At 43.2% G+C, this 132172-nt stretch overlaps 5 protein-coding genes, 1 long non-coding RNA gene and 1 pseudogene across 11 annotated transcripts in view; 3 read left to right on the top strand and 4 right to left on the bottom strand.

Moving 5' to 3' along the window:
- Positions 1–2124: 2124 nt before the first annotated feature.
- LOC143484716 (E3 ubiquitin-protein ligase TRIM35-like) lies at positions 2125–54978 on the bottom strand. Of its 2 annotated transcripts, none has more exons than XM_076983571.1 (7): positions 53512–54978; positions 40565–41112; positions 40086–40181; positions 39745–39975; positions 38884–38906; positions 30376–30494; positions 2125–2260 (listed from the first exon to the last, which is right to left on the bottom strand). In XM_076983571.1, the coding sequence occupies exons 2-7, from the start codon at positions 40964–40966 to the stop codon at positions 2256–2258; spliced, it is 876 nt and encodes a 291-aa protein (XP_076839686.1). In that variant the 5' UTR covers positions 40967–41112; positions 53512–54978; the 3' UTR covers positions 2125–2255. The 2 variants fall into 2 exon arrangements, with proteins under 2 accessions (XP_076839686.1, XP_076839685.1); XM_076983570.1 differs by lacking the exon at positions 2125–2260 and adding an exon at positions 19762–23269 and having other exon boundaries at positions 53512–54976.
- An 8139-nt stretch (positions 54979–63117) lies between these two features.
- LOC143485218 (uncharacterized) lies at positions 63118–77773 on the top strand. Of its 2 annotated transcripts, none has more exons than XR_013122809.1 (7): positions 63118–63433; positions 64162–64376; positions 64543–64639; positions 74441–74561; positions 74659–74798; positions 74883–75897; positions 76021–77773. It is a non-coding gene; the product is annotated as an uncharacterized LOC143485218 (long non-coding RNA). The 2 variants fall into 2 exon arrangements; XR_013122810.1 differs by having other exon boundaries at positions 74883–75855.
- A 361-nt stretch (positions 77774–78134) lies between these two features.
- LOC143485288 (uncharacterized) lies at positions 78135–99349 on the bottom strand. The gene is made up of 12 exons (XM_076984672.1): positions 98701–99349; positions 97441–97536; positions 96806–97036; positions 96598–96620; positions 96207–96331; positions 89597–90134; positions 83669–84110; positions 82051–82146; positions 81710–81940; positions 81403–81425; positions 81030–81148; positions 78135–80418 (listed from the first exon to the last, which is right to left on the bottom strand). The coding sequence occupies exons 1-12, from the start codon at positions 99100–99102 to the stop codon at positions 79859–79861; spliced, it is 2886 nt and encodes a 961-aa protein (XP_076840787.1). The 5' UTR covers positions 99103–99349; the 3' UTR covers positions 78135–79858.
- A 2516-nt stretch (positions 99350–101865) lies between these two features.
- Positions 101866–107403, bottom strand: LOC143485215 (E3 ubiquitin-protein ligase TRIM35-like; annotated as a pseudogene). Its single transcript, XR_013122808.1, has 6 exons — positions 107002–107403; positions 106498–106593; positions 106164–106394; positions 105633–105655; positions 105245–105363; positions 101866–102404 (listed from the first exon to the last, which is right to left on the bottom strand). The product of XR_013122808.1 is annotated as an E3 ubiquitin-protein ligase TRIM35-like (transcript).
- A 1075-nt stretch (positions 107404–108478) lies between these two features.
- mul1 (mitochondrial E3 ubiquitin protein ligase 1) lies at positions 108479–111200 on the top strand. Its single transcript, XM_076984560.1, has 4 exons — positions 108479–109021; positions 109102–109189; positions 109401–109521; positions 109716–111200. Exons 1-4 carry the CDS (start codon positions 108902–108904, stop codon positions 110443–110445), a joined length of 1059 nt encoding a protein of 352 aa, XP_076840675.1. The 5' UTR covers positions 108479–108901; the 3' UTR covers positions 110446–111200.
- A 1686-nt stretch (positions 111201–112886) lies between these two features.
- On the top strand, positions 112887–115385 carry camk2n1b (calcium/calmodulin-dependent protein kinase II inhibitor 1b). The gene is made up of 2 exons (XM_076984538.1): positions 112887–113737; positions 114243–115385. The coding sequence occupies exons 1-2, from the start codon at positions 113572–113574 to the stop codon at positions 114311–114313; spliced, it is 237 nt and encodes a 78-aa protein (XP_076840653.1). The 5' UTR covers positions 112887–113571; the 3' UTR covers positions 114314–115385.
- Positions 115386–130053: 14668 nt separating this feature from the next.
- The window catches only part of vwa5b1 (von Willebrand factor A domain containing 5B1), a 30894-nt gene continuing 28775 nt past the window's right edge, over positions 130054–132172 (bottom strand). For 2 of the 3 annotated variants that reach the window (XM_076984374.1, XM_076984373.1), the window contains exon 22: positions 130054–132172. This exon is cut by the window's right edge and continues 186 nt beyond it. In XM_076984374.1, the coding sequence (XP_076840489.1) occupies positions 131684–132172 (489 nt within the window). In that variant the 3' untranslated portion in view covers positions 130054–131683. The other variant, XR_013122794.1, reaches the window with a different exon arrangement.

A 132172-nucleotide genomic window follows, 5' to 3' on the forward strand; every position in this document is an offset into this window, starting at 1 on the left:
TTCCTTCATTTGGAACAATGCACGGGTTTTTGGTTTGCACACTTTCTATTAAACCATCCTCTTTCCCTGAGACTTGGCGTGATCGCTTCCTTTTTGAGTTGCTCACCCTGCCCGTCACAGAATAACCAGCCACCCTTCGGAAGCCGCCAGTCTCCTTTACTTTCTACTTCGTTCGTGGTCATGTCTCGTGGTGAGTGTTTGTCTACGTGCTGTGTGTTTGTCGTGTATTGTCTGAGTGTGTTGAGTCTGTCCCCACTCGTCCCGCCGTGTTTAAATGTTGTTTGTGTTAAAACCCCTAAGTCACACGGCGGTGACTAGAGCTGGGGACCAGTAGACTCCGCTCTCGCCCAGCGAAACTGCCGGTGCCTCACATTGCGCACGTCCGTTGTCCGTTATCGTCTGTATGTATGTGGGTGTGTATGTACGTTGTGTTGTGTTTTAATAACGATGCGGACGTGAGCGAGTGTGTGAGTGTGCCGTGGTGTGTGTGTTTCGTTGGTGGTGTTCGTGTGTGAATGTAGACGGGTCCACCGATGCGTGCTGCGCGCGAATCTCTCTGCTCCTTTCGCCTCGCTCACCCGATATCCCGCGGTGGCGGGGGTGAGCGACTGCGAGCCAGAGGGACGCATCGCTGTGGGCATGGCGCGCAAGCCGCTCGCGCATAGCTCTCTCTCTCCAAAGATCTACGGATCCCGTGGTGAAAACGGTGAGAGAGAGAGCTGGAGTGGGCGCGTTGCGCTCCACAGAGCGCGCGCATCGGTGGGCATCCTGTCCGTTTGTTTGTGTTCTGTCTTTGCGTGTTCGTTTTGTCCTAGAGTGTAGCGTGCTTTGTTTTATGTAATTCCTCTCTTGCACCCCTCTTCACTGTGTGTGGGGAGGGGCCCATTAGAGGTCCCGTGCCACTGGATGTGGCATGGAGGGCATCTCAGGTGCATATATGTTATATGTTGTGTTTGTGTTTTTTGTTTTGTGATTCCCCGGAGGGGCCCCCCCTAAATATGTTTTTGGGGGGGAGCTATGGGGTTCCTGAGCCACGATATGTGGCTCAGAAGGCGCTGCTCCATCGGGAGACCTGACCTGTGGGAGGGACCCCTGAGCAGGGAGGAGCCCCTGTACCCCTTTGTAGGCGGAGGATGCCTGGGGTGTATGGACAGGGTGTCTCTTAATGCCAAGAAGGGGTCCCCTCCCCCCTGGATATAAGGGGGTTCAAAGGTCAGGGTAGAGCGCGTTTTGTGTTGTGTTGTCTGTGTGCGTGTGTGTGGGATGTGTTGCAGGTCGCTCCTGGTGGTGGACTGCGGCACTCCCGGACCTAGTGGGGTCTCCAGGAGGAGACCCTCCCCTTCGAGCTTGGGCTGACCAGCGTGTCCCTGATGCGGATTGCCAGGGCCCTGGTCTCGGGCGCTCCTGGGTTGGGTGGAGGAGTCCACCTTGAGATGAGGGGCCCCGGGAGGGGTTCACTCCCCAGGAGTCTGGGGTGACCCCTAGCGAAAAGGGCAGGGGTCAGCTCCGAGCGGAGAGGTAGGTTTGGGAGGTGGTCGGTAGGAGCCGTGGCCGCACCCCAGTGTGGCGGCCTGCACACATCCACACCTGTGACGTCGGTTGGGCCATGTGCTTCCGGTCCGCACACAGCAGTGGGGCTTAAGCGGCCTAAGGCCGGTTAGGGCGCGAGGACCCTGTGACTGACCGGGGTGTGGTTATCGTCTTGTTGACGGCCCAGTCGGTCCAGGGTCCCGCCCAGGAGGCGAGCTAACCTGTCTGTCTTTTTATGTTTTCAGCTCCAGGACTGCAGGGAACGGGTCCCTGCCTTGTCTGCGTCCTGTGACGAGGAGCCTATATGTGTGTTTTGTGTTTCAGCTCAGGACGGCAGGGAACGGGTCCCTGTCTTGTCCCCGCCCTCCCGCCCCTTTGTTGTGTTTTGTGTGCTGCCGCTGTAAGCCGCACATCCGGAGGGGAGTGCGGCTTTGGTGGGGGGGTCTGTCACGTTGTGGGGGGGCCCCCTGCCGGTCGCCCCCGTTTACAGCGGCAGATGTCCTGTTTTTGGTCACGTGATGTTCGTCCCTCAGGTGGGCGGGACCCGTGATCGGTCTCACCTGAGGGTCGTTTGTTCGTCTATATATGTCTTGTCTTTGTACCAGTTGACTGCTGGTTATTATTTCCTTCATTTGGAACAATGCACGGGTTTTTTGTTTGCACACTTTCTATTAAACCATCCTCTTTCCCTGAGACTTGGCGTGATCGCTTCCTTTTTGAGTTGCTCACCCTGCCTGTCACAAGAAACATAAAAAGGAGAAGACAAAAAGGAAATGTTAGAAGAAATTAAAGTAAAATAACATAAAATGTAAAAAAGTAAACAATATAATAAAAAAGTAAATAAAACTAAAGTAAATATAAGAAGATACAATAAAATATTAAAATTAAAGATAAAAAGAAATAATTAAATAAAGTGACAAATTATAAAATAATAGACTAGAGTTTCTTAACTAAAAGCAGATCTAAACAGGAATGTTTTGAGACTGTTCTTGAAACTATTCAGGGATGAAATGCCTCTGAGCTCTTCAGGAAGAGAATTCCAGATCTTTGGGCCATAGTGGCTAAAAGCACCCTCGCCAATCTTTAATCGGCATCTAGTAATCACCAGTAGATTACTGTTTGAAGACCTCAGAGACCTGACTGGAACATATCTAACCATCATTTCACTGAGGTAAAGAGGGGCAAGACCATGAAGACATTTAAAAACCATGACTAGAACCTTAAAATCTATCCTAAAGCTGACAGGTAACCAGTGCAGTGAGTGGAGTGCAGGTGTAATATGATCTCTCTTTCTCCTGCGGGTCAGAACCCTTGCAGCCGCATTCTGAACTCTCTGTAGGTGCGAAATAGAGCTCTTTGGAAGAGCAGACAGAACAGCATTACAATAATCTAGCCTTGATGTGATAAATAGCGGATTTAAAGTCAGCTCAAGATGGCGGCCGTGAGGCTTGCCACGGTACGAGCTCTGCTCGTGATCAAGCCGGCTAGATCACGACGCCGGGCCGGTGTACTCTGCAGGTTTAGGAAGCGCCCATACCGGCCACCATTACCAGCCTTGCTCCTCACTAACCTCAGATCATTAAAAAACAAAACTGACGAACTTTACCTTCTGCTGCAAACCAATAAGGATTTCAAGGACTGCTCCGCCCTCTGCCTGACTGAGACCTGGCTGGATGGCACTGTGCCTGACCTGGCAGTAACCCCACCCGGATTCTCTCTACATTGGGCCGACAGGTCAGTTAAGCTGTCCAAGAAATCCAAAGGTGGTGGTATATGTGTTATGATAAACCAGCGCTGGTGTAACAACAATACAGAACTCAACAGTTACTGCAGTCCTCACCTGGAATATATTGCTGTCAAATGCAGACCGTACTATCTTCCCAGAGAGTTCGCCTCAGTGACTTTGATTGGTGTTTACATTCCCCGTCCACCAACGCCAATGTAGCCATCTCGGAACTGGCAACATATATAACCTCTGTGGAAAACTCACATCCTGACACGATTGTAGTTGCACTGGGTGATTTCAATCATGCCAACCTGTCTGCGGACCTTCCAAACTACATTCAACAGGTTACTTGTCCGAGTAGAGGCGCTAACACCCTCGACCACTACGTCCTGATTAGCAGTGCTTACCGGTCTTTCCCGAGGGCTCCGCTGGGGAGGTCGGACCATGCCACTCTACTGCTCATCCCAAAATACAGGCAAAAACTTAAATCCAATTATGTAAAATCAAAAACTGTCTCTTGCTGGTCCAGCTCTTGCATTAACACCTTGAGAGGCTGCTTTGAGTGCACTGATTGGGACGTATTCAGCGCAGCTGCGGCCAATCTGGACAAGCTGACGGACACAGTAACGTCATACGTCAACTTTTGTGTGGAGATGTGTATCCCCACCAAAACGGTGAAAATACACAGCAACAACAAACCTTGGTTCACAAAAGACATTCAACTCCTTCGCAAGAAAAAGAATACTGCTTTTATAGAGGGAAATAAAGAGCATTATAATACAGCTAAATATGAACTTAGAGCTGCGATTAGGAAAGCCAAATCCAAATACGCACACAGATTAGAACAGCAAATAACATCTAATGACACTAAATCAATTTGGCAAAAAATAAAAAACATGACTAGTTACAAAAAAAGGCCCTGCCCCCCACTAGACAGTAATAGAGACCTACCAGACACACTAAATAACTTCTATGGCAGATTCTAACAGCAGCCTATCCCTCCTATTCCGACTCCAGTCCCTCCACCATTACCTCAGTTTTACATTCAGGAGGAGGAAGTGAGAGCCTCTTTTAGTAAAAATAAAAAGAGGAAAGCAGCGGGCCCTGATGGAGTCACCCCAGCTGTTTTAAAACACTGTGCAGCTCAGCTAGCTCCAATTTTTACTTTTATCTTCAATTGTTCTCTCAGTCAGTGTACAGTTCCAAAATGTTTTAAGGACTCAGTTATCATCCCTGTACCAAAAACTAACAAAATATCGTGTCTTAATGATTACAGACCTATCCCTCTTACATCCGTTGTTATGAAATCATTTGAACGAATCATACTCTCACACTTGAAAGAACTTACTTCTCATCTCATGGACAATTACCAGTTTGCTTACCGGTCTAATAGATCCGTTAAAGATACAGTTAACCTGGCTCTCTACAGGATTATGCAACACCTAGAATCCCCAAACACCTATGCCCGGATATTGTTTATTGATTTCAGCTCTGCTGTCAATACTATCAACCCAGTCATCCTCTTCAATAAACTTATGGACATGGACATTGATATTAACCTATGTTACTGGATTCACAGTTTCCTGTCACAAAGAACACAGAGAGTCAGGATGGGTAGCCTCTCATCCCAACCTCTCACCCTAAGTACAGGTGCCCCCCAGGGTTGTGTTCTTTCACCATGGCTCTTTTCACTCTACTCAAACACTCTCACATCCACTCACAGTTCAGTCTCTATTCTTAAATATGCGGATGATACAACAATAATTGGACTCATCAGTAACAATAACGAATATCATTATCCAGGCATGAAAATCTGTCACCTTTCGGCGAAATTCGCCGTTTTGAAGTTGAAAAGGGTGACCTACGTGAATCGTGTAGATCCGATGAGTTTTTTGTTTGGGGGGGGTCGGGAGATAATATGTATTAATTATCATATTGACTTAATAAGAAAACGGAGCACTTCCGAAATTGGCAATTTCAATGACAGTGGCCAGCAGTTTCCGCCCAGAACCTTTATAGAGGCCAAATTGCGTTTCAATCATACGAAAGTTCTTCATTCGTGTTATTCATTTACTGCTAAAGCTGGGCAGTAATTTTTAATATTTAATATTTTAAATCGTGTACCCAGCTCCAGCTCAAACTGTACGACTAAATCGCAAGGATTAAAAGTTCACAGCTCGCGATTCATATACTCACACTATACGACCCGACGCTCTCATGCGATCTCACGAGGAGCGATTTGAATTTCAAACATGTTTGATATTCTTGTGACACTGCGATTTCTGATCGGGAGTTGGTCGTTGTTCTGTAATGGAATGTTCATGTTGTATGAGGTGTACGGACCCATTTGGGGGGGACACACTTCCGGGGTTGGAATAGTAAAAGAACGGTTAAGTCGAGTACGGTCTCTGTCATTCTTTGACGTGGAAGTTGTTATAAGTAACCCACATAAAAGTTATAGATAGACCTATAACTTAACATGGTGTCAGATTAGTGGTGGACAACAGAAAAAGAAACAGAAGACAACACGCGACTACGAAAATGACACAGCCAGCGGTAGCGGTTGCCCAGATACCTCAGTATTTTCCGCCGGGTAAATTTGACTTTACTAATCCGAGTGAGTGGCCGAAGTGGGTCAAGCGATTTAATCGCTATAGGATCGCATCAGGGCTTGATAAACAGTCACAGGAGTTTCAAGTCAACGCGTTTATGTACTCGGCGGGAGAGGAGGCTGACGATGTTTTGAATGTGCTGCCGCTGACAGAAGAGCAGAAGAAATCGTACGACTCTGTAATGGCGGCGTTCGAAAAACACTTTGTTAGCAGAAGGAATGTCATCTACGAAAGAGCCTGCTTCAACCGTCGGAACCAGCAACCGGGTGAGAGTGTGGAATCTTTTATTACTGCCGTGCACACTTTAGCGGAACATTGCCAGTTCGGGACTCTAAGGGATGAGTTGATAAGGGACAGAATAGTAGTGGGAATCCTTGATAGCAGGCTGTCGGAACGGTTACAGCTAGATGCTGAACTCACCTTAGAAAAAGCCATAACGCTGGTCAAACAAAGTGCAGCAGTAAAGAAACAACAGCCGGTGCTGAGGGGGGCCGAGTCGACAGCAGGACAGGTAGAGGCAATAACAAAGAAACAGAAGTGGCGGAAAGTTGGCTACGAGAAAAAGGACAGTACGGCAGGAGGCTGTGGCAAGTGCGGGAATATGAAAAAACATCCTTGGAAAGAATGCCCAGCTCGCGACGCCGAATGTAGAAAGTGTCACAAAAAGGGACATTACGCAAAAACATGCAGGTCAGCAAAAGGGGTACACGACATCACGCAGGGGTACATGAGAGGTGAAGAAGAGGATTTCGCTTTCCTGGGAGAACTGAGGTCAACAGGAGAGGATGAGTGGGTCGGGGTGTTGCAGTTGAACGGGGAGGAGACCGCGTTCAAGCTGGATACAGGGGCTGCGGTCACCGCGATTCCCAGCAGCACATACTCCAGCAGAGTCCACGGGGCACTGCAGCAGCCATGGAAAGTGCTTTACGGCCCAGGGCATCACAGACTAGGGGTTGAGGGGTGTTTTAAAGGGAGTCTGACGTTGAGGGGAAAAACAACTAGACAGGATGTCTATGTTGTTAATGAGCTGTCCAAGCCTCTGTTAGGCCTCCCTGCGATCATGGCTCTTAATCTGGTGCAGCGTGTCCATGCAGTGGAAGCACCGCAGAAGGACTTTAAGGCACTGTTTCCCACTGTGTTCACCGGGCTAGGGAAATTAAAGGAGCCCTACACCATCGCACTGGAGTCCGATGCCGTCCCACACGCTCTGTCTTCTCCACGCAGAGTGCCTCTCCCCCTCCGTGACAAGGTAAAGACTGAATTAGATCGAATGGTCAGCATGGGTGTTATCTCCAGGGTAACACAACCCACACCCTGGTGTGCCGGGATGGTCGTTGTGCCTAAGCCCAACGGCAAGATACGGCTGTGTGTCGACTTGACTCACCTAAACAAGTGGGTTCAGAGGGAACGACACATCCTCCCAGCCGTCGACCACACCCTGGGCATGCTGGCCGGGGCGAAAGCATTCACAAAGCTGGATGCCACCTCCGGCTTCTGGCAGATCCCGCTAGCAGAGGAAAGCAAGCCGCTGACAACCTTCATCACCCCGTTCGGGAGGTATGCGTTCAACCGTTTGCCGTTCGGGATTTCCTCTGCACCCGAACACTTTCAGCGGCGCATGTTGCAGATGCTGGAGGACTGTGCAGGCACGGTGTGTCATGCTGACGACATACTGGTGTATGGGGCCAGCAAGGCCCAGCACGACGAGAGACTCTGTCAGGTCCTAAAGAAACTCCAGGAGGAGGGTCTTACATTGAATGGGGAGAAATGTGAGTTCAGAAAGGACAGCATTTATTTCCTGGGCCACAGGGTCTCCGTGGACGGCGTGACTCCAGACCCCGAGAAGATCAAGGCTATACAAGAGATGCCGGCACCAACTGATGTTGGGGGGGTGAAGAGACTGATGGGTATGGCGAACTACCTCAGTAAGTTTCTGCCACACCTCGCGTCATACACACGCCCAATCAAAGACCTGCTGTGCGGAAAGAACGAGTGGTGCTGGGAAACACCACAGCAAGAGGCTTTCAAAAGACTCAAGATGGAGCTCAGCTCCACACAGGTGCTGGCTGCCTACTCACCGACAGCAGAGACGTGCGTGTCGGCAGACGCCTCATCCTTTGGTCTCGGGGGCGTCCTCACTCAGCGGCAGCCAGACGGAGTATGGAAACCGATTGTGTTTATCTCACGTGGTATGTCAGACACTGAAAGACACTATGCTCAGATAGAGAAGGAAGCCCTGGCAGCTACGTGGGCATGTGAGCGTCTGTCCTCCTACCTGCTGGGACTGAAATTCAGGTTGGAGACAGACCACAAGCCCCTAGTGCCATTGCTTAGCACCAAGGCTCTCGACCAACTCCCACCGAGAGTGCTGAGGTTCCGGCTGAGGCTGCTGAGGTTCTCGTTTGACATCGTACACGTGCCAGGGAAGAGCTTGATAACTGCTGACACTTTATCCAGGGCCCCAATCCGACACACCTTCACGGCGGAGGAAAAGGAGAAGGAGGCCGAGGTCAAAGTGTTCCTGGACGCCGTAACTCAGAGCCTTCCTGCCACAGAACATCGTCTGAACGAGATCGCGGCAAAGCAGCAAGCTGACCCAATCTGTGCACAGCTGATCAGGTACTGCAAGACCGAGTGGCCAGAGAGACACGCACTGCCCCTCGAACTGACCCCCTTCTGGTCTGAAAAAGACAACCTCACCTTGAATGGACAGCTGCTCCTCCGAGGTCAACGCATCGTCATCCCAGGTGAGCTGAGGGTGGAGATCTTACAGCAGCTACACACAGGGCACCAAGGGGTCGTCAAATGCCGAGCCAGGGCCCGCCAGTCAGTCTGGTGGCCGGGACTGTCGGTCCACATCAGACAGATGGTGGAGAACTGCAACGTCTGCTCACAGCATCGTGCTGAACAGAGGGAGCCACTGCTGACGACAGCAGTGCAAGAGAGACCATGGCAACGTGTCGGCTCGGACCTGTTCGTCTGGGAGAATAGCAATTACCTGCTCGTAGTGGACTATTTTTCTCGCTACATTGAAGTAGCGCACCTCAGAGAAGCTACTGCTGAGACAGTAGTGGCTGCTCTTAAGGAGGCGTTCAGTCGCCATGGGACACCAGAGACTGTCATGTCCGACAACGGGCCGCAGTACAGCAGTTCGGTGTTCCAGTCATTCGCTAGAGCATATGGGTTTGCTCATGTCACCAGCAGCCCCAGGTATCCACAGGCCAATGGCGAGGCGGAACGGGCTGTTGCCACAGTCAAGGGACTGTGGAAAGGAGGAGGCGATAAGGCAAGGGCACTGCAGATCTACCGTGCCACACCCCTGGAGAGTGGCTACTCTCCAGCCCAGCTTCTTATGGGGAGGCAGATCCGCTCTGACATTCCCCAAGTTCCAGCTGCACTTCGTCCTCGGTGGCCGAACATCAGGCAGTTCAGGAAGCGAAGGAGAACCAGCAGCGCCGGTACAACCTGCGCCACAGAGTCCGGGTCCTGCCGCAGCTGCAGTCAGGTCAAGAGGTTTGGCTGCCTAAAGAAAACAAGTATGGGACAGTGGTGCAGAATGCGTCTACACCCAGATCCTACATTGTCAACACTGATGTAGGTTCAGTTAGGCGAAACCGCACACACATGCGCCCAGTTAACGGCACACAGACTCCTTCACCGGACAGCACTAAAACGCCTGAGGTCACCCCAGAACCAGGCACACCTGCATGCACGACCACAGACACAAACAAACATACAGATACAGACACATCCAACATGTACATCACTGCATCAGGCCGGGTTTCACGCCCTCCCAGACGTCTGGATTTGTAAGAGACTTTTGGGACTAAGGAAGAGAAAAAAAAAAAAAAAAAGGAAAAAAAAGATGTTTAAAGATGTTTGGAAAAGGATATAATTGAGTAAATTTATGCTAGAGTAATGTTATACTGTTGTGGGCACTTATCGATTGATAGCTAGGGGGAAAATGGACTTTGTAAAAGGGATAACTAACTTAAGGGGGAGGTGTTCTGTAATGGAATGTTCATGTTGTATGAGGTGTACGGACCCATTTGGGGGGGACACACTTCCGGGGTTGGAATAGTAAAAGAACGGTTAAGTCGAGTACGGTCTCTGTCATTCTTTGACGTGGAAGTTGTTATAAGTAACCCACATAAAAGTTATAGATAGACCTATAACTTAACAGTCGTGAGGTGTGAATCGCTCCTCGTTTACCTGTGTAAACTATACGATGCACGACACGCGATTGAGCCGAAACTCGGCCCGATCGCAAAAATAGTCGCACGAGTGAAAAATCGGCTAAAAATGAGCCAAAAATCGCACAGTGTACGCCCAGCTTAAGCGGGACGAGAAGCATGACCTAGTGCTACACCGGGGACAAGGCAGACGAGCGTACATTTACCACTACATTTACCAGATCGTACATTTACCACTACATTTACCAGATCGTACATTTACCAGTGGATTTAATTGGGTTATTAATGGTTTCAATCGTTTTCATATTTTGCGGTAAAACAAAGTTACTGCCATTTGCTACAGCATTGAACACTGTCAGATCTAGCCACAGGCTCTTGTGATAAATAGGTAGATAGATAGGCCTATTAAGTTCGCGTCAACCCCGTGTAGTTAACGGTGACATAAAATAAGAATCAAGATTTTTTTTTTTAGTGTGTCTGTAGTTGTAACTGGTGAATCGAGGGACGGGTGAGGACATTCGCACCAGGGCTGAAAAGGTTGAAGATGAAGTTGTAAACTCTTGTCATTTGAGTCTACCCTGTGCTTTAGCCCATGTTAGAAAATAAAAACATGTGAACCTGGTATTTTTACACTCATTTTCGCCGCTGATGTATTTATTGGTTCATTAAGACGTAATGGTTTTGACTGAGCCATCTGGAATGGCGAAAACGGCCTCTCACATTTACAATCTGGCTCCATACATTGAATCCATTGACATGACAGTCAAAAAAAATTTTTTTATGGATTTTACTATATTTTACGGAGCCCGTAAGGTGACATCATGTAAAAAAATTAATAACGTGTGGCCACGACTTATTAACGCGTGGGAACGAGATACTAATGTCGCCTTTCACACGCGGCAACAAAGTTTATTTTTTCACAGCAAAGCAAGCAGATCCCAGGGATGTTCGCGAACTGACTGCCCAAGGAAGGTAAACCTGGCTTTATATAAAGTAATACTTAATTATCTTGTTCGCACGCGTTAATTATCAAGTTCGCACGCCTTAGTAAGTCGTGGCCACGCGTTATTATATTTTTTACATGATGTCACCTTACGGGCTCTGTAATATTTGGCATCACCTGTCGCTGTATCCCCGTACACCAGCAGCCACCCCCCCAAGGTCGCCGTATACTCATGACGTCACATGTCAACGCCCCCCCCCCCCCCCCCCCCCCACATGTCAACGACCCGTCGCCGTATCCCCATCCTTCAGTTTTACACAGCAATCATCCAAAGCATACTTACCTCATCCATAATAGTTTGGTACGGAAATCTGGATAAGCATTCACGAAATAAACTACAATGTATAATAGATAAATCATCCAAAATCACTGGCCACACCCTCCCATCCATAGACACACTGTATCAAAAACGCATCATACAACGAGCCAAAAAGATCACTTCAGACCCCTCTCACCCTGCATATCACTTGTTTACACGCATGCCTTCTGGAAGACGCTATAGGTCCCTACCAACAAAATCAGTCAGACTCAAAAACGGTTTCTTTCCAACTGCTGTGCGGTCACTAAATCAATGTATGATCTGAAAGAATTGTTTGTCTATGTCTGTATATTGTAGTTGTATTTATGCATTTGTTTTTTCTTTTGACACAGAGAAGTGAGTATGTTATGCTGTACCGGAAGCAAATTCCACCAACTTGTGTGGTCATTAATAATAAATGAAATGACTGAATGAAATGCATGGACAAGTTTTTCACTGTCAGCAGGAGTGAGCATATCTTGGACCTTAGCAATGTTTCGAAGGTGAAAATAAGCTGTCTTGCATGTAGTCATGATGTGTGATTTGAAGCTGAGCTCATTATCAAAGGTGACGCCCAGGTTCTTAACACATTGTCTGGCATTCAGATTCATTTGATTTAAATAGGTCTGGACATCATTCCTTTGTGAATCACTGCCAAGAACAAGAACTTCTGTCTTCTGTTTATTTAATTGCAGAAAATTGTCAGACATCCATGTCTGTATATCATCTATGCAGTCAAACAGTGAGCAAATTGATTTTAGGGCCTTAGGTTCTAGAGAAATGTAAAGTTGAGTGTCATCTGCATATTGATGATAACTAATACCATGTTTATTAATGATATGTGGTAACGGAAGCATATATAGGTTGAATAGTAACGGCCCAAGAATTGATCCTTGGGGGACGGCACAAGTTATTTTTTGACGTGTGGAGGAAGAGGTACCTAATGCTACATAGTAATCACGCCCAGTTAGGTACGATCTAAACCAATCTAAGACTAAGCCACTAAGGCCTACCTAACTCTGTAGTCAATCAAGAAGAATTTCATGATCAACCGTGTCAAAGGCGGCGCTTAAATCCAGCAGAAAAAGGACTGAGAGTTTGCCTGCATCCTTATTCAATCTCAAGTCATTTACTACCTTAACTAGGGCTGTTTCAGTGCTGTGGAGAGCTCTGAAACCAGATTGAAAAGTGTCATTTATTTGATTTACTTTTACGTAATCATTCAACTGGATTGACACAACTTTTTCAATGATTTTGCTAAGAAAGGAAAGGTTAGATATAGGTCGATAATTATTGAGAATTGTGGGATCAAGATTTCTGTTCTTTAATAGTGGTTTAACCATTGCTGTTTTAAAAAAGTTAGGGAATTCACCCAATTGCAGAGACTGATTAACAATCGTTAGAACTTCATTTGCTAATGAGCTCAGAACCTGCTTGAAAAAGCATGTAGGTAAAGGGTCCAGTTCACAAGTAGAGGATTTTAGTGATGAGATCACATCAAGTAGTGTTACCATGTCAACTTCTTGGAAATAAGACATATTAAAGTTAGGCTGAGTAACTGATATAAGGGTTGATAGTCTATTAGTGCTTGTTGCTATGTTCTGCCTTATACTAGTAATCTTGTCCATAAAAAATATTGCAAACTCATCACATTTTTCAACTGAAACAGTCTCAGGGAAGAAACAGGAGGTGGGGTTTACTAGCTGATCTATACTTCTGAACAAGACAGCCGAGTTATTATTTGATGAATTGATTAAGGTAGAGAAATAGTTTTTCATTGCTGATTTCACTTCACTGTTGTAATTGTGCAATGTTGTTTTATAAATATCAAAATGTACTTGCAATTTTGACCTTCGCCAACGTCTCTCAGCCTGCCTACAATCTTGCCTAAATTTTACAATAGAAGGAGTGTTTCTCCAGGGCATCTTAATTTTACCAGAGATAATTTTAGTTACCTTTGGTGCCACAGCATCAATACAGTTCTTAACTCTGTGTGTGAATGTTTCAACTAGCTCATTCCCATTTTCTGAGAGAGGAGGGAGGGACTGTATCATGTCTGTGAAGGCCACGGCACTGCCAGCACTGAGATAACGCTTGGTTATTGTGCGCTTTTCACTGAGTGTTCTAGTAGATAATGACATATTGAAAAATACACCAAAATGGTCTGAGATTGCAACATCAATAATTTCAGTATTATTAACCTCTATGCTTTTAGAAATGATCAAATCTAAAATGTGGCCATGCTTATGAGTTGGGCCTGATACATGCTGTATGAGATCAAAAGAGTTTAGCATCCTCATGAACTCTGAAGTGATTGGATTTGTGGATATATCCATGTGAATATTAAAATCCCCAGCAATTAAAACATTATCAAAATCAATTAAAATCCTTGAAAGCATTTCTTCAAAATCTTCAAGAAAGTCTGCATGTAGTCTGGGAGGATGATAGATAACAATCAAAAGAACTGAATAAGTACTGTTGAGTTGTACTGCCAGATATTCAAACGTTGGATGTTTCCCTAATGAGATCTGCTTACAGCGGAATGCTTTATGGTAAAAACATGTAACACCACCACCTCTCTTATTTACTCTAGAGACATTAAAATAGTTAAAGTCAGGAGGCGAAGCCTCATTTAGCACTATTGCTCCATTGCTATCAAGCCAAGTCTCTGTTAGAAAAAGAAAGTCCAGACAATAATCTTCAATTAATTTAGCTATTATAAAAGACTTGTTTGTGAGTGAGCGGACGTTTAGTAAGGAGACTTTGAAGACTTGATGTGTTTGATCGGCATCGCTTACATCACTTGTGCATTTCACTGGGATCAAATTTTGTTTGTTACAATGTTTTGTGCCCTTGTGTTTTCTTCTGATTACATTTTTATTTCGATTCTGAGAGCCATACCACCGGCTATTTAAAATAACTGGAATGTAACTCTGACTAGGAGCATGGGTTCCAGTGTGTCAGACCTGAGTCACTGAGCGTGCAGGAGAAGTAGTTGAGTTCCTACAAGACTGCAGACTTTAGTGTTGCAGAACCTCTTCAATCTCCTGGAGTTTACCTCTGAGACTGTGGACAGATTCTCTGACAGGAGATGGTAGGCTCCTGGCTCCTTGACTGACATTACTGACGTTACTGCTGGCGGTTGGGTGCAGGTTCCGCATGTGAGTGATTCCATACATCCACAAGCATTTGAGTCCCACCCCTGTTAGGGTGAAGCTGATCCGGTTTAAAAAGCTCAGGACGCCTCCAAAAGATGTTGAAATTGTCAATGAAGTTTACCTTCCAATGTGCACAGGCTGTAGTGAGCCAGCTGTTTAGAGCCAGCAGTCTGGTAAAGTGACCACTGCCTCGACGTGCAGTTGGTATCGGTCCAGAAATGAACACTTCACACTGGGAAAACTCCAGAATGTCGAGCAGATGGTTAAAATCCTGTTTCAGAATCTCAGACTGTTGTTTGTAAACATCGCTAGAGCCGACATGCACAATCAGTCTTTCCATAGCTGGATGGTCCTGCAATATGCGTGGAATCATGGGTATCACTTCACAGACAGTAACACGAGGAAAGCAAAAGGCCTTAATACTGTTGCTCCATACATCTCTGATGACTGAGTCCCCAATTAGCAGCGTTTTGGGCTGTGGCGGTGTTCCTCGTCTCCTTTCACCGCTAATGCCTCGGCGGCTAACATGGTTAGCATCCCGATGGCCAACATGGTTAGCACCCCGATTGCTAACATGGTTAGCATCCCGATGGCAAACCCTATTAGCATGCTCATTAGTTAGCCGTCGACTGGCACGGATTTCAGGCTGGCGGTTGGGACGACTCTTAGCATGTGTTGCGTTTTCTTGAACGTGTTCTTCACTTTCCATCTCGTTTAGGAGTAGATTTTCTTTCTCAATAAACCAATAAAGATGTTAATGAAGATCATTTGGACACTCTTCAAGTTGTAGTGTATTTATTTCTCAATTTTCAAAATGAACACCAGTCCGCCTTTTTAACAGATGAATACGCACAAAAAAAACTTTATTTTCTGTAGTGTCCTTACGTGTCAAAATAAAAGTGCTTAATAAGATGGGACTATATTGCATACAAGTGGAGACATTATTGTCTGACAAGAACAACAATAAAATAACCATAAATAATACACTTATGAGAACATAACCTAACACCCCCCCTTGTTCTCATCTTTACAATCCCATACATACAATTTACTGTAACTAATTTCCAAACAGGATATTCTTAAACTGAAGGATCCTAACTTTTGTTACAGATTTTGTCAGTATGTCTGCGACCATGTTTTCTGTAGGACAGTACTTAATATTTATTTTTCCTGTCCTCAACACATCACGGATAAAGTGGTATTTCACATCAATGTGTTTGCACCTTGACCTATGCACTGGATTTTTGCTCAGTGCTATTGCTCCTTGATTGTCACCATAAATTGTTGTACAGTTGTACACATTTGAATCCAAGTCATTCATTACCTGCATTAGGTATAAGCTTTCCTGAGTTGTGTTTGCTAAACCGATATATTCAGCCTCACAAGTCGACAGTGCCACTGTCGGTTGTTTCTTGGACTTCCAAGAAATAGCAGGACCTTGTTTTGTCAAGCTAAAGCAGTATCCAGTGGTACTACGTCTGTCCTCTACTGAGGATGCCCAGTCAGAATCACTAAATGCTAACAGACTTAAGCTTTCATCTGATTTCTTGAAACACAGCTTGTAGTGGGAGGTACCTTTCAAGTATCTTAGAACATGTTTGGCTGCTACTAAGTCCTGTACTCTAGGTCTTGCTAAGGATTGTGACAGTTTGCTGACAATCCAGCTGATGTCAGGTCTGGTGCAAGTCATTGCATAGATCAAGCTTCCAATAATTTCTCTGTAATCTTTGGGATTTTCTAACTCCGTGTTTTCTTCCACATTTTTGTTATACTCCATTTTTAACTCATTTGGTGTAGCCCTAGGCTTACAGTCAGACATCCCAAATCTTTCCAGCATTTTTACAATGTACTTTTCTTGGCTCATTTTAATTTCTCGTTCTTTCTGTTCAAACTGTATACCCAGAAAATTTGATATTTTTCCAAGGTCTTTCATGTTGAATTGGGATTACATTGTTTCCTTAAAGCTGTTCAGCTGATTCTCACTGCTTGCTGAAATGATCAAGTCGTCTATCCAGATGATCACTATGATTTTGTCATTTTCAATTTGTTTCTTATACACACAGTGATCGACCTGATTTCTCTCAAAATTATTCTGTTCTAGATGGTCGTTTAAGAGTTTGTACCAATTCCTCCCAGACTGTTTGAGGCCATATAGGGACTTTTTTAATTTGCACACTAATTTTCCACCTGTTTTTGATAACTCTTCGAAACCCTCTGGTTGATCTAAGTATATCTCTTCTTCAATGGGGGCATATGCTGTTAAATAATACATAAATATGCTGTTTTCACATCTATCTGATGTACAGACAAATCATTCTGTACAGCTATCTGCATTAGTGCGCGCACTGAAGTGAGGTTTGCTGTAGGAGCAAATGTTTCATGGTAGTCTATTCCTTCTGTTTGTTTGTACCCTTTTGCAACATATCTAGCTTTGAAAATTTTGCCTGTATCTGCATTTTCCTTTAAAGCATAGACCCACCTTCCCCCTACTGTGTTTTTGTGCTTTGGCAATGTCACGAGGTCAAATGTGTCATTTTCTTTGAGTGAGGACATCTCTTCCTTCATAGCCTGTTCCCACCTAGATGCTTCAGGTGACATGATCGCTTCCCTATATGTTTGGGGGAGTCCAAACACTGCCCTGTAACAAGAATCAACATTTGTAATGGTCATTTTATCTTTGGAGCATGTTACATAATCTTCCAAGTATCTTGGGGCTCTACTTTCCCTTTCTGAATGGTGTCTTTGTTGTGTTTCTGTTGATGTCCCTGCAGTATTTTCATCATTGTCATTCATTTCTGTCTCTGTGTGATCATCCTCTTTTGATTCGTTTTTGTCACTTGTTTTTGGGATCTCCCTATCTTCATCTATGACCTGGCTCTCACTTTGTGATTTCTCATTTTTGTTTTCACTATCACATATTCTCTGTGTGTTTTTGGAGTTCATAGTCATCATCATCAGTTTGGGTCTGTTGTTCCACACTGTTCTTTGTGATGAACTTCACCAATCTGTGTTTTGAGATCTTTCTGGTTTGAGTGTTGTAAACCAGATACGCAGGACTGTTCCTGCTATAGCCTACAAATATTCCCTTGTCACCTCTTGAATCCAATTTGCTATGGTCATGTCTGTATGCATAGCAGTCAGACCCAAAAATCCACATTTTTGAAAGGTCTGGTTTCTTTTCTGTTAACATGAAGTATGGGGTATTTTGTGTTCTGTCACTAAAACACTGATTTCGAATGTGTGCTGCAGTTTGGACGGCGTAAGGCCAGAGTGTTTTTGGTAACCCCTTCTCTAGTAAAAGGCACCTTCCCATTTCAAAAATGGTTCGCCATTGTCTCTCTGCTGTACCATTCTGATGCGGGGAGTAAGGCGATGACGTCTCATGCCTTATCCCTCTCCCTCGCAGTAGTGACTGGAATTCATTTCCTGTGTACTCCGTGCCATTATCTGATCTGATGCATTTAACTATACCATAGGGTGCTGTGTCTGCAAGGAATTTTTCTGTGGCTACAGTAGTGTCACTTTTATTCTTAAGGAAGTAAACAGACACGACACCAGAAAAGTCATCTGTGAACGACACTGCATATTTGAACCCCTCATGAGACGTTGGCTCAATGGGGCCAGCTAAATCTGTGTGCACAAGCTCTAGAATTTTAGTAGCTTTTGAATCAGGCTTCCTGTTTCTAGTGTTTGTGAATTTTCCCTCAGTGCATACATTACAGTCTAGCTTCTTATTACCAGTGATTTTCATACCTTCTACCACTTTAGGTAATTTTAGCACATCAACATTGCAGTGCCCCATTATTTCATGCCACGTCTTAACATCACAATCTAGATTGACCTTATCTGGGGACATCATATCATTAACAGAGGCACCGACATGGTGTTTGAGGTGGTTTACCGTTTTCAGGTAGTACAGCCGCTCATGCACTTCAATGTTGAACACTCTTCCATTTCTGTTTATCAGTTCATTCTGTCCCTCTTTGAAGATCACCTTGGCCCCATCATTGGTAGCTGCTTGCACAGAGATGATGCTCTGGGGGTATGTTGGTATGAACAGGGCCTTCTTCAGGGTGACTGTGACGCCTCTTCCTCGCACGTCCTGCAGCAGCACCTCTGCGTCTCCTCTCCTCAATGCGACGTTGTTCATTCTAGTTCCATCAGCCAGTTCCATGTAGTGGGAGCTTGGGTTGAAGTCCTCTTCGAGTTGTGTGAAACAGTTTATGTCTGTTAGGATGTGGGAGGTTGCTCCACAGTCCACCATCAGTCCATGTTTCTTGATGTTCTCTGGAAAGGTTGTGTGACTGACAGTAAACACAAAAGTTTGTTCTTCTTTGTCAGGTTTTTGTCTTTCAGCTGTTTGTTTCGCGTCATCTTTGTGTTGGTCTCTATTTCTGCACGTCTCGTCACTGTGTGTAGAACTTTTATGGTAACTACACCAGTTGCTACGGTCCTGTCTTTCTGCTGTTTGTTTCGCCTCGTCTTTGAATTTCTCCCTTCTTCTGCAGGTCTCGTCACTGTGCGTTGAACTCTTGTGGTAGCTGCACCACTTTGACGCCCCTTTCTGTCGGCAGTCGCGAGCTACGTGACCTCGGTTTCCACATCCATAGCAGGTGACGGTGGAGACGTCCACTTTCATCACATTGTCAGCTTTGGTTTTACCTTCAAACTTCTCTGTTTCTTCGTAGCTTCGTAGTTTGCTTTTGAACTGTGTAAATGTGATTTGTTCACTACTCTGTGCTATATGAATGGCGAAAGGTTTGTAGGATTCTGGCAAGCCCTTTAGAATCATTGCTATAATTAGTCCATCACTGATAACTTCTTTCGCATTTCTTAGGGAAGTCACTGTTTTCTCAGCTCTGATAATGTAGTCTGTCACCATCTCGTTGTCAGCTTTCTTTAACAAGGTTAATTCCGTGTACAGGGCTATGATTCTGGGCTTACCTTCGCTGGCGTAATGACCCCGTAGTATCTGTAGAGCCTTTCTGCCGTTATTTGTAGCATCATGCATGACGAGAGAGAAACTCTTATCATCAAGGAACTGAATCAATTCAGCGTAACATTCTTTTCTTCGTCAACATTTTCTTCTTCGGACATTATGGTGTTTTTCAAACCTAGCATCCTTAAATGTCCAAGGAATTTTACTTCCCACAGTTCGTATTTGTTTTCGTCTCCGTTGAAAACTAACCTTTCCCATTTCCCGCCTGTTGATTTGGCTCGCCTGGGCCCATAACCTGTTGCGTTTTCTTGAATGTGTTCTTCACTTTCCATCTCGGTTAGGAGTGGATTTTCTTTCTCAATAAACCAATAAAGATGTTAATGAAGATCATTTGGACACTCTTCAAGTTGTAGTGTATTTATTTCTCAATTTTCACTACAGAGCAGCAGCAGGACAAGTGAACAGCAGTCCGCCTTTTTAACAGATGAATACACACACAAAAAACTTTATTTTCTGTAGTGTCCTTACGTGTCAAAATAAAAGTGCTTAATAAGATGGGACTATATTGCATACAAGTGGAGACATTATTGTCTGACAAGAACAACAATAATAAAATAACCATAAATAATACACTTATGAGAACATACCCTAACACGAGGGTTTGTGTTAATCACCTATTTAATGTGCGTTCACGCAGTGTCTTGTGCTCGTCTTTGTCTAAAGTTTCGTGTCAGCGTGAGTGTGGTTGTGTTCTGCTCGCTTTCACGTCAGAGTCCTATAAACGTTCCATGTTCACCGTGACCGTTGTGGTGCTTGTCTCCTCATTCCACGCGTCACAGAAATATATTTGATCCTTCCTCTTGTGTAGATTTCTGTTTCTACCTCTTGTTAACTGGTCGGTTTTGACCCATTACTCATGGGTTAAAGTTCTCCGTCACTACGACGGATTTCCGTCATTTGGTTTTTTGGGGGGAAAAATCCGTCAAATCATAATAAACCACACATCTGTTTTGAGGAAATATGATCCTCTCACTGGATCGTCAACGCTCGATGGATGATGGCGGTGTCACTTGATTGACTTGAGGGTCATCACGCCTTCAGATTTTTGGACTTCTGAAAAGTGACCTCCCTCCTGCCTGGCTGGATTATACTTTCGCGAGTGACCGTAGCGCGCGACTCCGCACAAGAGTGCTGGAATTTAGGCTGAAGTACTTGAACATGCTTGAAATTGTAACTACTTCGTTTCACAACAAATATCTGTCTGGCTGAAGAGTTCTCCTGTATTACGTTAAACATGAGAGAACGTGAAGACGTTAAGATTGGGCGTTTTGAAAATAAACAACCATTAAATAATGTGATTTAAAAAAGCGAATAATTTCGAGTATATCTATAAATATTTAACTGTATTAAGTTTAACGTGCTGGGAACTATTGAAATGGACCTTGAAAGTGACGTACAAGTGTAAAGGTGTATAAACCCCACAGACATGACGCGCGTTGTCGATTCGCGTTGTCAGTAATTGCTGGCAATGTCTTTTGCTAGGAAAGATTTTCAGTCAAATGAAAATTTCTTGCTTTAACCCATGCCATTACTCAAATCAGCCATTATATACCCTAAAAACAAATTATTCATCATCCTTTTGGTTTCTGACCTCTTGATTATGTTGTTGGGTTTCCTTAATGTTTTGGTTTTATGTTTGTTGTGGCCCATTGGGTCTTTCTACTGACAACATTCACAACAGTACACACAACTCTAAACTGATTTGTTCTTACATGTCTGGAAATGTCTGTCTTTCCTTGTTTTGTTAAAAAGACAAAGACAGAAGCTCCTAACTGAAGATAAAATGGTTGGAGGAAGAGCTGGTGTGGGCTGTTGGTATATAGTGTAGTGTGTTTATGGTTTCAGTGTTGCCAATTATTATTGTTTAATAATTATACCTGGGTCGAAACCTAATAGCTGAAAGGTCAATTTTGTTTAAATGGAAGTTCCTGACAAAGTCAAAAAGTCTTGATGCAATAAACAAATTCATGTTGTATATTTCTGTATTTAAAACCTACAAACTAGTCAGTCACGACTAGCACTACAGAAAGGTTAATTTTTTTTCCAAAATATACCAAATATTTCACTCAATGTGAAACATCATATCTTAGACACCAAATCACAGCTCATGGTCCACATATGAATGAAGTAAATTTTAAACAGATCAGATAATTTCACTTCATCAGATCATCCACAGTGAGTAATGAACTGGAAGTGGAAGTTTACACTGACCTCATCATTATTAGTTACTGGTGCAGGTCTACACTACAGAGACGGGATTGTTGTCCTGTTTAGTGTCAGCACAAGTGAAGAACACAACACATCAGGTATTTACAAAATCAAGAATCAACTGTTACAAAGCCGTTCATCAGTAATGAGGAGCAGTTTACTCCTAAGAGAAAAGAATATTTAATTGTGTTAATCTGAAATGTCCAAAATGTTTTGCAGTAGGGGCAGGGGTACATTTTCACCTCATCCGATTGGACTTGTATATCAGGTCTGACTGACCTCAGTAATGTCTACAGCATCCTGCCCTGTCAGTATTGATGCATATAAACATGCACTGTGAGTTTGGTGTGATTTGTTTATGTGAGTCTACTGTAATATAAAAGTTTTAGGTCCATTTAGGTCCTGATTATAATTCCACACTATCTAAATGTAACTTTAATTCAGATTTCTAAACAAAGATTCTCTATACTTATAGTCAGAGAGAAAAGTGAACCCTTTGGTTTCTACATTAATAAAATACACAAATCCAGGTAATAACAAAGGGTTCAGGTCCTGTTTCTTGTAACTGTAGTTGTGGCGTCCTGTCCCCTCCCTAGAAGTCTCAATATTGCAGGACATCTATCAGCCAGGGAGGGTGAGGACCAACACCTGCGTCCTCTGACATGAAGAATCCAGACACTCCAACTGTACAAGCGTCTGCTCACAGAGTCACAACAGCTGAACGTGGAGGAGAGATCACTAGGGTGTTACTGCTAGCGGGTTCATTGCTTGTGTGCATTGAGCTGTTTTGTCTTTGTGATGAAGAATAATGATTAAGAATAATGTCTCATTTACACCCACGTCTCCATCCCTCCCTGCTGACAGAACATGAAATATGAAAGAAAATCATTTAAACTATTACATCAGCATTTTACAGTCTAATGGATAGATTCCATAACATAAATGCCTCCTAATGTGGTATTTAAATAGATCTATAATCTATTATCCATTCACTAAGTGTATGAAGATTAATTCAAGGCATACATTTTACTGATACCTCTGCTGGCAAGATCCTCATACGGAAGGAAGTGAAACAATAGAATAAAGGGAAAACAGTGTCATTAAAAGTGTGTGTTATAGTGCGCAGGTGTGAACTGGTTAGAAGATCAGTGAATGTCACTTTCCCCCTGTCCCAGTCCAGCTGAACTCTGACCCTCTGCAGTTTCCCTGTAGGTGGGAGGGATTTACCTGTCTGTCCTGGGCTGAGTGTGTAGTATTTACCAGAGAGGTTATGGTAGCCCAGACTACACATTGAACCCCAGCAAGAATATCCTTTAGACACCATAATTACACCCAGTGCCCAGTCATCTTCATCTCCAACAACAACATCCCAGCAGTGTGTCCCTGAGTTAAAGCCCTCAGACCCCAGGACATAGGCTCGGCCATAAAATCTCTCTGGATTTTCAGGAAGCAGTGATCTCTGTAGTGCGTAATCTACAGTAGTGAGATCATCAGACAGGTGGAGGTTTGGATGTGCAGTGTTGGGGTCCAGAGTAACAGGGTCTGAGGAGAGAGAACAGAATGAATCATCATGTTCTTCATGTGTTTATGTGATGAGGTCACATCTGTATCGAGGCAGATACAAAACAGTACAGAGGTAACAGAAGAGTGTGGCAAAGGCAAGGTTTGAGAAACAAGGTAGAGATCATACACTAGAGATGGAATCGCTTGGTATGCAAACACTGAAGGAATGGCAATACTTCACAGTGTGCATGACGGCTTGGCGGGTTTAAATATGCCTGTCAATCAATCATGATGAAAAACAGCTGAGCTGTCTAAAACTCTGGGGAGTCTGACCTCTGGTGGCGAGACCGGGGAGTGCAAGACCTGACAACATCTACAGACTGCAGTAGAGGTGGACGATACTGGGAATTGTGGTATTGATCCGATACCAAGTAAATACAGGGCCAGTATACCGATACCGATACTTTTTAATCGATCATAGATCCAAAGGATCTAGGATACAATTTCTCCAAACATTGTATGTGACAACAAAATACTTTATTATCACAATCAATATTTTTGTTTAGAAACAAGGGAACAGTAACAAAACAAAGTTTGCCTTAACATTAGGAAAATAAATCTTTTTTGAATGAATGAATGTTCAATTTACATAGTGCCTTTCAAGATAGCCAAAGTCGCTTTACAATTTTAACACAGGTACAAGTCTTACACAACCAATCACACACCAACTGGAAGTGGCAGCCAATTGCACACAGCGTACACTCTACCAGACGCCACAGCCCCCTTGAGGGTGCAGGAAGTGGAGAGAGGACAGACCCTAGTGATAGAGCACCATCCACCACTGGGCATACAAGCACACACACATTCATGCACAGACACCTGCTTTTCTATTGAACAGAGACACACAGTTACACACTTAGGGAGAATTAGTCAGGGAATGCCAATTTACCTAACTTCCATGTTTTTGGACTGTGGGAGGAAACCAGAGACACCTGAGGAAACCCACGCAGACACGGGGAGTAAATGGAAATTCCACTCAGATAGGGACATGAACCCCAGTGCTAACCACCAAGCCACAGTGTTGCCCAAACAAGTAGAATACACAAAAAATACAAAAATGAATAAAAATGATCTCTTCACTAGATATCTTTTCTATTCTTTTCTTGAAGTTAAATTGTTCATAATATTTTTTCTAGTCCACCTCTCATATCTTTCAAACCTTATGTAATTTTGTTGCACTATGCACTTGCCTGTTGCTTTAATTCTATAAAATTCCCTGTTGTGGGATAATTAAAACTTAATCTAATGTTATCTTAGATAACACTTTTACAAATGTACTAGGTTATCTCAATGTCTTAATTATATATATTATATAATATATATACAGTGATTCCTCGCCACTTCACGCTTCAGCTTGTGCGGCTTTACTCTTTCACAGATTTTTATAAGATATTAATTTGAAAAATAATTTGTGGATCTTCGCTTTTTCGCCGTTTTTTTTTGTATCATTCGATCAGTGGAAAAAAATATATTTTATGAATTTGTACGTGAAAAAATCCCAAAATGTATACAAATATATTACAAATATGAATTCTAACAATAAAGGAATGTTATAAATAATAAAATAGTACAAATTACAGTAAATATTGCATAAACGACGGATTTCTGTAGGCTACTTTTCTTCCTCTCGGACATTTCAAAACTCCTGTGGCATCTCTCTCCTTACTGTGAGTGTTTACTCCAGGAGAGCGCTGATTGGGTGGGTCAGGCTGAGTGGGCGGGACCAGGCTGAGCCTACCTGCATGGCTGTTTGGCTGGCGCCGCTGAGCCACGTGACAGTGCAACAACAAAAGACGAGAGGGGGGCGGGTCGCTGCTCCGTGCTGTGTGACGCAGTGCTGCTCTTATGCTGCATTCAAGTGGAAGTCGGGCAGTAGATTTCTCCGAGGTGAAACTCGTTCACGCGACTTGCTCGCGTTCATGTGGTTTGTGTGTGTGAAATGAAAGAAAAATGGAGGCTGTCAAACGTTTGGTCGTCGTTTGGCTAATCATCAGTATTTACAAATTGCATACACGTCAATTCATCATGTAATGTACACGATACACTATTCAGAACTGTTTATAGGTTAATAATGCTATTCAGTCAGCAAAACATTAGCTGTTGATTTTAGTTTTTGAGCACAAATGCAGCAAAAGTATGTGTTGATAATAGAGGTTTAAAAATAACGTTACTATTGGAATTAGCATACGAATTGTACATCATTATTTAAGATCTTACTGTTAATGTACTGTTCAACCATTTTGGAAATAGCGTTTACGTCACAACTCGGCCAGTTCGTGCTGCATCGAAAATCTCCATGTGTCCGACTTCAGCTTCCGACATCAGTGGGTGTTCATGTCGTGCCCTCTGGTGGGAAACTCGGTTTCCCCATAAAACCGACACCACTTGAATGCAGCATTACAGACAGAGGAGACTTTGATGAATCCACGTGCACGGCAGTCAGTGCATGCGGGAGAGAAAAAAAGCTAGAGCATCGATCTTTTTACACGAGTATTGTTCAATATCAATACCAGCGTTGGTATCGATATTATCGATATTTGGATCGATCCGCCCACCTCTAGACTGCAGGCCCTTTACTCAGAGTGAAATGCTGCAGTAGGTTGATAAGAGGGAAGTGATGGTGATGTTGTGTGTTCACCCCACACCCCTGCAGTACTTGTGTGCTTGTTATTTGGCCTCTTGAAACTCTCAGTTTTATTAATTAACATAGAGTACTGCAGTAGCGAACCGTGACCATTAAACCCGGGCCCGTTCCCATCCCCCTGAAAAAAAAGTGTTTCCTCTCCTAATTAACTGCAATAAAGAAAAAAACAGACGACAGTACAGCTTTAGACACGCAATAAACAGTAATATCTGTACTAAATAACTTCTTAAGAAAAATAAGGGTCCAACAAAATAAGGTTCACAGCTCCGTGTTCCTTGGGAGCAGAATATGTAAACAACGCGCACGAGGACATCAAAAGAATGAATCGAAACTAGCTAGCGGCGGTACGCAACAGGTATTGCTGAATTATAACTGCCAGGCCCTCTGTAAACGAACAGCGGGCATCACAGTCCTGATAGGGGGAGACACAGTCTCACAGGCTTCCACTTAACCCCTCACCTTCTAACACAGATTGAATAGACATGGTTGAATAATTTATTTGCTTATATTTTTGTAATTGTTTAGATGTCGATTGTCAAACTGTAAGTAGATTATAAGTAAGTATTATATATATTTATGTTTTAAGAATATTTTTAGGCCCTCTGAGAGGGCGTAGAGGGCCCTGACGGTTCCCCACTGCAGTACTGTGCAAAGGTTTTAGGCAGGTGTGAAAAAATGCTGTAAACTAAGAATGCTTTCAAAAATATAAATAATAATTGTTTATTTTTATCAATTTAAAAAATGCAAAGTGAAGGAACAAAAGAAAAATCTAAATCAAACCAATATTTCTTGTTACTACTCTTTGCCTTCAAAACAGCATCAATTCTTATAGGTACATTTGCACAAAGTCAGGGATTTTGTAGGATTATAGTGAGGTGTATGATCAACCAATTATACCAAACCGGTGATAACGATCATCAATTTCACAAGTAGGTTGAAACACATTAAGTGAAACAGATACAGCTGTGTAGGAGGCTTAAAACTGGGTGATGAACAGCCAAACTCTGCTACCAGGCTGAGGTGGAAGACAGTTTCATGTCGCAGGTCATACACCATGGCAAGACCGAAAGGTAGTTATACTGCATCAGCAAGGTTTCTCCCAGACAAACATTCCCAAGCAGACTGGAGTTTCAAGATGACAGACACATCTGACAGAGTATGACCAGCCATGCCATCACCTCAGAACTCTCAGAAACCAGTGAGAGCCTGGTACACCCATCTACTGTCTGGAGACATCTGGCCAGAAGTGGTCTTCATGGAAGAGTTCCAGCCAAAAAAACATTCCTTTGATAAGGCCAAGCGACTCTATGCACTATGTACGAAAACATAGGACCTGGGGTGCAGAAAAATGTTAGAGCAGGTGCTCTGGACTGATGAATCAAAATGTGAAATATTTGGCTATAGCAGTTTGTTTGCCGAAGGGCTGGAGAGCAGTACAATGATGTGTCTACAGGCAACAGTGAAATATGGTGGAGGTTCCTTGCTAGTTTGGGGCTGCATTTCTGCAAAAGGAGTTGGTAATTTGGTCAGGATAAATGGTGTTCTCAATGCTGAGAAATACAGGCAGATACTTATCCATCATGCAATACCATCAGGGAGGCATATGATTGACCCAAAAAGTCACAGTACAGTACTATATGTCTACTATGTTGTCTATTATTTTACAATTTGTCACTTTATTTCATTATTTTATTGTGTTTGTTTCCTTTTTATCTTTCATTTCTTTTAATATTTAATTTTGGTCTTATCTTTGCTTCCTTTTAATGTTTATTTATTTATTCTGTAATATTCTGTTATTCTGATTATTATTATTATTACATACCTTGGATTCATTGTTTGAGACATGCATGTGACCCTTAACTAGTGCAGTGCTATTGTCACACTCTCACAGTAGGCTGGTCCAGTTCCACAGGAGAGCCACCCACTCCATGACACTCCACCTCCCGCACACTCCCTCGCTCACAATCCCCTGCCTACTGGTAACCTCTCACATCTGTCACTAATCACTCTCACTCTGTAAATGGCCACAGGTCCTGCAGTTCAGTGCTGTACATTCCTTGTGCATGTCCAAAGTGAGCCAGCGTGTAGAAGCCTGAAGTCTTTTCTCCACATTACTTTTGCTGACGCCAGATTACAGTGACTCTTGCGCTTTGTGCGCTTCTATTTTGTTTTGGACCTTAGCACTTCCTCTTTTCTTTGCTATTGTTGATTTCTATTGTTTTCTATGCTGTTGGACATTAAGGAACACACAGCACCATCCTCGTTGTCTGCTACATCTGTCACCCCATTACACTGAGTGTCACACTGCATGTGTGTATTGTTAGTGTCCGTGTGCTTAATTGTATGTGTCCTTGTGATTGTGGGGCTATCACTACTGTTCGCCCCCACCAAAGGGTGCTACTCCCAGAGTGAATAACACCAGTGGACTGTCCCCAGACTGAAGGATGGGACCAGAGTACGAGGAACACAGTGTCCAGACCACCATAGGAACAGCTGCTCCAGGGAGGAACCCACCAACGTGCCATAACTACAACACCCTCACCAGGACAACAGGGGGCGACGCAAACAACTGAGAGAGACAGAAAGTGACAGTGACAGGCAGAGAGACAGATACAGTGATGGGAGGGTTAACAACTCCATTGGCAACACAGGGAGACAAGGGTGGATCCTGGCTGCCACATCAGGAACCCCCATGGTCCCTGGGGGGCGCTGACCCACAGGGGCTGGAGCAGGGGGTGTGTCCATGGGCTCAGCTGGTCTGTGGTCTGTGGGGCAGGGTGCACTGGCTCTGGGGCGAGTGGAGCGTTGTGTCCTGTTCCTGTAACAGTGCGGGTGTAGAACCTCCCTCCTCCACCTCCATCTCTGACTCAGCACTGCTAGGGTCTCCCCAACTTCACAATCGCACTCCTCCAAGCACTACGACTCCTCTTCAAAGGATGGAGGCTTGAAGGCTTTGGGGATGACCCCTAGTCTGGAGTCCTGGAACTCCACGTCCCACACCCTAAACCCTGGTCCTTCTCAGGTGTGGAGTTCAGGGGGTCAGACTCAGGGTACCAGATTTCATCTACACCGGTCAAGCAGGTCCTCCTCCTGGTAGAGTTTCTCTGGGCCAACACACAGCACAGGACCAGGAACCTCTGGAGGAGCAGAATCTCCTGGTCAACTCCCCTGATTCTTCTTGTTTTTATGGGATGGGAAGGAAGCAAGATGAAGGAGCAGGTGGAGGTGGTGATGCTGTGGGGAGAGTGGGTGGTGTGTAGAGGGGAGAGTGGGTGGTGTGTAGAGGGAGAGAGTGGGTGGTGTGTAGAGGTGGAGAGTGGGTGGTGTGTAGAGGTGGAGAGTGGGTGGTGTGTAGAGGGGAGAGTGGGTGGTGTGTAGAGGGAGAGAGTGGGTGGTGTGTAGAGGTAGAGAGTGGGTGGTGTGTAGAGGTGGAGAGTGGGTGGTGTGTAGAGGTGGAGAGTGGGTGGTGTGTAGAGGTGGAGAGTGGGTGGTGTGTAGAGGGGAGAGTGGGTGGTGTGTAGAGGTGGAGAGTGGGTGGTGTGTAGAGGTGGAGAGTGGGTGGTGTGTAGAGGTGGAGAGTGGGTGGTGTGTAGAGGTGGAGAGTGGGTGGTGTGTAGAGGTGGAGAGCGGGTGGTGTGTAGAGGGGGAGAGCGGGTGGTGTGTAGAGGGGGAGAGTGGGTGGTGTGTAGAGGGGGAGAGTGGGTGGTGTGTAGAGGGGAGAGTGGGTGGTGTGTAGAGGGGGAGAGTGGGTGGTGTGTAGAGGGGGAGAGTGGGTGGTGTGTAGAGGGGAGAGTGGGTGGTGTGTAGAGGTGGAGAGTGGGTGGTGTGTAGATGGGGAGAGTGAGTGGTGTGTAGAGGTAGAGAGTGTGTGGTGTGTAGAGGTGGAGAGTGTGTGGTGTGTAGAGGGGAGAGTGGGTGGTGTGTAGAGGGGGAGAGTGGGTGGTGTGTAGAGGTGGAGAGTGGGTGGTGTGTAGAGGTGGAGAGTGGGTGGTATGTAGAGGGGAGAGTGGGTGGTGTGTAGAGGTGGAGAGTGGGTGGTATGTAGAGGGGAGAGTGGGTAGTGTTTAGAGGGGTGAGTGGGTGGTGTGTAGAGGTGGAGAGTGGGTGGTGTGTAGAGGTGGTGTGTGTTACTTTTTTGAACAAGTAGTGAGTAACTATAACTAATTACTTTTTTTAAGTAACGTTCCAAACACTGCTTCTCACCTGTTCATATTAGTCCTATTTATCTTAGTTTCATGTGTTATTCCTGTATGCAGTCATGTCCCATCAATCCCATGTGTGTATTGACCTTGTGTGCAGATCAGTTGTATGTCTATGTTCCCCTGAATGTATTTCTCCTGATTTTATGAATAAACCCCGATCCTCCCCACAATTGTGTCGGATCTCCTTGACCAACAATCCTTACAAACTCTAATTAATGAAAAAAAACACCAAAACTCACAGTACTGGAGAATCTTCTGCATTCTCTCCCAGACTCTGAACTTCAGGTTGGAAAGATGTTTTGCAACATTGATCAGAGCTCCTGAAACCTTCTCAGGTTTCTCTGGGGTGTGTGGAAGTCTGGAAATGTAGGAAGCTGTATTAGGGTCAGTGACAAATAAGGGTTGGTATGACATCCAATTCACATATATGCTTTAAACATGTTAAAAACTAAATGCTAGATCTTTGTTTAGATGTATATTTTGCATTTCTGTTGGTTCCATAGCATTTTATGACAATTTTACCATTTTTATCCAATTAAAGAGTCACAGTCACATTAAATTGTCAAACGGTGTAACCACAAAAGCATGACAAGTAAAAATTCAGCCTTCTAGACATTATGTAAGTGTACAGATGAAATAAATGATTTATTATGAAATATCATTTCAAATTATATTTAGAATATTGTAGCGTGTCGGCGGGAGTAAGAGTGCCAGACAGGTTTTGTGTGTTCATCTCAACTCTTTATTGACTGCTTTATGAACAGTAAGGGAAGAGTCACACAGTCACTCTGTGTTTTTGTTGTTGCTTTTACATAAACCGTTCAAACTAGGTCATCACGCTTCCAACATGACATGAACACGGTGAGCCTAACAGTGCTAAAATAAACACAAGTGACTGTACGGAACAGACACGTATGACCAAAACACATAATAAAACCACATAATAACATAATACATCACATTTAAATGAAGAACATTCACTCTTTTAGCGTACTCCTTACTGCTGCAAATGCTCATGGGAGGTAGCGTACTCCATGTTCCACCCCTATACACCAGTGGCAACGCCACAATATTTTATTTCTAAACTAAGATCATATGGGTTTTTTGGTGTACTGAGCAAGTCAATATGTTATAGACATTAATGTTTTCTCTCTAATCTTGGGTCAGTTGGTTTAAAAAAATAAATAAAAAATTTCATTTTTACAGTGTAGTACAGTGCTGAAATCATATGCATAGTAACTTTTTTTGTGTAATATTAGATTTTTATTGTAACAATATAGATTCTATCGTAACTGGAGGCGGACACAATTGCAAAGAGTCAGGGGCTTTATTTATGAGATTCAACATTATTGGAGTTAGAACCCAGATTGACCAATTGACATTTATCGGTTACACCAAGTGACGACAAGCAAACGACAAGCAATTAAAGTTGAAAAAAAGTTATGAAGTTAAGTGATTTAAGTGTTTTAATAAATGTGATCTAATAGATTTTTAAAATACTACATACAACTTTTAACAATGAAGAAATGGATTGATCTCTGATTATAGTACAATAAGAACAATTCATACGCATTATTCATTATATTACATTAAAAACAATCAATTGTAAGATGATATCTAGCAGACAGAATAAAAACTCAATTCAAATTGTATATATATTGTGCATATGAGATGTTTTGAACATTCCAAACATCCATCTCTCAGTGAGAAAGGTGAAAACCCTCTCCTTTTTCTCCTCTGCAATTTTATTTTTGTCTCTCTTTTTGTTTCTCACATGTACTTTCATTCTTTTCTTTGCTTTGAGTTCATCAACTTTCCATTTCAGCTTTTATGCCTTCATTCTTTCACTCAAGTTCCTTATTTTTATGAACCTTAGCTTCTCCCTTTTCTTCAGCATTGCTCTATGTTTGCTGGTACTTTTCTGCACCACCCTCACATGAGTGGGGGATGCCTGTGGTCTCTTTAAACGTAGCTGCACATAGTCATGATCAGCAACATACATTATGGGCTCTGGAGGACCATTAAAAGCTGCTCATCTGCTGTTGAATGCAGAGGATGACTGAAACTGTTAGTCTAATGTTCAGGGCCTTAATTTGACTTCCATTTTGACTTCAAATCTCTCAATAAAACTACCATTTTAGGAGACCTACATCACTGATTTTACTTTCTCATGAAAAACTAGCATGTGTATGTGAGGGTGTATGTAGTGTATCTTTGCCTTATTTTAACAAGGTAATTTGACCTTGCAGCAAGATCCGCATTAACACACGCTCTGTGGCGAGCCACTTTTTCTTTACTTGTAAGAGGCATCTATTAGAAGAGGAGAGAGTTTGTTGTTAGCACACACAGGTTTCCACCTACATACTTCTTGTTTATGTGCAGTATCCTATAGAAATGTGAAATTTAAAACAGATTTAATTTAGAGATTTTATAATTCTTTTTAGACTACATTTCAAGCTGCATATTATGCTATATTATAATTTTAATGATAACAATAAAAAAACTACAAAAGTAGAACTATAGTCCATAAATTGATAAAATTGGCTGGTCTGACTTCCTGCTTCCTGCCGACGCTGCTTCCTGCTGACCGACGCTGTTGCGGAGCGAATTTTGAAATTGTTTTCTAAAGTATAATAACCTATTTACGTGCTAATCTTTACCTTTTGCATTCCTATATACATTTTACAGGTTTTATTCCGGCCGCTGACCAACTTTCTGCCTTCACAAATCAGCAAGCGTAAGTTTATATATCGGCTAGACACGGTAAGTGTTTTGATTTATTCATGGCTGGTGTTGGTTTGTTCCCGTGTTCGGAGTGTGGCATGTTTAGTCTAGACCCTTTCGCCACTGATAGTAATAGTGATAGTATTTGTCAGAGGTGCAAACTAGTAAATTCTCTCGTGGCGAAAGTGGAAAGCTTAGAGCGACGCGTCCACTCATTATTGAGGGATAGAGAGACAGGGACAGGGTCTGTAGTAGGTGTGGACGCGCCAGGGAGAACTAGTCCCTCCGCGACTCCGGCGATAGAGCCCTCACAGCGGGGTGAATGGGTGACGTCTCGGCGGCGTAGTCGGAGAGCGAGGGCTGCAGCTACCGCTAACGCCAGCGCTAGCCCACCAGAGCACCACTCCCCGGTTCACGTGTCCAACAGGTTTGCCCCGCTCAGTGTTACACCCACTGAGGAGACTCTGGTCATAGGAGACTCTATAGTCCGACACGTGAAAGTAGCTGTAGCTGTAGGGGCACCAGCGGTTACAGTCAGCTGTTTACCGGGAGCCAGAGCGCCGGACATTAGTGGCAACCTTAGATTGTTAGCTCATAGGAGGTTTTCTAGGATAGTGATTCATGTAGGGGCCAACGATATACGTCTGCGGCAGTCAGAGGTGACTAAGGCTAATGTTAAAGAGGTGGTTAAATTAGCCCAGACGATGTCCGATGCCGTAATCTGCTCTGGCCCCATCCCAATGCGGCGCGGTGATGAGCAGTACAGCAGGCTCACGTCGCTAAACCGCTGGATGTCCAAGTGGTGTTCAGAAAATCAAGTGGGCTTTATTAATAATTGGGAAGAGTTCGAGGGCAAGCCTGGTCTTTTAGGCAGGGACGGTGTCCACCCCACCCGGGATGGCGCTGCCCTGTTATCTTGCAGCATAGCCCATAGCCTGTTAGCTAGTCGGCAGAGTAGCACTAGAAGCTGCTGACTGTCCAGGGTCGCGACCAGGCCGCAGACTAATGGGTTAAACCTGTCTGCGAGCTGCTTAGAGGCGTCACCAAGTTCCCTTAGGATTGAGACTGTGTCTGTGCCCCGGGTTAAACTAAATCATAAGAAAATAGTCCGCCCGAAGTTTTTAACTAATATACAGACTTCACATCAAATTATTACAACCTATATGACCGATCTGAAAATTGGATTAATCAATATTCGATCGCTCAACTCAAAAGCAGTTTTTGTAAATGAACTTATAACAGACCAGAAAATTGATATTCTTTGTCTAACTGAAACGTGGGTTCAATCTGGTGATTATTTAACTCTAAACGAAGCCACTCCTGTGGGATATAGTTATATACATAGACCTAGACTGTCAGGCAGAGGAGGTGGAATATGTATAATCTATCGTGATTGTTTAGAAATTCATCAGAAATACTTAGATATCTCAAACTCATTTGAGATGCAGTCTATTAATGTTATTAGTCCATCTGAAAATAAAAGTACATTCTCCCTAACTAATGTATACAGACCACCAGGGCCTTACTCAGATTTCTTAAACGATTTCACCGATTTTGCAGCAAATTTAGCAGTATGTAGTGACAAAATAATAATGGTAGGAGACTTTAACATACACTTTGATAATGCGGAGGATCCACTGACAAGGGCTTTTACTTCTATATTGAACTCTGTCGGCATTAAACAAAACGTAGTAGGACCTACACATTATCGAAATCATACCCTAGATCTAATATTAACGCTGGGTATCGACGTAGATAATATAAACATACTCCCGCAAACCGTAGCAATCTCCGATCATTATTTAGTAAAATTCGATTTTCACCTTAACATAAATACCCGCCCGTCTCCTCGGCAGTGTATAAAGCGCTCAATAAATTCATCAACAGCAACACGGTTTATTGAAACCCTCCCTGACTTAACTGCTTTAGCCCACTCGCCATCCGATCCAGGAGAGTTAGATAGTCTAACCGACTACTTAGAGAATACCTGCAGATCAACTCTAGATATAGTAGCTCCACTAAAATATAAAAAAGCTAGATCCAAAAAGCTCGCCCCATGGTACACCGACCAAACTAGAAACTTAAAACAAATAGCACGTAAATTAGAGCGGAAATGGCGATCTACTAAATTGGAAGTATTCCACTGTGCCTGGAAGGATAGCATTATTGACTACAAACGGGCACTCACTAAAGCACGCTCAGCATACTTAGCCTCACTGATAGAGAAAAATAAAAACAATCCTAGATTTCTTTTTAATACTATTTCTAAACTTACAAAAAATCAAGCAGGCACAGAACCTCAGATTCCAATAAACCTCACTAGTAATGTATTTATAGATTTCTTTGATAATAAAATAGAGAATATTAGACAAAATATAAAACCCTTTATTAGCAATACAACTGGTATGTCATCTGGTTTGGTTGATATTGATTTAAATTACATACCGGGAGAAAAACTTGATGCTTTTCATCCACTCCCAAAATCAGAATTAGAGAAAATAATTTCTTCCTTAAATTGTACTACCTGCACATTAGACTCAGTTCCCTCAAAGTTATTAAAAGAGGTATTACCAGCTGTAACTGAACCTCTTCTAACTATAGTTAACTCATCCATTACAATAGGTCACATGCCCAAATCATGTAAATTAGCAATTATCAAACCTCTGATCAAGAAACCAAATCTTGATCCGACTGTGCTATCTAATTATAGACCCATTTCAAACACATCATTTATATCTAAGATCATAGAAAAAGCTGTTGCCCAGCAATTATGCCTATATCTGCATAGGAATAACACATTTGAAAAGTTCCAATCTGGTTTTAGGCCCCATCACAGTACTGAAACAGCATTAGTTAAAGTAACAAATGATCTCCTCCTTGCATCAGATCAAGGCTATGTATCACTGTTAGTGCTTCTTGATCTTAGTGCAGCTTTCGACACAATTGATCATAGGATCTTGCTAGAAAGGTTAGAACGCTGGGTTGGAGTCTCAGGCACAGCCCTTTCATGGTTTCAGTCTTACTTAACAAATCGCTATCAGTTTGTAGAGCTCAATAATATTTCATCCAAACGTACAATGGTTAAATATGGGGTCCCGCAAGGCTCCATCTTAGGACCACTATTATTTACATTATATATGCTACCATTGGGCACAGTTATAAACAAACATGGTGTCAATTTTCACTGCTATGCGGATGACACTCAACTTTACATATCAGCCAAACCCGATGACAAACTCAGTTTAGGAAAAATTGAGGCCTGTGTAAGAGATATTAAATGCTGGATGTCTCTAAACTTCCTACAATTAAATGAGGACAAAACAGAAGTTCTCCTTGTGGGCCCTAAGGCCGCAAGACAGAAAATTCCAAACTTAATGCTTAATCTTGCAGACTATCCCATTACACCTGGCACAGTAGCCAAAAACCTAGGCGTCATACTCGACTCCGACCTATCATTTGATAAATATATAGATCATACTACTAGGATAGCTTTTCTACATCTCCGCAACATTGCCAAATTAAGAAATGCATTATCACAGGATGATGCAGAAAAATTGGTGCACGCCTTTGTTAGCTCTAGACTAGACTACTGCAATTCACTACTGTCAGGATGTTCAAATAGGAATCTAAATAAACTTCAAGTAGTTCAAAATGCCGCAGCTAGAGTTCTGACCAGAACTAGAAAATTTCAGCATATTAGACCAGTCCTATCAGCCCTGCATTGGCTCCCAGTTAAATTTCGTATTGATTTTAAAATTCTATTATTAGCATATAAAGCACTACACGGGCTTGCTCCTGAATACCTCCAGGAACTTATTTCCTATTATGAACCCCCACGTCAACTAAGATCACAGGGTGCTGGTCTGTTATTAGTTCCACAAATTAACAAAGGTAACAGCAGGGGGAAGAGCCTTTTCTTATAAGGCCCCCCAGCTTTGGAATAATATTCCTAAATGTGTCCGGGACTCTGACACAGTCACAATCTTTAAATCTAGGTTGAAAACCCACTTATTTAGTCTAGCGTTTGATAATTAATATCCCCCTTAGATAAAGGTACAGATCCAGGGGTTCATAGACGAAGGGTTTTATGGTAGACTGGGGTGCTGGTGCTGTCATCCTGTCACTGCTCGTGGTCACTCAAGTTTGTTGACAGTGCAGTGGACGGATGCCATTGTCTCAGAATGCCCCCAAGCCTATGTTACCTTCTGGTTCTGCCTTTTTTTTAGCTAGGCTGTAATAATTTAACTTAGTGCCGGAGTTGCTGCCACACTCCAGAAATGTTTATAATTTTACCTGTCCTGTATATGTCCTCATACAGAGCTAATTTTCCCTGTTTCATTTCTCCACATGGCTGCCCGCCTGCTTGAGGAATAATGAGATGAGGAGAGACAAGCGATCCATCCTGGCCGGCCACCTCCTGCCTGACCGGATGCCTACACCATGATGGACATTATTACATATTTTTCGGTCTAAATGGACATTATTGCATCTTTTACATTCTGTCTACATTCTGTCTATATTATTGTTGTTGTCATGGTGACCGGTGTCGGCCAGAGGAGGATGGGTTCCCCCCCTGAGTCTTGGTTCCTCTCAAGGTTTCTTCCTCATGCAAAAAACTAGGGAGTTTTTCCTTGCCACTGTCGCCTTTGGCTTGCTCACTGGGGGCTAGGACTCGGCACTTGTAAAGCTGCTTTGTGACAACAACTGTTGTAAAAAGCGCTATATAAATAAAATTTGATTGATTGATTGAAGGGAAATGGTGCAAGGGTGTAACCCCATTACTCCACAGGACATTTCAAATTGAAACCAAATGTTGCATGCATTATTGTGGATGACTATGTAAACACTTGACCTTGGTTTGAATATTTCAACCTATTTTTCATATTAACTTGAATATTTTATGATGATTTATTTTTATTAACATTTTACTGAGGTCATGCCATTTGACATGTATTCTAATCAAACCTGATCATGACCTGAATCTGCTTTATTTTGTCAAATTTTACAGAGAGTTACTAATCTTGACTTGTAGCAGTTGGAGTCTTCAGAGGTCCTTCTGTTTGACATGATGTTCTGTTACATGATCTTCTGGCTCAAAATGTTCAAAATGGCTCCAAAATGGATGGTTACACCAGTAGACATACAAGACGTTTGACTTGGCAGACATGATTCCCCACGTTAATGGAAATACTCAGAATTGTCATGTTTCTCTATTAATATTTGATATTTAAAATACTTGTTTAAGATCATGCCAGTGTATTTCAGAGGCTGTTAAGAATGTAATTTAAATTTTTTAACAACTTATATTCTTGGTGCTGCATTTTATGGTTACACCATTTAGACAATTTTACCATTTTTCTCTCAATATTATCTCAGAACGTAATAGAATCAGGCATGTCAAGATAGTGGCCCAAAGAAAAAGATATTTCAAAGTAAATTATAGCTTTATTTTGAAATTATCACATTTTTAAAGTTTTTTAATGTGTTTTTAAAAAATGAGCAGCACATCTTTCACCAATTACTATATATTATATATGTCACGATATGGCGGGCCCCCTACTGGTCGCCTCCGTCCACAGCGGCAGTTGTCCTGTTGTTGTTGTTGTTGTGTTCATCCCTCAGGTGGGCGGAGCCCGCGATCCGTCTCACCTGAGGGTCGTTTGTTTGTCTATATATGTCTTGTCTTTGTACCAGTTGACCGCTGGTCATTATTCCGGATCATGTCACGGGTTTTTGGTTAGCGCACTTTCTTCATTAAACCATCCATTTTCCCTGAGACTTGGCGTGATCGCTTCCATTTTATTTCGCTCACCCTGCCCGTCACAATATATGTTATGCATTAAATCTATCAATGTATCTTTCCAAGTTTTGATTTAAAAATCAGTGTATTTTTTTTTTATATACCATCTTCTTTTATAATGTTTCTGAAATAATAGAGACCAAATACTGATGATCCTATTAGAATAATTTCACAAACAAAATGTAACAATATGGAGATCAAAGCAGAAATAAAAATCACTTACTGTTTCAATGTGGATGACAAGTTCTGAGAAGGAAACAAAAGACAAGTGTAGACAGAGAGACAAAAAACATTTAAGAGCATCAGTAAATATTGATAATTAGACTGTAGAAAATAAAATTCATTTCTCATTCAAATTAATTCAGTCATTTTGTGTACATGACAACAAAATATCTTATTCTGTATATGACAATAAAATAAATGTGTCTAAAGACCCTTTGTCAGGAATGGCAATCACGCCCGTGACCGCCAGAGGGCATCACCGGAATACTGACCTGCACACCTGACCCTGATCAGCTACTCACCACACCCTACATAAGGACTCTTCTCACAACGCACCAGTGCAAAGTATTGCCTCCTTGTGTTGCATACCAAGCTGTGTTACTAATTACTCTGTCTGATAACCTGGTTACTGATCCTTGCTCTGCCCTTTTTGATTATTCTCACGCTTGCCTAGCCCCTTTTGTACCTCTGCCTGCCGCTCTTGGACTGTTCTGGTTTTGACTCTCTGACTGGTTTTTGACTCTCCCTTTTTGCTTTGTCCTTTTGTTCTGCTGCCTGCCTTCCCTACGGGGCCTGCTTTTTGCTCATATATCCTATATTAAAATCAACGTGTATTACACCTGCGTATGGATCCCTCTCTACCCTCGGGTTCACCACCGTTACACCCTTACACAGACACATAAAGCAAATGTCAGAACATTTTACTTGTGCATTTGTGTATGTGTGTGTGTGAGAGAGAGTGAGAGAGAGAGAGCAAGAGAGAGATGAGATGGCCACAATGATTTTTGACTATGGTTTTTGCATGTGTTCATATGTTTAATATAGACAGTGAGAAGAGATACAGACAGAGGGAGATTCTTACCAGTAAGAACAGAATGTCATCAGCTTCCATCTCCTTCTCTGTGTTTGTGATTTGATCTGAAAGAGATGCTATTTCTACACTCATCTCCTCAATCTTCCTCCTCATCATGTGACTCTTCTGCTCCTCTTCCTCCTTCAGTGCAGCTATTCTTGCTGCTTCTTCATCTCTTAGAAACTGGTGGATCTTCTCAAACTCCTCCTTTATCTGCCTCTCTGTGTGCTGGGATTGATACTGGAATGGGAGGTGATGAGGAAATATAAACTGTCCAAATGTGTGTGTTTCATTATAGTGTAAGTGGACAGTGATCAAAGGAGCATTCAGAACTCAGAGTAACATTTCACCTTAATGTGGGCTGCTGTTTCCTCACAGGCTTGTTTATCTTCCTCTAAGACTTTCAAATGCTGCTGTAGAGACTCCAGTGAGGTCTTGAGTTTGGTCTACAATTAAAAGTTTAGTTAAGAGCAGTTGGAGTCTGTTACAGCAGGTTTACACTGTAAATGTAGAAATGTGTTGGGAGTCTAAGAGTGAAACTGCAGCAAACAGAATGGCAGGTTTCATCTTTCACCAAATACACAGCCTTCTCATTTATGTCGAATTTAGAACTAGATGTTTTTAGAGACTTTATTAAAACATACTGACACAGAGTTTAAGTGGGTGACTAACCACTTGGAATTTCTTCTGGTTTAGTCATGTGAGTCACATGTATTTGGTGGGTCTTTAGCTGGATCCACATCCACTAACAACAATACAGTAATTTACTCATTTCAGAAGCATATGTAGACATTTTGATTGTGATACATTATGAAAAGTAATTTCATACCTTAAAGTCACACACAGCTTCATCTACTGGACAGCACTCGTGGTTTTTGTGTTTCTTTGAAGTCTGACACACCACACACACAGGCTGTTGATCCTCCAGACAGAAGAGTTTGAGTTTCTCATTGTGCAGACTGCAGATTTCAGACCCTGCTGAAGCTCTCTGACTCCTGCTCTCTAGAAAAGACTCACACAGGTTCTTTAGGACAAGATTACAGGGAGGATCGTCTCTTGAAGATCTTCTCCTACAAACTGGACATTCTTGAGATCCCTTCTTTTCCCAGAACTGCTGCAGACAGGTTTTACACACACTGTGGCTACATGACAGTAGAACAGGATCCCTGAAGATGTCACAGCACACAGGACATGAAAAATCTTCTTCTGACAGTAGGTTTCTAGCAGCCATTTTCTCCAACTGCTGCTGTGCTGTTTCTCTGTAATGGCTCCTTCAGTCCAAACTTCACTTTCACATTTAGATCTTCTTTAATAAACACAGTAGCACAGGAGAGAATCAGTCACTGTAGTCCTTTATCCAGCTGAGAGTTTAGACTCCTTAAAGAAATGAGGCAGAAAGAAGTAAATGTCAGAGTTAAGAGGTTCTCATAATATGTGTCACTCATCTGAATGCAGAATTAATAAAGACTAGTGTGGTGTTACGTGATGAACATCCTCGTGGAGCTTTATGTGAAGAAGATAACAAATAAGGTTTGTAGTTTGTACTTTGCCCTCACTAGGGAGCAGAAGTCCACTAACACTAATAAATACTGATCAGGGAAAGTCTTTGTGTTTCCAATGAGGAAAACATTTTAAAGTTAGTTTTTTTGTTCTAGATGAGGATTTTTTTATTTTATTTATACAGAAATTATACATAACTCCATTATTTTATATTATTTTTATTACTGTTGTTGTTCTTAATTATAATAATAGTAAAGCCTCATGACCTTGGGTACAAGGCCAGATTCTGTAATACAATTGTAACGTTTCTGAACAGCGGGAGTGACGCAATTGCAGGATTTTGAATATTTATTGTACGTAAGGTAACAGAACAATAAACCACACCACAACAGACAGAAAGGGACTATGCTAAACACAGAGGCGAAGACAGTACTAAACGGGTAAGCAATACAACTTAAAAACCAGACTATACACGAGAACATAACTCAACAGGCCAGGCAAACATGACGAGAGGGGATACACAAATAAGGCACGAATACTAGGGGTTGACTAGTAACAAGTAACACCAAACCATGAACTAACAGACAACGAGCGAACTAACAACAAACACCCACTAACGACAAGAAACACAATACAATGGAAGATCAAACTAACAAGAAACAACTAGCTGAATAGGCAAAGAGACCAGAGAATCACAACAGGAAAGACAAAGACAGAACTAACCATACCGGCACATGAGAAAACGAAGGGAAGACACAGGTTACTGAGCTTGGAGGGGAGCATGGCAGATACAACAAACAAAGACCGACACGGGAGTAAAACACCACGGGGATTAAATACACTGAGACAGGGGAGGTTAACGAGACTCAGGTGCGGGCACTAAATACAGGGGCGTGACAGACAGAGGGAGAAATCCTGGGAACGGGGAAGTTGGGCAGGGCCAGGGAGGAGGGAGGGGCTGGATGTGACAACAATAAAATACCAAATTGCCACATATTAACCTAAAATATCATGTGATATCATGCATATAAAAAACTAGAGAGGAATAATGAGTTGAAAAACCATGACTGCTAAACCAGATGATGCCAGTTTACTATCAAGTGCCTGACTCAGGGAAAAGGCCAATAACTCGAATTCGAGTTATATATTTGTAACGCTATGTGCGCGTCAATCAAACGAGGCGGCACAGAACGTAAATACAAAACTTGCCTTTTATTTTCAGACAGCACACAATGAACACTTACACATAGAGACGTGTAGGACTCTAACAAAGACGAGCACGGGACGTTACACACACTCACTTTACACACGTTGATTAACAAGCACCGCGTGAAACACATTAGACTAATGACACGAGTGAACACACACACACACACTAGTGTTGTGTCATTCGTGAACGATTCGTTCAAATGAACGAAACATTTGAGTGAACGAACTGAATGGAATCACTTCCTCAGATGATTCGTTCCTTTTTCAGTTCAGTAATTGAGCTCAGCAGCGACCGTGCAGGCCGTCAGGGGAACTGCAGTGTGGTCTGTGAATCACCGAATCACCGAGGGAACTGCGCATGCTCCGTGATTCGTTCAGTGATTCGTTCATGAACTGAAAGCTCTCGTTCATTCTCGGATTCGTTCATGAACTGAAAGCTCTCGTTCACTCACTGATTCGTTCATGAACTGGAAGCTCTCGTTCACTCTCTGATTCGTTCATGAACTGAAAGCTCTCGTTCACTCTCTGATTCGTTCATGAACTGAAAGCTCTCGTTCACTCTCTGATTCGTTCATGAACTGAAAGCTCTCGTTCATTTTCTGATTCGTTCATGTACTGAAAGCTCTCGTTCATTTTCTGATTCGTTCACTGAACGTAATGTCACCCAGAGAACTGTTGCTAAGGACGTGATTCACGTTTGCGCTGCCACTCACTCACATTTTCTTTTTGATTGCACATTTAAGTTGATATTTTCGTCTGAATGTAGTTTTTATCTTAATGTTGCTCTTAATTTAATATTTATTTTGCACTTTTGTAGGTTAGTTAATACTTATTTTTTGTATTATGTTACAGTGATCCTGCGCCAGTTTGTGCTTCAGCTTTTGTGAATTCACTCTTTCACAGGTTTTTATAAGATATTAATGGGAAAAATAATTCGCGGGTCATCACTTTTTCGCCGGTTGTCTGCGGAATTCGATCGGTGGAAAATATATATATATTATGATTTTTTACATGATAAAATCCCTAAATATTGTCGTGTTCGTCGGTGTTCGGGTGTTGGAGGCGTGGAATGACTCACACAACAACATGTAATACTCTGGATGGCCAGAATTTACTGAAGACTTGCAATAACAGCATACAAGCATGAAGGGTCAGTGCTCTCTCTCAGTGTAGTGGTAGAGGCTAAACCATCCACACCAAGGGGTAACGAGCACACAACTAAACTCAAGACCCAAACTTCCCACTATATTTCCCGACTATCAGCCATATAACAATGTGATTGGCCACTGGTATATGTGCATGGAACACATGATGAACTACGCTCTATAAGACATTAACCCATGCACTGTCTAGCTAAATGCAATCGTAACACTGCCCCCCCTTAAGCTCTGCAGAGTCCCTTCTGCATTAGACTAAGCCACTTCAGAATTAACAACTGAACTATGCTAATCCATATAACGACTGGGGGCATGAACAGCTCTTCCACTGTGGGTATGAACTTCCCCATTTTCTGCTGAATCAATCTCATTTCTTGAATCGTCAATTACGAGAGTGTTTTCCTGATTCTGACGACGGCGCCGTGCAGCCGGCTGTCTCTTCTTCTTGGTTGCTATTGGCTCGGCTGGAATCAGTTCCACTTCATCATGCAATTCTTTCGGAATGTCCCCTGATGACTTGTGTTCAGGGTGGGTGTATTTGTGTCTCAGGCGTTGGACCCATGATGGTATGTCATCACTCAGGTATGGCTGTAGACGATCATGGTGCAACACTCTCTCACTTCGGCGATCTCTTACTTTGTACAAGACTGGGCCTAGACATGCTGTTATGATGCAGGGGCCTTGCCAGGGTGCTTGGAGCTTGGGACTATAGCCCTTTTTCCGGCTACTGATCTTGACATATACTAGATCCCCCATATAAGGTTTTTCTTTTGCACGCAGGTCATAGACCTTCTTCTGATGGATTTGCACAGTACGCAGATTTTGTCGTGCCTGATAGTGAACTTGCTGAAGGTTAGTCTGGAGATCTTTCACATACTCCGGTAGCTCTTTGGCTCCCGCGGTGGTGTTTGCTGTTCCTAGCCAGATATCGTGGGGCTGAAACACTTCTCTACCCAGCATGAGTTGATTAGGGGTGAAACCAGTGGATGAATGAATTGTGCTACGGTAAGCAGCAGTAAGCAGTGGAAGATGTTCATCCCAATTTCGCTGATCCTGGTCAACGTAGCACCTTATCATCTGTAACAGTGTCCTATTGAAGCGCTCCACCTGACCATTTGAAGCTGGTCGATACGGTGTTGTCCGAGTTTTTGTGATCTGCAGCAGGCGGCAAACCTCAGAGAACAGAATGCTCTCAAAATTTCTGCCCTGATCTGTGTGGATCTCCAGTGGGGCCCCAAAACGAGAGATGAAATCAAACACTAGTGTCTTCGCCGTTATCTCTGCTCCCTGCTCTGATATGGGGTAAGCCTCAACCCAGCGTGTGAATTGATCAATGATGATAAGGATGTACCTGTTTCCTGCTTTAGATTCAGGGAAAGGCCCAAGGACATCAAGGTGGAGTCTGTCCATAGGTGCCCCAGCTTGGTAATTTTGTAGCTTAGCTCGTCCCGTCAGACTGGCCATCTTGCATGACTTGCATTGTGGACATTTTTTCACAAAGAGGCGTATGTCATTTCCCATGTTATACCAATGATAGTGTTGTCGCACTCTCCAAAGGGTCTTTTCCTCCCCTTGATGGCCAGCTTGGGTTGGGTTATGACAGGCTTCAATCACGTCATGTTTGAGTGAAGTGGGTACAAGGAAGCGAAGAGTGGGTGTTGTTCTAGTGGTAGCATCCCAGCGATAGTAGAGAACGCCATCATGCATCTCGATCTGTGGCCAGCAAAGCCAATACTTCTTAACAGCTGGACTCATCAACATCACCTCTTCTCTAGTAGGCAACTGGCCATCCATCATCCACTGGTGTAGAGCTGAAAGATCCGGATCAGCCAGCTGTTCCTTTCTGAGGCTGCCTCCGTCTAGCTGCTGTAGCCAGTTGCTTAAAAGACCAGATGCCAATTGCCCAGCTGCTGAGCTAGGCTGTACAGCATCCTGTGACTCCTTACTGTCCTCTTGTAGATTTGTGCGTCTTACTGCAAGGGAAACTACATCATCTACATCCTCCTCAAATCTTGCCCACTGTTGCATTACCTTCTGGCAAAAAACACCCCTTCCACAAGGCACAAAGTTGTACTGGCTGAGTTCCTCAAGCCACCGAGCGAGCTGGCCCTCTGGTTGTTTAAATCTGAAGAGCCAGGCCAGACTACTGTGATCAGTACGGACTACAAAAGTGCGCCCCAGAAGATAGTGGCGGAATTGTCTTGTGAATTTGACAACAGCCAACAGCTCACGACGTGTTACACAGTATCTTTGGTAAGTGGGTGTGAGGCAACAGCTTGCAAAGGCAATGACCTTCTCTTCTCCCCACTGTAGCTGAGACAGGACGGCCCCAATACTGTGGTCAGAAGCGTCTGTGTCCAATATAAACTGACCCTCAGATGTGGGAAATGCGAGGATAGGAGCTCTAATGAGACTTTCCTTGAGTCTCTCAAATGCCTCTTGCTGCTCTTTTCCCCACGTGAAACTCACTCCTTTTTTTAGGAGAAGTGTGGGTGGTGATGCAATTTCTGAAAATTTTGCAACAAACCTCCTGTAGTAATTACAGAGGCCAAGGAAGGCCTGAAGTTCCTGGAGGTTGGTAGGTGGACTCCAGTTCTGAACATCTCTCACCAAGGCTGGATTTGTCTGAATGCCTTCGCCGCTCACAACATGGCCTAAAAACAAAACCTCATCTTTCAGTAGCTGGCACTTTGTTGGCTTTAATTTCAGACCAAAACTCTGCAACCGACTAAAAACTTCTGACAGACGCTAGAAGCTCTGTTCTACATCTTCACCCAGTATGATTACATCATCCAAGTATATGAGTAGTTTGTCCCACTGTAAGCCCCTCAGCACTAGCTCCATGGCCCTTTGAAAAGTGCTAGGAGCATTGCACAGTCCAAAAGGCATCCTCGTGTACTCGTATAGGCCATATCTTGTAACAAAGGCTGTCTTGGAACAGTCCTCACTGCTCATTTCAATCTGCCAGTACCCTGACTGGAGGTTCAATGTGGAAAAGATTCTTGCTCCATCCAAAACATCAAGGCATTCATCAATCCTTGGGAGTGGGTAGGCATCTTTAATGGTGAGGCTGTTAAGTTGCCGATAATCCACACACCATCGCACTCCCCCATCCTTTTTTCTTACAAGAACAACTGGAGAAGCCCATTCTGAACTGGAAGGAACAACAATGCCTGCATCTACCATTTTCTTGAGGTGACTCTCTTCCTCTCCTTGAAACCCTAACGGTGTGCGCCGCACTGGCTGTCGAACAGGCTTAGCATACCCAGTGTCAATGTGGTGTTTTACTGCAGAGAATGTTCCCAGATCCTCATCTGTGGCTGCGAAGACAGACTGATGCTTCAACAGTAAATTGATTAACGCTTGCTGCTGGGTCTCTGTCAGGGCTTCACTGGAAGCAGTATATAGCTCCTTAAGGTTCTCTGGAAGGTCAAGTGCACTTACAGTGACTAGTCTTCTAATGCTGCACTCATCACTCACCTCAGGGCTTGTGAACTGAGTCTCGCCATCTGTTCCATCCGTCACACTAGGGTGGCTGTGCGGTGAGTCGTCAACTTCTCCATAGTGTGGATCCTCAACAGGAGCCATGTAGCTCTCTTTCATCTCTCACCCACATCCGCGTAGGCCTCCACTAGTAGTCCCAAACAGGTTCCTCTCGCTAGAGGTTTGCTTGAAGTAGATATGTTACACAGCCATACAGGAACTCAGTGTTCCATCTTAATCATAATACTCCCTGAGCAGAGTCTGTTGGCCAGACTAACAGGCTCTAAAACTGCAGGGACTTCTGGTTGAGGGTGATCTACTACAGGGTTCATACACTTTTTTGACAACTAATTTCCATGACTTTTCCATGACTTTTCCATGACTTTCAGACAAATTTCAATGACTGTACATTCTCTAAACATATGTGTAGACACGAAAAATAAGAAAAAATCCAGGCTAAAATTCCACAGTATATCATCAATTAATGAAAAGACACATGGTTTAATTGAAAAAATAAACATTTACCGTATTTTCAATATCAATATAAGCCGCATCTAAGTTTTTTTAATGGAAAATGTTGTAGCTATAAGCCGTATCCGGGCTAAAAGCCGGTGAGTTCCCTTTTACCGACGGGTCTGGTTAACGACGGACGGAGTTACGACCGACTTTTCTTAATTTCGCGCGGTGCGTGGAGGTGCAGTGGCAGCACTGTGGAGTGTTGTGGAGTGTAGTGGAGTGTTGTGTTGTGTAGTGTTGTGTACGATAAGCTGAAGCAGCACAGCCTCCACCGCAGCCCATCTCGGCAACGCGGTCACTCTTTCTCACGCTGTACGCACGAGAACATTGTTAGTTTTTTTCTATTCTGTGTTTACGATCAAGGCGTGTCTAAATCTAGGTTCGCGCTTAACGACGAAAACTGCTTTGCGTCGGACTTTTCAGTCTCTAACCCCAACGTTAACCAGTTGGTTAACCACACAGTGCACATTTTGCATGCCCCGTGTCCTTGTCTTTCTCAAGCCATAGCTTGTATTTGTCCAACTGAAGCAGCCATAGTTGAATCGGCATTTACCAGCATTACGCTGATTTACACGTCATCAAAGTACAATCTACAGCTCCGCTTGGAGTCCAACGCTAACGCAGCGAACTAACCTGTGAAGTTACGTTAGTGGTCCGCACAAAGAAAAAACATGGCTATATTATATATGTTTATTTTTTCTTCCGGTTATCGGAACGACATATATTTATTGTGTCAAGCAAATTTCCATGACTTTTCCAAAACATTTGAGTATTTTTAGTTTTTCCAAAACTTATCCAGGCCTGGAAATTGCTATTTTCAAATTCCATAACTTTTCCAGGTTTTTCATGACCGTACGAACCCTGCTACTATCCCCCACACTAGGTATTCACATTCAGGAGGGACTGTGGTGTCTCTCTCTAGTACCACTCTTGTAATTGCGTAGTCAGGTCCACTTCCTTCTATTAAGTAGGCAGGTATAGGCTCTGCTCCAATGAACACCTTACCAGAAGCATGTATAGTGAAGTCAGCAGCCTTGAGGAAATCCAGGCCCAGCAGCAGTGCATCATGAATGGGTGCAACACATATGTCCCACTGTAGTGTTTTGCTCCCAATTGTAAACTCCACTGTTACACCACCTGTGGCTGTCATCTCCTTGCCTGTTTGTGCATTGCGCAGCGACACTTTTTTTTGGCTTGTACAATTCCTAGATGGAAGCATGGCAAAGGTTTCTTCTGACATGATTGTAGCTTCTGCGCCTGTGTCGATAACTGCATTCACCTGTACGCCATCCACGCTTACTACAATGACTAGACTGGGACCCCTGCTCTCGGCCCGTCCAATGTTTATGATATTTCCTCCCGGGACATCTTCTGACTTTAGGCAGGACTTCTGATGCTGCCCTGGGTTGGTCCCCTTCAGTTGTGCTGACTTGACTGGTTGCACAGATGGAGAGGGGCTAGGGGAGCATGAACAGTTTCTTCTGAAGTGGCCTTCCTCACCGCACAGGAAGCATGTACCCTTGCTCCTTGTGAGGCTAGGAGACTGCAGCCTAGACTTATTTGTACCATAGTAGTGCAGCTTTGAGTTTCCACCTTCATACCCAGTGGCTGTGCGAGATCTCTCTTGATGAGAGGATACCGTTGGAGAGGGCTGCATGGCATTGGAGGAGGGGGATGGCAGGCGATCTAACACAAGCTGTAATTTGTCAACCTTGTCGATAAGTGTCTGTAACTGGTTATGTGTAAGTTGGAGCTTGAACTCGGCGTGATTGCATGGGTCCGTCTTCCTCTGCTAATTCTGTGTCCTGGTTAGCCCAAGAGACCCGTCGAGTTCTTCCTCGTTCTGGATCACGGCCCAAAGTTGCCCTGAAGTTATGTTCATAAGCAGTCACCAATCGTTGGGCTTCATCTAATGTTGCTGGGTCACGGTCAGTGGTGGACGAAGTACACCAATTATGTACTTGAGTAAAAGTACAGTTACCTTGCATTGAATATTACTCAAGTAAAAGTAAAAGTATTCACCTCAATTTTTTACTTGAGTAGAAGTACAAAAGTATCTGCCTTCAAAAATACTTAAGTATTAAAAGTAAAAGTAAAAACCTTTTTTTTCTTAGCCACATCAAAACCCCTAGGCCTACTCGATCAAAAGGTGAACAGGAAACAGTGCCTTACATTTGCCTAGCAAACACAAAATACACAAAACTAGCCTATATTATCCTCACAACATTCATCTCCAAACTTTATCCATATTAATAATTCACACTAGAAAGGTAGACAAGTGGACAAACAGTTTTATATAAAAACATAATTCACCACCAAACAGAACAATAATTTCGAACTGGCCACTTCAGTCCTAGCTTGGGGGACTTTTTCTGAGGTTCTACGTTGTCCACCACATGGCGGGACAGGGAAGCTAGAAGCTCTAGCACCTAGAACTAGAACTGTGTGCAGCCCTACCAACTGAACTCATAATATTAAACTTGGCCGAATAATTAATATAATAATAATCAGAGTTGCCAACTCTCACGCAATGAGCGTGAGACACACGCATTGACTGTCTTTACCAGAGACCGTTTTCACTCGCACTACACTTCACATACATCCGATTTCTCACACTGAAAAAAAATCTAGTTTATTTACCTCTGATCTACATATATGATTCAATGAGTTACTAGTTCGCTGTGGCGCCAACCACTGGCGATCGATCGCGACATAATACTTAATTTGTGTCCAACAATTTACACTCGCCGCCACCCCCGCCAACATTTTACACACATGCCGCCGCCCCGCCCCCCAACCCTGATAATAATAATTTAAATAATAATTTTAATAATTTTGCTTCGCTCATATTTACTTGCCTTCGCCTCCCTCATATGAATAAATTGCGAAGTTCGCTTCGCTTGGCCAAATTCGCGTGTATGTGTCCCCGGCTTTAACGTTTGATGTGGGAGTCTCCTGTGTTAAACTGGCGTTTAGCATCTCCACAGATTGCAATTCGGGTACTAGCACATTGCTTTGGATAAAAGCATCTGTTAAATGTAGTGTACTTCAATGTGATATAATTAACCGGGGTATATAAACCTACTAATCTAATGGTGAACTTACTTCGATGTGTTTTTTCAAGTTTGACAGCGAGTTCATAAATGATGACAGCGATGTGTTCTTCGGAATGCAGAGGAGGAATACGAATAATTCTTCTTTTCGAGGAATACAAACACTTCGGCTAAATAAGGCCAGGGGTGTTGGGGGAAGACATCTGTTGCAGCCATGTCAGATCCTCAGCCATTTAGCGTACAAATCTTAATCTCTTACTGAGCGCTGATTGGTTATAGTCTGTGACATGGTACACTTTTACCTTTCGGTATTTTATTAAACGTTGATTTAAAAATGAAAAAGGAACGAGATGTTTCTGTAAATGTAACGAAGTGAAAAGTACAAATTTTCGCTTTGAAATGTAGTGAAGTAAAAGTATAAAGTCTTACCAAATAAAAGTACTTGAGTAAAGTACAGATACATGGAAATGTTACTTAAGTACAGTAACGAATTACATTTACTTAGTTACTGTCCACCACTGGTCACGGTTCATAATTTCATACGCTACCTTCTGATTTTTGAGGCCCTTATGAAAAGCATCAGCAGCTATCTGCTCTCTGAGATCCATATCGACCCCTGGATATGCAAGCATGGTGAGCCTACGGGCCTCCTCCGCAAACTCCATGGCTGTTTCTTTAGATTGCCTTAGTTCTCCCAGCCGTCTTCGAGCTGTAGTTGGAGGTTCCTTCTGCCCAAAACGGAGAGCCAATTGTTCTTTCAGTAGAAAGTAGTCTTCCCGTACATGCTCAGGGAGAGAGCATAAGTACTTGATAGCTGCTCCACGCAGCTCCACTCCACACTCATGCAGCTTATCAACCCGATCAGCATTACTCCATCGATATATATAGCAGCCTGTCGTTCGAATGGGGTGATGAATGAATCCCAGTCCTCTTTACCATCATAAGTGTTGAGTTTAGGCTTTGGTCCTTCAGGTGCTCTAGCACGAGGTACAGGGTTATTTTGAATACTAGTAGAAGTATGTGGCACTGTACGTGCTGTGCTATCCTGATGGTAGTTGGTAAGGCTTGCAGCTGTGTGGCTAGCAGAGCGCTCTCTTCTTCGGGGTCTCACAACTGGATCTGGAGTGCTATGTGAGTGACGGTCAATTACTGCCAGCTCTGCAGCAAAGAGGTGTTCTGCGGTAGACAGGCTTGTAACACCAGTTTCTCGTGAAGTGGCAGCTGAATGTACTGGTTCAGTGTGGTTGCGAGCAACTTCCCTTATGGGGGTGATTGGCTGTTGCTGTCCCACAGTGAGAAGACCTGCTTCTGCTGCTTCTAGTAGGGGTGGGCGATACTCGGAATTTTGGTATCGATACGATACCGATACGATACTGGACCGATACTGATACTTCCAAACCGTTGGGGGGGGGGGGGGGGGGGGGGATATTTTTTACTTTAAATTATAATCCATTAATATAATAATTTATATTAAATTATATATATTTTTGCTGATGCTGGTCCAGCATGCTGATGCCATAGGTTGCCGACCCCTGCTGTAGACGGTCAACCAGTTTCAGCTGTGGAAAATTCAATTAAAACAGGCGAATACACCACAATTAAGCCAACTACAGGAAAGTCTGATGTATGGAAGTCATATTCCATTGTAATTAATGGAGAGGGAAATCGGCTTGTTGTGATTGATATCAGAACGTGTTGGTGTACGTCACCTGACGGCATGTGATTGGACTGTGGTAAGAAATGGGACAGCGCGATCCATCGCTATATTGCTGTTTTAATAAATACATAAGAAAATTTCAAGTACTAAATCTAATTAATTCAATTCATATTAGGATTGCGGGCGGGGGCGACAGAAATGTGTATGTGGCGGGCGGGTGTGGGATTAAAACAAGCGATTTTTTGGCCGGTGCGGGCGGGAGCGGGACTAAAACAAGCAGGTGCGGGTGGGAGCGGGATTAAAAAAGCAGTCCCGCGCAGACCTCTAAACTGCAGCAAAAGAATCGATATTTTCGCCATGGTATCGATCCGATACCGATCCTCACCTTTGTATCGATACTATCGATATAAATATCGATCTGCCCACCCCTAGCTTCTAGTCTCTGTACTAAGGGAGATATGAGCTGTTGTAACTGTTTATCTTGCTGCTCAAGTAAAGCTTGTAAACATTTTGGGGGCAAGTCTGACTCTGTGACTGCTGTGGCTCCCAATTCTGAATCTGGGTTGTGTTGGAAAAAAGAAAATTAAAGGCTAATAACTTGATGTGTCAATTTAGTGTTTTTCAGGAAGACTGTGGGAAAGCAGGAGTAAGGAGGCCTCAGTGGCCTTGAGGAGAACAGAAGGGGCCTATTCAGTGCAGGATGTGTAGCAAGCAGTTTTTAGATAACCAGGCACACAGACTGGGAGAAGAGGAGCAGGTGATTTTCCATGGAGAGCAGCCAGGTTTGGGGAGTTATCGAAACTTAACAAATCGAAACTTATGGACAGAGAGTATGAAAGAAAGGACATCGCCCAGCACGAGGGGCTTTTCGCTTGGACACTGCTGAGATCCACTTGGGTTAGGTAGATTCCTAGGCAACTAGCACCAGTGCACCGAAGAGTTTGTACCACGTATACTTCTATTATATTGCATTCAATTATATTCTATATAAATCATTTTAAAAGAACTTTTGTTGTCAAGACTTTGCTTGGACCACTCAGTCAAAAACCAGTCGGTTCATCGGGGCGGTGTTGGGGCCCGTCTGGGTCGGAGAAGAAAATTCCCAACAGTTGCTCATATTTTTTTTCTCCCTTTCTTTTTATTTTATTTATTTATATAATGATATTTTTATTAATTTACTTATTTATTCAAATGTTCTTACCGTAGACTATAGAGTGTATCAGTTTCACTTTCTCCCTCTTGCGGTATGGCACGCTGTTTTTCTCTCTCACTGAGCAGTACGCTATTTCACTCGCTCCTCGGCTAGCAGGCTACTTGGCTCGCTTCTCGGCTAGCTTCTCGTCTAGCAGGCTACTTGGCTCGCTCCTCGGCTAGCAGGCTACTTGGCTCGCTCCTCGGCTAGCAGGCTACTTGGCTCGCTCCTCGGCTAGCAGGCTACCTGGCTCGCTTCTCGGTTAGCAGGCTACCTGGCTCGCTCCTCGGCTAGCAGGCCACCTAGCTCACTCCTCGGCTAGCAGGCCACCTGGCTCGCTTCTCGTCTAGCAGGCCACTCGGCTCGCTTCTCGGTTAGCAGGCTACTCGGCTCGCTCCTCGGCTAGCAGGCTACTCGGCTCGCTCCTCGGCTAGCAGGCTACTCGGCTCGCTCCTCGGCTAGCAGGCTACTCGGCTCGCTCCTCGGCTAGCAGGCTACTCGGCTCGCTTCTCGGCTAGCAGGCTACCTGGCTCGCTCCTCGGCTAGCAGGCTACCTACCTCGCTTCTCGTCTAGCAGGCTACCTAGCTCGCTTCTTGGTTAGCAGGCCACCTGGCTCGCTTCTCGGTTAGCAGGCTACCTAGCTCGCTCCTCGGCTAGCAGGCTACTCAGCTCGCTCCTCGGCTAGCAGGCTACTCGGCTCGCTTCTCGGCTAGCAGGCTACCTGGCTCGCTCCTCGGCTAGCAGGCTACCTACCTCGCTTCTCGTCTAGCAGGCTACCTAGCTCGCTTCTTGGTTAGCAGGCTACTTAGCTCGCTTCTTGGTTAGCAGGCTACTATCCCGCGCTGACACCACTTGTCGTGTTCGTCGGTGTTCGGGTGTTGGAGGCGTGGAATGACTCACACAACAACATGTAATACTCTGGATGGCCAGAATTTACTGAAGACTTGCAATAACAGCATACAAGCATGAAGGGTCAGTGCTCTCTCTCAGTGTAGTGGTAGAGGCTAAACCATCCACACCAAGGGGTAACGAGCACACAACTAAACTCAAGACCCAAACTTCCCACTATATTTCCCGACTATCAGCCATATAACAATGTGATTGGCCACTGGTAGCCTATATGTGCATGGAACACGCACTGTCTAGCTAAATGCAATCGTAACAATATAGAAAAATATATTATAAGTATTAATTCTAACAATTAACAAGGAATGTTATAAATTATAAAATAGTACGAATTACAGTAAATAGTGCATATTTACTCTCGGAAACGAGAACCAACATCACTTGCCTGAGACGCTACTCGCCTACATGAGATTGTATACAACACGACTGGTTGCTCGCTGGACAAGCACACATGCACAGAACAGTGTGGGGATGGTTATTAAGTGAATAGGAAAGGTTTATGTAAAGGTGTTGGGACGGTTTATAAAGCCCTAATATAGTGTATAAATACTTAAATACCATTTCTATTTTCGGTTATTGCAGGTAGTTCTGGAATCTCCAGAATGCGATAAAGGCAGGATTACTGTATTTGTAATGTAATTTATATTTTATAATAATTTACATTTAATAAACCCAACATTTAGTTGCAATTTTTTATTCATAAATTTTCTACACTCTCGTCTCCTGGTCCATGAGGCCGTGAACTAAACTGAAACATGAACCGTTCAGCCGTGTATCAGTTAAGGCTGGATACTCTCGCGAGTGATCATAGCGATCATAGCATTCATTTCCATTAAACGTTTCTAAATTAAATTTTTACATAGTTATATGATCATGATTTTATATGATCATATTTTTCATTATTATATGTAATATTTTGTCAAATAAATATAATCATTCTACAGATTCTACAGAATATTAAAATCTTCACTTTAGCAGGTAACAGTCAGGTCATTTATATATAAAGTGAATAAATGTACTAGTGGTGGGCTGTTATCGGCGTTAACGGCGTTCGATAATGTGATACTCTTATCGGGCAATATAAAAAATATCGCTATTAATCTATTCTTAAAGTTGGGTTGGGAACTGGGTCAAAATAGGTAAGCAAACTGATGACATTCACCTTGATAGTTTAGCTCAGTTGTATTCCTAACCAAATTGCACAGTAGGGGATGAGAACGAGTTTTCAAACCTGTGAATTACCACCCACAAACAAATCGTACATGTGTTTACATGGATGCAGCCACGAAGCCGCCAGGTTTGCTGAATGGAAAATAAATTTTCAAGAAGCTTCCTAATGGAGACATTGACAAGACTAAAGTTGTTTGCACCTTATGCAACGCGATTGTAGGAGTTTTACCAGTCTGAAGTACCACAACGCAAAGCACCCATTTGCTAATGCTGCTGACGCTGGGTCAAGCACTGATGCAGCCCTGGGGAAGAGTCGCCGCAGCCGAAAACAGGTTAAATTAGGGTGACCAGACGTCCTCTTTTTCCCAGACATGTCCTACTTTTGAGGCCTAAAATATGTCCGGGAGGAATTTCAAAATTGTCCGGGATTTTGTTAGACTGCCTCAATCATAATACATGTACAGTGCATTGTGATTAGAATTGTCACTCCATTCCAGGTTTCTCTGTATCGCAAATTAGTCACGCCCTTCTCCTCAAATCTATCTACTTTACATTGTGTGTGTGTGAAGAAGAAAGCGTGGGCCTGCCAGTCTACCCCCGAGTGATTACAAGTGAAAGCACGTGTGTCCGCCGGTTCTACGGCAATGCCGAAACGAAAGTGTAAGAAAAAATTCCCGTGCTTTTGCCAGGGTCGTGATTCGTATGAGGTAGAGTGTTTGACGTGTAAGGCAGGTACTATGTTGTTTTGTGCTGTTCAATAGATGCAATTTTTACACAGACACCATGTCATTTGTGTAATATCATACACCGATAAAACCCCCCGACCCCCCGGGCTAAAAAGGTGTCCTCCTTTTCAGAAACCCAAATCTGGTCACCCTAGGTTAAATGTACCAAATGTTAGCTTACATTTCAAATCTCATGTTTAGCTGAATAAACATGTTATCAACCCCTTTTAGTGTACAGTATGTAGGCTTACAAGTTCATGTTTGATTGAATATGCCTTCCTAAAGTATGTAGGCATACAGTACTATTTTCATGTTTAACTGAATAAACCGTTGAACACGAGTACATTTTATTGAGCACGTTTTTTTCTTCAAGTATCAAAGTAGAACAGCTTTTTCAAGCAGTCATTTATGCATTTTGGAAACAGGAGATGAGTTTCAGCAGGAGCTCTTCAGACCGGAGCCCCATGGTCTCCAAACATCCGGGGGGCCCCTGCCCTAGAGGGAGGGGCTCTTTCAGACCAGGCTCCGGTCACCCCACAACATAAGGGAACTCCTGCCAACCGAAGACCCCAACAAGGTCCAGGAAAACCATGATCCACCACCAGGGGGCAACCTGCACACAACTCACGCACACACACACACACACACGCACGCACAACACAAACGCGCACTACCACTGGGGAGGGGTCTCCCTCTGAAGCTGCGGGACCATCCGTGGTACGGAACCGCCACTCGTCCCCCCCCCAAACACACATTTAAGGGGGAGGAGCATATGGGGAATTACATGAAACAATCACGCTAACGCTAGGACAAATGAACACGAAAAGACAAGACAAGACAAACAAAACGTACATAGTACAACATAGTGTACAAACGATGAACGGACAGGACCCACACATGCGCACTCTCAACACATAACGGTGACGGGCCACTCCATGTTCGCAGTTACACCCCACATATGACCAGACGAACAGAGAGTGAGGCGACAATGACAAGCGGTACTCGCGTCATGCACATATAACATAAAACATTAGACACAAACGAGCAGCGCACACTGGTCCACACGCCCATTCACATATGTACACAAATTCAGTGACGATACAAACACTTAACGAGAAGAGCCTCCCCATGGTCGACTGCCCTAGTCACTGCAGTCGGGACGAAGAATAAGTGACCCAGCTCTTCTCTATACACAGACAATGAACAAACATCACGCAGACAAACACTTACCACCAGACATGACCATGAACGAAGGAGAAAGTAAAGGAGACTGGCGGCTTCTGAAGGGTAGCTGGTCATTCTGTGATGGGCAAGGAGTGCAAAATAAAATGGAAGCGATCACGCCAAGTCTCAGGAAAAAGGGAGGTTTTAATGTATAAAGTGCACAAACCAAAACCCTGTGACAAGTTCCAAATGAAGGATACAATGACCAGCAGTCAACTGGAACAAAGATAAGACATATATAGACAAACAACGACCCTCAGCTGAGGCGGATCATAGGCCCCGCCCACCTGAGGGACGAACACAACGCAACAACAACAAGACAACTACCGCTGTGGATGGGTCGACCAGTAGGGGGCCCGCCGTACTGTGACACATACCTGTGTAAAAGGTTTAAAATACCCCACCATACTGACATTTATGTTGCACTCCCTGAGAGTGTGTCTGGTCCCCATAAGCCCTTGTGTGACCATGTAGGTGATAACAGAACTCCATTCAGCTCTACAGTGTTGAGTGTTTGGGTCTGTAATGGGTCCAGTCTCACTCTGGGTTTGTGGGACCACTGTGTTAACCTGCTCTTATACAGTTAGTCTAGTGGACATCTTCCACATGATCGTGTAGGACAAGACTGAATTCAGCATTAACACACACTAGGACATGACTGTTAATGACTGATGTCACTCACACATGAAGGAGACTTTTATTTTGGTGTGGTTTGATGGTGAGTTCTTATTGGTTGATTCTACCAGTATGTATAGGGGATTGCCACTGTGAGACCCTCTCTTGCTTTTGACCTTTGCCGAGACCTATACATGGCTCGTGTCAAAGCTACAATAAAATTAATGTTTTGGTTTACTAAATCTGCTGTTGTGTTTTCCAGTTGTCTGCTTAAACAGTCCTGAACATAGTGGTGTGTAAATACATGACATAGGACAAAAATGAATTCAGCATTAACACAACATTCAGTGAGCTGTAGAGACTTTAAATGTAAGGCAGTGCCTTCCATATGAGGAGAACACTATTAATGTGGAACCAGCACAAATCACCACAATTATCAACTGCTTTGTTATTTAAACAGAAAATGCAAATGTTTTGCTCCATATAAGTGATACTTCACTCATGCTTCACTCCTAGTAGCTGTAGTGTTGTAACGTTTCAGGGGGACAGGTGTGACGCAAGTGCAAGATTTGACTAGTTTATTAAAGATACCAAGAAACAGACTAGACAGACAAAACTACCAGGTACACGAATATTAGCGTAACAGAAACATCAAACAACAAGACGGCAAAGCAGAACCACAAAACGACAGAACTACTCTTGACTTAATACAAAACCCACACACACGTAACTGTAAGACAGAACTAGAAACCAACGAGGACTAACGAACATAAGGCTCAGGGTTACTTGCACAGGAACAGCTACAAACTTAAACGTAAAGTGTAGGGCTGCAGACAGTAACATAACATAGAGGACACAACCGATAGAAAACTGAACAACAACACAGAGGGGAAAACTACCAAATACAAAGAGACCGACCGGGAAGCTGAAAACGGACACAGAAAACACGTAAGGTTAGGCAAGGCAGAGCGAGGGCAAGGGCAAGGGCAAGGAAGACACAGAGGGATGCAATTACTAACAATGACCGACACGGAGGACTGAAACAGAAGGGAAGATATACACTGAACAGGGGAGTGAAACGAGATTCAGGTGTGGGCACTAAAGACGGGGGCGGAACAGACACAAGGGAAAGCACAGAACCGGGGAAACTAGGTGGGACCAGGGAGGAGGGCGGAGCTGGACGTAACAAGTGTGTAAATTTATGCTGAGAATCTGTAGTGTGAGGCTTAAATCAGCAACCAGTAAACAGGATTGGTAATGAATTTAGATTTATCAAATAAACTACAGTAAAGTGAATAAAATTACACGCATCAGCACCAGAAGGGAGATTATTATGAAGAATAAAATACCAACATACATTTGATCAGAGCAGAGGGTCCAGCAGGAGGGTTTAAGAGCAAAGGAGGAGATCAGGAAAACACTTACAGATCAAACACTTAATCAGGGACAATACAGTAGAGGAGGAGATCAGGAAAACACTTACAGATCAAACACTTAATCAGGGACAATACAGCAGAGGAGGAGATCAGGAAAGATCAAACACTTAATCAGGGACAATACAGCAGAGGAGGAGATCAGGAAAACACTTACAGATCAAACACTTAATCAGGGACAATACAGCAGAGGAGGAGATCAGGAAAACACTTACAGATCAAACACTTAAACAGGGACAATACAGCAGAGGAGGAGATCAGGAAAACACAGATCAAACACGTAATCAGGGACAATACAGCAGAGGAGGAGATCAGGAAAACACTTACAGATCAAACACTTAATCAGGGACAATACAGCAGAGGAGGAGATCAGGAAAACACTTACAGACCAAACACTTAATCAGGGACAATACAGCAGAGGAGGAGATCAGGAAAACACTTACAGATCAAACACTTAATCAGGGACAATATAGCAGAGGAGGAGATCATGAAAACACTTACAGATCAAACACATCATCAGGGACATTTACTAGAATTATCATGACCCTTATACACTCGGTCTGCTGAGCACTATTTACCTAATTATATTTATACTATTTTACATAATAATATGGTCAGTACAACAGGTCCATGTTCCTCATATCTATCAAACTCTTTGAAGATCCAGACTTTAAAAACAAATTTGCAGTGTCAGTGTGTCAAGCACAGATTCAGAGTAACACACCATCTCTCTCTCTCTCTCTCTCTCTCTCTCTCTCTCTCTCTCTCTCTCTCTCTCTCTCTCTCTCTCACACACACACACACACACACACGCACACGCACATGCACACACACCCATCTGGGTTTTTACAGTGTTTACTGCCAGAGTGTTTGGTTTGTTCCTTGTGTGTTTGGAGCTCCTCCTGTTTTGTCTTTGTGATGGAAAATAAAGATTAAGAATAATGTCTCGTTTACACCCACGTCTCCATCCATCTCTGCTGACATGAAATATGAAAGAAAATCATTTAAACTGTTACATCAGCATTTTACTGTCTAATGGAAAAAGTCTGTAATATAAATACTTTGAAATAGAAATCAAATGAAGAGTTCTAACACATCTATTATCTCCTGTTCATTCAGTCTATGAATGAACATTAATTTAAGGCAACATTAACTGTTCTTTTCCACTGTTACTGTTATCTTTGCTGGTAAGATCCTCACAGAAGAGGAATTATAATTGCAGAATATTGGGGAAACTGTGTCAGTAAAAGTGTGTGTTATAGTGTGCAGGTGTGAACCAGTTAGAAGATCAGTGAATGTTACTTTTCCCCTGTCCCAGTCCAGCTGAACTCTGACCCTCTGCACTTTCTCTGTAGGTGTGAGGTAGTGACGTGTCTGTCCTGGGCAGAGTGTCCAGTATTTATCACTGATTTGACTGTAGTTTAGAATACATATTGAACCTCGGAAAGAGAATCCTTGTCTGAATTCAGATTCTCTTATTACACCCAGTTCCCAGTATTCACTGTCTCTTACATCAACATCCCAGCAGTGTGTCCCCGAGTTAAAGCCCTCAGAGCCCAGGACACATGGATAATCACCAAACCTCTCTGGATTATCAGGAAATTGTGATCTCTGTTTGCATTCTACAGACGTGAGATCATCAGACAGGTGGAGACATGGATGTGCAGTGTTGGGGTCCAGAGTAACAGGGTCTGAGGAGAGAAAACAGAATGAATCATCATGTTCTTCATGTGTTTATGTGATGAGGTCACATCTACAGACTGCAGGCCCTTTATTTTGACAGGCACACCTGTATTTGATGTATTACAGTTGTCTACAACTAATTCAGAATGCTGCAGCACGACTGGTCTTCAATCTCCCCAAGTTCTCACATGTGACTCCTCTGCTACGCTCTCTTCACTGGCTTCCAGTAGCGGCACGCATCAGATATAAAACCTCGATGCTTGCTTACAAAGCCAAAAATGGACTGGCCCCTCCTATGATATCCATGGTCAAAAGCCGATCCGTACAGCGAACACTCAGAACCTCAAGCTTGGCTCGACTCGAAACTCCATGCTTCAAGTCTCATGGAAGACAAAGCTCCAGACTATTCTCCGTCCTGGCGCCAAGATGGTGGAACGATCTTCCATTAGCTGCTAGGACTGCAGAGTCTATTGCTATCTTCAAGCGTAGACTGAAGACCCACCTGTTTGTTGAGTTCTTACCAGAGCAATAACTCAGCTGATACCACTTGCCGTTGTTCTTAAATTGTATGTCTGTCTATGGTTATTTGTGCTTCTTGGCAAATGTCTAACTTGCAAAACACTAGGTAATGACATTGACTCCTGTAGTTTAGTAGTAGTCTGACTCAATGGTATCTTGAATTCTGGCCTATCCGTACTAGTTCCTAGGATGAATTCTGTGATCGGATGCAAAGCACTTTGTAAGTCGCTCTGGATAAGAGCGTCTGCTAAATGCCGTAAATGTAAATCTAACAGAACTCCCATGTGCATGTCTTTATATCAATAATATTTGATGTATTGTTAATGTCTGACTACAGCATTTGGATTAATTATTTTGGTATCCTACTTGAAGTGACTAGTGCCAATTACTCCCTCTTTGGGATGCCTAGAATAAATGTCAAGAAGAAAACAATAGTGTTACTGTTACAGGCCTTTAATCCCAAGGAGTGCAGACCTGGTCTCATACCTCAACCACTACAATCAAAACTCACAGTACTGCAGAATCTTCTGCATTCTCTCCCAGACTCTGAACTTCAGGTTGGAAAGATGTTTTGCAACATTGATCAGAGCTCCTGACACCTTCTCAGGTTCCTTTGGGGTGTGGGGAACACTACAAATGTCAAATGCAAAATGTTTAATTTATATAACTATACAATTTGACGGAGGTTTTCAATGAAGAAATGTGTAACGATCAAAATAAATCAAAACTGATCATCACAAAAGACAAAAGAGAATCACTCACTGCATGATTGTAGTGTGCAGGATCTGAAAAGAAACAAAGGGAAGATTGTAAACATGAGTGAAATCCATTTAAAGTGTGTCATTGAGTATTCAGGGTTAGAGTTTCTAAAATAAACTTTCAATAATTTTGTTGATGTTATGGTCAAATATTTGTTTTTCTTATATGCATATGCCTTTCTTCTTAAAGACATAGTCTCTAATGCTTATAAAGAGAAAAGCACATGTCAGGGAACAAATTCAAATTCCTGAAAACAGTAGCATTATATAACAAATACTTTAGAGTAATTCACATATTTTAACATTTGCATGTGTTTAAAAAAAGAGACAGAAACAGAGAGAAAATCACAGAATTATTTTTACTATGTCCTCAGGTTCCATCTCCTTCTCTGTGTTTCTGATTTGATCTGAAAGAGATGCTATTTCTACACTCATCTCCTCAATCTTCCTCCTCATCATGTGACTCTTCTGCTCCTCTTCCTCCCTCAGTGCAGCTATTCTTGCTGCTTCTTCATCTCTTAGAAACTGGTGGATCTTCTCAAACTCCTCCTTTATCTGCCACCAGGGGCGTCACCTGGGGTGGGCTTCCGGGGCTTCAGCCCCGAATGATTATCCAGTAGCCCCGAACCTTTTCGCTCAGCTGTACTATTAATGAGGAGGCCAATGCTGCTGTGAGAATAGGAAATCTCTTAACGCCAATCATAGTGCCGCTTCAAGGATAAAGTTCCGCCTTTCAGGAGAAACAGTCAATCAGCTTGCTGGTTTTGCTGGCGCGGAGGAGAGCCCACCCCCACCCCCGTGGGGGAGCGCACATGCGCTCTAGCCATTTTTGGCAGCAGGTTGCAGGTAGCTGACGGTGAAAGAAAATGGATATACGGCGTTTTTTCAAGGAGAAAGGTAACGGTAGTTAACTATGTAAACTGAGATGACATTGTTTGTGGAGCTATCTGATAGCTGGTTAAAAACACGTCTCCGAATCGAAACACACATATCAAACCCACTGTGTGCTTAATAAAAATGCAGCTTGTCACAAGTCAGCTTCGGAATTAGTTAGCTAACCTAGTTAGTTAACCTATCTAGCTAGTTAACCTAGATAGCTTAGGTAGTGAAGGTTTGAGGGAAAAAAACTTATATAGCTATTTATGTTATAGCTATAGTTATAGTATGTTCAACATGCCCTGATGTACCTGATAAGCTAATAACTATTTCATTTTCAAATTGTGTTTAATAATTTAGGATTGTAGGACTGTAAGCTATAATGAATGAAAAATCCATTTAGTTAACTAGTTAGCTAGAAGGTGGACGTTGTGGATAGTCAAAATTTAGTACAATACTTTATGATGGTAGTTTAAAGCAGTTTCTTAACCCTAGTCACTGCCCTAAAATTGTGTTTTCCCCACTGGAGCCAACTGATCAACTAATAAACAATCCTTTATTGAGTTTACACAGCACAGCATATCACCACTTACTTTATCAAGTGCTTTTAAAAGAAAACTTTAGAATATGCATAAATGAATGAATGTTGTAAAAAATAATTTACTTTTAATAGTTGAGGGTTAGGGTTTGTTAGAGTTTGTTCAAATCTCAAGTATTGTGGTGTAATTTATTTCCTAATACAAACAAAGAGAACTTGAGAGGAGAGAACTGGAGAGGAGAGCAGAGCAGAGGACAGGAGAACAGAGACCTGGAGAGGAGAGAACAGGAGAGGAGATGAGAACAGACAACAGGACAGGAGAACAGAAGAGAAAAGAACAGACAACAGGAGAGGAGATGAGAACAGACAACAGGAGAGGAGAACAGAATAGAACTGGAGAGGAGATGGGAGAAGACAATACAAGTGGTATGGAAAACAATGCTTAATAAACACATTATTAATAAAATACACGTTTTTAGTATGAAGACTAGCAAAATAATGCCAGATGTAGTTTGTTTTAGCAGTCTTTTGTATTTAAAATATTGTTTCCAGCTTTATTTTAAGCGTGCTTTCCTGAATTACTATTTAACAGGGTAGACGAGAGGGTGGAGAGCGAAGATATATGAAATGTGGAGAGACCTGAAATGAACTGAACTGATCAGGACTGGACTGATCTAAAGAAAGAACAGGTTAGGAGAAGAAAGACTGCAAAAACATACAGGATAGATAATAAGTAATTCTTAAAGAGTATTAATTGTGTAGACCCCTTAGCACTAATAATTATTAATATGTCTTTCAATAATTTGTTTCAGTTTGTCATAAAAGGTAAAAGAACAATTTAGAAACAAGTGAATTGTTTACATTATTACACAGTTGCATGAAATCCATTGTTGACATACTGTTTTTCATACTTTATTGAGGAATGGATGTACTGATGGAATATACCTGCTCCATGTCTTTTAGTAAAAGCTCCCTATCTTTAGGTCACCAACAGTCATTCTGCAGAATTTGTGCACCCTTTGTTAAATATATATATAAAAAAATTGGGCTGAGCCCCGGATCTTTCCATACCCAGGCAACGCCCCTGCTCTTACCTATTTGTGGTGGTTAGTTTTAATCTAAGAATTTCAATAGCTTAAAAAAACAGTGCACAGTGCTCTGGAACCTTTAAGACCGCCACTTGCGTCCGTGTTAACCGTTATGGTAATTTGCACATGGTGCCTTAGACGTTGCAGAGGCGACAGCAGTGCATTTAAAATAACATGTTATCTACAATTTAAACTGCTGTATGTTTTCGTAGTCCGGCCCGGATTTTCTGGGACAAGTTGGATTTTTTTCTGATCTCCGCTGCATACCGTCAGCTCGCATCAGCTGGCCCAGTCCGCGTCCGCGTCCGCTGTCCAACTCGTTCATGTGTTTACAGGCTCAGTCCGCGGCCGCGCTGAGCAGGTTAGTCTGACTGGAGCGGGGGAGGTAATAGGCACCGTTAAACAGCAGCGTGACTACGGGCCGCGGCAGTGGCTCCTCCACGGGCTGAGTTAAACCACCGGCGGCCTACCGGCCCACTAACCCATCGGCCCACCGGGGAAATCCCCGGTAGCAATGTATGCCAGTCCGCCCCTGTTCTCCACTTAACAAAATTAAGCAAAGAAAAAAAATTATTGCGAGTCATCAGTAAAAACTCAAAATATCAAGTGAATGTAGAGGATTTCAAACACGGTGGGAAAGAAATCAATGAAAACTGTAGCTGTTTGATTTGCAATGAAGCTGTCGCTGTGATAAGAGTTTAAATGTCAGTGTTAAACATCAGTTCTACACATCGTACACCGGTCCCAAACGAACACAGAAAGTCTAGCAAATTACAGCTAGCCTGCAGACTCAACAGTTTTTTTACGTACTGTACTAACAAAATACAGGAAAACGCCACAACAGCAAGCTAAGAAGTCGCTAAATTATTTCCCAGCAAGGCAAATCGTTTTTAGATGGTGATTTGATAAAGCAGCGCCGCATCAAAGTCACGGAAATAATGTGAACGGAAAAGTGCAAGAATGCAGAACGTGCAGAACGTGAGCTTAGCAGCATTTTATATTTCACCAGAAGATGGCAGTGTATACTGTACTATACTATACTATACTATACTATATATATATATATATTGTGGCGTGGTGTAGGAGGGAGGAGTCAGAAAGCGATCCATTTTGCAATATAAGCACCTTTATTTAAATCGCCTTGGCAACGTAATCACGCTTGGAGACGTGAACACGCAGAACAGACTCAACAACACATGAAACATGAGGGCAGGTCATCAGTACAGTAACATCACACACACATGGCAGGTAGACTCACACAATGTATAACTACTTAAACTAATACAGGGTGACTTAAACTACATAACACACACAATCAAACACATAACCAATAAATACATGCACAAACATTACACATAACAGGAACAATACCGGAGCCGCAGGGGCTCATGGGAAATAGCGCCGTCCCTCAGCGGACCGACGCTACACAGCCCCCCCCCCAAGAGGTCAGCCGTCCCCGGCGACCAAGCAGGACTCAACAGTATAGTGGTCACACAACAGATATGCAAAGTACAGCTCAAGGCACATCATCAAATAACAGCATAAATACAGAGGCACATAACGTCAGAAAACAGATAAACTTTTTTTTTTTTTTTTTTTTTTTTTTTTTTTTGCAATTACTATACAAGCATACTGAACATCCCCATAACAATCCCAGGCCCACACATGACATCAGCACGACACTAAGCAGTAGGCTACTCACACGTAGTCCTGCAGGCGACGCGGTGGCCTCCGTGCGCGCTGCGGTCTGGCCTGTCCGGCCATGGGGGACACAGAAGGGGGGACAGCAGGGGAAACACAGGGGGAAACAGGAGCATGAGAGTCTGGGCGACGTCCAGCGCCCACTAGTTTTGGCCTGTAAGGAGCCAGGCGGTCGCGGTGCACCACAAGGCGCCGCCGGCCCCAGCGGATCCTGTAGACAACCTCACCCAATTGGGAGAGGATTTTGCATGGCCCAACCCAGTTTGACTGAAGCTTGGGGCACAGTCCCTTTTTGCGTTGGGGGTTGTACAGCCACACATCAGAGTCCTGGGGCAGAGGCGTGCCGTAGCACCGCATGTCATATGCGCGCTTCTGCTTTTCTCCAGCCGCAGACTGGCTTTCCCTGGTCCGCGCATGCACCTCGTGCAGCCGGGCCCGCAAGTCTGCAACAAATGGAGGACCAGGTGACGCGCTGTCCTCGTTGTCCGCAGGAGGGCCAAAAGCCAGTTCAACAGGAGACCGCAGCTCCCGCCCGAACATCAACATAGCCGGAGTGAACCCGGTGGTCTCCTGGACGGCTGAGCGGCAGGCCAGCAGCACAACGGGCAGCCGCTTGTCCCAGTCGTGCTGGTTTCCCTGGGTGGCAATGGCTAGTTGAGCGGCCAGGGTCCGGTTAAACCGCTCGACTAGCCCGTCGCACTGTGGGTGAAGGGGAGTCGTGCGCGTCTTGTGGATGCCTAGGAGCCTGCAGACCTCCCCCATCACCTCCGACTCGAAGTTCCTTCCTTGGTCACTGTGTAGGATTTCAGGAACCCCGAACCTGCAAAAGAACTCATTGACCAGAGTCTCCGCTGTTGTCACCGCGCTCTGGTCTGGCACAGCATAGGCCTCCGGCCACTTCGTGAAGTAGTCCATGGCTACTAAAACAAAACGGTTTCCCGCATCTGTGACCGGGAACGGCCCGAGCACGTCTACCGCCACCCTTTCCATAGGTGAGCCAGACTGCATCGGATGAAGGGGGGCGCGGGCAGCCCTCGGCGGGCCCTTCTTTGCAGAGCAGACGTCGCAGCAGTGTACATGGAGCTCCACGTCAGTACGACAGCCTGGCCACCAGAAGCGTTGTCGCAATCGCCCCAGTGTCTTTGTGATACCAAAGTGCCCTGAGCCCGGTAGTCCATGGACTGCTCGTAGCACCGTGTCATGAAGGCTCCGCGGCACTACTGCCTGGGTCAGCCGGCGCCTGCTACCCGGATCTTCCCACACGCGGCAAAGGACACCCCTCACAATCCTCATACTAGCCCAGCTGGATCGAACTGCTTTGGCTACGGGGCCCAGTCGTACCACGGCGTCCCATTCCGGTAACGAGGTGGCCTCCAACCCGTGCAGCGCCCACCCCAGCTCGGGATCCCCCCTCTGGGCCGTGGATAGTTCCTCCCAGGAAACACATGGCAGCGTCGGTGGGGCAACGGGGGCCTGACCAACCGCCGCGCAATGCCCCACCTCAGAAGTCCTATTCTCAGCGCGCTGGCAGTGCACGCAGTTCGACTCAGCGCACGGACGACGAGATAAAGCATCGGCGTTCCCATGGCTACGGCCCGGACGGTGCTCAGCCGTGTAGTCGAACTCCTGCAGCCTCGCAAGCCACCTCGCGAGCTGGCCCTCGGGTTCACGAAACCGCATAAGCCATAAAAGTGATGCGTGATCTGTGCGCAGTTTGAACGGGACACCGTAGACGTACGGCCGAAAGTGTCGCAATCCTTCCACAACCGCTAACAGTTCCCGCCGCGTCACGCAGTAATTGCGTTCGGCTTTGTCCAGCCGCCGGCTAAAGTAAGCAATGACCCGTTCCGATCCGTCCTGTAACTGTGAAAGCACAGCCCCCAGCCCATGATCACTGGCGTCGGTGTCCACCACGAACTGCCCCGACGCTGTAGGGTAAGCCAAAACCGGCGCGCTGCACAAGCTGTCTTTCAGCGTGAGGAAAGCCCTATCCGCATCATCAGACCAACGGAATTTGGCGCCGCCGCCACTCGTCAAATGGTGTAAGGGCGCGGCGATCTCCGCGAAGCCTTTCACAAAACGCCTGTAATATGACGCAAAGCCCAGAAAACTGCGCAACTGGCGCACCGTGCGGGGTGTGGGCCAGTCGTGGACAGCAGCTGTCTTGCTCGGGTCAGTCGCGATGCCTTCACCGCTAACTACATGACCGAGGAAACTGATCCGTCGTTGCAGCAGGTTGCACTTTGCCGGGTTAAGCGAGAGGTTCGCCTCCTTAATAAGGCCTAAAACTAGCTCCAGGTTGGCTAATGCAGCCTCAAAACCGGTAGCGTGCACTAACACATCGTCTAGATAAATCACGCACTTTTCCCTAGCGACTCCCGCTAACACTCGCTCCATCAAGCGCTCAAACGTTGCAGGTGCGTTACAGAGACCAAACGGCAAGACGGTGAACTGCCACAGACCCGTGCCAATAGAGAACGCTGTCTTTTCTCTCGCTTCGCCCGCCAAAGGAACCTGCCAATACCCGCTGCGAAGATCTAGCGAGCTGAACCAGTCCGAGCCCGCCAGCTGTTCCAGCGTGTCATCGACCCTCGGCATGGGGTACGAATCGGTCCTAGTTACTGCGTTCAACCGACGATAGTCGACGCAGAACCGCCAACTGCCGTCCTTTTTTTTAGCCAGCACAACCGGAGCGGACCACGAGCTGTCCGACGGCTCTATCACCCCCGCCGCGGCCATCTCTTTGATCTGTTGTTCCGCTGTCAAACGCTTTGCGAGGGGAAGACGGTGCGGCCTCAGCCGAACGGGTAACGCGTCCCCTGTATCAATTGAGTGAACCGCGAGCCCCGTCCTGGAGCACTCACGCTCGCTAGCGGCGAAAACCCCTTTGAAACGCTCGAGCAGCTCCCGCAATGACCGACTCTGCGATTCAGACAACCCCGCACAGCTACGTTCCCACAAATCACGGACCGGGTCCACACTAGGCGGCGCTGTCACGTCACTCCCCGCCTGGCGTACGGCTACAGTACACGGCCTCTCTGCCGTCACAGTATCCCCGTGTATAGCGACCCCCCGGCCATTTAGTGTCAAACTACCGCTGTCGAAGTCTATCACCGCCCCCACGCGTTTTAAAAAATCACTGCCCAAAATGCACGGGTCCTTAATACCCCCCACCCAAAAAGACTGGGTCCAAGGCCCGTGCCCGAAATCCAGTGTCACGGGGACACACCCGACCAGTTCGAAACGGTCCCCCGTCACGGTTGTTAACTCCGTGGTCCTACCCGACAGTGATAAATTACCCCCCACGTCATCGGGCAAGAGGTCAGGCCTGATTAAGGAGACCGACGACCCCGTATCGATAAGCGCCAGGAAGGAATTACCGCTTAACTCACAGTTGATGTAGAGTCCTGGGAGTCCGGTAACTCGGGAGATAACACTAGAGGGCTCCTTGGTGCTTCGTGGAGTCGCCGCGCCCCTCACCGGGCGGCTCCCATGTCGTTTCCCGGCGCGTCACACGAGTTTGCTTTGTGGCCGGTTTCGCCGCATCGCCAGCACGTCAGCTGTTTTCCAGGCTGTCTGATCCGAGGTCGTGTTGTCGCCGTCCATCCGTCGACTGTCCCGGAGAGAATCGTTTCGGCTCTGGTCGCCTCGTCCACCGCAGCATCGATGGTGTCCGGGTTCGCCAGCCGGACGTGCATCCGCAGCTCGCTCGGCTCCAATGCGCGTACGAAGTGGTCGAGGGAGAGCTGTTGTTGCGCCTCCCGGGGGAATGACGGGTAGGATTGTCGTACCAGCAGCGCCACCTCAGAGGCCAAGACACCTATCCGCTCACCCCTGCTCCGTCTCCGGTTGGCCAGAAGTAGTTTTGCCGCCGATTCGTCGGGTTGTCTTCCGAACCGCGTCGTCAGTGCCCTTTTCAATGGTGCGAGCTCACGTCGGCATTCAGGTGGTAGTTCTACCAGGACCCTGAGCGCTGGTCCCTGGAGCGACAAACAGAGCTGCGCCGCCGTCTCCGCGTCAGACCACCCCTCGGAGCTTGCCACCACCTCCAGCTGGGCCTCGAAGGCTGCCCAGTCAGCGTCGCCGTTGTAGCATGGGAGGCTCAACCGGCGTCCCGCGCTAGCCGCCGTCGTTTCCATTTCTCGCGCGCGAGGAGTGGGCGGGGTTGCTGCCGCCGTCACGCTCCTCCTCGTCGTTTGTCGGGTCGAGAGTGGTGGGTCGCTGTCGTTCGGGCCGTCCAGCTGTTGTCTCTTCCTCGTAGCGCCGTACGGTTTCTCCGTCTCCCTCCTCAGCCGTTCGAGGTCTTTGGAGATGCGCTCTATCTCATCTCGTAGGACCACTTCCGACACCAAATGTGGCGTGGTGTAGGAGGGAGGAGTCAGAAAGCGATCCATTTTGCAATATAAGCACCTTTATTTAAATCGCCTTGGCAACGTAATCACGCTTGGAGACGTGAACACGCAGAACAGACTCAACAACACATGAAACATGAGGGCAGGTCATCAGTACAGTAACATCACACACACATGGCAGGTAGACTCACACAATGTATAACTACTTAAACTAATACAGGGTGACTTAAACTACATAACACACACAATCAAACACATAACCAATAAATACATGCACAAACATTACACATAACAGGAACAATACCGGAGCCGCAGGGGCTCATGGGAAATAGCGCCGTCCCTCAGCGGACCGACGCTACAATATATATATATATATATATATATATATATATATATATATATATATATATATTAGTGGTGGGCCGTTAACGGCGTTCGGTAATTTGATACTCTTATCGGGCGATATAAAAATTATCGCCGTTAATCTATTCTTAAAGTTCGGTTGGGAACTGGGTCAAAATGGGTAAGCAAACTATGATGACTTTCAACTTGATAGTTTAGCTCGGTTGTATTCCTAACCAAATTGCACAGTAGGGGAGAGAACGAGTTTTCAAACCTGTGAATTACAAATCGTACGTGTATTTACATGGATGCATTGCAGTCACAAAGTCGCCAGGTTTGCTTCATGGAAAGTGTTAGCGGAGCGGAGCTCGGAGCGGTCGTTTTCTGCATGGTCCTAGCGCTAGATTTGTCGCTATTTAAAGTGGTACCTCGAGATACGAGTTTAATCCGTTCCAGACCCGTGCTCGTATCTCGAACTGCTCGGTTCTCGAAGCAATTTAACAATGTAAAGTATTGTAATTGGTTCCGGTCCTTAAAAAAGTCACAAAACTAGCGTAAATGTGGAAAAAAAGACATGTTCTTTATTAATAAAGGCACACGCAACATGTATAATTAAACAATACGTACAGTAACTTCACCATAATGTTAAAAAAAACGTTTGTAGTACTGTACAGTGAAGCGGGTTCGGGAAATAAGGCAGAAACTGCGTAATCCAGAAAATCCCGAGGAGGGAAACTTTATTTACCACGCAACTTAAACAACAGCACTGTCCTCTCCCCCTCCCCTGGGGCGATGGCGCCGCTCCCCCAGTGTCACTTAAAGGGCCAAGTGCCTGTCTGTTGTGGAATTCGCTGCGAGGAGTAGTCGCTACAACAGTATTGAAATACAGTACTGTACTGCCACCTAGTGGTTCATGCTCGTATCTCGAGCGTGCACTCGTATGTCGAACAGAAATTTTGCTCGTCTCGGTGCTCGTATCTTGGATTGCTCGTATGTAGAGCAGCTCGTATCTCGAGGTACCACTGTATTTCTTTTTAACCGTTAAAACTGCAGAGGACCAAAACCGGCTTTTGAAAAAGTGTCCCCCGTCCCCCAAATTACGTCCGTGAGGTTAAATGTACTAAATGTTGGCTTACATTTCAAATATCATGTTTAGCTGAATAAACATGTTATCAACCTCTTTTAATGTACAGTATTTAGGCTTACAAATTCATGTTTAACTGAATAAACCGTTGAACACGAGTAGCCTACATTTTATTGAGCATGTTTTTTTTTCTTCAAGTATCAAAGTAGAACAGCTTTCTCAAGCAGTCATTGATGCATTTTGGAAACGGGAGATGAGCCCCTAGTCTAATGCACCCCCTGTATTAAGAAACCCTATCTCAAAAACTGACTTTTAGTCATTACTTGGGTAGCACGCATATGATCCATTTTAATATAGATTAATCTAGATTAATTTCAAGATTTCAGTGAGATTAATCTAGATTAAAAAAATTAATCTATGCCCACCCCTAATATATATATATATATATATATATATATATATATATATATATATATATATATATATATATATATATATATATATACATATATATATATATATATATATATACATATATATATATATATATATATATATATATATATATATATATATATACATATACACACACTGCTCAAAAAATAAAGGGAACACTTAAACAACACAATGTAACTCCAAGTCATCCACACTTTGTGTTCAGATAGGAAGCAACACTGATTGTGAATCAATTTCAACTGCTCTTGTGCAAATGGAACAGACAACAGGTAGAAATTAGAGATTTTCAACTGATTTCAAAGATTTTTATTAATTGAGATCTAGGATGTGTTATTTTAGTGTTCCCTTTATTTTTTTGAGCAGTATATATACACTGTATATATATATATATATATAGCCTGTAAGAGTCTGAAAAACCCCTCCACCATCCAGGCTTCCTCTGTCCGGTGTGTAAGGATGAGGTTGGCCCACTCAAGTGCCTTTCCCTGTAGTCTTGCCCTCATAAAGAGCACAAGAACCATTTCTGGTGACATAGGGCATGTCAAGAACTGAAAATACAGGCTACATTGTAATACAAAGGCATCAGCATTGTGCTCCTCTCCATCGTACATGTCTGGGGAGTGAGTTAAAGAGGGCAGCACAACAGGTTTACCTGTAGTGTCCAAAATGAAACATGACTGCAAATAGTCCAGCTGTACCTTATAGTCCTCATCATCTTTGGGAGGAGGTAAGCAAGCAACATGCCTCACTCCACTGTCCGCTGCGTCCATTGTAGGGTCTGTTATTCTGTAACGAACTGAGATAGTGGGCTGGACGCAAGTGCGGACTGAACAAAGATTTAATAACAAAACTAATACATTTATACACAGAACATACACCAAGAATAATCAAACACCCAACATAGGAACCAAACAACACTAACAGAAATATCTGGGTGGACAAGGCTAAATAAAAGGAAAGACACTAACAAGCAAATAACTAGAGAAACCAAAATCACACCAAGTACTAGTGACGGGACATCTGAATGAATGAATGATTCAATTTATATAGCGCCTTATCTAGATACTTAAGGCGCTTTACAATTGTTACCACAGCTACGTTACAGACAACCAATCACACACCGGCGAGAAGCGAGGCTTCGAGGTTTTTTACCGAGTAAAAAGGGGGCGTGTCCGATGAAGCCCCGCTTAGGAGCTTGTGTCATATTGAGCAAAATCACGTAATCTGCAACAAACGAGGCCTCGCATTACATCTGCCATGTCATTGCGCGTATCGTTTTTCAAAATAGTAGTAGGTAGTTTGGTAGCGCGTCAGCAGAGCAGTTTTCATCAGCAGTGGTTGAAATGGAGCCGTCAAAAAAGAGAAAAACGTCTCATATCTGGGTTTGTATAATGTGTGCACAAGATCTGACTACATTTGCATCATTAATAGCAACTTTGTGTGAACTTCGCTATCCTTTTATTTCAGGTGAAATGTTTGCTGTGTGACAGGGTGTTGGTCTACAACAACAACACATCATCAATGATTAGGCATTACAGGGCCCTACATGTAAATAAGCACACTTCAAACACAGGAGACACCAGCCAGAGTATGACATTGTTTTATGTGTTCAAAATTATTTCACATCATATCTATCAGTATATTATTGTGTCATTTTAATTGTTTTATATTTATGCGTCTTAAAGATTCCAGGAAGCAGGTGCTAGATGAGGCTGTGGTAAACTTGATTGTAAAGGATACCCAACCCTTTTCAGTAGTGGAGGATGAGGGGTTCAGAGAGCTCATTCATTTGCTGGATCCAACCTATGTTCTTCCTACCAGAAAGGTTTATATGTGTCAAACATAGCAGCTAAATGGTAAATGGATATCATTTCAATATTTCAATGAATAATTTTGCTTTTCATTTCAGGCATTAAAAAAGATGGTGGAAGAGAAATACTACAAAACAAAAGAAAAAGCCAAAGAAGACATGCAAAAGGTGTCTGCTGTCAGCCTGACTGCAGATATGTGGACGTCCATGAATATGGAGGCTTACCTGGCCATAACATGCCACTTCATTGATCCCAGTGACAAACTGGGCATTGTATTAATTGGAGTGGAGCATTTCCCGTCCACTCACACATCTGACAATCTGGCCAGGGTGGTACATAATCACATGGTGGAGTGGGGAATTACTGATAAGGTGAATTGATGTGTCTGGTGACTGATGCCACAGCTAACATGATTGCATGTGCTAAGGCATTAAAGATCAGGCACTCCATTTGCATTGCTCATGGACTCAATTTATTAGTCCGAAAATCATTTGACCAGATCCCTGCCCTCTGTGACATCCGCGCAAAGGCGAAAAGAATTGTGGCATATTTCCACTCAAGCACCACAGGTAAAGAAAAGCTAGAAGGGATCCAAATACAGATGGGAAGACAATCACAGAAGCTCATAATCGATGTGGACACACGCTGGAACAGCACTTACCTTATGTTGGAACGTCTGTTTCAACAAAAAGAACCTGTGGCCGCAGCCCTCACAACACTGATATAATCCCTCTGACTTCTCAGGATTATGAGATCATTGAGGAGTCGTTACTGGTGTTGTTCCCGTTCGTCCAAGCAACGTCAGAGCTCTCTGAAGAGAAAAGGGTGTCAGTATCCAAGGTCATACCTTTAATGAACATGCTGCACCATGCTGTGCTCACAAAGATGGCAAATATGAAAAATGATGGTGCAAGACTTCTGTCTGAAAACCTATTGAGGTGTGTCAAAGAACAAGTTGCAAATATTGAATCATTAAGTGTCATGACAATGGCCACATTGCTGGACCCTAGGTTCAAAACTCTTGGTTTTGTCAGTCAAAGCGAGGCACAAGAGGCAGTACAAGCAATGAAGGTAACCAGCTGCAAGATTCAGCAGATGCAGGAGAAGGCACCAGTAAATCTTATGAGTTTTTTTTTTTGTTGTTCTTTTAATTTTCTTGTAACATTTGTACTACTGTATTTCAGCTGTTGGTTTTGTGTATTATCTGTAATGATTTTTTTTGTTTGTTATTTATAGGTGAACTGTGGTCTCTGTTAGATTCTACAGTGGACCAGAAGAGGCGTTGCTCCAATGCCATTGTTGAAGTGGAGCGATACCTCGCTGAAATGAACCTAAGGACACATGAAGATCCATTGGAGTATTGGCATACACAAAAACATGTTAATCTCCATTTGTACTGTATGGCACTGAAGTTCCTCTGTTCACCTGCATCATCAGTGCCTTGTGAAAGAGTTTGTTCCAAGGTGGGGGAGGTCATCTGCCGATGAAGAAACCGTCTAAAACCTGAAACAGTGAAAAAAGTCCTGTTCCTAAATAAAAACAATAAAATTTAAAATCTGTAACGTTCTAAATTCTTTTTGGTTGATCCGGATGTACATCAGATTCACACATCAAAAACAGACTAAAACCATTGGAAGAGGCAAACCTTATTTGTAATGTTAAAAACCAGATCTAGAACCCCCAAGAAGCGATTATTTTAAACACATTCTGTTTCTCAGGAAGTTTATAACTCAAAATATTCAGTCTGCCTCAACAATCACTCAATTCCCAATATAGTAATGTACACCATATCTTCATTGTCAAATAAGTCCATGACATACAAGAAAACCCAACAACCACCAATGGTCAAGGATTAGACTGGCTACAAATCATTTTAATAATTAAAACATGGCAATTAAGTATGATTTAATTCATTCTCCTGTTACTAAACATGAGTTTGATAGAAACTTTGTGACAATATTGCATTTACAATTTTTTGAAAGTATGATCCAACTGAATGACAATGCTGTTACAGTTTCACCAGCAGATGTCACTAGTGAGTGATGAATGAAGCCTCGAGTAATGAACCTTTTTACAAAGCAAAGGGTTGGAAAGCTTCTTTGCTTCATGAGGCTTCATTTGCCCATCACTAGTGGCGTGTGATTATTCGAACGTTTCACAAGATTGAATTATTTTCCAAATCAATTGGTTCATTTGATTCGATCTCCCAAAAGCCCCACTTTTCCCATCACTACTACCAAGTAATGATGTCAAATTCGAAACGCGAAATTGAATTGAATCGATTTATTTGAATCACGGTGTTCCAAAATACTGTTTCGAAGTCTGTATCAAAAATGGGAAAGTCACGTGACTGTTCCAAAAACAGGTTTCGTTACGTCACGCTGTTTCGAAACGTTTCGAATCTTTTCCCGCGTTTTAGTCCACACTTAGTTCAAGCAGCTGGTCTGAGATCAGAATGTTTACTAATTACTTGTAATCAGTTGTGATTACAACTTGATTACTTGTAATGTTTAATAAATATTAAAAAGGCATTTCTCTACCTTGCAATGTAAAATTAATAATGTCAGCTATATCATTCCACTGACTAACAGTGTATCATAATGAAAAATACATCTTAATGACATCATTAAAACAACCCTGTTTTCATGACTAAAATTTATTTAGGAACACAATATGCTATGGGGGAATTTTTTATTAAAAACACATTACTTCTGTTAAGAAGTTGTGGATTTAGGCCCTGGTTGCCCACTAGATGTCACTATGGCATGTGATGATTCGAACGTTTCACAAGATCGAATCATTTTCCGAATCAATTGGTTCATTTGATTTGATTAGTGATGGGACGAACGATACTGGTGCGTCAACACTGTGCCGAGCGCACAAGAGTGAAACCCCGTATTGGTGCGTGTATTGCTTTAAACAAAAATCATCCTTTGGACATTATTTTTTATTAAATATGTTTGTACACTTTTCTGGTAATGGTTTTTAATTGTATTCAGTAAAGTCACTTTTGATTTTATTTTATTGTAGGGGAAGTGTCGACTCTGCACCATGGAGCTGTCTTACATCAACAAGAGCACTTCATCAATGATTATAGAGCTCGGCATGGCAATGAAGAATCAGCACATACTGGTGAGAGTACTACAGGTGTGTTAAAATTCTCAAATAAAATTAAAATGTTTTAATTAAAAATTGTTTATTACACACAAAATGCTTTGTGTAACTATGTAATATTGTTTGTAAACTTGTCAGTACTTTAATAAGGCAAAAAAAATTTCCTTACAGTTCCTAACAAACAAGCTGTGGATGAGGCTGTGATCAACATGATCATCAAAGACTGTCAGCCCCTCTCCATCGCACTTAGATATTTATGCACACCATCTTCGTCTGTATCCTGTGAAAGAGTTTTTTCTAAGGCAGGAGAACTTGTATCTAAGAGGAGAAATCGCCTTGGACCCAACACACTTCAAAAACTTTTGTTCCTCAATAAAAATACATAAATGAATGAATTTCTTGTCATGTTTTGTGTTTTATATTATTTTTTGTTTTCTTTAATGACAATCCTTACATAAGTTGCACATTTTAGCTGAATTTTATTAGACAAATTTGCTATATTTTGCAGAGTTGGTTTAGCATTTACACAAGGTTTTAAGCAAATTTTGGACTCTTCTGGACACAAAAAAATTGAGCAAATGAAATTATAAAATGATGAGATCATATTTTAAGTAAACGAATGTCAATTAAATATTTCACGAGTTGATGTGTTTTTGGGATGCTTTTTCAACTTTTCATTTTGTTTACCTGTAATAATATTATAAATACTGCAGGGGTCACTATTGAGTGACCAACACAGTGTCAATACTGTGTCAACACAGTTTGTGTAGTGTGTCGATACACTCCTTGAGGTATCATCTTCCCATCACTAAATTCGATCGCCCAAAAGCCCCAATTTTGCCATCACTACTACCAAGTACTACTGAAAAGAGAATACAAATGAGCACGGAGTACAAACAGGTTAAATTTACAAACAGAGAAGACCAAGATTCCAAATGGCATACAAGCAAGAGGTACTTACAACAACAGACAACACAAGAGACTAAACACAAGACTTAAATACACTAACCAAACAAGGAACTCAACAAGACACACCAGAAAGCAATAACGAGGGGGGGAGAACAAGGCAGGGGAGTGAAGTCAGACACAACTAGGAATTTCAAAATAAAAGACAAACACACAGAGAACAAAACAGAAGACATGACTGACAGGAGGGAGGCGGGACCATAGTCAGAGTCATAGTCCCTTTATTTGTCTCCCGGTGGAGAAATTTTCCAGTATGTAGGGCATACTGCACTACAGCAAATGAACAGACAGACATACAAAATTTCACATGACCAAAAACCACATCATTACACTACATTAAAGATTTGAAGTGCAGTACATTAATACTTCTACACAACCCCACAGCCCATTAAAAAATGAAAATGAAATGTGCCGTATTTTGTCAATTGTGATTTTTTACACCCCAATCGAAATTTGTCCTCCGCTTTTAACCCATCTGTGCAGTCAGAACACACACGCACACACTAGTGATTACTAGGGGGCTGTGGATCACACGTGTCCAGAGCGGTGGGCAGCCCTAGCCCGGCGCCCGGGGAGCAGTTGGGGTTAGGTGCCTTGCTCAAGGGCACCTCAGTCATGGCCTGCCTGGGAATCGAACCCACGACCTTCCAGTCACAAGACCAGTTCCCTAACCGCCAGGCCATGACTGCCCCTAACCTTTAAAGATTTAAAGTACATTACATTTTATACTTCTGCCCAACCCCACAACCCCTATACAACCATAACCAGTCAGATATCATTATTATTTAGGTTTTTTATTGACAATGGTACAAAAGAATGTTTAAACCTATTGTACCTGCACAAAGGAACCCTGTATCTCCTGCCCTGTAACCATGTGACACTATGGATAAGTAAGGCTATGATTCTAATATTATTGAAGTATGTTTTGAAATATGTATTGAAGCTTTCTAATATATATGATCAAATATTCATTCTTATATGTACAAAGATTAATTCAAGGCAACATCAACTTTGCTTTTCCAAAGTATCTTTTTGCTTTTCTTATTGATACCTTTCCTGGTAAGATCCTCATAGGAGAGGAACTACAGAATAAAGGGAAAACTGTGTCAGTAAAAGTGTGTGTGATAGTGTGCAGGTGTGAACTGGTTAGAAGATCAGTGAATGCCACTTTCCCCCTGTCCCAGTCCAGCTGAACTCTGACCCTCTGCAGTTTCTCTGTAGGTGTGAGGACGTGCTCTGTCTGTCCAGGACAGTATGTCCAGTGTTTGCTTTCACAGTGGCCCAGACTCCACACTGAACCCCAGAAAGATTCTCCTTTTCTTGATTCAGACTCTCTCATTACACCCAGTATCCAGTATTCACTGTCTCCAACATCAACATCCCAGCAGTGTGTCCCTGAGTTAAAGCCCTCAGAGCCCAGGACACATGGAAGCACGTCAAATCTCTCTGGATTATCAGGAAGCAGTGAGTCCTCTGGTCTGCATTCTACAGTAGTGAGATCATCAGACAGGTGGAGGCATGGAAATGCAGTGTTGGGGTCCAGAGTAACAGGGTCTGAGGAGAGAGAACAGAATGAATAATAATTTTCTTCATATGTTTACTTGATGAGTTCACATCTACAGACTGCAGACCCTTTACTCTGAGTGAAATGCTGCAGTAGGTTGATAAGAGGGAAGTGATGGTGATGTTGTGTGTTCACCACACACCCCTGCAGTACTTGTGCATGTTTTGATGCTTGAAATTGTGTCAGTTTTATTAATTAATGTATGTCTACATATCTTGGATTCATTATTTGAGTATCACATGTGACAATTAGACAATTAGTGTAGAACCTCCCTCCTCCATCTCTCAGCACTGCTAGGGTCTCCCCAACTTCACAACCACACTCCTCTGAGCACTCTAACTCCTCTTCAACGGATGGAGGCTTGAAGGAGGATTCTAGGAAGCCACTCCACTTCCCACCACTTATAGCCCTGGTCCTCCTCAGGGGTGGAGTTCAGGGGGTCAGACCCAGGGTACCAGATCTCCTCTATACTGTTTATAATAATACAGCCTTTAATAATGGAATAGTTTCTTTACCAAACCCAGAATTTAATGTCTCTATATAGTTCTAATTGTGAGGAATATGGAATTACTCTAATTAATCAAAAAACACCAAAACTCACAGTACTGGAGAATCTTCTGCATTCTGTCCCAGACTCTGAACTTCAAGATGGAAAGATGTTTTGCAACATTGATCAGAGCTCCTGACACCTTCTCAGGTTCCTTTGGGGTGTGGTGAACTCTGGTAATGTATAAATCTGTATTATTATATAATATTTGTCTTATGCACAGTATTTAAAATTTAAACTGACAGGTTAAATATCTTTCCTTAAATCCATAAATATATCTCCAATTTTTGCACATCAACATAAATGTATTTTTTTTAAATACAGTTTCTGAAATAATAGACACCAAATACTGGTTGTATCAGAATTATTTCACAAACAAACAGTGTAACACAATATGGAGATCAAAGCAGAAATAATAATCACTTACTGTTTCAATGTGGACGACAAGTTCTGAGGATGAAACAGAGGGACAATTGTACACAGACAGAGAAAAAACATTTAAGTGCATCTTTAACACGCACATAAAATTAAATGTCAGAACATTTGTGTCTAGGTGAAAGAAAGAGTGAGAGTGAGAGACAAAGGCAGAGAGAGGGAGAGACCGAGAGAGACATGGCAATATAATGATTCTTCTTAATCTACATTGGTGGATTTAACATGTTTTTTGCATGTGTACATATGTTTAATATAGACGGTGAGAAGTCAGAGAGATACAGACAGAGGGAGATTCTTACCAGTAAGAACAGAATGTCCTCAGTTTCCATCTCCTTCTCTGTGTTTCTGATTTGATCTGAAAGAGATGCTATTTCTCCACTCATCTCCTCAATCTTCCTCCTCATCATGTGACTCTTCTGCTCCTCTTCCTCCTTCAGTGCAGCTATTCTTGCTGCTTCTTCATCTCTTAGAAACTGGTGGATCTTCTCAAACTCCTCCTTTATCTGCCTCTCTGTGTGTTGGGCCTGATACTGGAATGGGAGATGATGAGGAAATATAAACTGTCCAAATGTGTGTGTTTCATTATGGTGTAATTAGACAGTGATCAAAGCAGCATTCATAACTCAGAGTGACCTTTCACCTTAATGTGGACTGCTGTTTTCTCACAGGCTTGTTTATCTTCCTCTAAGACTTTTAGATGCTGCTGTAAAGACTCCAGTGAGGTCTTGAGTTTGTTCTACAATTAAAAGTTTAGTTAAGAGCGGTAGGAGTGTGTTACAGCAGGTTTACACTGTAAATGTAGAAATGTGCTGGGAGTCTCAGAGAGTGAAACTCTACAGATCAGAATGGCAGGTTTCATCTTTCACTAAATACACAGGACCATTCTGACTTATGTTTAATGTAGAACTAGAACTGTGTTAGAGAATATGATCTTCATAGACTTTATTACAACATATAGACACAGAGTTTAAATGAGTGACTTTGACTACTGGGCATTTCTACTGGTTTAGTCACATGTATTTGGTGGGTCTTTAGCTGGAACCACATCCATTAACAATAATACAGTCATTTAATCATTTTAGAAGCATATGTAGACATTTTGCTTGTGATACATTATGACAGAGGGTGGACCAAGTCACTGTTTTGCAAGTCTCAAGTAAGTCCAAGTCTTTATCCTCAAGTCCCGAGTCAAGTCTCAAGCAAAGACAGTCAACTCAAGTCAAGTCTCGAGTCAAGACAAGCAACAGTCAAGTCAAGTCCCAAGTCTGAAACTTGGAATTTCAAGTCCTTTCGAGTCTTTTTTTTTTTACAGGCACCAACGCTTTACGAATGCTACACTGATGCATTTCTTTACTCGTTTTGTTGGTGTCCGCCAGCCAAAAGATGACAGATCATTTACATTTTATCTTCTCTTAATTACATAAATGTACTTAAACAAGAATGTTTCGTTACATCATTTTACACGAAAATAGCAAGCTTCATCGTAAGCAAGATGCTGTCATTACGAATGGTTATTCTAAACATTTGGATAAAATGTTTAAATATAAACTAATAAAAGGTTAGGGTTATTTTTTCATTGTTTTCTGTTATTGTGGGGTCACGGTGTAGGCTACTATTGTTACCTGGAGATTCAGTGGGGTCACATATTCTGATGGCTGCCGACAGAATTGGTGACCCCAGTTAAAAAGGCTCACCTGTACATCCCATTCATGATTTCTTTGTTGGCTGCAATGGTGAGGGGATGGTAAATCTTGTTTAAGTACATTTATGTAATTAAGAGACGATAAATGTAAATATAAACATCTGTCATATTTTGGCTCGTGGACACCAACAAAACAAGTAAAGAAAGTGCATCAGCATAGTTTACGTAGCATTCGTAAAGCGTTTGTGCCTCTGAACAGAAACTGTGAAATAGCGCCCCCTGTGGTCACAAAACTCGACGGTCACAGAATCTGGTGTAACGCCGGTCTGCGTCAGAAGGACGGAAATGAAATTAATGGGGCGCACTTTATAAATATTAAAATGCGTTTTAAAATTCAGATTTGGGGTAAAAAAAATAATCAAGTCTTTGCAAGTAAACAGGTTCAAGTCCAATTCAAGTCCCAAGTTATTGGTGTAAAAGTCCAAGTCAAGTCTAAGTCTATGAATATTTTTTCAAGTCAAGTCAAAAGTCTTAATATTAATGACTCGAGTCTGATTCGAGTCCAAGTCATGTGACTCGAGTCCCCACCTCTGCATTATGAAAAGTAATCTCATACCTTAAAGTCACACGCAGCTTCATCTACTGGACAGCAGTCGTGGTTTTTGTGTTTCTTTGAAGTCTGACACACCACACACACAGGCTGTTGATCCTTCAGACAGAAGAGTTTGAGTTTCTCATTGTGCAGACTGCAGATCTCAGACCCTGCTGAAGCTCTCTGACTCCTGCTCTCTAGAAAAGACTCACACAGGTCCTTTAGGACAATATTACAGGGAGGATCGTCTCTGGAAGATATTCTCCTACAAAGTGGACATTCTCGAGATCTCTTGATTTCCCAGAACTGCTGCAGACAGGTTTTACACACACTGTGGCTACACGACAGTAGAACAGGATCCCTGAAGATGTCAAAGCACACAGGACATGAAAAATCTTCTTCTGACAGAGGGTTTGTAGCAGCCATTTCCTCCAACAGCTGCTGTGCTGTTTCTCTGTAATGGCTCCTTCAGTCAAACGTCACTTACACATTTAGATCTTCTGTAATAAACACAGTAGCACAGGAGAGAATCAGTCACTGTGGTTCTTTATCCAGCTGAGGGAGTTTAGACTGAACCAGGAAGAGGTCGTTTTTATGACGTGCTGAACGCAGAATTTTAAAAGACCAGCGTTGTATTCCAAGATTTACTTCCTCAAACAGGCAGGCGTGTACAGGGAGGAGGAGTGTTTGTAATAGTCAAAATGATAAAGAAAACATTCTCCACCAGATGGCGCCAGCACACAGATAACTGAACAAGACAAGCGTCAGATATCTCGGTTTCTGTTCAAGGATGAAATCTTAAGAAGACCCAAAAGGAGAAGTAGTTCTAGGTGGATCAGTCGCATCCCCTGTTTTTAGAAAAGAGCATAAATGTGTAATGATTTTTACGTTCCTTATGACTGATGTACGACCATTATTAAAGCTTTGTTATTAATTTAAAACTTTTTCATATACTTCGTGGCCTACAAATACATTGAGAACTGAACGCGAAGTCTGAAAAAGAGTGTACAGAGTATACTGTATAACCGATTAGACATAAACACCAGGAAAATGCGCTCCGGTCGCGCTGTGTAAAAGTATGCCGTAAATATAATAGAGAAAACGGCAGAACAAATATTTTTTGATATTATATTTAAATGAAATTATATTTAGATGAATGTACAGAATGAAACGAACAAAGCAAGTCGAGGTTGTGCTCCGAGACTGAGGCAGTTTCCCTCTGGGTGTTAATGGGGCTTGAACGTGCGTGTTGGGTGAATGACTAAATTCAGTGGGTCAAAAATGGTATATGAATCCTAAACATTTTCAGAAGCACGTTTTAAATTAAATTACGGAAACCTACGTTGTCATACGTTTTTCATAAAAATGGGTAGATGTGTTACAAAAACAAATTGTTTAAAATAAATTGTTTATTTCTGATTTCCCAAATCAGAGCTAAATGTTCAGAAAGATAGAACATAGCGAATGCCTGATAAACTCACCACCAGAGGGCGCCATTATAGCGACGAGTGAGAGACAGCAGCTAAAGACACTCTAGCAGAAACAACCGCAGCTGAAAGTACTGAGCACTCTGGACAAACAGAGATATAAAATGGAGCACGTGATAGTAATGAGAAATGTGAGTCATGTGACCTGATCCATCTATTTTGTTACTAATGGTTATTGACAAAGGATTGGTGGATAATGCTCACTCTCACTTAGGAGAACAGAGGAAGAGTGAAAGGTGGACCTGATCTGGGAAGAGAATGAAATGGAGCTCCACAAGTAAAGGACAGAGTGGCCTCTCTGGAGAGATACGTAATGCAAGAAAGAGAAGAGAAGAGAGTGTGGGGCAGGGGCAGGGGTACATTTTCATTGCATCTGATTGGCTTGCTAGAATTCTCTCTTGATCTTGGTTTCTCCCCATTGGCTGTCAGCTGGTTGATGAGGTCAGACTGACGTCAGTAATGTTTACACCAGAGGTGAATATTCCAGGATTCAGAAAGTAAAAGTTCTCACCATGATTTTGGATTGTGTCGATTCCACTAATTTTACCTGACTTGCACTAATTAGAAAACCCAGCAAACTTGAGTAAAATCACACACACACACACACACACACACACACACACACACACACACACACACACACACACACACACACACACACACACACACACACACACAGGGCTCAATTCAGACACTCCTCTCACATTATCAAACACACAGTCAGATTGTTATATTGAATAATCTGTAATATAAAAGTTAAACATTGAGGTCCTGAATATTATTCCACAATACCTAATACATAATAACTTTATTTATTTCATATTTATAAACAAAGATTCTCTATACTTATAGTCAGAGGATAAAGTGAACACTTGGGTTTCTGCATTAATCCACAAATCCAGGTAATACCAAAGGGTTCAGGTCCTGTTTCTTGTAACTGTAGTTGTGGCGTCCTGTCCCCTCACTAGTAGTCTCAGTATTGCAGGACATCTATCAGCCAGGGAGGGTGAGGACCAACACCTGCATCCTCTGACATGAAGAATCCAGACACTCCAACTGTACAAGCGTCTGCTCACAGAGTCACAACAGCTGAATGTGGAGAAGAGAGAGATCACTCCCAGTTCATTACACATGACTTAGCAGACACTTCTGATTGGCTAGTGTCAACAGGAGGGAGGAGCTACTCCATTCATCCCACACACAGCAGGGCCAAGCACAGTTTCAGGGACTGACATCCACAAAAAGCTGTGGCATTGTGGGAATTTGAACTTTCCATCTGCAGATTGCAGTAAGATCAAGAAGAGTCGATGAACCAGGACAAGGATTCAGCTTGACCAAACATCTGAATGGCAGTGAGCAATTACATATCACAATGAAATGGCTAATAAAATTAGAGAAGCGAATGAGAATCAGAGACATGAATGAGAATCAGAGTAAAGGTCTGTTGCAGACCCATCAGTAGAGTGGATGTGTATGTTGCTCTGGTTCCTCAGAGTGTCTCTGATCCCCATAAGCCCTTGTGTGACCATGTAGGTGATAACAGAACTCCATTCAGCTCTACAGTGTTGAGTGTTTGGGTCTGTAATGGGTCCAGTCTCACTCTGGGTTTGTGGGACCACTGTGTTAACCTGCTCTTATACAGTTAGTCTAGTGGACATCTTCCACATGATTGTGTAGGACAAGACTACGAGGTGAACACTATTATCATACTTTACTCCTAGTAGCAGTAGTGTGTACATTTATGTTAAGAATCTGTAGTGTGAGGCTTAAATCAGCAACCAGTAAACAGGATTGGTAATGAATTTAGATTTATCAAATAAACTACAGTATAGTGAACAAAATTACACGTATCAGCACCACAAAGGAGATTATTATGAAGAATAAAGTATCAATAAACATTTGATTGACTGCAAATGGAGAAGAGCAGAGGATTTCAAATAGAAATGAAAATTATTACAATATAAAAATAAAATATAAAATGATTAAAAGATAAAATAATTAAAGAAGATAATAATAAAAGGCAATAAAACTGGAAACAAAGAAAATAAGAATAAGTATAAGATAAATAAAATAATTAAAATAGGCTATGTTTACGGTACCTAAACTAACCAAAAGCCAGTTCAAATAAACAAATTTTTACCTTGGATTTAAAAACATCTAACATTGGAGCTCTTCTAGTATCTTGTGACAGCTGGTTCCAGTTAGAAACAGCATAATAGCCAAATGGTGCCTCTGCTTGCTTAGTTCTTACCTTTGGCAGGACTAACTGATTAGTTCCTTGTGACCTAAGATTTCTGCCTGGCTCATAGCTCTGCAGCATGTCAGATAGATACACTGGTCCTACACCATTAAGTGATTTATAGACCAGTAATAACACCATGAAGTCTATCCTGTATTGTACATGGTAGCCATTGTATGAACTTAAGAATGGGGGTGATGTGATCACTACTTTTACTCCTAGTGAGAACTCTAGCAGCTGCATTTTGAATGAGCTGTAGCTGTTTGATTGTCTTTTTTGGAAGTCCTATTAGGAGGCCATTACAGGTGTCAACCCTGCTAGAGACAAAAGCATGGATGAGTTTCTCAGGGACAATACAGCAGAGGAGGAGATCAGGAAAACACTTACAGATCAAACACTTAATCAGGGACAATACAGCAGAGGAGGAGATCAGGAAAACACTTACAGATCAAACACTTAATCAGGGACAATACAGCAGAGAAGGAGATCAGGAAAACACTTACAGATCAAACACTTAATCAGGGACAATACAGCAGAGGAGGAGACCAGGAAAACACTTACAGATCAAACACTTAATCAGGGACAATACAACAGAGGAGGAGATCAGGAAAACACTTACAGATCCAACACTTAATCAGGGACAATACAGCAGAGGAGGAGATCAGGAAAACACTTACAGATCAAACACTTAATCAGGGACAATACAGCAGAGGAGGAGATCAGGAAAACACTTACAGATCAAACAGGGATAATACAGCAGGATAACAACCAGAATGACCTTCATCCTGATATACTTGGTCTGCTGAATACTATTCACAATATTTTAAGGGATACTGGTCAGAACACAAGTTCCATATTTATTAAATGTAATAAATTTTATTTATTGTGTGCCTTTATTTTGAAATTCCTAACTGTGTCTAGATTCACATCCCTTCCTTGTACTCCGCTCCCTTGTCATGGTTTTCAGGTGTGTCTCGTTTCGTTATTGGTTTGTGTATTTAAACCCTGTGTTTCACCCTGTACATCACTGGTCATTACATGTAGTCATGATTGTTTATTCTGGGTTCTGCTTTAAGTTAAGTCTGTGTAGTGTAGTGTAGTGTAGTGTAGTGTAGTGTAGTGTAGTGTAGTGTAGTGTAGTGTAGTGTAGTGTAGTGTAGTTCTCATTCTGTGGTTCTGTTCTATTTAGTCTGGCCTATCCTGGCATGTTCTTTGCTCATTTTAGTCCTGTTGCCTTTTGATTTGTGAGCACCATGTGTTTGAATGCTTTTTGTGATCTTCATGTCTTTGTTTCTAGTTTTCATGTCACCCTGGTTCAGTGTTTGTGTTTACATTTAGCGTTGGTTGGTTCATTTGGTTAAGGTTTGGTTTATCTTTGTCTTATGTCAGTGTACTTGATGTTGTGTTGGTTTTATTGGTATTAAATCATTATTTATTAAGTCAATCCTACCTCCCTGAGTTGTCAAATATATACAGTAAATCTCCCTGATGAATCAGGTTTTAAAATGTCATCACACATATTGTTTTAAAACAATACAACAGCATCTAGTGAATACGCAAGGCTATGATTTATATATATATATATATAGGGGTGGGCATAGATTCATTTTTTTATCTCACTGAAATCTTGAAATTAATCTAGATTAATCTAGATTAAAATGGCTCATTCAGAATATGCGTGCTACCCAAGTAATGACTAAAAGTCAGTCTTTGAGATAGAGTTTCTTAATACAGAGGTTGCATTAGACCAGGGGCTTATCTCCTGTTTCCAAAATGCATCAATGACTGCTTGAGAAAGATGTTCTACTTTGATACTTGAAGAAAAAAAACATGCTCAATAAAATGTAGGCTGCGTGTTCAACGGTTTATTCAGTTAAACATGAAAATAGTACTGTATGCCTACATACTTTAAGAGGGCATATTCAGTCAAACATGAATTTGTAAGCCTACATACTGTACATTAAAAGGGGTTGATAACATGTTTATTCAGCTAAACAGGATGTTTGAAATGTAAGCCAACATTTAGTACATTTAACCTGTTTTCGGCAGCGGTGACTCTTCCCCTGGGCTGCATCAGTGCTTGACCCAACATCAGCAGCATTAGCAAACGGGTGCTTTGCGTATAAATGGTACTTCAGACTGGTAGAACTCCTACAATAAACTAATTCCGCGTTGCATATATAAAAAAATCATAGCCTTACTTATTCACTAGATTCAAGGCAACATCAGCTTTGCTTTTCCACTTTTACTGATACCGTTGCTGGTAAGATCCTCATAGGAGAGGAACTGTAATTATAGAATAAAGGGAAAACCGTGTCAGTAAAAGTGTGTGTGATAGTGTGCAGGTGTGAACTGGTTCGAAGATTAGTGAATGTCACTTTCCCACTGTCCCAGTCCAGCTGAACTCTGACCCTCTGCGGTTTCTCTGTAGGTGTGAGGTAGTGAAGTGCCTGTCCTGGGCAGAGTGTCCAGTATTTGCTTTTATAGTAGCTCAGGCTCCATACTGAATTCAGAAAAGAATATCGTTTTCTTGATTCAGACTCTCTGATTACACCCAGTACCCAGTTTTCACTGTCTCCAAGATCAACATCCCAGCAGTGTGTCCCTGAGTTAAAGCCCTCAGAGCCCAGGACAGACGCATACTTATCAAATCTCTCTGGATTATCAGGAAGCAGTGATGTCTGTACTCTCCGTTCTACAGTAGTGAGATCATCAGACAGGTGGAGTTCTGGATGTGCAGTGTTGGGGTCCAGAGTAACAGGGTCTGAGGAGAGAGATCAGAATGAATCCTCATGTTCTTCATGTGTTTATGTGATAAGGTCACATCTACAGATTGCAGGCCCTTTACATGAGTGAAATGCTGCAGTAGGTTGGCAAAGCAAGTTTATTTATATAGCACCTTTCATACACACTGGCAATTCAAAGTGCTTTACACAAGAAAAGAAGAAGCTTATTACGACCTGAGGTCTATCACCTTGGGAAGGTCATTGCCCACAAAATATAATACATAATAATTAAAACAAGATTTTAAAGGAAAACAAATAGAAATAAAAATGATTACAATATAAAGATACATGATAAAATGATTAAAAGAATTAAAGAAGATGATAAAAAGCAATAATTCTGGAAACAAATAAAATAAATAAGAAAATAAAATGAAAAAAATATATAAAATAGGCTACATTTATGGTACCTACACTAACTAAAAGCCAGTTCAAATAAATAAGTTTTTACTTTGGAGTTAAAACATCTAACGTTGGAGCTCTTCTAGTATCTTCCGACAGCTGGTTCCAGTTAGAAACAGCATAATAGCTAAATGCTGCCTCTCCTTGCTTAGTTCTTACCTTTGGCAGGACTAACTGATTAATTCCTAGTGAACTAAGATTTCTGCCTGGCTCATAGCACTGCAGCATGTCAGATAGATACACTTCTTTTACTCCTAGTGAGAACTCTAGCATCTGCATTTTGAATCAGTTGTAGCTGTTTGATTGTCTTTTTTGGGAGTCCTATTAGGAGGCCATTATAGTAATCAACCCTGCTAGAGACAAAAGCATGAATGAGTTTCTCAAGATCAAGAAATTTTGTCAAGAAATCTCTGATCTTATTGATATTGATGGATTTCTTAGTTACTGATTTTATGTGACTGCTAAAACTGAGATCAGAGTCTATTAATACGCCTAGGTTACAAGCGAGCTCTTTAGAGTGTAGAGTTTTAGAGTCTAAGTAGGCAGCTAGTCTGTGCCTTTCATTGCTATTACCAAATATAATGATTTCTGTTTTATCTTTGTTCAACTGAAGAAAGCTCAAGGCACTTGCAGAGAGAGTTAGAGGGACTGTAGCTGTCTGGAGAAAGTGCTAAGGAGATCTGAGTGTCATCTGCGTAGCTATGGTACGACAGCCCAGAGTCTAGTAGGATCTGTCCAAGTGGAAGCATGTATAGATTAAATAGGAGTGGCCCAAGAATTGAACCTTGTGGAACACCACAAGTCACTGGGACTCTTTCAGAAGTCTTATTTTCAATTTCAACAAAATAATTCCTGCCTTGCAGATAAGAACTGAACCATTTTAGGACTGTTCCTGAGAGACCAACCCACTTGTCTATCTATGAAGAACACACATTAATGATCTGATAAAGCTACATCCTTAACAGAGGCTGATATATTGAGATCTTTTGAAATAACCAGATCCAGAGTGACTGAGAGAGCCCAAATGTGTCTAGCATAGCACAGAGCTCCTTGGCATAACTGTCCTTCGGATTGTCAACATGTATATTAAAATCCCCAACAATTATAAAATGGTTGAAATCAATGGAAATGAGAGATAGCAAATCTGAAAATTCATCAGTAAAATCTGCATTGTACCTTGAAAGCCTATAGACCGTTACTAATAATATTTTTGGAATGTCAGTCAGAACTACACAGAGATACTCAAAGGATGTAAAATGATCAAATGATAACTGCTTGCATCGGTAGGAATCATTAAATAGAGCAGCTATACCTCCACCTTTACCGCTGGCTCGAGAGACATTTATGAATTTGAAGTTTGTTGGTGCTGATTCAATTAATACAGTTGTGGCATTGCATTTATTTAACCATGTTTCAGTTAAAAACATAAAATCAAGCTTGTGGGTTATAATAAAATTATTAATTAAGTGTGATTTGTTTGTTAGTGACCTAATATTAAGAAGATCTGACTTAATAACTGTTGTGCTCTGCATCAAACACTGTGGCTTATATCTTACATAGTACAGGTTTGTCACATTCGCAGTGTTCAAGACGAACTCTGTTTTTCCTGTTTCTGATAAGTACTGGAATGTGACAAATAACAGGCATACTGGGTCCAAGTTTCTTTAGAAAACAAGTACCATTGACTTCATTGCTGTAACAGCAGGGACCCGGAGAATATTAGTGTGGCAAACTGCCTGAGGTGATCTACTCCACTACAGCAGATGATGGTGGGTGGGGGTCCTTTTGGTGATGGGACAGAGAGTGTAGCTGCCTTTCTGGCGGTGGTTGGGGTGCCACAGGTGGTGTGGGAGCTTGACGCTTCTTGGAGGATGGTCTGAGGGATGAAGGTGGGGATGAGGCTGTAGATGAGGGTGGTGGGGGAGCCTGACACTTCTTAGGGGAGGGTGTAAAGGATGGAGGTGAGGATGAAACAGTAGGTGTGGATGGAGAGGGAGTTGGGCAGATCCTACGCTGAACCTGAGGACTGGCCAACAAGGAGAGTGACAGTCTTGTCCCAGCCAACACCAGCTTCTCCATTGTTGCTGGGAGGTTCAGGTGGGGTGAGGGGGGGAGTGGAGATGGAGGAGAGTGAAGAGCAGACATGTATAAAGTATTAGAGACCCATACTTGAGTAAAAGTTCAAGTACTCTATCAAAAAAGTGACTTGAGTAGAAGTTGAAGTGTTTTTTAAAAACTTTACTTAAGTGGAAGTACAGACGTGTTCAGCATTTTTTGTACTTAAGTATTGCAAGTAGTTTATTCAAACATTTATTACTCAAGTACTGAAAGTAAAAAGTACAAGCATTGTGTTTTGAATTAATTAAAGAAAGCAGTCAAAGTTTGATTATAAAATGTTTTATATATTACTATATATCACAAGTGTTCTGTATGTCAAAACAAGTTGCAACTTTAAAAACTGGGCTTAGCACTTCATACACAAAAAACAGATAACAAATGTGCCGCTACGTCATAGGTTTGACACAGAAGTACAAGTTATTCTTAATTTATCTGAGAAAATGAGGCGTATTTTGGATGTAAAATCCATGCATCGGGTTCTAAAGGTGAGCCTACTGCCCTTTAGAATCGCCTTTATGATTGCCAGCTAATGTTAAGTGGATACAGCAGCACGTCATGAACATAATTAGGTTAGTTAGCTAAGATATCTAACCTAACGTGCGGGGCAAACGTGCATGGGTGGAGCCACCGGCGATTGTGTCATTTTTCCGCGCGGGCCCTTGCCAGCTAACATGTTTATAATTGTAACGAGTAAATATACAGCACGTAAAAATGTATCAGAGTAAAAGTATTAAACTAATGGAAAATATGTAGTGAAGTAAAAGTGGAAGTAGGAGAAAAAAATAATACTCCAGTAAAGTACAGATACAACATTTTAGTACTTAAGTACAGTAGTGAAGTAGTTCTACTTCGTTACTATACATCTTTGGTGAAGAGTCCTCATAAGGTCGTGGTGTTCCCATAAACTGATAGTCTCTACCATTGTCATGGCTCTCATCCAAGGTCTGCAGCTCTATTCATGCGTCCACAGTGGGGGATGCATGTTGTGGCTCTGGAGCGATAACACCCGCTGGTGGAGAGGAGTCCTTGGGTGATTGTGCCAGTGTGTTATCACTGGTGGGGGTTAGAAGACTGCGTACAGCGAAAATCTGTTCTGTGTTAAAGTATGAACATCTCACTTGTTTGTGTGAAGTCCATCACGCCTAAACAAATCCCTCTTTCCAAACAACAGGTTGAAATTGTCAATAAAGTTCAAGTTGTTTGATCTGCAACTTTTGAGTAGCCAAGTGTTTAGTCCAAGTAACCTTGAGAAAATATTTGTTCTCCATGCTGGCAGAGGACCACTAATAAATGATGGAACACCAAGCCTTCTAATTGTACTGAACAGGTGGTTAAAGTCTCTTTTAAATACCTCAGACTCCTGCTTTCTTGTGTCATTTTTGCCAACATGCACAATAAGCCGTTTAACTGTTGAGTGGTCAGCAAGTAATTTTGGCAGTTTAACATTTAGCTCAGAGACTGTTGTTCAGTTCACAGTGAACTATGAGTTTATGATATTTCATGTCATTGATACAATCATCCCCAATTATGAGGGTGTCAGCTGTGTTTGCAGGCTGTGAGTTTGTAGGTCTGCTGGAGTGATCCTGTCGACGAGCATGTACTGTTCTTTCTGGGCTTCTGAAGTTCTGCAGTGGTCCAAATCTATTCTGCAGGTGACGTGATCGATTGTGATCAACAGTGTTAGCTTTAGCATGAGCATGAGCATTGGTAGTGGAGGTTGAAGACAGTACTACAGAACTGGACATAGCACGCCATTTGTGTTTTGTCCCAATGTCTATTGTTGACGGTGGGGGGTGGGGGGTTGGCGTGTGTCAAACCCTAGACATCGGATTGGCTACCATGTATGTCAATCAAAATACAACCGTCAAAATGGAAAAAGTCCAGGAAAAAGAGGACGTCTGGTCACCCTACCATGTGTTCCACTGTCCCAGCTCTGAGTGTCTCCAGTGCTTTCTGCTACACTGAGCTGCCGGCAGATACTCCCCTCCCTCACTCTCACACTCTGGTGCTCCTTGTACAGATACTCCCCTCCCTCACTCACACACTCTGGTACTCCTTGTGCAGATACTCCCCTCCCTCACTCACACACTCTGGTACTCCTTGTACAGATACTCCCCTCCCTCACTCACACACTCTGGTACTCCTTGTGCAGATACTCCCCTCCCTCACTCACACACTCTGGTGCTCCTTGTACAGATACTCCCCTGCCCTCACTCACACACTCTGGTACTCCTTGTGCAGATACTCCCCTCCCTCACTCACACACTCTGGTACTCCTTGTACAGATACTCCCCTCCCTCACTCACACACTCTGGTGCTCCTTGTACAGATACTCCCCTCCCTCACTCACACACTCTGGTGCTCCTTGTACAGATACTCCCCTGCCCTCACTCACACACTCTGGTGCTCCTTGTGCAGATACTCCCCTCCCTCACTCACACACTCTGGTGCTCCTTGTGCAGATACTCCCCTCCCTCACTCACACACTCTGGTGCTCCTTGTGCAGATACTCCCCTCCCCTCACTCACACACTCTGGTGCTCCTTGTGCAGTCCTGGAATGCCAACTTTTAAACTCGGACAGACTCAGAAAACTCATTTCCAGCTCTGTAGGAGAATGTAGCAATTCTGACAGGACATTTGTGTAGAACTTTAGAAAATAAAAATAAATTGAAATCAGCAGATGAAGAAGAGCTAAGCTTAGAAGTGTCTGAACAGTAAGGAAGCCGAAAGTAAAAAGAGGGGAAGTGATGATAATGTGTGTTCACCCCACACCCCTGCAGTACTTGTGTGCTTGTGTGTTTGATGCTTGAAATTGTCAGTTTTATTAATTGATGTATGTCTACATATCTGGGATTCATTATTTGAGTATCACATGACAATTAGTGCAGTGCTACTGTCACACTGAGTGTCACACAGCAGCAAATTCGGGGCCCTGTACATTCTCAGTCAGTGGGCAACTATAAATGCCAAAAAAAATCTGGATTTTTATGAGCACCTCTCCCTACTCGGGCCCTGGGTAGCCTATGGTCACACTGCATGTGTGTATTGTTAGGATTGTGTGTATTGTTAAGTGTGTGTGTGTGTGTGTGTGTGTGTGTGTGTGTGTGTGTGTGTGTGTGTGTGTGTGTCCTCCTCGTGAGTGGGAGGCTACTGTTACACTTGCCCCCACCACAGTGACAGACAGAAGGACAGACACAGTGATGGGAAGGAGCAACAACACGAGGACAGACACAGAGACAGAGACACAGACAGGGACAGACACAAAGACAATGGAGGATCCTGGCTGACAGGGAACCTCTAGCCTGAAGTCCCAGGGCTCCACTTCCCACCCCTTATAGCCCTGGTCCTCCTCAGGGGTGGAGTTCAGGGGGTCAAACCCAGGGTACCAGATCTCCTCTATACTGTTTATACTAATACAGCCTTTAATAATGGAATAGTTTCTTTATCAAACCCAGAATTTAATGTCTCTATATAGTTCTAATTAGGAGGAATATGGAATTACTCTAATAAATCAAAAAACACCAAAACTCACTGTACTGGAGAATCTTCTGCATTCTCTCCCAGACTCTGAACTTCAGGTTGGAAAGATGTTTTGCAACATTGATCAGAGCTCCTGACAACTTCTCAGGTTCCTTTGGGGTGTGTTGAACTCTGGAACTGTATAAAGCTATATTATTATATACAGTATAATATATCTTATGCAAATTATTTAAATTGACAGATTAAATATCTTTCATTAAAAATATCTTTCAAATTTTTGCACATCACTATCAATATATATATATATATTTTTTTTTAATACTCTCTTCATATTCATGTTTCTTAAATATTAGAAACAAAATACTGAGGATCTAAATCAGAATTATTACACAAACAAACTGTAACACAATATGGAGATCAAAGCAGAAATAATAATCACTTACTGTTTCAATGTGGACGACAAGTTCTGAGAAGGAAACAGAGGGACAATTGTACACAGAGAGAGAAAAAACATATTATTTAAGTGCATCAGTAAATGAGACAGACATTTTTTCTTTTACATTGGTGCATTTAACATGTTTTTGTATGTGTGCATATGTTTAATATAGACAGTGAGAAGTCAGAGAGATACAGACAGAGGGAGATTCTTACCAGTAAGAACAGAATGTCATCAGCTTCCATCTCCTTCTCTGTGTTTCTGATTTGATCTGAAAGAGATGCTATTTCTCCACTCATCTCCTCAATCTTCCTCCTCATCATGTGACTCTTCTGCTCCTCTTCCTCCTTCAGTGCAGCTATTCTTGCTGATTCTTCATCTCTTAGAAACTGGTGGATCTTCTCAAACTCCTCCTTTATCTGCCTCTCTGTGTGCTGGGCCTGATACTGGAATGGGAGATGATGAGGAAATATAAACTGTACAAATGTCTTTGAATCTTTTACTCCACAGAATGTAAATGTGCCATATTTTGTCAATTGTGATTTTTCACCGCAATCGAAATTTGTCCTCCTCTTTTTACCCATTTGTGCAGTTAGAACACACACACACTAGTGATTACTAGGGGGCTGTGGATCACACATGCCCAGAGCGGTGGGCAGCCCTAGCCCGGCACCCGGGGAGCAGTTGGGGTTAGGTGCCTTGCTCAAGGGCACCTCAGTCATGGCCTCAGGTCTGGGAATCGAACCCACGACCCTCCGGTCACAAGACCAGTTCCCTACCACCAGGCCATGACTGCCCCATTTACAAGTGGACACTCATGTAAATCAGGAATTACTCAGTGACCTTTCACCTCAATGTGTGCTGCTGTTTTCTCACAGGCTTGTTTATCTTCCTCTAAGACCTTCAGAGGCTGCTTTAGAGACTCCAGTGAGGTCTTGAGTTTGTTCTGTAAAATACGGGTTTAGTAGAGGGCAGTGTGAGTCTTACAGGATTTCAGCACTGTGTCTGTATAGATGTGCAGGAAATTACAGAGATTCTAACTGGACTGAACAGAATGGCATGATTAGGAGTTTTGAGGAGGTTTGGTCTGAACCCCAGCATCCTCAAGACCTTCTACACCTGCACTTTGGAAACCATCCTGACTGGCAGCATAACAACCTGGTATGGGAACTCCACTGCTCTTGAGAGGAAATCTCAGCCGCTGCCTGAGGAAGTCCAGAAGGATCATGAAGAACCCCCCCCCCCATCCTAGCCACTGTCTGTTCTCTCAGCTGCCGAGTGGTAGGAGGCTCTGAAGCTTTAAAGCCAGAACCAGTCGGCACAGAGACAGCTTCTTCCCCCATGCCACCAGGCTCCTGAACAGCCAGTAATCTCGGCTCTGACCAACCCACACTCCCCATTACATAATGAGCACCATGGTACCTCTGCACTTTATTTCACACTGCACCTCTGCACTGCTGGACTATTGGACTTAATCATACCAACCAGAGACAATACTCTACCCCTGCGCTCCCATATACTCACTCCATACCTTGCTCTGACATTACTACAGTATCATAACTCACTGTGATTACTGGTACATCTGCACATCTATACAGCATTATATAATTCACAGCCTGTTACATTCATTTACATTCACTGTGCAATATCACATGTATATTTAATATATTGTAAACAAATTAGAACATCACTTATTTTTATTTACATGACACTACAGAGTAAGTTTTATATGTACATACACTAGCTTAATTGTTGTAATTTATACATCTTATTGTAAATATTGTCACTGCAAATTGTGGAACTTGCACACAAGTTTTTCACTCACCGGTGTACCTGTACTCTGGTGATGTGACAATAAATCTGATTTGATTTGATTTGATTATGTTTCCTTTTCATGACTCTACAATATGGATGTTTCTATATAGTTGCACATTTTATTCCAAAATGGTTTTTACAATTTTAGGTTTCACTGTGAATGAAGGTCTTATTTAGTTATCTGAAATCTCATCCCCTGACGGTTTTAATCTTGCCTGTCTAACGTGCATTTCAATATAATCTAAACCATGGGAAAAACATTACAGGTAAACAAACATTAGTGAACTTTTCATACCTTAAAGTCACACACAGCTTCATCCACTGGACAGCAGTCGTGGTTTTTGTGTTTCTTTGAAGTGTGACACACCACACACACAGGCTGTTGGTCCTCCAGACAGAAGAGTTTGAGTTTCTCATTGTGCAGACTGCAGATATCAGACCCTGCTGAAGCTCTCTGACTCCTGCTCTCTAGAAAAGACTCACACAGGTTCTTTAGGACGAGATTGCAGGGAGGATCGTCTCTTGAAGATCTTCTCCTACAAACTGGACATTCTTGAGATCCCTTCTTTTCCCAGAACTGCTGCAGACAGGTTTTACACACACTGTGGCTACATGACAGTACAACAGGATCCCTGAAGATGTCACAGCACACAGGACATGAAAACTCTTCTTCTGACAGAGGGTTTGTAGCAGCCATTTCCTCCAACAGCTGCTGTGCTGTTTCTCTGTAATGGCTCCTTCAGTCAAACGTCACTTACACATTTAGATCTTCTGTAATAAACACAGTAGCACAGGAGAGAATCAGTCACTGTGGTCCTTTATCCAGCTGAGGGAGTTTAGACTCCTTACAGAAATGAGGCAGTAAGAATTAAATACCGGAGTTAAGAGGTTCTAATATCTCATCTGAACGCAGAATTAATAAAGACTAGTGTGGCATGCCCAGATTAACGTCCTCAAAGAAGCAGGAGTGTTCGTGGAGGTGGAGCTCTTGTATTGGAATAAATGGGTTGAAAAACTATGATCGCTCCACAAGATGGCGCCAGTTTTGTATCAAGTATCTGAATTGAGGAAAAATCCGTTAACTTAAGTCCAGGTTTTACATTTATTCAATAATATGAGCACAGCATAATATGAGACATGCACTCACTTAACAGAGGCCCACACAATCCTACAATAACATGATATTTACAGTTGGTTTATTAAAAATGCTTTTTGGTAAAAGTTAACAACAAAAACTCCAATAACAAATGATAGTCCAATGAAGGTAATTTAAAAAACCAGGGTATTTCCTCACTTAAAAAAAACCCGGGACAGGACGTGAAATACAGACATGTCCCGGGACATACAGACGTTTGGTCACCCTACTTAAAATAAATAGTGTTAAGCAGATGTGAAGATTGTATTCATACACTTGTTATAGAGACTAAAGTATTTGGGCTTTGACACTGTCTTGGGCCTGTGAGAAGAAGACTTAATATGTTTTGTTGATTTTAGTTTCTCTCTCTGCATCTTTTTCTTCAGTTTAGTGGTCTAGTGATCACTAAACATAAAAAAAAACATAAACACAAACGCAGACACCCGACCCTATGGGGATTTTTCAGTGTCACCAGAACCTGAACCTGAAACCATTATTTCTTGAAAATGAAATAAAATAATTTTAATACAGGTACAACTCTTACACAAAAAATCACACACCGGCAAGAAGCTGCAGCCAATTGCGCACAGCGTACTCTCTACCAGGATCCACAGCCCCCTGGGCATACAAGCACACACACTCAGACAACTGCTTTTTGTTGAACAGAGACACACAGTTACACACACATTTGTCAGGGACTGCCAATTTTACCTAACCTCCATGTCTTTGGACTGTGGGAGGAAACCCACGCAGACACGGGGAGAACATGGAAACTCCGCTCAGATAGGGACTTGAACCCAAGACCCCAGTGCTGATAGGCAAATGTGCTAACCACCAAGCCACCGAGTTGCCCATATTCTGCAATAACTCTCGTAATTTACATTTATAATTTTTTACATTTAATGTAAACTGTCTAATGTGTGTACAGAATATGCAAATCACAAATAAAAGCAAAGGAAAGAGAATTAAACAAAGTTTTATTTTTATCACATCACTGTCATACTACCAGATGCTTACAGGTCAAATGATGCATTTATGAACAAGCAAGATCCAAATCCATAGTAGTGATATGAAAACCAGTACAGATATCCAGAACAAAACCAGTACAAATGGGATAAGTAAAGGGGTAAACCAGTTCAAAGCCTCGAAAACCAGGAGCAGTGTGAACAGGAGAACTAACCAGAGAGGAGCAGAACTGAGACAAGACTGAGAGGACAAAACAGATCAGTAACTGGCGAAACAATCAAAGGACATGACCAGTTTGCATGAAGGAGACGTGGCTTCATAATATGACAGTACTTCATAATGAGTATGTGAATGCAGACAGGTTAAATATACACATATAAGTAAGAACAGGTGCAATCGCCTCAATAAACGTGGGCGTGAATCACAATAATTGCTTGAGTCGGATGAAGTGTCGGATTGGGAGAATGTGACTGATGGGAAATAGCGGCAGATACAGGGGGGTGTGACAACCACTCCAGTTATAACCACACATGTATTTTATGCTAAAACTTGCAGCTGAGGACACTGTAAATCAAATCAGAAATCAAGCAACAACTTCATAGCTGTTTTCAGTGAGTTGGATGTGAGTGAAATGACTGATCAGACTATCAGTATGAGATTCACTCCTTCATCAGGTAGGGAGTGTGTTATGGAGGGGTGACTGATAGCATCCCTAACAAAGTAGGCAGTGTGTGTACTAATTATTCCAAAAACTCCATTTCCCACAATCCCACTAAGCTGCTCTTGTGCACTGCATATTCTATAAATGGTCAGAGATTGTGTGGCAACTGTATATTACATAACACACCTGAGAGCGTGTATTTGATGAACTTACATTTACAATGAGACGCCCCATGGAGAAATGCTTCAATTCTACATCAAAATGCATCTGGAACAAGATTTTATCCTTATCATGGTTTGTTAATGTATCTGCAACCAGGTCTTTATGTCCTGATGAGTTTGCTAGCGTATAACGTAGAAATAATGTAGAAATCAAACTTTTAAATGTTATTTCAGATTTAAATTTAGGCATTTATTTGCAGAAATGTAAGTATGTATGTCCTTGTTCACACACCATATGTGGATTATAACACCATACATGATTATATGGACATTATACAACTTAGAATAAAGGTCTAACATTAATTTAATTCATTTTAATAATGGTAATTACGTTATACATACATGTGTTAAGGTGTTAAAGGGTTAAAATACCCCCACCATACTGACATTGTGTGACGATATAGGTGATAACAGAACTCCATTCAGCTCTACAGTGTTGAGTGTTTCATTCACTATATGTATGAATTCTAGACAACATTAACTGTGCTGTTGCACTGTTACTGATACCTTTGCTGGTAGAATCCTCACAGGAGAGTAATTGCAATTGCAGAATATTGGGGAAACTGTGTCAGTAAAAGTGTGTGTTATAGTGTGCAGGTGTGAACTGGTTAGAAGATCAGTGAATGTCACTTTCCCCCTGTCCCAGTCCAGCTGAACTCTGACCCTCTACACTTTCTTTGTTGGTGTGAGGTAGTGAGGTGTCTGTCCTGGGCGGAGTATACAGTATTTGCTTTTATAGTAGCTCAGGCTCCACACTGAACCCCAGAAACACTCTCCTTTTCTCGATGCAGACTTTCTAATTACACCCAGTAGCCAGTGTTCACTGTCTCCAACATCAACATCCCAGCAGTGTGTCCCTGAGATAAAACCCTCAAAACCCAGGACACATGCACGGACATAAAATCTCTCTGGATTATCAGGAAGCAGTGATTTCTGTGGTCTGGATTCTACAGTCGTGAGATCATCAGACAGGTGGAGGTGTGGATGTGCAGTGTTGGGGTCCAGAGTAACAGGGACTGAGGAGAGAGAACAGAATGAATCATCATGTTCTTCATGTGTTTATGTGATGAGGTCACATCTACAGACTGCAGGCCCTTTACTCTGAGTGAAATGCTGCAGTAGGTTGATAAGAGGGAAGTGATGGTGATGTTGTGTGTTCACCACACACCCCTGCAGTACTTGTGTGCTTGTTGTTTTGACACTTGGAATTGTGTCTGTGATGTGAAACTTAACTAGTGAGGTACTACTGTCACACTGCATGTGTGTATTATTAGTATCTGTGGTCTTAAGTGTGTAAGTGTGTGTGTGTGTGTGTGTGTGTGTGTGTGTGTGTGTGTGTGTGTGTGTGTGTGTGTGTGTGTGTGTGTGTGTGTGTGTGTGTGTGTCATTGTGATTGTGGGGCTATCACTACTGTTCCCCCCACCAAAGGGTGCTACTCCCAGAGTGAATAACACCAGTGGACTGTCCCCAGACTGAAGGACGGGACCAGAGAACGAGGACCACAGTGTCCAGACCACCGTAGAAGCAAACTCAAAGATGGTGAGGGGTACACAGACAGGGACAGACACAGACACAAGGACCAGGGAGGGAAGGTGGTTGTGTAGAGGTGGAGAGTGGGTGGTGTGTAGAGGTGGAGAGTGGGTGGTGTGTAGAGGTGGAGAGTGGATGGTGTGTAGAGGTGGAGAGTGGGTGGTGTGTAGAGGTGGAGAGTGGATGGTGTGTAGAGGTGGAGAGTGGGTGGTGTGTAGAGGTGGAGAGTGGATGGTGTGTAGAGGTGGAGAGTGGGTGGTGTGTAGAGGTGGAGAGTGGATGGTGTGTAGAGGTGGAGAGTGGGTGGTGTGTAGAGGTGGAGAGTGGGTGGTGTGTAGAGAGGGAGAGTCGGTGGTGTGTAGAGGGGAGAGTGGGTGGTGTAGAGGTGGAGAGTGAGTGGTGTGTAGAGGTGGAGAGTGGGTGGTGTAGAGGTGGAGAGTGGGTGGTGTGTAGAGGTGGAGAGTGGGTGGTGTGTAGAGGGGAGAGTGGGTGGTGTGTAGAGGTGGAGAGTGGGTGGTGTGTAGAGGTGGGGAGTGGGTGGTGTGTAGAGGGGAAGAGTGGGTGGTTTGTAGAGGGGAAGAGTGGGTGGTGTAGAGGTGGAGAGTGGGTGGTGTAGAGGGGGAGAGTGGGTGGTGTGTAGAGGTGGAGAGTGGGTGGTGTGTAGAGGTGGAGAGTGGGTGGTGTGTAGAGGGGGAGAGTGGGTGGTGTGTGGAGGGGAAGAGTGGGTGGTGTGTAGAGGTGGAGAGTGGGTGGTGTGTAGAGGTGGAGAGTGGGTGGTGTGTAGAGGGAGAGAGTGGGTGGTGTGTAGAGGGAGAGAGTGGGTGGTGTGTAGAGGTGGAGAGTGGGTGGTGTGTAGAGGTGGAGAGTGGGTGGTGTGTAGAGGGAGAGAGTGGGTGGTGTGTAGAGGTGGAGAGTGGGTGGTGTGTAGAGGGAGAGAGTGGGTGGTGTGTAGAGGTGGAGAGTGGGTGGTGTAGAGGTGGAGAGTGGGTGGTGTGTAGAGGTGGAGAGTGGGTGGTGTAGAGGTGGAGAGTGGGTGGTGTGTAGAGGGGAGAGCGGGTGGTGTGTAGAGGTGGAGAGTGGGTGGTGTGTAGAGGTGGAGAGTGGGTGGTGTGTAGAGGGGAGAGTGGGTGGTGTGTAGAGGGGAGAGTGGGTGGTGTGTAGAGGTGGAGAGTGGGTGGTGTGTAGAGGGAGAGAGTGGGTGGTGTGTAGAGGTGGAGAGTGGGTGGTGTGTAGAGGGAGAGAGTGGGTGGTGTGTAGAGGTGGAGAGTGGGTGGTGTGTAGAGGTGGAGAGTGGGTGGTGTGTAGAGGGAGAGAGTGGGTGGTGTGTAGAGGTGGAGAGTGGGTGGTGTGTAGAGGTGGAGAGTGGGTGGTGTGTAGAGGGAGAGAGTGGGTGGTGTGTAGAGGGAGAGAGTGGGTGGTGTGTAGAGGTGGAGAGTGGGTGGTGTGTAGAGGGAGAGAGTGGGTGGTGTGTAGAGGTGGAGAGTGGGTGGTGTAGAGGTGGAGAGTGGGTGGTGTGTAGAGGTGGAGAGTGGGTGGTGTAGAGGTGGAGAGTGGGTGGTGTGTAGAGGGGAGAGCGGGTGGTGTGTAGAGGTGGAGAGTGGGTGGTGTGTAGAGGTGGAGAGTGGGTGGTGTGTAGAGGGGAGAGTGGGTGGTGTGTAGAGGGGAGAGTGGGTGGTGTGTAGAGGTGGAGAGTGGGTGGTGTGTAGAGGGAGAGAGTGGGTGGTGTGTAGAGGTGGAGAGTGGGTGGTGTGTAGAGGGAGAGAGTGGGTGGTGTGTAGAGGTGGAGAGTGGGTGGTGTGTAGAGGGAGAGAGTGGGTGGTGTGTAGAGGTGGAGAGTGGGTGGTGTGTAGAGGGAGAGAGTGGGTGGTGTGTAGAGGTGGAGAGTGGGTGGTGTAGAGGGAGAGAGTGGGTGGTGTGTAGAGGTGGAGAGTGTGGAGAGTGGGTGGTGTGTAGAGGTGGAGAGTGGGTGGTGTGTAGAGGTGGAGAGTGGGTGGTGTGTAGAGGGAGAGAGTGGGTGGTGTGTAGAGGTGGAGAGTGGGTGGTGTGTAGAGGGGGAGAGTGGGTGGTGTAGAGGTGGAGAGTGGGTGGTGTAGAGGTGGAGAGTGGGTGGTGTGTAGAGGGGAGAGCGGGTGGTGTAGATCTCCTCATGGACTGACTGTCTCTCCTCAGACCAGCAGTCAACTGGTCGTCCCCCTCACTGTTTATACTAATACAGCCTTTAATACTGGAATAGTTCATTTAACAAACACACAATGTTTAATGTTTCTCTCTCTATAGAGTTCTAATTGTGAAGAGAACAGAATTACGTTCATTAATCAAAACTCACAGTATTGGAGAATCTTCTGCATTCTCTCCCAGACTCTGAAATTCAGGTTGGAAAGATGTTTTGCAACATTGATCAGAGGTCCTGACACCTTCTCAGGTTCCTTTGGGGTGTGGGGAAGTCTGGAAATATATAAAGCTGTATTATTATGGCTCATTATGTATTATTACACTGTATATCTTGTGCAAATTAATTGTGATTTAAATTGACAGAGTATATATCAATTTTAATCAATGTATTTTTCGAATTTTTGGGCATAATCAGTCTACTTTTTTTCTTAAATACCATCTTCATATATCATGTTTCTGAAGATCTAAATGTATCAGAAATATTTGACCAACAAAATGTATAACACAATATAGAGATCAAAGCAGTAATAATAATCACTTACTGTTTCAATGTGGACGACAAGTTCTGAGAAGGAAACAGAGGGACAATTGTACAGAGATGGTGAAATCAAAAATTTTTAATTTTATTTATATGAGGGTCAAATATATAAAAAAACAAATGTACTTCTTCCTTGTATAATTATAAAACAATGTCTTTAAAGACTCTTACAAACACACACAAATACATGTCACAACATTTTACTTATGCATTTGTGTGTGTGTGTGTGTGTGTGTGTGTGTGTGTGTGTGTGTGTGTGTGTGTGTGTGTGTGTGTGTCTGTGTCTGTGTCTGTGTCTGTGTGTACATGCATGAGAGGTAGTGAGACATGGCCAATATGCCAGACCGTAATTCTTTATCATCTACATTGGTGCATTTGATATATTTTGTGTATGTGTTTAAGTAAGAAGAGACACAGACTGAGTGATTCTGAGTGATTTTCTTTTACATTGGTGGATTTAACATGTTTTTTGTATGTGTGCATATGTTTAATATAGACAGTGAGAAGAGAGATACAGACAGAGGGAGATTCTTACCAGTAAGAACAGAATGTCATCAGCTTCCATCTCCTTCTCTGTGTTTGTGATTTGATCTGAAAGAGATGCTATTTCTCCACTCATCTCCTCAATCTTCCTCCTCATCATGTGACTCTTCTGCTCCTCTTCCTCCTTCAGTGCAGCTATTCTTGCTGCTTCTTCATCTCTTAGAAACTGGTGGATCTTCTCAAACTCCTCCTTTATCTGCCTCTCTGTGTGCTGGGCCTGATACTGGAATGGGAGATGATGAGGAAATATAAACTGTACAAATGTGTGTGTTTTATTATGGTGTAAGTGGACAGTGATCAAAGCAGCACTCAGAGTGACCTTTCACCTTAATGTGGACTGCTGTTTTCTGACAGGCTTGTTTATCTTCCTCTAAGACTTTCAGATTCTGCTGTAGAGACTCCAGTGAGGTCTTGAGTTTGTTCTACAATTACAATTTTAGTTAAGAGCAGTAGGAGTCTATTACAGCGGGTTTACACTGTAAATGTAGAAATGTTCTGGGAGTCTCAGAGAGTGAAACTGTAGAGATCAGAATGGCAGGTTTCATTGTTCACCAAATACACAGGACCCTTCTCACTTATATCTAATATAGAGATATAACTGTGTTGGAGAATATGATCTTCATAGACTTTATTACAACATATAGGCACTAGAGTTTTATGGAGTGACTTTGACCACTGAGCATTTCTCCTGGTTTTGTCATTCTATGTCACATGCATTTATTGGGTCTTTGGCTAGAACCACATCTGCTGACACAATATAGTTAGTAACTAATTTCAGTAGCATATGTAGACATTTTGATTGTGATAAATTATGAAAAGTAATTTCATACCTTAAATTCACACACAGCTTCATCTACTGGACAGCAGTCATGGTTTTTGTGTTTCTTTGAAGTCTGACACACCACACACACAGGCTGTTGGTCCTCCAGACAGAAGAGTTTGAGTTTCTCATTGTGCAGACTGCAGATCTCAGACCCTGCTGAAGATCTCTGACTCCTGCTCTCTAGAAAAGACTCACACAGGTTCTTTAGTGCAAGATTACAGGGAGGATCATCTCTTGAAGATCTTCTCCTACAAACTGGACATTCTTGAGATCCCTTAGTTTCTGAGAAGTGCGGCAGACAGGTTTTACACACACTGTGGCTACATGACAGTAGAACAGGATCCCTGAAGATGTCACAGCACACAGGACATGAAAACTCTTCTTCTGACAGAGGGTTTGTAGCAGCCATTTCCTCCAACAGCTGCTGTGCTGTTTCTCTGTAATGTCTCCTTCTGTACAAACTTCACTTTCACTTTTAGATCTTCTGTAATAAACACAGTAGCACAGGAGAGAATCAGTCACTGTGGTCCTTTATCCAACTGAGGGAGTTTTGACTCCTTTCAGAAATTAGTCCAAAAGAAGAAAACAAATGCAGCGTTAAGAGCTTCTGCTTATGACTTATCTGAGCACAGAATTAATACTGACCAAGGTGGCATTCCCAGATTTATGCCCTGAAACATGCTGGTGTGTACAGGTAGGAGGGGTTTTTGTAAGGAAATAAATAAGTTGAAAAATTGTGTGATTTGTCCACCAGATGGCGCCAGCTCACAAATACATGGGTTATGGTGACTATGGTGGCGAGAGGATGTTTAAAGCCATCAGAGCCCAGGACACATACACATCAAATCTCTCTGGATTAGGAAACAGTGATTTCTGTGGTTTGCGTTCTACAGTATTGAGATCATCAGACAGGTGGAGGTGTGGGTGTAATAGTAACAGGGTTGGGGGAGAGAAAACGACTTAATCATCATGTTCTTATGGAAACCAAACTGGTGGGTTATGGTGTTTTACACGCACAACAGAATAACAGATTATGTACACTTGAAGCTGCCATAATAATCATATGAATTGCGTTGGTTTTAATGATTTGAAGGTTTTCTTAAAACGTTGTTGTACAGGCCTTGTAAGAGTGACTTACCACGATGCCTTATGGTGTTATACACATACAACAGAACAAAAATGGGGAAATTGATTTGTTAGCCTGAGGGCATCATTGTATGACAGAGGGTTATTCATTCACTCTGTAATTACATATGAGGCTTGTATTTAATGTTGACATTTTAGTAAATTGTGTCTGTCTTCTCCGAACTGTATTTAATAGAATAGCAACACTTTGTAAGTAGTTGCTCTACAAATACGTCTGATATACGTACAGTATCTTCTAGTAGCTAAGCGACAACACACCAAATATTCATCCCCTCCAGTGAATTTGATGAACCTTCACATCCCACCCACTGGGTGGCAGTATGTACATTTAAGTTAGATTGCAACGTACTGAAATCCCACAGTTAAAGGAAGACAGTTTGGTGGAAATAGACTTGTTTACTTTCCCTCGTTTATTAGTGTTTGTTAACTCGCTATCTTTGTCGGTTTAAAAATAGAGAAATAGATGTCGCTCGGCTTTACATTTACTCCTGTACACACCGAGATTCTATAAAAGGAGTCAAAATATTTTTAACCTCCCTAAAATGCTAGCTAGCTAATTGGATACCCTGCTAGTTAGCTAAATTACCTTAGTTATAAAACAACTCCAGATAGCTAGCTAGCTAAGCAAGCACAAACGATGTTTCATGTTTTATATTGTCAACATAATATATGTCAACATATGTTGTGAAAAAAACAACAACCATTATTCGTAAAGTTTTGCTAAGGAGAGTCTGCTTTGTAGCCATAACCCAGGCTGAAGAATGGACTTGAGTGGGAGACCCTCCACTGGCCAGATTGTGCTGTTGGCCACCAGCTCGGCCCTCACTGCTGTCTTTTATTCAATATACAGAAGAAAGGCAGGACATGTGGCCAGGTTAAAAGTAAGTAAAGATCTCGTAGGATCTCACTGAACCAACTACTGACATCTCATTAAAAACGCTTTCTTTAAAAAAATGAACAGGAAGCCAAGAAAATATCACTAGATCAAGACCTGAAAAACATCCTTGCAGATGCTCCAGGAAAATGTATCCCATATGCTGTTATTGAAGGTATGAGATGAGGTTTGTCTTTGTTTTTAAGTGTGTCCTAAGGCTGTTAGTGTTGATTCTGCCCTACACAGACACTTGTATAGCATGTTTTGCCGGTACTCAGATATTTTCTTATTGTCCAATATTCATTTGCTTAGACAGACTCGGTGGGATGATAAATTGCTAATCATTTGTTGCGGGAAATAATATGCAAACTATGAATGTCCTGCAGGAGTTGTGCGTTCTGTGAAAGAAACTTTGAACAGTCAGTTTGTAGACAACTGCAAAGGAGTCATTGAGAGACTGACGCTAAAAGAAAAGAAAATGGTTTGGAATCGGACTACTCATATCTGGTAAACTTTCTATTTTCATTACTTTGGCTTTGTGTTTGTGATTGTATAATTATTTAAAATTTTGTTAAGCCCATTTTAAATGTGTTGACATATGAAACATTCACTGTCAAGAATGTATATGGAACAAATGTGAATCAGTTTTCTTTTGCAATGTTTACTTCAGGCCTCCTAATCAATATTTTGAACTGCTTCAGGAATGACTGTGAAAAGGTCATCCATCAACGCACCAACACCGTACCCTTTGACCTGGCCCCCCATGACGACAGCATCCCGGTGACGGTGCGTGTGGTCCGTCCCCTGGACTCGGCCGAGCTGGACCTGGAAACGACATACGAGAACTTCCACCCCAGCGAGCACTCCCTGGGCAACGTGATCGGACACTTCATCAGCGGCGAGCGCCCCCAGGGCATCCAGGAGACGGAGGAGATGCTGCGCCTGGGTGCCAGCCTCACGGGCGTGGGCGAGCTGGTCCTGGATAGCAGCGTGGTCCGCCTGCAGCCCCCCAAGCAGGGCCTGCGATACCTCCTGAGCCGCGTGGATTACGACACGCTGGTGGCCAGGCAAGAGGGCAGCCTGCACGTGTGGCGCACCCTCACGTTGCTGCTGGGCGTGGCCACGTGCGCCACGGTCCTCTACGCGCTGTGGAGACACTGGGCCCGCCGGAGACGGCAGAGCAAAGAGCGCGCCGAGCTGGAGGTGTTCGCAGAGCAGCAACGGAGACGCGCGCGAGAGCTTAATCTCGACGAGACGAGCGTGCCGGCAAGCGCGTGTGCCGTCTGCCTGACGCGTGAGCGTGCCTGCGTGTTCCTCGAGTGCGGCCATGTGTGCACGTGTGAACGCTGCTATGATGCCCTGCCCTGGCCAAAGAAATGCCCCATTTGCAGGGCGAGTATAGATAGAATGGTGCCTCTTTACAACAGCTAACAACTTTGAGGCATCTGACCCTTGTTTTTGTGCCTTCACGGCTCTCTTAGAGATTTGATGACATTCTGAAGCAGTGTTTATTTAGCCTGATGGTTTAGGGCCCCCATACTCAAATAGCGGCCCGCGAGCTATTTTGAAAAGTGGGTTTTTTTTTAGGAATCTTTTTTTTTTCAATCACGCTATCCGCTTTTATTTTGAAATCGCGCACCGCGATCTCAAGCCGATGCCGGGGATTGCCTTTATGGCAACAACAAACAGGTAGCAGATGCCCAACCGCCCCCCTCAGTGATTGAAAAAATAAAATGTGGCCCGTCATCATTTCTATTTGAGTACTCCTGGTTTAGGGTGTAAATCAGTATGTCTTGTCTATGGCTGAATATCATCATCAGTTTTGGTTACCAAAAAGGAACTTATTGCCGCTTCTGGGATTGTGGTTTCATGATTAACCTCATGGGGCATTTTTGTAGTCCCCTAAAAATTAAAATAGCAGTAAACATGATTGGGTATTATAGATTACAAATGAACGTATCCATGTGGTGAATCTCCTACCACACATGCTTATTTATCTACTGTTTAAAGGCTTTAAATTGATACTTCTATGCAGTTTTCAAAAAACAACATGCAGCTGTTGATTTTTTCATAAATGTTTATTTTTCCCCTACTCAATTACTTATTGTTTAGAGATCTTTGCTGTGCTCTGAACAAACAAAAATGTTTTCTAAGCAAAAAATAAAAAAAACACAAAATTGAATCAATCATGCCTGTATGCCTCCATTCTTACTAAATTGTTCAGCTGCTAAAATCGTGTACTGTGCACATATAGAACAGAAGGATTGCCTGTTTTTCATAGGCAGCTTCCTCTTTGTTATTGGGGATCCAGTTTCCCTTAATCAGAATTGTGCAAATGTGAGCACTGGACATTCTTTCAGAGCCAAAATAATTTGAAATCTTCCGTTCTTTGGTGGAAATGGTCCCTAAATGAGCTTGAAATTGCTTAGATACAACTTTTTCCTTCTTGATTGGACTAAGGCTCACTGGATCTAACAGTAGAAACCAAGAAACCAACCAGATTTATGGTGACCAGTAGAGGGAGCTCGCCATCTACTTATTTTTGTATCTACACATATGAAATTTACTGTAACTACTAGAAGTGTAGGATTTCCTGTAGCAAATCACTTCTGCCCACTTGACAACAGCATGAAGGTGTTTATGAAGCACAGTCGTGGCCTTTTCCCCTTCAATAATCACCCTGCTACCTCCTCCCAGGGCCACTCCATGCTGCCCTACAGTGGGCATATCCTTTGGGCATATGGGGCTGGCAGAGTCTGGATTTACATGACCCACTGAAGAAAATAACAGTAGCATTAAGCACTATTTCAGGTGTCATGGTGCACAATCAGCTGGAACGTTGGATCAGGTCTTTGCGGACCCGAAGTGGCCATTCCAGCCAGATGAGCCGGAGTCTTGCAGAACCCACCGGCACAAGCAGGTCCCGACGCTGCTCGGGATCGTCCCTTTCCCAGCATCAACACAGCGCCCCGTGGTTTCCCTCCCTCCCGAACTCCGACAACGTTTGTGAGCAGAGGCCTCATATGGCACGTGGCAGTCCTCGCATAAAAACGTTCCACCTCTCCGGCCTCGTCTCCCAGTGTCTCGCCGGGACCCTGCTGGCCCTGTGCCATTCTCGCCACGTCTCCGGCCACTGTTGTCCAGCCTCTAACCACGGTTTCCGCTCATCTCTGTTCTGGATCCTCTGGCGGCTCCGCCCCACACAGCGCACCCTGAACGTCCGCGCTCGGCCGCCATGGATCCTCCTGGAGCTCACGTGCCAAACTTCTTGGCACCGTAACCGCCTCCGTCACCGTCTTCACCGGTGCTGGGAGTGTTGTTTCCTCCAGTGAAGGCACTGGGCTTGCAGCACTGACATACTGACATTTATAGTCCCTGTCGCCACACTGGCACCTTCACTCTCTCTGCCGTATGTCCTCTTGTCTCTAGTATCTTCCGTTTTGGCGGTCTGGTAGGGGATCCAGTCAGCATGGTGGGACATTTGTGTAGCGTTCAGCACAAACATGTTTGGCTTCTCTTGAAGTCAGCTTTGAGGGCAGGATGCACGGAGGTGCAACATGGTGAACTTCAGGTTCTTGCCGATAAAGTTCACTAGCACCTACGCAACTTATTCCAGCGCACGCTGGATCCCACTTTTGACACCAATCTATCATCCACACGAGGCAGAAGATGCTTTAGAGCAGGGGTGCCCACAACCCCTGCTTTAGAGATTAATCATCAGTAACTGCATAAATTGAATGCCGACAGCAATTACTGCCCAACAATTACTGGTATGGGCCTGTAGGATACGTAGCCACGCCCTCTCCCCCTCGGGCCCAGGCCCAGAATGTTCCTACCGGAACTGAGCGCGTTCCCAGCCTGCACCAATGCACTTATTGCGCGCTGCCGTAATGTGACTAAAGACGCTTACTAGACTCTACATTCATATAGTAATATAAGGCTTAGTAAGTTTATGTCCAAGTAAGACTATCCAGATTTTAAATATCACTTTGCGATTAATGCGACACATTAATTTAACTGATTCCTAATACACGGTAATTAAATGTTATAATTTCATCATGCTCCAGGATGCTTAAGTGTTTTGGGTTGCATTTTGTAAAACGACAAACACACACGATAAACGTCAGCAATAATATTTCTGTAACGTGGGACGCCCCTGGAAAGCAGGGAATAAAATATGCATTGCAAAGTGAAACGGGGAGAGCTGCCGGGTGCACCAGCAAAACTCTGCGCGAGTGACGTATTCCCGCTCGCAGAGGGATTTGTGCTTTGCACCACTACTATTTTGCACCACTCCACTATTTTGCACCACTCTACTGTTTTGCACCACTACATCATCCTTTCCGTATGACTTTCGAGTTGTCCGAAACTGCGCCGAGGCGACCGTGCTGCTGAAGTAGGAACCTCGCTGCGGGAAACGTCGGGACACCTCAGTCGGCTTGCTGTCAAATTCTGTTGGTACGTTTGATATTTACGGACCGTCGCAGCAGCGTTATTAAGATTCACGTCGTTAGTCTAGCTTCGTTAGTTATCTGTTATAGCAGGCAAAGAGATATCATGTCGCAAGTGTTGCCTTACGACGAAAACATAACGCATTACGGTAATGATGGCGACAAGGAACAATTATCGCTCACCTGCAGACTGAACAAAACCAATAACTTCTTTGGCACAACGCAAACTAAAAGGGCACCAAAACTCGGACAGATCGGAAGGAGCAAACGAGGTGAGAGAACTCTACACAAGTTTAATTGATATATTTTTTACATTCTGATTATTTTTGAAGTGCATACGGAATTGCATGCGTTGTTTACAGTCCCGGTTTCGGTGTTTACTTGTGAAAAAATGTCTTTAAGCCTGTCATGTGGTAATACAAATGCGTCTTCTGGGGCGCCTCATAATTTTCCAACCATGTTTGGTGTGTCTATTGGTGTGTATTGCCTGGAATAGTGTGTTACGTCGTGGCATAGATTTAATGATTTGTACAACGCAAGCGCACATGGGTTTTCATCCGGTCTCATGGGTTGGTAGGGATGGGTTGCACTAGGCTGGATATAATAGAGCGCAGGGTGTAGGCAGGCCTGTGTTAACAGCCGGGTGTGTCCTCTGGTGTCCGGCCACGACCACACCTGGGTGACCTCGCCTCTCTCTCTCTCTCTCTCTCTCTCTCTCTCTCTCTCTCTCTCTCTCTCTCGCAGAATCTGATCCGTGTTTTCTCTCCCTTTTTCCAGTTGTCATAGAAGATGACAGAATTGATGAAGTGCTCCAAAACACAGCAGAAAAGTCGCCGACGAAAGTGTAAAAGTCAAGGACGTTTTTAGGCAGTGGGAGGTGTTGAAATACTAACATCTGCATAAAAAGCACTTTGCAGTGTCTCTCGGTATGGGTTGAATTTCGAAAGAGCACTGTTGTGGGCTCCCATCGGGAAAGCTGGGATCTGCTTTTTTTCCTTGAGGGCATGTTTTTCCTTGAGGGCATGTTTTTTATATATCTTTTTTTTTCTTCTAATGAGCTGCAATAAGTTCTATGTTGTTATTCTTGTGTTTTGATCTTTAGTAGTAAAGGTACAGCTGTATTGTCGGAGGAATGTATTGATATTACAAGCACAAAGCACTGTTTACTGGTTCATCTTTCACATTTTTCCCTCAGACAAGACACAATGTTTCTCTGTATCTAGCAACACTGAATATTTTTTGTGCACAATGGAACTGTGAACTTCAGTAATGCGTTTTTCACGTGAAAGAAATTTGATTGATCTTTCTGGGCACTTAAGAAATATGATTGATCTTTTTGGGTACTTATTTTGCAGCACTGAGAGACTGAGCAAATGTTTTTATAGACTGACGAGCAAGGGCCTACCTTTTTAAAAAATTTGTTTTGTTGTTGTTGCTGATGACGTTACTTATTGTAATTTTTGTCGCTACACACTACCTGCATATGTAAATGGCTTATTTTTGTATGAAGAAAACAAAACACACACACACACACACACCTGGCTGGAACGTCGCTCTGCTCTTAGCACTTTTTTGATTGTGGTTTGTATTCTCTGCTGTACAGGATATGATCACGTTTGTGCCAAATATCGCAAAAGAATGCCAGTCGGACTGTGTCGCTGTGTTCCACGCACTGTGGACCAGCGAGCCTAGCAGTCTTGTCCATTTTTCAGGGCTTTTCTAACCGCTTTTGCATGTGACGGGCTAAAGTGCCTCTCTGGCTACAGAACTGGTGTATTTACTGTAATCCTGTTGTTCTCAGTTTTTGGAATGATCGACCTCAACCTCCTGGATATTACATATTTGTTGCACTTCTTTTCACTGTTGAACAGGGCTACATTGATAAAGTATGACCATTAAAATGTGAATATATATCAAAAACGTATTAGCATTGTTCATTTCGCCACTGCTGTTGCATAAGACCCGAGATTTATGGCTGGTCATTATTTCTCTTTTTCTCCCCACAGGCATGTCAGCCACCTAGATTTTCATTTTCTCTCAATAACTAATTGAAAGTCTTTTCCAAGCCAAATATAACCAGTGATGTGACTTATTTGCGGCTAATCCTCTTACACCCATGTGAAAAGGCTCACATTCCTAAACATGCCAATATTGCTACAATATTGGGAAGCAAATATAATTTGTTATTAATGGTGTTAAAAAGATATTCTGAGGATATCCCTTTAATGAATGGTGACTAGTCTCCAGTTAGGCTAAGGTTCTGGATATGATTCTGATGTTGCGAGACTCGGGACCGATTGCTCCGTGTGGGGCCTGTTCTTGTGTTTTACCCTGCTACAGCACACCAGGCGTAGCTCTTGCAAGACTTGAGCTGATGCTGAAACAGTCAACTAGAAGAATTGTCAAAGAGTCCTCAGGGCTGAGTTTGAGAATGAGAACTGGTAGCTACCTGTCATTACTGATAAGACTATATCAGGGAAGGGACTGAAGTCTTGAAAGTTTCATTATCGTTATCCTGCAAATTAGAAAGAGGCTGTCGGAACTGCACCTGAACCTGTCAGTGTTGTATATATTGTGAACCGTCTTCCATCTTATGTAAGTTTTCAGTCCATAATTCAGCAGGTCAAACTTGAAGAACCATCTAGAGCTTCCTAATAGCAAGATCATTCTTTGCATCTGAACTGAACCCTCTGAACCCAAAAAGTGTATTTGGCGATCCATACAGATATCTCACTGATCTTGATGGATCTGCTCCCAGACTGACCTTTTTTTGTTGCTGAAACTAGCTGTCCTGGTAGTCTTGAACTTATAACTTTCTTGGATGAACTTACTCTAAACTCATCAGAAATGCTCAGACAGTTCCTGGCTCACTCGGATAAAAAGCAGTGGAAAAGTTGGGGGAAAGTTTGTATGAAGTAGCAAAATTTCATAAGTATATGCTGATCTATTCACTCAAGAGACCATGCTTTGCTCCGCCTCGCCCACACAACTCTGCTGGATTATTCAATCGGATTCAGTTTTTTTTTATCTCGTTCAGCTCTGATGACTTTGATGTTTAGATATAGGCTACATAAATACACTGTTTTGTAAACTGCTGTTGAGGCGGTTTGGAGTTTTTAAGCTCTCATGAGTATTCATAAGGATGTCCACCGTTATGAATTTTGCCGCAGTAACATTTTGGAAAGTGTTTGTTGCTGAAACAATTCATAACATATTTTGCAGCATGAATACTAAATTGGTTTTTTAAAATGTCTAATTTCAACATCTATCTTAAAAAAACTTGGAATTTATGATTTATTCACATCTTGGTGTTATGTAGTCTAAACCATAAGCAGAAGTCTCTGCAACATCCACACAAAAAAAAGTAAACAGCATATTGTGTTGGCATGTGCTCTGCAGGGGAACAGACGACTCGGTGGGCCCCCGAGCGTGAATGTTGTGCGCGAGCTAAGCGCGGCATGAATCCACTTACTGTTAATTCCCTCCGCTCACTTGAAAGTGAGCGGCGCGCGAGCTCGCTGCCATGGCAACAGATGCGCTCCGCTTGGACCGCCGCCAGCGCCGTACGCGCGCCCCTCGCCTCACAAAACCACACACGAGCTTTTGCATCAAAGCAAATGCGCTGAATTATTCAGCACTTAAGGCGGCGGCCTTGTGATGAGAGTTGGAGCGAGTGATTGTGATCTTAAGAGAGCCCTCGGCGTCTTTTGCGCCGTTAAGTGCTCAGGTGAAACGACTATTAGCGTCTTTTGTTGCGCCTTGTGTTTGAGTTCCAAAAACATCTGCATGCACCCGCTCCCAAGAACAGAGGAGATCCTCACACTTTTAAATGTAATACTTTCAGATGTAAACCTGCTGTTCGTGTCCATCGCACTGGACGTTTTTGTTCACTGCGCGTTTGTTTGCACGTTGCAACACGCCGCTGTTAAATGCAATGGACGAGATTTCGCTTTTATGCCCACACAACACATTGCGAGCGAAACCGCAACAGAGAACATTTTATTTATCTCCAGGAGCGTGTTTATCCGAAACAACAAAAAAAAATGCCACAGTGGTTGCTATGGAAACATCTGTACCACGAAGGGGAAGCGGTCCTAGTCCTCGCGCCGACAGCGCGCGCTCCAGGGCTCTGTGGGAGGCACGGCGCCTTCCCACTTCCAGCCGTTAATTCGTGGCGATGCAATTATTGTTATAAGAACGATATTTCTATTGCGCGGTAATTGAAGAGTGGAGTGGACGATATCATGATTTCTGCATTTTGGTGCGCTGTCGAGTGCGTGATTCAGCAGCAGCAGGAGCGGTTTAATGAAACAAAGCGGCTCGGAAGTGCGCACTCGTGCCCCGACATCAGCTCGTGCAACGGCCCGTTGCATCAGTGGTCAAACCGTGCTCACATATAAGGTATTAATGAAGTTTGTGATTGAGTGATGCATTCATGGTCAGGGGCAGATCTCTGTTATAACAGGGGAGTCAATCAAGGCAACCAGCCGCTTCTCAGCTCACCCAATACGGTTATCCTTCAAGCCCGCACAAGAACCCCAATGACCATAATGAACATCGACGTATGGTAGCTGTCCCTGTGCTGTGTCTCCACTCAGACAGATTCTGCAGCCATGATGGTGTATTCAGCTGGCCAGACCAGGCTTGGAACTGTCAGTATTCACAAAACAAATGTAAGAACCTGCACTGCTCTAAAGTATTCTTGAACTCATAAGAAATGTGAAGGAATTATGACCAACGGGGGGCGACATTTGTTCCCATGAGTGAGGTCGACGTTAAAGATTAAAAATATACACTACTGTGCGCGAGTTGCTTTGGAAACTGGTATGGGTTCGTCATGGACATATCAAATCATGATCACTTCAGTACACATATGTGTGTTCTCTACACAGAGGACCAAAAGAGACTCAAAACAGACCAACAATTACGTTTTCATAAATAAATATAAGTCTTAGCTTAGCTACAATGGGCCACTTGGGCTATTTGCATTAGCATTCCTGTGAGATTTTTATTTTCGCTGAGAACGAAACCTTTGGTCTGAAACCATCTCCCAAGGGCGAAAGAATGAATGAAAGAAAAAAGCCTGCGAAGGTCTTTGTAGAGGTCTGTTGAATAATGAATACCTAAAGACCAGAGTCATTTACCAGGATGAGTTTTTTAATTAGGCACCATCAGTGAGAAAGTTATCATCAGTCAGCCTTTCACTTTCTTTTTGTCTGTATTTAATATAAACAAAATACACACAAACCACACTGACTTCGATCTGCAAAATATATTATTTTCAAAGAATATGATAACACACTGGGCACAGTAAAGGCGGCAGGAGTGACTGACATTAATCCAGCTCAATATTATTCATGCCTGCGGTATGTATCTGCCCCTGTCTCAAATAACTTTTTAGAGTAGTTTTTCAATTATTCAAGAATGCTAATAAATCCAGTTAATGAGCCTGTTAGATTATTCACATGTCATTATGAAAATCTCTTGTCATGAGTGCATTTAAACATGCCTTGCTGAACATTTTGAAAGAAGGTAAGCCACTCATATCAATAATCAATACTAATTGCTTCAATCAATAAACACGAGTCTTCAAATAAATTATACATTTTGCATGTGTTCATATGTGAGCAGGTAGAATTTAGCTGCAGCCATAATGACTGGGAAACGGAATCGTCTTGCGTGAACACTGTAGGATGTACCGGTCCATTCTGGACCCACTAGGGTGTCCAGAAGTCGTGGTGTTAGTCGTCCTGTTTCCACCACCCCTCTCATCATAGCCTGTCTCCGTTTGCACCTGTCCATCCCAGCGAGAGGTACAACCCGTCCTGCAGAACCGAACATTGCAACCCCCGCCAGGCCCGGTTTTGTGTAAGACCACGACCCTCCACTGCAGCAGCAGGAGATGGAACCTCTGGTCCAGGTCAAGAAGCAGTGATTAGTGGCACTGGTGTTGTACTTACGACTGAAGTGCAGAGAATGTCGGGAGACACGTGCGTATACACAGTGCACAGAGAGAGAGAGAGAGCGCTGGTGTACAAGTGATGGCAGATACGATGTATATTTAATCCATGTTTTACATCTACTATTTCATCTTAAAGCATTTAAAGCAAAAATCATGGAAGGTTAGAAAGAACAAAATATGCTTTAATTACTATAGCAAGAAATCACTGTGTCAGTCATTGTGACAACATACAAAGAAAATAATTAATGCTTAATTTATAAACAAACTAATTAGCCTCATTAACGCAAGTGAGATTTTAAAGATGTCTAGAGTTGATTTCTTTCATTCAGCTGGCAAATGCTTAGTGGGCAAGGACCTCTAACAGATTAGCCAGGGTAATAGGATGTTTTTGTGATGAGAAAATGAATCACACTGTCATGTGTGAAATACACGTCTCACTTCAGAAGAGTCCAAGCGGGAGCCGGCTTATGCACGGCTGTCACGGCTAGTCGGAGATGACAGATGATGGAGACGAGCGTGTGACTGTAGCGCGAGCTAACAGTCCCAGACAAAGCTGGGATAGCACAAGGCAACACACTCTTGGCATGACAACCACGCGCTAGGGCGGCAGGGATAGGCCTGCCAGGACTGTTGCCATGGAAACCTCCCAGCTGCCCTCACTCACGTGAGATCTTTCACCAAGGTGAGGAAGAGTTTGTTTTCACGGAGGAGTACATCGAGGCTCCGCATCCCACACAGACCCTGACACGAGGGATAGAGTGTGTGTCCAGGAAGACGAGGGAGGCAAGCTTTGTTGTCATTGTGGGTAGCTGCAGCTAATACATTTCTCATTTCTGCGCTATACATTTCTAATCTAATCTAATCTGTTTTCTGGATTGCTGTTGGACAGGAATTATGAATTCAGAGCCATCTTACCCACAGCCATCTCAAAAAATCAGTTTAACCAATATGAGTATTTAATGTCCTTAAGAATGTCACTGTTGGACACAGGCCAGAAATGGTTTCAGGGTAAAGTGTTCAACTGTCCTTTAGGCCAGGTGTCTGAGCCCATTTTTTTCATTTAATGGCAAAACAGGTCAATATTGGAAGAACTGAACCAAGTAAAATTAAGCAATATGCCAGAAAGGAGTGTTTAATTTTCTTCATCTTTGTTATAATGGAGGGAATGGGGGTTTCAAATGGGTAGCGTCTTGAAGTAATAAACCATTAAAATGAAATGCAGGATATGGGTTGGACTGCCAGGTAAATGCGTTCTTCACATTATCTTAAATGTCTTAAGAGGAAGTATTATACATCCTAGCATGTGTCAGAAAAGCTCAGTGGATGTAAATTGGATTTGAATGGATGGAGTCTAACATTTTCTTAGCAGGGTTTTTTTTTTTTTCACACACTCCTATTCTGCTTTTTATGCTGCTGAAATCTGATCCAGACTGTAGGGAATGTTTTAAAAGCCTTGAGATATTTGGTATGACTGCAGCGTCTGATTGAGTCCCTGTAATGGGATAACACTTATTCTCGGTGACCAACAACCAGTGGAATGACCCTGAGAGACGCCTCATTAAAAGATTAATCTACCAATCATGAATCTGATGACATTCAAACATCCGCTCTCTCAATCCACATGTCTCTTACTATTTGTATATCTTCAAATTAAACATCTATCTAATCTACAGCCTGCATGCTTATGTCATTGTATCATTGCACCGTATTCTCGTGTCCTATATATCATGCACGACGTTACAATAATACAATTGTACTGCTGAATTAGTAATAGTCTCTCAAATGACACGGAGTCCATGGGTTCTTCAATATCTTCCCAATGTGCTGCCAAGTAAGCCCCGCCCACACGTCACCAAGCAGCAGCGATATCTGATCCTCCGGCTACACCTGCAGCAATGCCCAGCACGATCACCGGTGTGTCCGTCATGATTAATTCACAGCCACCCACTGGCACTGGCCAGCGCCCAGTTCGCCCAGTTCGCTCAGCTCGCTCAGCGCTTTGTCCTTCCTTTCAGGGAGGAGCTCAGATATGGCACCACCGTCGGGGATGGCGGGGGGGTGAACCCTCTTTCAAGTGCCTGTGCAACATTTTGTACTTGACCAGAATTGGGATTTGAATCCAAAAAGGAGCTTATATTGGATTATGTGACAGATATCTGCTGCTTAACAGTTCTCACTTCTTAATACAAAGGTGAGAAAAAGCTGAGGTTGCGGTATTAATGCGGTGTAGACAGATTCATTTTGTTGCGTTGTTTTATCTCCAGAAAGGCCACCAGCTCATTCAATGTGCAGACCACAGACACATTTTGAATCCCACAACAATTGACCTGCACTCATAACCTATGGCCTGTGATCAATCACAGTAAACCACACAGATGTATAACATGATCAACACAGTAACATGACTTAATGTTAGCTAAAAAGCATCTCTGTCTCCTATTTCATCTTTAATCTTCTAGACGTACTGAGCAAAAGATGCAGATTTTAATTTACGCATCTGAAGCAATTTTTTTACAGAAAACATTAACAGACAAAACTTCTTAAACATTGTGAGGATTGCAAATAAAGAACTGTCAGTGAAAATCATAATCAGTAACCAGAAACGTACAAAGAAAAGACTACTGAACTTCAAACAGCTAGCAAAAAAATGGTTACCTAGAAACGCAATCAAAATTTCAGTGGTGCAAGACTTCTGATTGGTTGATGGAGGTGCTAGGCATATAGTTGTCAAGGCATCAGAGAAGTTACTTTTTTAGTTTAACGATTACTGTTTTATTTTACTGAAGCATGACTGCTACTGCACACTTCCACACAACTGAACCTAAAGGCCTGTCGATCGGACTGTTAGATGCAGCACAACACAACACGTACTGAACACAACACATACCGACATCTGTATCAAGACAAAGACTGCAAATCTGAACTCTGATAATGAAGAGAATGAGAACCTCTCTCTCATCCATTTGGTAACCGTGGACTCTCACCGTAAGCAGTTATCAGAGCCTGAGATGTTTTTCAGGGACTCACTGAAAGATTTATGGGGTTTACTGCACAGGTGACTACCCAAAAGACAAAGTGTGGGGACCTTGAGAAAAGATCCAGATGGAACAATATCTGCCATGTGGGAAACCCGGTGAGTCCGGAGAGTACACAGCCAATTAAATTTGTCTCACAGGTGTGTCAAGTGACTCATATGACCTTATATTGTTACTTCCTGGGTTTGACAATACAGGATCCAAAAGAAAACCACATGGAGACAGAGAGTAGGTTTGACCATTTTATCTTCACAATAACAAGACAACCACATCTCAGACATAAAAGTCAAACCAGGAGTGTAACAACACGATGGGCTTAGGCTAACCCTATAGCAATAAACATAACCCTAACCCTAATCTCTTACCCTAACCCTAATCTCTTACACTAACCCTAATCTCCTACCCTAAACCTAATCTCCTATCCTAATCCTAATCTATTACCCTAACCCTAACACCTGGCCTATTCTGAACCGACATTAAAATATAAACTAGCAGATTGTATTATATTACAATTTTTATATGAAATCAACTCCAATCATTGAAATCACCTGCATGCACCTGTAATTATTTTTTTGTGATTCCAGGACCAGTAAATTTGAAAATAGAAGTCATCATCATCCCAGCAGGAAGTTGGGATGCAACATTAAGTTTAGATCTTTTGTGAGCTGTCTGGTATGATAATGTTGTATAGTAAGTGTCAGATAAAGCAATTTTTAATCCTTCAAGATCTGAAGATCCTCCTCAGTCTACTGTGACCAACAAATCATCTCATTGAGAAAAGGCAACCTTGGCACCCAGACTAAGTAGGTCACTGTGTGTGTTATTATGTTTCACTGTAGAATTTAAATCTAGTATGTTCCAGCTGGAGAATGTCAGAGGGTTCCCACACCCCACTAGCATGTGTCAATTAATTATGAGCAACACGACAAGTCAGATTACATATTCAACATGTAATATTGACTAAACAAAATCTTTGAATACATTTGAATATTTAGCATGAGATTTGATAAAGAGGATAATATAAAAGACTGAAAATTAAGGGGAAGCAACAAAAAAAATGTAAACAAGCAAAAGTACCAGAAAGAATGAAACTTCATCTTATATATATATATATACAGATTTCAGCTGTGAAACTGAAAAAGATGCCCACTGTCTCTGTATAGAGGGGTGGGGGCATTTTTTACCAGCTTTGCAGAGAATGCTGACATTGACAACTACCCTTTCATAACAGGAGCTTCCCTGATTTAAAAAATGAGTCATATGACACCGGTGAGCAGCATAAAATCAGGTGAGCAAGTTTTCCATGGATCAGTTTCAGTTTGAATCTACATTGGAATGGGGAGATCAAGGGATCTGAGGGACTCTGAACATGGCCTGGTCATTGCTAGCTAGACTAAGAGCTAAAGTTGTGGGGATTTCTTGTGGAGAAAGGAGATCATAAACAATCAGTCAATTAAACAATCAGTCAGTTATTTGTCAAAAGATGAGGAGGATGACGAGCAGGTGGTGCACAGTGAAGAAAATCACAGCCAAACACAATGTTGGGGCTCCAATCACGCAACTCATTGTTCCTGGTTGGGCTATAACAGCAGGCAAGCAATTCGAGTGCTGTTGCTGTCTAAGGAAAACAGAGAAGCCAGATTCCAGCGGTGTAAAAGAGTGCAAAAAATTGGATCACGGAGGAGTGGAAAAGCATTGCCTAGTTAGATGAATGCAGATATGTCACACCATGCTGAGTGTAATGGTGTGGGGAGTGTTATCTTGGTGCACCCTGGGTCCTCTGATATACCTGTGGATGGACTTTTAGAGACAGCAGGGCTTACCCTATGGCAGCAGAGAACCTGGAACATCTAGATGCTGCTAATAACTATGGGAAGCACATGGGCCAAGATTCCTGCAGAATGACTTCAACAAATCGCTGAAGTTCTGAAGGCCAAAGGAACTCCAGTGTGCTACGACACATTTATCTCTAATGGAGTGACCATTCAGTCTAGAGTTTCTTTTCTTTCATCTATGAGATATTGTTACTCCTCCACTTCCGTCATGTAGCAGGCATCATATCTTTAATATTAAGGAATCTGTGAGGTTTCTGCCATTCGCTCTGCCTTAAACACAGATATTGAGCTTCTAGCCACACGGTTCCCTGTTTTAGTGTTAGATTTGCCCTCCTTCCATTATCCTGAATCACAAGATCATACTGGAATTATTAAAAACAGGTACTTCTTTTTAAAAGTCAGCATTTCTTAATGCACTCTGCACTTTTCCTTTGTGTTTGTCTCTGGACACTTCAGTGTCTCTGGAGACTAAAAACCTTTTGAAGGTGCTGAATGGGTCTGTCTTTCTTCTTGACAGAGATGGTTTGGGAGGGGCACTTCACCGCTCTTCTCCACTGCTCTAAGCCGAGGCGAATAATGAGCTGTCTAACTACCTCTGTTCAGAGGGACAAGGCAGAGTTGCTTTCTCTCCCTGTTGTTTTACACTATCCATTGAATCACTGACCACAGCACTGTGTCAGTGCTCAGGGCTGAATGGGAAACAGGGAGGTGGGGCTGAGCTAAAAGACTGAGAGATCCTCTCTGTCATCACTTCCTGTTCCACGTATTTTTTTTTTTACCAACTCTGTATCAACTCAGTCCAGGCAAAGGTGAACCTGTTTCAGTTATTGAAGAAGGCTGTAAATATCAATTGTCATACAATTTATGAACTCCTGGAGGAGACCCTAGACATAAATATTGACTGAAACATGACTTTTAAAAAATCAAACTGGATGAGAGATTGTTCATTTTACCTGTGTCTTTTACTCAATGTATTAAAATACCATTTTAAATGAATATAAATGTTTCCTTTCCCAGAGGTCTCGGTGATAAACTGAATACTGTTTGCTCAGAGTGCACGTGTAAGAAAACTCAGAGCTTGCTAGATCTATTTCAGTTGGCATATAGACAAAAGTCAGAGGTGAAGAATACAACTCCAAGAATTACACTCCAAGAATTAGATTGCTTTTATTGATTTGTCCTCAGAAATTTAACACAGTTCCATCATGTTTCTGTAAGGAAATTCAAGGATCATTTTGGCTTGCATCACGGCATGGTGGGATGGATGGTTTTTATCAAGAAAGGTCATGTAGATCCTTTAGAAATGGTTTTAATGGAAATATAGACTAGAATAACGCTTGAGTTTTATCTTAATGGAAATATAGACTAGAATAACGCTTGAGTTTTACCCTAATGGAAATATAGACTAGAATAACGTTTGAGTTTTATCTTAATGGACATATAGACTAGAATAATGCTTGAGTTTTACCTCAATGGACATATAGACTAGAATAATGCTTGAATTTTATCTTAATGGACATATAAACTAAATTAACGCCTGAGTTTTATATTCTGTCTCCTGGATTTATGCTGGTTCTCTTTCATTTTCTGCTATTAATTTTTTTTTATTGTAAACCGACATTTCCTCTGTTTCACACGTTGGTAAAAATGTTAATAATAAATAAACTGTTCATATACTACAAAATGCAAACCACATTCCTGTGGTCTCTTTTCATCAAACAACAAAATAAACCTTTCCCTTAGACCATCTTAGGGGCTGAATGATTAAGCAGAACCCAGCACAAAGTTATGAACTTTTAGTGAAAATTATTGCTTGAGAAACTATAACACCTGGTAGCCCAAACATGCAGAGGAATTCATAAGTAACATATGTTAACAACAGATTATCAAGGAAATCATAAGCGACATATGTTAACAACAGATTATCAAACTTGGAAGCTGAGCTTTCCTCCGGTTCAACTGCAAAGAACAAGCGTCATGTTGTCATAGGTCCAGCATTGCCATGGTGACCCTGCTTTTACAGCCAATCCTTGAGGATCGTCTGGGTTCAAATTGAAAGAATCTAGGAAGCAGCAGCGTGATTATACCGATTATACCACACCAGGGCCGTCATCGCCAGGTGTGTGTGCGGAGGAGTGGGGCACATTCCTGCAAAGCTACACGTGTAATCAGACCTCTCTCTCCTTATTCTAATTAGGTTAAGCAAGGTCGGTCTTCTTCATCATGCCCATCTAAAACGTACGCACCGCTGTGCTCCCAACGGCTGCCTATAAGAAATGTGCATGTCAGAAGCCAGTTCGCGACAGCTGGGGTAACTGTTCTTAGTTGCAGTGCTCGGACCGGCTTTGCTGTCTTGTTTAGTGTCTTGCCTGTTCCACATCTGATTCAACTTCTTAGCTAATTACACCCAGGGGTCCGTCCATGACAGAGGTGTCAAACGTCTGGTCCTGTAGGACAGCAGCACTTCACAGTTTTTGCCCATTCTAACCTGCCTGACAGGCTGAGCATTGGTGTCCTGGATCATGAGTGTTACACTGCGTGTCGTCTCACAGGGATTTAAGAAAGCTACACACTAGCCATGTTTATGGTAACAGCGTAGGTTAACTGCATTAAGTGCACTGCCTTCGCCACACTGACGATTCAGTTTTCTTTCTTTCTTTCTTTCTTTCTTTCTTTCTGTCAATATGTTCTTTATTACAGTGTGTTGCAGTTTGTTACAGTCAAAAGCACATTTCAAACCTCGGCGAAAATCACATCCAGACTGCGGCGCGTCATGGGAGGCTGAAGGTAATTAGTCCCAGCTCGCTGTCAGACGCGCTTTGAAGGAGGCTCTACTGACTCTTCCCCGGCCTCTTCAGAATAAACACTTGTTATCCGTATAATTTTTCATAAGGTCAGTTATTATCCCGTGAATAATAGTCTGTTTAAGAGATATGGCATTGCAGAGACTGAGGGGGGGGTTTTAACACTTCTCCAGGTCCCTCCAGCACTGGGTCCCTGTAGGCAGTTTGTGAGAGGTGTTCTTCACAACGTTGCCAGTTACCATAGAAACAAAAGTTCTTATTTTGTTCTAACCATAGCACATCATTTTTTAAAGTTACCGTCGCACTTGTCTTCCTCCATAATCACCAGTATAAACTTTGGTTTTATGTTTAAATTGCCAGCCAGTTGTACTTTTCCTCACATTATCTCATGTTTTATCTCTCTCCCTCACTATATACACTGCTCAAAAAATAAAGGGAACACTACAATAACACATCCAAGATTTCAATTAATAAAATATTCCAGTTGAAAATCTTTATTTATTACATAGTGTTGAGAACGACACCTGGGCATTCTCCTGATGAGGCAGCAGATGTTCTTCTGAGGGATCTCCTCCCAGACCTGGATTAAAGCGTCAGTCAACTCCTGGACAGTCTGTGGTGCAACGTGACATTGGTGGATGGAACAAGACATGATGTCTCAGATGTGCTCGATTGGATTCAGGTCTGAGGAACAGCAGGAACTGCTGACACACTTCAGCCACATGAGGCCTAGCAATGTCATGCATCAGAAGGAACCCAGGGCCCACTGCACCAGCATATGGTCTCACAATGAGTCTGAGGATCTCATCCCGGTACCTAATGGCAGTCAGGGTACCACTGGCCAGCACATGTAGGTCTGTGCGGCCCTCCAAAGAAATGCCTCCCCACACCATTACTGACCCACTGCCAAACCGGTCATGCTGGAGGATGTTGCAGGCAGCAGAACGTTCTCCACGGCATCTCCAGACTCTGTCATGTCTCAAGACTCTGTCATGTGCTCAGTGTGAACCTGCTCTCATCCGTGAAGAGCACAGGGTGCCAATGGCGAATCTTGGTGTTCTCTAGCAAATGCCAATCGCCCCACACGGTGTTGGGCTGTAAGCACAAGCCCCACTTGTGGACGTCGGGCCCTCATACCACCCTCATGGAGTCTGTTTCTGACAGTTCGAGCAGAAACATGGATATTAGTGTCCTGCTGGAGGTCGTTTTGCAGGACTATGGCACTGCTCCTCCTGTTCCTCCTTACACAAAGGAGGAGTTAGTGGTCCTGCTGCTGGGTTGTTGCCCTCCTACGGCCCCCTCCACTTCTCCTGGTGTACTGCTCCATGTATTGAACACTGCTGACAGACACAGCAAACCTTCTTGCCACAGCTCACATTGATGTGCCATCCTGGATGAGCTGCACTACCTGAGCAACTTCTGTGGGTTGTACACACCACCTCATGCTACCTCTATGGTGAGAGAACTGACAAAATGCCAAAGTGACCAAAACATCAGCCAGAAAGAATGAGAACAGAGAAAAGGGATGTGGTCACCACCTGCAGAACCACTCATTTATAGGGGGTGTCTTGCTAATTGCCTCTCATTTCTAACTGTTGTCTGTTCCATTTGCACGACAGCAGGTGAAATTGATTGTGAAGTGTGGTTGATTTGAAGTTACATTGTGTTATATATATATATAGACATTAAGAACCCATTCAATGTTACATTAACTTTCCACAATCTACTAAAACATTTGTGTGGCTGTTTTATTTCAGATGCACTTTTAATTGGAATACTCAACTTATCCTAAAGATCTGCTCTGAGGAACGGCTCTGAGGAGCTAATGAGAGCGAACACCTGAGAGGACTTTGCTGTGCAGCCTCTTGTGAATGAGCTCTGGTGTAAGAATGCTCAAGCATCCTCTCATGTCCGACAGCCCTGTCACGGCTGACTTCCTGAAGATGATCTGAAATAATGGAGATTGAGTAGCTATCCAACCCTTGCACTTTCTCTCTATCTGTCTCTCTCTTTCTCTCTTATTCATCATGCTTTAGACCTGATAGCATCATCAGAGACCGGTCTTCGTAACCAGCGTTTAAGTCACACTTTTTGCCCTAGGACACGTCCCCTCGTCCACTGTAACTGAGTGTTAACGCACAGTGGCGCGGTTGCTGTGATCTGTGCCAGGACGTGGTGACCTATACATAAGCGAATCATTACATGGATCTTCCCCTAAGCCTGAGACAATAGCACAGCCTTGCCGGTAAATAGTAATCTGCATGCCTGACAGGATACTAATGGGCCACACAGGCTTGTTCACGGCTAATGAGCCTGCCACTCATGACATCATTAAACACCTTCAGGCTTTTTTTTTTCCAGAGGACAGGATACCACAGGCAGCTAGGAAGGTAAGCATGGCTCTCTTCTCCTAACGCAGGGCATCACCGGATCCTCCTGTACTCACAAAAAAAAAAAAAAACCCCAACAACAAAACCCAGAGTCCCTGCTATTACGATTTCAAATGTCTGGTGCAGCATCTGCTGGTTAGAAAAAGTATTGCTTTAGTCCCCAGTCGAAACAGGCAGGATGCGAAGGTGTCTGTCGACGAATGGAAGAAATGGAAGAAACATGCTCTTCTGTGTCATTAAAATATGCATTTTGATGTTTCATGTCCTGAATGTTGTAATTCTGTTCAGTGCTGTTTCACATGCCCCAGTTAAACTGCAGTACGGTTTAACAGGTCCCAACTATACCCCTGCAGTACGGTTTAACATTTCCTCAATTGCTGGATAGGAACGTGGTGTGAGACACAGGACAACCTCTCAGGCCTAGTCATAACTGTGTTCCATTCACTCTGTTAACATTCACTCACGATAATGTCTGGACACACTGTCTCCTTTGTGTCCCCAGTGACCAAGCGACATTGGGTGAAATGAACGCAGACACACTGTCCCGTCTCGTGGTCAGCAGTGAGACTTTATTCCATGCAGCACACCACAGGGAGCCGGCGGACGCTTGACAGCCACTTTGGAAACACAACGGACTTCAAAATGGATTCCACTTTCCACACAGAGTTGACATCTACACTTACAAGCATATATTTTACACATCAGCAGTAGTCTCACATGCCAGGGCTTTCAGGTTCTTGTGAGCGGAGCCCGTGAGGCGGAGGACGCATTAGTGTTAGCTGACGCAGCCTGTCTCCTTGCAAGCAGACCCAGACAGGAGACGGACACGTCTGGCCTGCTACCATTCACCTCAGCAGGCATGAGTCACTACGTTTGTCAGACGAATCCAGGCTACACAGGAGCAGTACCTGAGTGATAGAATACAATTACAATCTCATCATAACACTGAAATTAAGCCACAATCATTCAGAGGATCGTGGGTGAGGACCAACGAGGGGAGTGTAGCAACAACTTACATTTTTTTATCTTGATTTTTTTTCAGAATTTGCCCCTGTTTGCTTCAATTTGAGACTTCATAGAACAACAAGAAAGTTCCAGAACAACAGATTCACGGATATATCAAACACACCGGCAAAAAACAACAAACAAGAGAAGGAAAACTCATGTGGCATTCAAAAAAAAAAAAAAAAGTTCAGTCAAGTTCAAATGGGTCAGGCACTTAAGACTAGAGAGCACCTCCACTAAACGAAAGTGCCATCTCATCAGTAATCTGACATCGTGTTAAATTCCCAATGACAACCAACTAAACAATTCAAGGTAAATACAAGGCTGCTTCTTATGACTGTGACCACATTAATCAAGTCATTTGATCTTCCAGCACAGAGAAGACCAAGAAATACAATACAATGGAGTTACAGAGAGTGGACCACTGTCAGCAAACAGTGGCCGCTGAGATTCACCCCCACTCACCACGGCAGCCATGCAGGCCTTAAAATAAATAGTCACATAATTACCTCAGACACAAGCTGGGACATTTTGGCACATGTTCCAGTTCGCCTCGGTCTGCAACACAACGTCAACACATGTAAACATGCTTCATCATCTATGACCCGGCCGTGCCACCTCCAATAGGGAAAAAGCACTGGTGCATTAAATTATTATTCTTTTTTTCCCACTTCAGACAAGGCAGCTGTCACGGCCGCTGACTTGTTTGCATATAACCTTCGCTATGAATAATTTACTGTCAAATTGTCACCCGATTTTTCTGTTGCAGGGCATCAGGTTAATCCTGAAGTGCAATCAGTGTGTGGTGACGGAGCTTAATCAGACTGCACGGCCACCTACAGGCATCCACAGTAGTGCAGCCTTCCACAAATAATGAGCCACTGAGAGGAAAATAAATATTTGTGGTTCTTGTACCACAAACAAAGAAGGCAAAAGAAAAAGTGAGCGGAGCGGAAAGCAACTGCAAAATGTTTTCATAAACGCTATTCAGCCTTTCAGAGATTACAGACGAAAGGCCAATTAACGTTTCGCATAGAGCCTTAATGCAGATCAAGTGAAAGCACATACGTGGTGTTTACTGTCTGAAGGTGCACAGCATAATATCCCAAGTAACATGAAGCTGCTGCAGAAGGATTAGTCATTCATTAGCATAGCGTAGCGATCAGCTGCATATGGAGTGTATGTAGTCAGACACTGTTGGGATTATAGCACAGCATATTGAGTTGTAGGTTCTCGTCCCAGTGTCGGAGGATAATGAAGAGCTGGGTGGCAGCCGCCTTCACCGCCGCCAGGTCTCGGCCCTCCGGGATGACTTGCCGGTCAAGCCACAGGCTGGCCTTGGCCGCGATCAGCTCCCACTCGGTGAAGTAGCTGGCCGAGTTGTTCTCCAGCCATGCCAGGGCCACAGCCGTAGCCCACACCATGCCCTCGATCTCCCGCACGGGCCTCTGAGAACCTCCGGGCGAAGCAGACTGGGGCGTGTCCAGCTCGGAGCCCCGCCCACTGTCATACTGGGAGCTGCCGAGCGAGACGGGCACCTCGCACGACTCAGAGGAGAGGGCGCCCAGAAGAGATGAACCGCCCTCTATTTGGGGGCTTTGGGACGGGTGGGCGGAGCTCGGGCTGCAGGGCCACGCCTCCTCCCAATCGGAGCTGAGGTCGGGGTCCGGAGGCGG

The sequence above is a fragment of the Brachyhypopomus gauderio genome, chromosome 21 (assembly GCF_052324685.1).
Source record: "Brachyhypopomus gauderio isolate BG-103 chromosome 21, BGAUD_0.2, whole genome shotgun sequence".
NCBI lineage: Eukaryota > Metazoa > Chordata > Actinopteri > Gymnotiformes > Hypopomidae > Brachyhypopomus > Brachyhypopomus gauderio.

What these genes read in the sequence shown, in the direction of transcription:
- camk2n1b (XM_076984538.1), top strand. Translation starts at nt 113,572, where the DNA reads ATGTCGCAAGTGTTGCCTTACGACGAAAACATAACGCATTACGGTAAT. An exon ending in GATCGGAAGGAGCAAACGAG is followed by an intron (nt 113,738 to 114,242) that starts GTGAGAGAACTC and finishes CCCTTTTTCCAG; the next exon opens with TTGTCATAGAAGATGACAGA.
- LOC143485288 (XM_076984672.1), bottom strand. Translation starts at nt 99,102, where the DNA reads ATGGCTGCTACAAACCCTCTGTCAGAAGAAGAGTTTTCATGTCCTGTG. An exon ending in AAGCTGTGTGTGACTTTAAG is followed by an intron (nt 97,537 to 98,700) that starts GTATGAAAAGTT and finishes CGTATTTTACAG; the next exon opens with AACAAACTCAAGACCTCACT. An exon ending in GCAGAAGATTCTCCAGTACT is followed by an intron (nt 80,419 to 81,029) that starts GTGAGTTTTGGT and finishes CTCTCTCCTCAG; the next exon opens with ACCCTGTTACTCTGGACCCC.
- mul1 (XM_076984560.1), top strand. Translation starts at nt 108,902, where the DNA reads ATGGACTTGAGTGGGAGACCCTCCACTGGCCAGATTGTGCTGTTGGCC. An exon ending in GACATGTGGCCAGGTTAAAA is followed by an intron (nt 109,022 to 109,101) that starts GTAAGTAAAGAT and finishes AAAAATGAACAG; the next exon opens with GAAGCCAAGAAAATATCACT. An exon ending in CCCATATGCTGTTATTGAAG is followed by an intron (nt 109,190 to 109,400) that starts GTATGAGATGAG and finishes AATGTCCTGCAG; the next exon opens with GAGTTGTGCGTTCTGTGAAA.
- LOC143484716 (XM_076983570.1), bottom strand. Translation starts at nt 40,966, where the DNA reads ATGGCTGCTAGAAACCTACTGTCAGAAGAAGATTTTTCATGTCCTGTG. An exon ending in ATGACATTCTGTTCTTACTG is followed by an intron (nt 38,907 to 39,744) that starts GTAAGAATCTCC and finishes TTTCCTTCTCAG; the next exon opens with AACTTGTCATCCACATTGAA. An exon ending in GCAGAAGATTCTCCAGTACT is followed by an intron (nt 23,270 to 30,375) that starts GTGAGTTTTGGT and finishes CTCTCTCCTCAG; the next exon opens with ACCCTGTTACTCTGGACCCC.